Here is a 123,268-nt window from a genome sequence, read left to right on the forward strand (position 1 = left end):
ATAAAGATAAAATAAAATGCATGTATAAATAAATAAATAAATACATAGTTGAACAGTCTTCATATGCAGTCTTCACATGCGCGTCTGTAATGGGAAGTAATCCCTGCGTAATAATCTCTGTATATAGACAGAAATGTAAGTCCCGACTAAATTTAAAAAGAGGAAACATAAAGGGAATAAGTACACATTAGTCATCGATAGCAAGCTACTAGAATGAATAAAGTCAAATGGGTTACCACCTAAACTAAGGCAACACTACTCCGCTACTCTAGTTCTGGGCCTTCATAGATTCCAATGACATAAACATATAGAAGTAGAAGTCATGAAAATTACTACAGAGACATTAAAAAGAAGACAGAGATGCTACACCCCATGGTTGTGACCCACACTACTCGGCTACCTTGATCTTAAGTCTCCATACTTTCGTGTCAGAGGTCATCGACCAATTAATGGAGTATATATATGAGTTATAATTCAAATTAATCATTTATTCTACTATTATTCAAATTAATTGAGAAAAATTATGATAAAATGTTTATAAAAGAAACGTATAAATACATACAAGAAAATCTAAAGATTTTTATTTCTTTTGTGTTAATCTCTAAACTTGTAACAAAATTCAATAAAAAAAATAAGAAGGTAAAGCTAAAAAATATCACCTATATAATTAAAATATTTTTTCTAATATTAATTTTAAAAAATATTAAATAAATATTAAATTCTAATTTTATTAAAAATGAATACACATTATTAACTGTTGTTAAAAATAATAATTAATGAATAATAATTCATTTGATCCCTCAATTGTAATTAAAAGTTTATTTTTTTCTTTCTTTTTATATTTTTAAACAACAATTAATTTTAAAATTTAATATTTTTCCCAAATATAAGAAATATTTTATATTTTTTTAAATTATAAAATATTTCTTCTTCTTCTTCTTCTTATTATCATCATCATCATTTTGAAAAGAAATACTAATTATAAAATTATTCATATTTTAAATTATTTACCCTTAAAGTTTTCCTAGACTAGACTATACATATAAGATTTTGAAAGGGTCAAAAAGGCATTAGAAAGTGCAAAGTGATAATTGATAGACATAATTTTATTGTGTAATTTCATGCAAAAATCAAAATTTGTTGAGTTAAAAAATAATTTACAAAAACATATTTAAAAATTTTGATGCAGAAACATTTTTTTACACGCAAAAAAAATTATGAAAGAAAGTTGGCGTTTTTGCACAAATCACCTTAATAGAAATTAATTATCTGTTAGACATCGTTTCATAAAATTTTACCGATCTAACATTTTTTAGAAATACCTTTCTTATATAGGTGTTAGATTGGTAAAAGTTTTTTAAACGGTGTGGGTAATTAATTCATGTCATGTGATTTTGGGTAAAAACGCCTCCATATACCCCTTAGGGTGCGTTTGGTTCACGGAATGTAAGATTACCAGTGAGAATAAAAGATTACCAGGGAATAGGATTACTGAGAATGTTGTATTTTGTGTTTGGTTGGTTTAGTATGAATGTAAGATTACCGTGTTTGGTTAAAGGAATAAAAGATTATTGAAATGTATATTTGACCAAATTGTCCTTATTATATATTTGTATAATATTATAAATTGTAAAATATTTATATATTTTCTTTAAAAAAAATTAAATTTATAATATGTATATAAATTTTTTTACAAAATTAAAAATATAAAAAAGGTTTAATGAAAGGGTAAAAAAAAATTTAACCCCTGAATTTTATATAAATTTTAATTATCGATTTTTTTGTAAATCTAAAATAATTTAAAGATAAATTTGTTATTTAACTTTCGTAGAATTTTTATTATTCAACAACAGAAGAAGAATATTTTTTTAAAAAAATAAAAATTCAAGGGCATTTTAGTCCAAAACGCCGGTAATATTACAATACCTAAGAGAAGAGAGGTAATGATATTCCTAGTAATATACTTAAAACATCTATTATTGATAATAAAATATTACTGAAAATGAAATTCTCGACCAATCCAATACGAGAATCCCACTCGTTGAACCAAAGTTTCTCTGTCGTCATCTGTGCATGCTTTTCGTCTCTAACATTTAATATGGTTATTCCCTGCATTGTTTATACTGTTCGTATTGGCACTTAGCAGTAATACATGGTCCATGAAACGAGCATGGAAATGGAGCTTTTGTAAGAGGAAGACATGGCACCTGGAGTTTTATTTTCTTAGCTGTAAAGTTCCATTGTTTCCCGCTCGCCCCTCATTTAGCCTTTTGTCCCCTTCTTTCTTTCTTTTTAAGAAATTTTAAATTTTTATGGAGAATTATGCCGATTTGCTTTTCTTTTTAAGATTTTGATATCTGGGTTTTTTTATAAGATCCCAATTCAAAGTTTGGGGTCTTTCCCTTTCTCTCTGTCATTGCTCCTGCCAAGGTTTCTGGGTTTTATAAACATGGAGATGACTGGTAAGCTCTAACCCTTAACTTTCCTACAGTTTATCTCTCTGATTCATATCGTAATTGAAGTTTGTTTGCACTTCTTTCTTCTGTTTTCTTTTACGGGATGTCATATTTTTGTTCAATTCTGGGAGAAAATTGAAGAAAGTTATAAGCACTGTATCTTTTGATCAAATTATGGTCTTTTTATAGTTTGGATTCATGGGAGAAAGAGAACAGGTTGGGGCTATAAGCAAAATTATTTAGTTAGGTTAATGATTTAGCTTTTATGGGGGGTTTGCAGGGTTTTCAATGCAGGATTGCCAAGTGATTTAACCGTTGTTGTGGATGATATGAAGTTTCATCTTCACAAGGTAAGTCAATTTCAGTTTCCACAGTCATCTGAGGTACCTTTTGATAAAAAATGGTAGTTATTTTCTGTACTTGCTGTGATCATATAGAGGCATTTTTTCATTGTTTTGGCATGATAATTAAGGACTATATGCAGATAGAGGAGCATAGTTTTGTATACTATTGACTGAAAAGAAGAAGAAGAAGTAGTAGTAGAAGAAGAAGAAGAAGAAGAAGAAGAAAGAGATCGACTTAAACTGGAATTGAATTTAGATCAGACAACCTCTTGCAGTGTTTTGCTCTATAATAGTATAATGTGTCGATTTACGAAAATAAAGAAGTTGCTCACCTTTTTTGGGATAATTTCTGATGATTTAACCCTGCAATTGAGGCAACTTCCTTTCATTGTAGATGGCATAGAGTACCTTATTAGTGTTAATGATTAACCGTGTTATGATTCTTGGTATGGTTTCTGTGTCAGCTCAATATTTTCATATTGTTTTAGTCCATGCAATTGGCATAAACTTTCTTTTTCCTCTTTTATTATTGCATTTGCACCTAGGTCTAAAGATCAAGATGAAATGTTATGCTTTATGAATTATGATCATTTATGACTGCAGTTTCCTCTCATGTCAAAATGTGGGAAGATCACTTCCATCTTTGAAGAACTCGCCCATGATAAGACTTTTACCACAAAGCTTGAAGAATTCCCCGGTGGCCCGGACACTTTCTTGTTTGCGGTAAAATTCTGCTACGGCATTCGGGCGGAATTTACAGCAAGAAATATAATAACGGTGTACTGTGCCGCTGACTACCTTGAGATGACGGATGAGTATGGAGAAGATAATTTACTTTCCAAGGCTGAAAACTTCTTCCACAAGAATGTACTTCAAAACTGGAAGGGTTGTATTGGCTTTACAAAGTTGTGAATCTTTCATGCTAAGGGTAGAGAAGCTCCACATATTACAAAAATGTTCAAATGCTGTATCTATGATGGTTTGTACAGATACTAGTTTGTTCGGTTGGCCCATGATGATGTACGGTAGCCTACAGAGCCCTGGTGGAAGCATTCTATGGAATGGAATAAATACCGGGGCGAGAATACGATGCACAGAATCTGACTGGTGGTTTGAAGACATCTCCTATTTCAGTGTAGAATTATTTGAAAGGCTTATTAAAACAATGGAAGCAAGGGGTATACGATGTGAACTTCTAGCAGGTGCCATAATGTACTATGCAAGAAAGTATCTACCGCGTCTTGGCCGATGGCAGAGTATGCAGGGTAGCAAAACCAGGATAGTCACAAGTTTTAGTCTGACTCCTGCCCCTGTTGATCAGAAGGTTTTATTGGAAAGCATCGAAAACCTTCTCCCTAAAAAGAAGGGCAAGTCCTTCTGCCTTTTTTACTCGGACTCCTTCGTGTTGCATCAATATTAGGTGTTAGTCAAACATGCCAGGACTCATTGGAGAGGAGAATCGGGTTGCAGCTGGAACTGGCTAGCCTAGATGATCTTTTGATTCCTTCTTACTCAGATTTCGATACACTATACAATACCGATTGTGTTGAGCGGATCATCCGTCATTTTGTGTCCTCAGAATCGGGTTTAACATTATTTTCACCACCATCATTAGACCTAGAACCATCATCATCATCCGAGCCCTTAAGGAAAGTTGCCAGAATAATAGATAGCTATCTTGCAGAGGTTGCTTCTAATGTAAATTTGAAACCTGGAAAAATAAGGTCTCTTGCAGGGGTCCTTCCCGAATCTTCAAGACCTTTGCATGATGGGCTATACAGAGCACTGGACATTTATTTCAAGGTTTAAATTTGCTGAACCAACTTCTATTTGGACGGAGTTTATTTGTTTCAAGGTTTGTAATCAATACTATCATTTTTCAGGCACACCCTTGGCTTTCTGATAGAGAGAAGGAAGAACTCTGCAATATCATCGACTACCAGAAACTCTCCATAGATGCTTGTGCCCATGCATCCCAAAACGAAAGACTGCCGCTAAGAGTAATTCTGCAGGTCTTGTTCTTCGAGCAGATGCATTTAAGAACGGCTTTAGCCGGCTGTTTCAATGTGTTGGAAGCTGAAAGTGCTCCTACAGGCCAAGGGATTGCCCCAACAGAGATAGCCAGTAACGTTACTGCCACTAGTGAGATGGCTGGCCAGTTTGTGCAAAGAGATGGATGGGTAACGGTTGTATGCGAAAATCGAGTTCTGAAGGTGGATATGGAGAAGATGAGGTCTAGAGTTGGAGAGCTTGAAGAGGAATTCAGTAAAATAAAGCAAGAAATGAAAAGGGCGACAAAATCACACAGCTCACTGAGTTCACCCGGCATAGTTGCCCGGAAATTCGGATGCAAGCTCGGTGCAAAATCCTCAGATGCTCAAATGGATGTCGTCGGGAGCACGGGACCAACTCCAAGACCATCAGTTGAGCAAGCTTGTTCTTCCCGTAATTCCAGCCATCGTAAAAGTTTCTCCTTGTTTTGAAAGTGAACAAGTCGAAACCAACATGACTCAACCTTGAAACAGAAACAATGTGTGGGTTAGTGCTATTTCAAGTCATTCCAAAGAAGAAGAAAAAAGAAAAAGAAAGATTGTTTTGTGTTGTATAGGAAATACAGTTTTGGAAAGTGTGAAAAGAAAGAGAGAGAGATTCATATCACCTAGTCTTGGTATTACGCTTTGGAAATTATGAAATCTTGACAATTCATGATTTGTGGGGGTTGATTAGTGTTGCAAATGGTGGCTTATATTTTTATGAATGGTCAAGATTTCATGTGATGTAGGATTGTAGGTGACATGAACCTTGTAAACAGGTCTTATGGAGATAAATTAATAGGATGGTTGAGGAATACATACTGAAACTGTGAGGCTGAGCCCTCCCTGGTGTGGGTCTTAAATGTTAATAGTGTATAGCCTAGATGTTTAGGGTTGGTGACATCATATAAGCCTAGTTATTTACACTGGACTAGCCTAAATCTAAGCAATTTCTTAGCTATAGAGTCGAATTTTATAATTTAGGAAATATACCTTCACATACAACAATGCATACACACATGAAAGCGATAACTGTTAACTATCAAAGACAATATTTTTACTACATAACAAAAACTATCAAAAGTAATTAACATATTCGAAAACTAGCACATTACTTGCAAGTTATATACTACATAACAAAACGAAGTATAGCATTAACCATCAAAAGTTTGTACAATGTTTCAGGGTTTTCGATCAGAACATAATCATTAAGCTTCTTGAGCAGTGATGACATCTCCTCAAAGTGCTCCCCCGAATCTCCACCACTTGCAATAACCAGTTCGTGGAAATCAACTGACTCTTTCGATAGATCATTGATTGTCCTCAGCTACAACTTATCTGAAAGTCTTTTGAGAATTGCAAGGTCAGGATCTTTTTCTTTCTGTGCTACTGCTAAATCATGTTCCATTTGCAAATCAGGTGAGTCCGACTTTCCTTTTGCTCGTCTGAATTGTGCATGAACAAGTTCAATCTGATACGAAAGAGAAATAGTAAGAACAGGTCACTCGAATCTAGTTGTTTGTTTTTGTGAAGGTATAATTTCGATTGTCCTAAATGTGCATAGAACAATTCAAACAAAACAAAGAATCAACAGAATAGATCTAATTTTGACAAAATTTTCGTGGAAAAATACATGTTCCTGGACTTCCTCCGATATATCAAGTTCATCATATGAAATCTCATTCAAAACTCTGCCTCAATGGCTTCAGTCATTTGCTGGAACTTATACGCTATCTGGTCCTTTTGCAAGGCCTGCAGAAAATAATGCAGACTCATCTCAATAAATAACTACTACATAAATATAAAGGAATTTGTGAAAGATAACAAGGTTAATTAGTAGCAAAAAAGATAGTTTAAAAGAACGAAAAGATCAAGCCTATTTCTACGAATTTATCTACCGAGTAAAATTATACGCTGAAAAGGATGGAAAGAACGATTTTCATTTTATTCAACTCCGGCATAAACAGATTACTATATTTTGTAATTGATCACTTGAGTTATCTCTTAATTAGGTGATTGAAGGAATAATTACTATATTATACGCATCTTTGCTTGAATTCATGATTGCTTTATAAGGTTTAGGTGATGAACCCGACAAAGCTTCCATTGGTTTCCTTCATTCTATGCAACCTATGTATCGGAACCGTCTTTCGGTTGGGCCCCGAAATTGGGCTTCGACTTGGATTAAATGCTTAGGAGTCGCCACCGATCATTTTAAAATGATATTTAAGTAGATCGGATACCATCTTACCTGATCTGCATTTTACCAGAAATATGTCGGGCTCGGGAGTCGGTTACGGTCAAGGAAGGATTAACACCCTTGAACCGCCCTTTCGGTACTATATAATTCCCAGTTGTCTTAATCTAAGAAAATTACAAGTTTTAATTAAAAGGTAAAAATTGATCCGAAACTTACCTCTGATTGATAAAAAATGTACCCTTTAAAAGTTAAAAGATGTGTTAGAGGAAAAAATAAATAATAAAGAAATGAAAAACGTTTGAAATAAAGGAAATGATAAGAAATAAAGAAAACAAGATAAGGTAAAGATAAAAATGAATAAGATGAGTAAAATAAATAAAATGAAGAACAAAAAAATGATAATAAGAATACATACATGGCAAACAACTAAACAGAGATAAGAAGATAATACAAATAACAAAATAAAAAATAAGAAGGAAAATAAAAATAAAAATAAATAAAAAAGGAAAAAATATATATAATAAATAAAATATATATATATATATATATAAACGTAAAATAAAAATAAGACACGTGCAACATAAGTAAAAACAAGGGGAAGAAAAGTAGACACAATAAAAAATGAAATGAAATAAATAAAAATATACATATAATGATGATAATAAAGAAAAAATGGGAATAATATACATAAATACGAAATAATAAAAAAAGTAATATATATAAATAAATATAATATACATGAAGGTACCGAAGCAATAAGTATAATGCGCGCGCGCGCACACACACACACATATATATATATATATATATAACGATAATAAGTAATAAAATATATATAGATAAGAAAATGAAATGTTAAAAAATAGCAATACTAAATAAATAAATAAACATAAAAGAAAAAGAAAATAACCATACATATATAAATAAGTACGCATATATAATAAAATATAATATAAAAAAACTAGTACACTTTAAAAATATGAATTAAACCTGCTCAGGGATTAAATCGAAAGAGCCATAAACTAGAGGCCAAACATCAAATGAAAATAAAAATGGGAATTCATTTTAGGGTTCACTATGGGTATTTGAAAACGACGAGGGACTGAAAGAAAGGTTTACCCTTATTTACTTTAAAACGCACGGGTCACATAGTTACGGGTCGGGTCGTAGGCGGTCTACGGGCGCATTATAAAAGTTAAAAAAAAATTTAAAACGCTCATTTTCTCTCCTCTCACCGAAACCGAGCCATTCCTGACTCTCTTTTCCTCTCCAACCTCCTTCATCAGCGAAGAACAAGGATTCCATTCCCAGAAAAAAAAATGGTGGCCTTTTCTAAAGAAGAAAATGGCCTCGGGGGGGAGTTGATCTAGAGAGATCTCTTCAAAGAGCCCCTCCCCGGGTCCTCAGCCTTATGGTTTTTAGTTGTTTCCAAGCCTAATCTCGAGCAGAAGTCGATATGCAAGGGAAGAAATCGAATGGACGAGGTAAAAAAATACCTTTCTTATTTCCTTTTGCAAAATCTTACAAAACGCTTGCTTTGCTTTTCGTATTTTTCGCTTGTAATCTTTGCGTATTTTTTGTATTTCGTAGTGCTAATCTCTCTGTGTAATCGTAGTGTAAGCTTGCTTGTATTTCATATATCAAATCCCCTCAGTAACCGTGAGATTACATGATTATTTATACAAAAAAATGCATGTTCTTTTTAGCCTAGTTTGAGTCCTAATCAAACTCTAACTCTCGTTGTTTGCTTGTGGTGGGTTGTTGATGGATGCCATGAAATCCGGTGACGGTTGCGTGCGTGGCCATAGGCGTGGGGCGTGGGGACTTGCTGGCTTGGTTCTGGAAATGGCGTTAGACGAGAAACTGTTAGGGTTTGGGAACCCTAGCTAATCTGTGTTGGGTCTGGCACATGTGGGCCTGGTTGCTGTGTAACAGGCTTTGCTTTCTTATTTAGGCCTGTAAAGAAGAGAAATCAGGACATGTAAATAACATATATAAAATAACATATAACATATAAATTACATATTATATATTATATATATAGTTATTTATGTAAGGACGAAAAATGTGTGTCTACAGCTGCCCCTCTTTGCTCATTATCGTGTAACGAAAATAGAGCAAAGATTAAAAGACACAAATTTTGTCCATATCGAACGTCCCCTGTTATAGAATTGAAATCCGATGTAATGATTGGTTTGTCAATTTGAATTGAATCACAAAATGACTCCCTTGTCATGAGGTTAAGTGGAAATTGGAAAATTCTGAGCGTGAAATCCTTCGTCGTGAAGTTGAAATCGAACTCAGAGTATTAAGAAGTAGTTCCTGGACTCCACCATGTGGCTGACGCGACATCGAGCTGAATAGAATCGAACTCGTCAGTTTTGATATGTAGCCCTTCTTGCCTTGAGCTATGATATAAATTTGATTTGCCTCTTATTTGAATGACATGATTCAGATAATGCTTCAAGAGAAGTTATCTCAAAAGAGAAGGAATTCGTTTCAAGGGAAACGATCTCAAAGATATTTGATGTTTCATGAGAAACGGTCTCAAGGTAAACAAAATTTTCTTTAAAGGGAAATAAATTCAAAGATTTTGTGTTTCAAGAGAAACTGTCTCAAGGGAGACAAAATTTTCAAGAGAAACTGTCTCGAGAGAGACGAAATTTGTTTAAAGGAAAATAGATTAAAAGATTTTGTTTCAAGGGAAACTGTCTCAAGAGAGACAAAATTTGTTTCAAGGGAAACTGTCTCAAGAGAGACAAAATTTGTTTCAAGGGAAACTTTCTCAAGAGAGACAAAAAATTGTTTCAAGGGAAACTGTCTCGAGAGAGACAAAATTTGTTTCAAGTTGGGTCAATCTGTTTGTGAAGTTAGAATCGTATATGGCCCCTCCGTCGTGAAGTTGAGCCTTGGAATTGGATATCCTTCGTCGTGAAGTTGAAATCCAATATAAGTTGCGTTGTTTCGAGGCCAATATCCTTCGCTGTAAAGTTGAAATTGACTCTGAAACTGGGAAGTTTGTTGACATACACTCATTCTTTGAGTTGGATATCCTTCGTCGTGAAGTTGAAATCCAATCTAGAGATGGATGCTGCTTGTGTGCACGATTCCCTTCGTCGTGAAGTTGAAACCGCGGGTGACCCCTTCGTCATGAAGTTGAGCCTGGTAATTGGATATCCTTCGTTGTGAAGTTGAAATCCAAGTAAGATGTATTGCTCCGAGTCCAATATCCTCTGCCGTGAAGTTGAAATTGGTTATGGAACTGGGAAATCGTTTGTTGACAGTCAACCGCCCCTTCGTTGTGAAGTTGAGCTTGTGCTGTCTTGAGTCTAATATCCTTCGCTGTGAAGTTGAGCTTGTGTTGTCTTGAGTCTAATATCTTCGCTGTGAAGTTGAAATTGACTCTGAAGAAGTTGTTTGTTGACAGTCAGCCGCCCCTTCGCTGTGACGTTGAGCTTGTGTTGTCTTGAGTCTAATATCCTTCACTGTGAAGTTGAAATTGACTCTGAAAAAGTTGTTTGTTGACAGTCAGCCGCCCCTTCGCTGTGAAGTTGAGCTTGTGTTGTCTTGAGTCTAATATCCTTCGTTGTGAAGTCGAAATTGACTCTGAAGAAGTTTTTTGTTGACAGACAGTCGCCCCTTCACTGTGAAGTTGAGCTTTGACTTGAATATCCTTCATCATAAAGTTGAAATCCAAGTATTGTATGTTGCGGGTGGATACGATTCCCTTCGTCGTGAAGTTGAAACCGTGGATGACCCATTTATTGTGAAGTTTGGCTCGAGCTAGATATCCTTCGTCATGAAGTTGAAATCTACTCTCGAGCAAATTGTGTCATTTCGAGCTCAATATCCTTCGATGTGAAGTTGAAATTGAATCTAGCATGAATCTGTAAAATTATGCACATATGCGATGCTATGGATGCGATGCTCTTATGTATGGTTAAAAACTATATGCAAAACATGTTATTTTAGGGTTTGGATAGAAATCTCAATCCCTAGTTGTCAGCCTTGATGACTCTTGATGCTAGAATCTTGAATTTTGATTCTTGATCTTGGATTCTTCAACTTAAAACATAATGTTGACATGTGAAGGGAATAATTGCGTGAGCAGTCTTCATTCCATCTCTGACTCAGTTTGTCTTTATTTCCACCAAGGTGTACTCTTGCAAACCTCAACCTAAGACAATTTGTTTTCCTTTCCCTATCAAATTTTACCCCAAAAAATTTGGCTTCTCCTGCCCCAGTTTCCATCTTGAGCTTCAGAGAGATATTCGTTGATTTCCAAGACATGCTTCCAGAAAACTCATCTTGTTTGAAAATGCTTTTCTTCCTTTGAATTTTTAAAATTTTGAAAAATATAAAAAGTAGTTTTGGAAAATATTATCTCCTTTTAGGTTTCAGAATTGAAGCAAATCATAAAACAAGAGTTTATTGGATATCAAAAGAATCCAATGCTCTTTTAATCTTTGATAGCTGCAAACTTTTAACAAATATCAAGATCGAAAAGTTGGTTTAGAGGTGGGTTATGAAGGTTTGTTTCATCGATTCAGTCATCGTGAAGATCATGTCATACCCTTTTTCTTGATTTGACATTTTGATCGGATTCGAACAAAGTGACACAGCTAGCATAATCAATGGCTAGACCTTTCAGAATACTTTTGTTTCAGTTCTATGAAATCTTCCATTTGTTCAAGTTTTGTAAGCTCCTCTAACAAAGGTAGTGTAGAAATATCGGCCTAAAAATGAGATTCTTGAGTGCTCGTGTGTATTTGACTATAACAGGTGTTCCTTAACTCCCTTAGTCCATTTTTACCGAAACTCCTTATTTAAATTTGCCATTGTCTGGCTAGCTGAACCCATAAAGCCGGGGCGTTTAACCAATTGCTTTAGAGGGACAGCTCCATATGTAAATACCTTTATCAGGTTAGCTTAATCTTATCCATAAAGCTGGGGCGTTTAACTAATTGCCTTAGAGGGACAGCTCAAGCTTTATTGTATAGTATAATCACCTTTATCAGGCTAGCTGAATATTATCCATAAAGCCGGGGCGTTTAACCAATTGCTCTAGAGGGACAACTCAAGCTTTATTGTATATAAATAATATTATAATATGTGTATACGGGTCCAATTTCTTAAGTTTGTTAAGAAGAACCTGTTATAGTCTAGGTGTTTTTTAAGGTAAGAAATTCTCATCGTTAAAGTTCAATTCCCAAGCAACTGACCTAAACAAGATTCACCTACTTGACCATTCCATCTGAGAAGATCATGATCATCATTGAAAGTCTTAAACAAAAGTATAAACCAATTAGTTTTGCAATCTCATGTACTAGTTGCCCTATTCTGTTCGCTCCTAACACATACATGAATACCAAACCTTTGATGACTCTTCATGAGAAGAGAAAACTAGTTCGATCCCTGTAAGAGAAAAACATGTAGTCTGATGTATCTTTTAAATTAGGACCAATGGGTCTTTGTTTTGCAGGGTTCAATCTTGTTATTTGTTAAAGATTTACAACCTCAATTATTAAACAACTTTTAATTAAGGTGATATTCAAGGAATTCAAGATTTAAATTTTCATTTCCTCCGAAGAAAGCATTTTATTTAAAATGTTTAAAACGTCAAATGACTTTTGAACATAAGAAGTACAAAACAAAAACAATTTCAAACAAGATGAGAACATAACAAAACTCCTTATGGATGCCCCAATCAACTCGATCAGAATGCCTCATTACTCATTGAAAGTCAATGCCCCTAAATCGATCAGATCTTGGACCTTACGTTTCAATGCCCCACAGTTCTCAGTGGTGTGCCCTGAGCTCCCGATATGATAACTACATATGGCGTTAATATCATGTCCTTCAGGATATGGGGCCTCTCTAGGTTTGGACTGAACCAGAGTCACAAGATTCTTCTCAACTAGCGTTGGGAGCAACTCCTCATATGTCATTTGGATTGGACTGATGCGAGTCTTTTTATGGAAGACATTATGAGGTCTCATCCCTAGATTAGTCAAGTAAGATTCCCTTTCATTCCTTGGTTCTCTCTGAGTTCGTTTAAAAATACCAGATGATACAGATGCAGTGGTTGAGATCATAACACCTTTGTTAGCGTTGTAGGTATTGATATTGTTGATCTCTCGCTCTTTGTTCTTCATGGGAGGCTTCTCACTTGAGTCCCCTTCTTCGATTTTTCCTTGTTTTATGGCTAGCTCAATCATTTCACCAGCCATAACTAGATCTGAGAAACATCCCGATGTGATTGCCACCAGGTGCCTGAAGTAAGGTATCTTCAGGGTTTGTACAAACAACTTTCTAGTTTCATTTTCATCCAAATATGGATGAACTTGTACAGACAGATCCCTCCATCGTTGTGCGTACTGTCGGAAGCTTTCATTGTGTTTTTTCTCCAGGCTTTGTAGCTTAACCCGGTCTGGTCTCATATCGTTAATATGTTTGTATTGCTCCAAGAAAGACTTGACTAAGTCTTTCCATATCTTAATATGAGTTCGACTGAGCTGGTTGTACCACCGAATAGCTGAACCGGACAGGCTCTCCTGGAAGCAGTAGATCAGGAGTTGGTCATTTCCCACATACCCTGTCATTTTCCAACAGAACATAATGATGTGGGCTGAGGGACAACTGTTCCCGTCGAACTTCTCGAACTCAGGGACTTTGAATTTTGGAGGAAGAACCAAGTCCGGGACTAGACTGAGCTTCGCGGCATCGACTCCAAGGTAGTCATCATCTCTTTTAACTACCTTCATTTGGTCCTCCAATTGCTTGATTTTCTCTTCAATCTTCTTTGATTTGTCCTCTTCGTCTGAATCTGGTATATGGTAATAACCCAGATTGTTCTCAGGGTTAAATACAGAGGACGAGGACTTCGCTTTTACAGTAGATAAATCCCCCCGAAGTTCCGGTAAGATTTCAGGTGAGACAACCACTTGCGGGGTAGGTTGTATAGTTACCCCTTCCGGTGAACCTACCCCAGGCGCACTGGTATGTTGTAGGCCAACTAACTTGGCAACGATCTGATCAACCAAAGACTCTTGGTTTTTCATGATTGCATTCAGAGTACTCAGACTACTCTGGTTTATCTTGTCTTCAAGTTCTTTCTGTAATTTTGTCATGTTCTCCTCGATTTTCTCCATTCTTTCTTCCATCTTCTTCTTTTTCAGGCGGGTGTTATGCAGATGGGGTGTGTCCAATGCTTGAGGTGGTGTATCCAGTATGTGTTCCTTTTGATGAGACATGTATATGTTAGTTAATGTGAATGAAAAAAAATAACAAAATGCCAAATATCTAAATGCATGATGCATGATGCATGAAATGTCTGAGGCATTGATCCAAAAAATGTGCTTGTTATTCTGAATAACCCTTATTGGGGACAAAAGTGTTTTATCTTTTAAGAGACAAAAATATTCTGACAGCTTCTGACATGTTGACTAGTCTTCCGCCTTCATCCGTCTCCAGTTGAATAACCTGTCAAACCGCTCTGGCTTCTCTGGATGAACCATGCAAATGACGAGTTGTTTTCCCTAAAAAAAAGTTTCGAAGGACTGCACCTCCGGTATTTATCTTTTGTTGAGCATGTTCCCAACGAATACATCATTAGAGCCCTTAATTTATAGGAACTATGTGAAGTCCATTTGTCTGTTTCTTGAATTCGTCAGCAATGGTCTCCAATTTCAGTTATCGTTTTGTCATTGTCGTCTTTGAAGTGACTCCTAAGATCAGTGGTCTTCATCTTGCCCCTGCAACTTTTTCCAGTCAGTTCTTCAAAGATAGAGTTTCATTGTGCTTGATGTAGACCCGGTTCATTAAGTCTTTTATAATGCAGTATAGTGATATACTCTTCAATTGCGGGCACCACGTCTTCTGGATTAAATGTGACACATAGTCTCCTTGTAGACTGTCCTCTGCATTTTCATCTCTTGTATTACAATCTCTTTGTCCATTAATACAGATTATTTATGTTTAGCAAACACGTTTTTGGTGGATCAACACCTCTTTTAAATGATCAAGTGATGAAAATAAAATAAAAAATGAAAAGAGTTAGTGAGGTGAAAATAATAAAAAATAATCATGAAAAAGTAAAAGTCTTACCCCACATGATGTTTACCCCACATGCTTTAATTCCTACCCGGACATGATCTCTATCTCGCATGCTAATTTCCAACAAATCCTAACCGTATATTTGTCTAGTTCGCATGCTTTGAATAGAAAATAAAGCCAGAAACAAAGTAACCTAGGGTTTGGAATGAGGTTTTGGGGTGGGCTCTAATTTTTCAGGGTCTCCCGGTTTAGGTTCTAAAAACGGTACCCGAGTTCTCCTTGCCGGTGCCCCCTTGGGCTTGCCAGACCCTTAGTCCTAAGCCTATTACAAGCTTGTGTGGACTAAGTTAAACTCGAGAGGATACATTCTCTTATGTATGTGCGGTGAATAAATTCGCACGAAGATATAAGGTATATGAATCCCGAAGGCTAATTGCTAGGCATATGCGGTGAATAAATTCACACGAATTTGTCGCTTTCGCCCCCACTTAAAACAGGTTCGGAGCTCGGGTTTAGAGCCTTAGGTGAAAAAAACTTTAAGGACTGAAATCATTAAAAAACGGTCAATACAACTATTTATTTGAAAAATAATCAAAGTAAGCAATAAGGATCGAAATGTTACCTTAAAATTTAAACTTACCTTTTCATTAAAAAGATAACTGGAAATTACCTTAGCCTGACTCACTTACATGTGTCCCCAACGGAGTCGCCAAGCTATCGGAACCGTCTTTCAGTTGGGCCCTGGAATTGGGGTTCGACTTGGATTAAATGCTTAGGAGTCACCACCGATCATTTTAAAACGATATTTAGGTAGATCGGATACCATCTTACCTGATCTGCATTTTACCAGAAATATGTCGGGCTCGGGAGTCGGTTATAGTCAGGAAGGATTAGCACCCTTGAACCGCCCTTTCGATACTATATAATTCCCAGTTGTCTTAATTTAAGAAAATTGCAAGTTTTAATTAAAAGGTAAAAATTGATCCGAAACTTACCTCTGATTGATAAAAATGTACCCTTTAAAAGTTAAAAGATGTGTTAGAGGAAAAAAAATTAATAATAAAGAAATGAAAAACGTGTGAAAAAAAGGAAATGATAGGAAATAAAGAAAACCAAGATAAGGTAAAGATAAAAATGAATAAGATGAGTAAAATTAATAAAATGAAGAACCAAAAAAAATTATAATAAGAATACATACATGGCAAACAACTAAACAGAGATAAGAAGATAATGCAAATAACAAAATAAAAAATAAGAAGGAAAATAAAAATAAATAAAAAAGGAAAAAATATATATAACAAAAAATATATATATATAAAAACGTAGAATAAAAATAAGACACGTGCAACATAAGTAAAAACAAGGGGAAGAAAAGTAGACACAATAAAAAATGAAATGAAATAAATAAAAATATACATATAATGATGATAATAAAAAAATGGGAATATATATATATATATACGAAATAATAAAAAAAGAAATATATATAAATAAATATAATATACATGAAGGTACCGAAGCAATAAGTATAATGCACACACACACACACACATATATATATATATAAAACGATAAAAAGTAATAAAATATATATAGATAAGAAAATGAAATGTTAACAAATAGCAATAATAAATAAATAAATAAACAGAAAAGAAAAAGAAAATAACCATATATATATAAATAAGTACACATATATAATAAAATATAATATAAAAAACTAGTACACTTTAAAAAAATGAATTAAACATGCTCAGGGATTAAATCGAAAGAGCCATAAACTAGAGGCCAAACATCAAATGAAAATAAAAATGGGAATTCGTTTTAGGGTTCACTATGGGTATTTGAAAACGACGAGGGACTGAAAGAAAGGTTTACCCTTATTTACTTAAAAACGTGCGGGTCACATAGTTACGGGTCGGGTCGGGTCGTAGGCGGTCCACGGGCGCATTATAAAAGTTAAAAAAATTAAAACGCTTATTTTCTCTCCTCTCACCGAAACCGAGCCCTTCCTGACTCTCTTTTCCTCTCTAGCCTCCTCAATCAGCGAAGAACAAGGGTTCTATTCCCAGAAAAAAAACGGTGGCCTTTTCTAAAGAAGAAAATGGCATCGGGGGGTGGATCTAGAGAGATCTCTTCGAAGAGCCCCTCCCCGGGTCCTCGACCTTATGGTTTTTAGTTGTTTCCAAGCCTAATCTCGAGCAGAAGTCGACATGCAAGGGCAGAAATCGAATGGACGAGGTAAAAAAATACCTTTTCTTATTTTCTTTTGCAAAATCTTACAAAACGCTTGCTTTGCTTTTCGTATTTTTCGCTTGTAATCTTTGCGTATTTTTTGTATTTCGTAGTGCTAATCTCCCTGTGTAATCGTAGTGTAAGCTTGCTCGTATTTCATATATCAAATCCCCTCAGTAACTGTGAGATTACATGATTATTTATACAAAAAAATGCATGTTATTTTTAGCCTAGTTTGAGTCCTAATCAAACTCTAACTCTCGTTGTTTGCTTGTGGTGGGTTGTTGATGGTTGCTGTGAAATTCGGTAACGGTTGTGTGCGTGGCCAGAGGCGTGGGGCGTGGGGACTTGCTAGCTTGGTTCTGGAAATGGCGCTGGATGAGAAACTGTTAGGGTTTGGGAACCCTAGCTGATCTGTGTTGAGTCTGGCACATGTGGGCCTGGTTGCTGTGTAACGGGCTTTGCTTTCTTATTTAGGCAGTAAAAAAGAGAAATCAGAACATGTAAATAACATATATAAAATAACATATATATTATATATTATATATTATATATATAGTTATTTATGTAAGGACGAAAAATGTGTGTCTACACTATGTACACAACATAATTATATACTGATCATTCAACAAACATTTGTAATGATATATTAATAATCATCATCTTTTTTTCACTCCTTCAATCTCTCTTCTGCTATTTCTGTAGGCATATGTTTCCAACTCAGACTAAAAACTCATCACTCTCTTGGCTTATACAAGGTTATCTTTATCTAAGCCCTGCGTTCTACTGCAGCTTCCTGTAACTAAAGTTTGGCTTGAGCTGTATAATGTTTTAGTGCTTTTATAAGCTATGTTATTGATATACTTTTCAATAGTCTATTTATAAGCAGAGACAAGCTCAAGGGGGGAGAAGAAGATACGCAGAGACAAAGGGGAAAAGAAGGATATTTTAGCCCTTAGCACACGGGAGTAAAAGAATACCTAACATGTGTGTGGGAATAACATTCCCAGGATTAAGCACACAATATTTACTGTTGGGAAATAAATATTGCCCCCACTTAGGAATGTTACCCAACCAAACATGGGTATCTTTAACTAGGAAAAAAATATACCTACCAGGAATCATGAAATCCTTGATCCAAACGGGACCTTAAGGGAAGAGAGATAATGACATTCCCGGTAATATAGCCCAAAAAATTCACTATTAGTAATAAAACATTACCATGAATGACATTCCCGGCCAACCAAACGGGAGAATGTGGATTTCATTCTCATGAGAATCTCACATTCCCCTGAAATCCACATTCCCCGAACCAAACTACCCCTAAAAGAGTATCATTACACACACAGACATTTTGCCAAATGTTTTCTGTCCTTACGCCAGTGGTGGATACCATAATATATTATATTATATAACATACAAAAAGGATCAATGAAACCGAAACGAAAGTATGATTTTATATTAAATAGGGTTCGGCAAAAAGATTGAACTCGATGGGTCTCGACTCGATCTGATCTTATGGGGATGGTTTTTTTTTTAATTTTCAGGCTTCGGGGAGGGGCGGGTTATGTGACAAATAATTTCGGGGTGGGTCGGAGACGGGTTTAAGGTGAAAAAATGACCTAACTCGACCCGGTTTAAATTATTATTATTCTTCATATTTATATAATATATTTAAGATTTTAAGGGTTCTTATTTTTATATTATTAAAATATATTCTTTAATTATTAAAACATAGAAATTATTATATAATATATAAAATAAATATTTAATTTATATAAAAATTAAAAAATTCATAATTGCTATCATTATATTAATTTCATGGGTTATTCATGATTTGAGAAGAATGCCATAAGCTTTTATCATTAACAATTAGGATAAATTACGTGTTTAGTACCTAAACCATTAAATTTTATCCGTTTTAGTATCTAAACTTTTAATTTTTTCAAAATCATATCTAAAGTTTAGTTTTTATTTCATTTTAGTACCCATTCAAAATTTATCTTAAGTTTTGAAAGAAAATGAAAGTTTAGGTACTAAAACAGACCAAACTTATAATTTAGGTACTAAATGTGTTATGTTTTTAACAGAAGTATACTAAAATGAAATGAAAACCAAACGTTAGGTATTATTTTGAAAAAATTAAAAGTCTAGGTACTAAAACGGACCAAAACTGATAGTTTTTGTACTAAATTCGTAGTTTACCCTAACAATTATTAACTTTTAAAATTAAGGTCCTTCATGGTGTTGATTCGATGAGTACATTAACTATTAAAAGTTACAAAATGACCTAGGACATTATTTTATTGAGTCCATCGATTATTAAAAGTTATAAAATGATTACTCGACTATTCATATGTTTCAAACTTGTCCTTTGTGTTTAAAATTTTATGTTTGTTTGAATTTGATGTCTACCTGCGGACAGATATATAATAAAACTATATTTTAATAATATCTATTGACACTGTTGTTGCTTTCAAACACTGACTCGACAATATAATATTTTAAAAATTAATTCAAATGATATAATATAAATAGATATTCGATCTATAAAATACAACTCAAAACGGTTATGAGATTAGATTTTATCATATTATTATAAACAAATCAACGTAAAACTCGTTAGTTTTTTTAACGAAAAAATATTAGTTTGAAACAAATAAATACTCGGACGATTATCTTGTAACTTTTAATAATTAAAAACTCAACAAAATAATACTCTATAATTACTTGATAATTTTATAACTTTTAATAATCCAAAATTTTAACAAAACACCACCCGGAATGGTTTGTGTATTTTAGCATTGAAATTAATAGTAATACAATTATTCAATTCAATTTGAACTCTTACTATCAAAATGGACCAAAAATCTAACCATCAATCCCTTGTAAACCTTTGAGGGCCCCACCCAGAAAAAATCACTTGGAAACGTCTAGAAAGTGGGAAAAGAAGACGGCAATTGGTCATCCGACGGCCACGATCCCATCGCAGAAACTCAAGTATCATAAACCAGTTAAATTGACGAGATAATGTTGTGGGAAAAAAATTCACGAAATAATACGTTCCATTAATTAATTGTTGAAATAAATGTTTACTTTCGAACGTAGATCGCTAAATGATCCAAACGACTAAGAAAATCCCACGTCCAACATGGAGGTCGCCATGTATGTCAGGCGACCTTTATAAATTCTTCCCTTTGTAATCTAATTAATAAGCCGTCCAGCCTGACAAACAAAATGTTTATTCATCTATTCCTAATCAAACACTTTTCATTTTTCATATTTAATATTTCTTCCATTATTTCCTCTCATATTTTCACATTCAATTATTATATTTAAAGATTTAGATTTATAGTAATGATTTGGATTTGATATGATACTAATGATTTAGTGATGAACACTAATAATAAAATTATAAGATTTGATAATGATTTGAAATAATGTTTTAATAATGATTACTATTAATTTGATAATATTTTAGATTAATAATAATGATTTATTATTAATTTTTAATGATTTGATATTAATGATTAGTAATAATGAAATTATAATAATTACTAATAATGATTTAATAACGATTACTAATAATTATTTAATAATAATTAAATATTTAAATAGAATTTATTCAATTTAAATCGAATTTATAAATAGTTGAACTTATAACAAGTCGAATTTATATTTATAAATAGTCGAATTTATTCTTTTTAGATTTAACGTAGAGATATGCATATTAATATTATAATATTTAACATAACCCCAAATACATTATAAAAGAAAAGTAATATTGGCGCCTATAAAGTATCGATACTTTATAAACATGTATCGATACATAACAATATAACATGTAAAACTATGACAAAATCGTTTCATTATGACAAACCGGTAAAGCGCTACCGGATATATTGAATGTATCGATTTCATAATAAGTATACGTAAGAAAGTATCGATACTTTTAAAAGAAATAAGAAAATAACTTATCGAAAGTATCGACACCTAACATAAAAGTATCGACACTTGGGTAATTGTATCGATTAAATATAAATAACATAAAACTATTGATTTTGCAAACCCTAAAACCTAAAATATTTTTGTTATTGTTGAAAACTCTAAAACCTAAACCTTAAACTCTAAAACATAAACCCTAAACCCTAAACCTTAACCATTCTCTCTCCGATCAATTTCTTCTTATAAAAAACAAATCTGTAATCACCATCATAGTAGATATCACCATCTTCTACCCCTTTCATTGCCCTAGCATATCATGAATTTATAAAGGTTTTCAGCTATAACTAAAATATTTTAGGGTTTAGGGTTATTGATTTTGGACTAAGGGTATAGGGTTTAAGGTTTAGAGTTTTATGTTATTTATATTTAATCAATACAATTACCCAAGTGTCGATACTTTTATGTTAGGTGTCGATACTTTCGATAGGTTATTTACTTATTTCTTTTAAAAGTATCGATACTTTCTTACGTATACTTATTAAAGTATCAATACATTCAACATATCCAGTAGCGCTTTATCGGTTTTGTCATAATGAAATCGATTTTGTCATATTTTACATGTTATATTGTTATGTATCGATGCATGTTTATAAAGTATCGATACTTTATAGGTGCTATTATGGTTGCTTTTCTTTTAAATTCCAAAAGTATCGATACTTATTTGAATGAAATCGATACATTCAACATATCCGGTAGCGCTTTACCGGTTTGTCATAATGAAACCGATTTTGTTATAGTTTTACTTGTTATATTATTATGTATCGATACATGTTTATAAAGTATCGATACTTTATAGTCACCAATATTACTTTTATTTTATAAAGCATTTGGGGTTATATTAAATATTATTAAAACTTAAATATTATAATATTAAATATGCATGTCTCTACGTTAAATGTAAAAAGAATAAATTCGACTATTTATAAATATAAATTTGACTTGTTATAAGTTCAACTATTTATAGTTTCGATTTAAATTGAATAAATTCTATTTAAATATTTAATTATTATTAAATAATTATTAGTAATCATTATTATTAAATAATTATTAGAAATCATTATAATTTATTATTACTAATCATTACTAAATCATTAATATCAAATCATTAAATATTAATAATAAACTATTATTAGTAATCTCAAATATTATCAAATTAGTAGTAATTATTATTAAAATATTATTATCAAATCATTATCAAATCTTATAATTTTATTATTAGTAATTATTATTATAATAATTGAATGCGGAAATATGAGAGGAAATAATGGAAGAAATATTAAATATGAAAAATGAAAAGTGTTTGACTAGAAATAGATAACAAAACATTTTCGTTGTCAGGCTGGACGACTAATAAATTAGATTACAAAGGGAGTGGCACACCTACGTTTGAACTGCAGCAAACATACTATCTCAGCAATTACTCGTCAATTTAGCCACCATAAACCCTTCCATCTTGAGAATTCACATCTTCACACTTTCGCCCCTCTACCAAAAAAAGAAGAAAAGATAGCAGATCCTTTGAGAGAGAAACAAAAATGGCGGAGCATTTGGCTTCGATTTTCGGCACGGAAAAGGATAGGGTAAACTGTACCTTCTATTTCAAGATCGGCGCGTGTCGTCACGGAGATCGCTGCTCTCGTCTCCACACGAAGCGTAGCATCAGCCCTACACTCCTCCTCTCCAACATGTACCAGCGCCCCGACATGATTACACCCGGCGTCGACGCCCAGTGCAATCCAATCGATCCCCGCAAGATCCAAGAGCATTTCGAGGTATTTCTCCTATAATACGTTCTGATATGATGTGTTGAGGTCTTCCGATTTAATCATATTTTTATTTGCTTTAATTAGAACAAAGAAAACTGTGTATTAGATGTTTCATGTTAATTTTGCAGGGATTTTACGAGGATTTATTTGAGGAGCTGAGCAAGTACGGTGAAATTGAAAGTCTGAACATATGTGATAACTTGGCTGATCATATGGTAAATTTTTCTCTTCGACGGTGTGTCTTTGAGATTATTTTTGTTCGATAATTTCATATCATGCTTCAACTTTGTGGGCAGGTGGGCAATGTGTACGTTCAGTTTAGAGAGGAAGAACATGCCGCGAATGCGCTCAAAAATCTTACCGGAAGATTTTGTGCTGGTTTGTCTTAATTAATAGTGTCAAAGTCTTTGTAACAAAAACATGTTTCTTTTTCTTGCCAAAATTTTCGTTAGTGCTGTTAAATACACTTAAAACATGACACAGTTAACTGATTGACGTGATTAACCTATTTAAATATTTACGTGAATAATAAGTTTTTTATGCATTTCAAATATTAACAATATGAAAAATGAGTTCAAATGATTTAGATATTATCTGTCAAAGCAATTTCATTAACCTGTACAGATGATTTGTATTCAAGTTAGATTGTAACATGTATGAAGTATAGTGAGTGGATTATGTGGTCCAAAATTCACTGGGTTTAGGCTAAGTTATTATTCTTTTGGATTAGTTTCTATCTATTAGTATTACAGTATGCTTGTATCACTAAATTGCTTTGCCTTGTCTGTTGCAGGACGACTCATCATTGTTGATTTTTCACCAGTGACGGACTTCCGTGAAGCCACTTGCAGGCAATATGATGAGAACACTTGCAATCGTGGTGGATATTGCAATTTTATGCACCTTAAAAGAATCAGCCGGTGAGATGTTCCTCCAAATCTGATTTAACTTTCTATGGTTTTTTTAATTGGTCTTGTTTGTTGATTGTATTCATTTTCATTAGGGAGTTGAGGCGCCAGTTATTTGGAAAGTCTAGGAGGCGAAGTCATAGTCGAAGGCGAACCAGAAGCCCTCGCAGGCGTCGTAGTAGCCATGTGGAGCACTCATATGGTGGACGTGGCCGTAGTAGAAGGTATGATGATAGGTAGAATTATCATGAAGACCGGAGCAGAAGGCATAGAAGTACAAGTCCTGGTCATAGGAGAGGGCGGAGCAGAAGCCCTTGAGGGAAGAGGAATCGTAGCCCAGTCCGTGAAGGCAGTGAGGAGAGACGTGCTAAAATTGAGCAATGGAATCGTGAAAGGGAACAACAAGAAAATGCTGGCAATATTGATAAAGATGTGGCCAATGATAATAATGAGAATGGTAACAATGGATATGTGCAAGATGATAAGCGCTATCAGCAGCAGGAGTAGCCTCATCTTTGTGGCGGCACACCAATCTGAATTAACCATTCTGCCTGGTTTGTCTCTCAAGTTTTTTATCAATAAATTTTACGTTCTTCACCTTTAGTGGAACAACAAATATTTCTACTAAAAGTAAACATTCGGTAAATATAGCTTACAACCTATTTTCCACTGTGCAGGTGGTGTGCAGGTTCACAATTCTTTAATATGGATTTTCATTTATTTTCGTTTTCCTTATAGGTTCATTCCTTTCGCAACCGTGTCATGGTTTTTGACTGCATTACCTTTTGAAAAGTCTTGAACACGTGCCCTTTTTTCAGCTGTCCAATAAGCTTCATTATTTTCGTTGCCATACCATATTTTCCTTGATATCTATTTCTCCAGTGCTTTAGTGATTTCAAATTTTGTAGAAGATATTTAGGACTTTAAGAAATGGCGTTTTAACCTTTTAAACAAATTAAAACAAAATATGTTTTGCTGAGTATTACTCACTACCTTGGAGCCTATGTTTTAGGCCTTAATTTCCTGTGATCTATACTAAGTTTTACTCAGTACCCTGAAGCTTAAGTTCAGGTCTTGATTTTCTGTTTGCTTTCAATTTCCAAGTGACCATTAAACTTTACTATTTCCATTCATTCCATTTTTAGTTGCGAGTACAAGATCATAATATGGGACTTAAGTTTTAGCTTAAACCTTCAGGATTAGCTAAATGCATGCATTAAAGCTTGCTTGTGCATTAAAAATGTCGTCTTTGTGTCCATGTAATAGTATTACAGTCACCATGTGACCACTGCACATGCAGGTTAATGAACCATCAAAGCTTATGGTTGTAAATTGGGTTTTGTTTCCTATATGTATTCAAACGCCTTGGACTTAATTTTTAATTCGAAAAAGAAAATCTGTTAATGAACGCTATTGAGTTTTGCAGGTTCAGTTATTCCTGCTACCCGGGACCGAATCATGATTTTAATTGCAGATTCTCATGGAATTTGTGGTACAGGTTTTGTCCTTGGAGAAACTTGGTTTAAAGGTTATATCAGGTTTTAACATAGGGATGAAAAAGGTAGCAGCAAGCCTCTTGTCAAGTCTATTGCGAGTGGCAGGTGGCGGTGTGATCCGATTATCTCTTAATTGCAGCAGTTTTAGTTTGTTTGGAGACTTTGAAGTAAGTTGTTTTCACTTGACAAACAAGGGTTTGGTTCAGTTGGACCATTCTGAGAATCATGTTTTTCCTGTCAAAAGACACTATGTAGTAGTATCAGTTTGTCTTGTGATTAAAGAAGATAACTTGTTTTTGTTTCATTGTTTACTATTATCTCTCTCCTCTCATGCAATGGGGGGGGGGGGGGCATATAGCACTTGTTAAGGGGTGTCTTAATGGCTGAATGAAAAGAGTTGTACCACCATTCGATTAATGAAGACCATAAATTTTCAATCTTTAAGTGGTTCTCCTACATCTCGATTAAGGTTGTAAACACATTAACCACTTGAGTTTTGTCATACCTCTCAGGGTGAGAGATGCCTCCAATTTCCCAAATAGTTGTTTCCAAAAGATGCTCATGAACACCTTGTCTCTATAGCACACTATGAAGACCACCGACATATCGAAAATGAGGTCTAAAAACTGTTGAACCAGTACTATTGTTGCTTTGCTATAAACATCTGTGACAGAGCTAGGAAGTAGCTATACCCGGTAAGCCAGTCTATGTAACACCCCCAACCCGTATCCGATCCGGATACGAGTCCGAAGTGTCACATTGACTTTTCAAACATTTATTCGTATAAAATAGTGAGTAATTTAAAAACTTTGATAACATTTAACTTATTCAAAACGTTTACAAAATATATATCAGAGTTCATACAATTTATGTCTTTAGACTACATGCCAACTACACTCTATATACAGTACCTATATTTTCTGATCTGACATTTGATAAGGAAAAATGACCTGTCTTGCTCCGCATTACTCTTTACTCTTCTCGAAACCTACGTGTGAAACAATCACACGCTAAGTCGAAGACTTAGTGAGGCATAAAGAAAACACATCGAATGGAATTCATACCCACTAATCATGCATGACTGTTTTATACTATCAATTCTACAACTCATTTACATATACATCAACATATATTCGTGCATATTATGTAACAGATACCATTACCCCTATCACAGATATATCATGTCATGCACACATCATATCACAAATCATATACATATATCACATACATTGTTCTCATATCACCAATATCCATACCTGTAAGCATATTGCTTTAACATTCATGAATTTGTATTAATGAGTTTATTGGCCCATGATATCATATTGAGAACCTAAGGTATCTGAGTATTGTGAGGTTGTGCACTATGCTGTCACCACAGCTTGTATAAATACACCGAAGTGCCGCGTAGAATTGCATCGTAGTGCCATATAATGATGTCCATAAGGACCACATAGAATTCCTTAAGAATCATATACATATGCTAGGGATCATATATGTGTCTCACCAGACTTCACACATGTTCCAAAGAATATATATATATCCCGAAGGACCGCGTAGAATATTGTCCCGAAGGACAGCGTAGAATATTGTCCCGAAAGACCGCGTAGACCCTCTACTCTTGGCATGCCAACTATACCCCTAGCTCTCAAGACACATAACATGGGCATTTTCTTTTATACTTATCATTTCACATATCATATCATATAGCTTAGATCATTTCTCAGATATTCATATAAACATACATATCATATCTTGTTCACATATGATCATATATGCTTCATATAACACATAGAACACTTTCTCCTAGCTTATATCAATTTTCAGAGTTCTTTCATATTACCTGATGACATATATCATATAGATATATGTAATAACGGATATCATATTATCTACCTTATGCTCTATTTCTTTGTATTCCCTTAGATTATAAATTATGTTGTATTTCTAAACATATATCATTTAATAGTATTTTTATTTAGGTACTAATTTAATCTCTTTACTTAATTCAATTTCATATATTCATTATAATCTTTTCATATAGCTCCATTATACTAATTCTCATAATAAATCATACCACTAGGTACTTGTCCAACTCATGTTTCCATTATGCATATACTGTTACCCATGTTTACCCAGTTCATATCACTTCTTATAAACTCACTTTCATCATATTTCCTATTATTACATATTTTATCTCATAACCATGTATCCACATAGTCTTATATTTCATTATCATATTACATATATTTGTTCTCCTATGACTCTTAATAAACATCTATTTCTATTTCCCTACATCTCTCGACTTATCTTCTATATTCATATAATTTCATAACTTATTTTATATCATTTTCCCCTTTTTATTCAAATAAACCATCTATTTATTTAGTTCAATTTCTCATGACTTCCACAATACTCTTTAATAAAACTTTGTAGCTCTTCACTATAATACATAAACCATAGTTTCCTTTAATTTATCAATCTTCCCTATATTACTTATGTATCCTTATTTATGCCCTCGAATTCATACTATTCTCTTGGAGTCTCCTAACATTTCTCGTATAATCACTTATACCATATCCTATAACTTATACTTGATTATCTTATTCTCTCATGTTCATTTCATTTCTTATGACTCTATCATATAACTTATCTCATGTTCTTCCATTATTACATATTAAAGTCTTACATACATCATATAGCATATACAAAGCATATCATTATCTTTAGTCATGCATACATACAATCAATGTAATACAGATAATCACATATAATTACAACCACACATAATCATGTCCATGACTTCATGCATATTACTCTAGGAAATAGACTCATCGCAAGTCTTATTTCCATTAAACACTACATATCACTAGTATGCACTCACGTTGCCTCACTAGTCCATTCCAATCTCTTATCTTCCCTTGATCGATCTTACTTTCCAAATGTTCCGGAATTGCTTTATGCGCAGAATCTACATAAATGTACATTTTGAGGCAATCATTAGATACCTACACCTTGTAATTGGATACTAGCAACTTAAACGAACTTATTAAACCAATATTCACATTTTTTTTCCTTTAGGGGGAATCGGTTCCCTACTATGGGGGTATCGATTCCCTAATGACATTCTGGAAATGTTGTTCGTTTGAAGGGGTATCGGTTCCCCTTGAATGGGTACCGATTCCCCTTGCCCAGAAATCATATTTTCAACCCGAAAATTACTTCATTTCCTCTCAAACACTTCATATATCATCCCCTTTTCATTCTTAACTCTAGTACACATACTTAAACCAATCTATATTCATTTATTTCTTCTTAAACCTCAAAATCCTATCTTCCATATGAGATTCAAGAATCATACCAAATTTTCAATGTGTTCTAATTCCAATTCTAACACTTCATACTTCTTAATTAGATTGATGACAAGTCAAATTCATCCATAAAACTTCAACAATCATACCATATCAAAATTTCATCTTAAAACTCATATTGCAAATTCCTTCATAATTCCTTTATCTTATTGTTTAAATCCCATATAAGCTTTCCTTAAGCTTATTTAATACCCAAAGAATCAAAACTAAGCTTAAAACTCAAGAATTAACCAACTGAAATTAAACTTACCTTTGCCTTGCTCTCCCACGTATGAAGAAGAAGAAAGGAGAAGAGAACTCTGGATGTTTCTCAAATTTCCCACGGTTTTCACTCTTATAAAAGGGGGAAGAATATCTTTTAAAGGAAAAGACCATAATACCCTTAATTTCCTTTAATAATTACCAAATAACCTTCATTATATATTCAAATAATCATTGAATTATTTTATTCTTCTACTTTAGTCATCAAATTCTGAAACTTTACAATTTAGTCACTAACCCGGTATTGCGGATGTTACAAATCTCCCCTCCTTATAAGAAAATTCGTCCTCGAATTTTCACTGCACATCTTAATAGGAACATATCTTCTAATGTTCTTATGTTGCTTTCATGACTTATTCTTTCTTGTCATCATCAGAAACTTACTTTTCAATCCTTTAGTTTTCCAACTATCTTTTTCGTTTATACATTCATCTCTAGATCATAAATCCATCTATTTCTTCATAACTCTCTAATTACCTTATAACCATACCAAACTTGTATTTCGTCATCATTCGACCAAAACACAACTTTTAAATCTTCTTCAATGTGATTAAACATATACTTTAAGGAGTCAAACAATATTTTCACATTACCTTGCACACTTGTCTTATCACTTATACTCATCTTTATGTACCAATCTTCATTGCATCCTCATTACTCTGATAACTCATTTCTTATACATAACTTCATTCTTTATCATTTCTTATACTTGTATTTTCCTTCCTGAAGATTCCATGCAAATACTTATCTCTGTTTCTACATCATAGCTATTTGCTCAGAATATACAACTATATTCAAATTCACATCATAATCAATTAACTCCACTATATCTTTCCTCCAATCTTATAACTCTAGCACCTTTACTCTGACAGCTAGATAATAACTTTTGTTCAATCTAGGGCACAAGCCCTATTATACCAATCATATACATCCTTTCCAATCTAAATTATCTCAAAATTCGCTTACTCAACTTATCAATTTCACCTCTATTCTCATACATCCTGAAATTTCTTTTGCTCACTTCCTGTGTCCTATAATCTGATCATCGATATACACATTCTCAAACACTTCTTATCAATCCTCAGCTTTACTTAAATATACTAATTCTTACTTCCTTTTCCTTTACTATACCACATTACTATGATCCAAATATGCAACTATATCCAGATCCATTGCAGATCTGGTTATCATATCCTAACAATATCTTATAATCTTATAATTCCAGTACATTTTTACCACATACTCTAGTTAGCCAATGCTAACTCTTTCCATCTTAACTGCAAACCTTATCATAAACATACTCTTGTTTATGCGCAATACTATCACTTCGTTTCAAACTCATAAGCTCTGACTTTATACATCTTATACACTTGTCACTAATGCACTTATCCTTGAGTTCTTCTATACGTACTCATCACGTCCTTAGATCTTTTTAACCTTCTTATGGTGACACCTGTTCACCATATTCTATCTTATCCACATAATAACAAAACTACTCTATATCGTGTTTCTGATTCCAAACGATGAAAACTTTCTATCATTATTCAGATATGATTTCAGCTTTCTGAAATCAACTTTTGATCTTACTAGGCATTTCCTGAGGTGTCCGCTCTTCATCCTGCCTGGCCAGGGCAGGTGAATAGCTATCACAATCAGGAATATCACCTTTCACTTACTTCGAAATTATCACGATCGGATTTCTATTGTATTAAATTATTCTTATTCTATTAGCAAGACAACATATTCCTTACACTATCAGATCAGAAATTTTTCAATCTTTGTTGGCATGTACTCCTTTTATGACACTTTGGACTTCGGTTTATGCCGAGAATCGGCTAAACCATAGCTCTGATACCATTAAATGTAACACCCCCAACCCGTATCCGATCCGGATACGAGTCCGAAGTGTCACATTGACTTTTCAAACATTTATTCGTATAAAATAGTGAGTAATTTAAAAACTTTGATAACATTTAACTTATTCAAAACGTTTACAAAATATATATCAGAGTTCATACAATTTATGTCTTTAGACTACATGCCATCTACACTCTATATACAGTACCTATATTTTCTGATCTGACATTTGGTAAGGAAAACTGACCTGTCTTGCTCCGCATTACTCTTTACTCTTCTCGAAACCTACGTGTGAAACAATCACACGCTAAGTCGAAGACTTAGTGAGGCATAAAGAAAACACATCGAATGGAATTCATACCCACTAATCATGCATGATTGTTTTATACTATCAATTCTACAACTCATTTACATATACATCAACATATATTCGTGCATATTATGTAACAGATACCATTACCCCTATCACAGATATATCATGTCATACACACATCATATCACAAATCATATACATATATCACATACATTGTTCTCATATCACCAATATCCATACATGTAAGCATATTGCTTTAACATTCATGAATTTGTATTAATGAGTTTATTGGCCCATGATATCATATTGAGAACCTAAGGTATCTGAGTATTGTGAGGTTGTGCACTATGCTGTCACCACAGCTCGTATAAATGCACCGAAGTGCCGCGTAGAATTACACCGTAGTGCCATATAATGATGTCCATAAAGACCACATAGAATTCCTTAAGAATCATATACATGTGCTAGGGATCATATATGTGTCTCACCAGACTTCACACATGTTCCAAAGAATATATATATATCCCGAAGGACCGCGTAGAATATTGTCCCGAAGGACCGCATAGAATATTATCCCGAAGGACCGCGTAGACCCTCTACTCTTGGCATGCCAACTATACCCCTAGCTCTCAAGACACATAACATGGGCATTTTCTTTTATACTTATCATTTCACATATATATCATATAGCTTAGATCATTTCTCAGATATTCATATAAACATACATATCATATCTTGTTCACATATGATCATATATGCTTCATATAACACATAGAACACTTTCTCCTAGCTTATATCAATTTTCAGAGTTCTTTCATATTACCTGATGACATATATCATATAGATATATGTAATAACGGATATCATATTATCTACCTTATGCTCTATTTCTTTGTATTCCCTTAGATTATAAATTATGATGTATTTCTAAACATATATCATTTAATAGTATTTTTATTTAGGTACTAATTTAATCTCTTTACTTAATTCAATTTCATATATTCATTATAATCTTTTCATATAGCTCCATTATACTAATTCTCATAATAAATCATACCACTAGGTACTTGTCCAACTCATGTTTCCATTATGCATATACTGTTACCCATGTTTACCTAGTTCATATCACTTCTTATAAACTCACTTTCATCATTTTCCTATTATTACATATTTTATCTCATAACCATGTATCCACATAGTCTTATATTTCATTATCATATTACATATATTGTTCTCCTATGACTCTTAATAAACATTTATTTCTATTTCCCTACATCTCTCGACTTATCTTCTATATTCATATAATTTCATAACTTATTTTATATCATTTTCCCCTTTTTATTCAAATAAACCATCTATTTATTTAGTTCAATTTCTCATGACTTCCACAGTACTCTTTAATAAAACTTTGTAGCTCTTCACTATAATACATAAACCATAGTTTCCTTTAATTTATCAATCTTCCCTATATTACTTATGTATCCTTATTTATGCCCTCGAATTCATACTATTCTCTTGGAGTCTCCTAACATTTCTCGTATAATCACTTATACCATATCCTATAACTTATACTTGATTATCTTATTCTCTCATGTTCATTTCATTTCTTATGACTCTATCATATAACTTATCTCATGTTCTTCCATTATTACATATTAAAGTCTTACATACATCATATATCATATACAAAGCATATCATTATCTTTAGTCATGCATACATACAATCAATGTAATACAGATAATCACATATAATTACAACCACACATAATCATGTCCATGACTTCATGCATATTACTCTAGGAAATAGACTCATCGCAAGTCTTATTTCCATTAAACACTACATATCACTAGTATGCACTCACCTTGCCTCACTAGTCCATTCTAATCTCTTATCTTCCCTTGATCGATCTTACTTGCCAAATGTTCCGGAATTGCTTTACGCGCAGAATCTACATAAATGTACATTTTGAGGCAATCATTAGATACCTACACCTTGTAATTGGATACTAGCAACTTAAACGAACTTATTAAACCAATATTCACATTTTTTCCTTTAGGGGGAATCGGTTCCCTACTATGGGGGTATCGATTCCCTAATGACATTCTGGAAATGTTGTTCGTTTGAAGGGGTATCGGTTCCCCTTGAATGGGTACCGATTCCCCTTGCCCAGAAATCATATTTTCAACCCGAAAATTACTTCATTTCCTCTCAAACACTTCATATATCATCCCCTTTTCATTCTTAACTCTAGTACACATACTTAAACCAATCTATATTCATTTATTTCTTCTTAAACCTCAAAATCCTATCTTCCATATGAGATTCAAGAATCATACCAAATTTTCAATGTGTTCTAATTCCAATTCTAACACTTCATACTTCTTAATTAGATTGATGACAAGTCAAATTCATCCATAAAACTTCAACAATCATACCATATCAAAATTTCATCTTAAAACTCATATTGCAAATTCCTTCATAATTCTTTATCTTATTGTTTAAATCCCATATAAGCTTTCCTTAAGCTTATTTAATACCCAAAGAATCAAAACTAAGCTTAAAACTCAAGAATTAACCAACTGAAATTAAACTTACCTTTGCCTTGCTCTCCCACGTATGAAGAAGAAGAAAGGAGAAGAGAACTCTGGATGTTTCTCAAATTTCCCACGTTTTTCACTCTTATAAAAGGGGAAAGAATATCTTTTAAAGGAAAAGACCATAATACCCTTAATTTCCTTTAATAATTACCAAATAACCTTCATTATATATTCAAATAATCATTGAATTATTACATTCTTCTACTTTAGTCATCAAATTCTGAAACTTTACAATTTAGTCACTAACCCGGTATTGCGGATGTTACAGTCTACTACCACCAGAATAGTGTCCTTGGCCTTACAATCAGTAAGGGATTCTGGATTATAGAATACCAAGGAGTTGTTGCTTGCTTATCTTATCATATAACAAGTTCATATTTTGGTGATCCATTCTGATTTTGAAATGTCTCTCCACCAAGTAAACACGCCACTTCTTTACCGCCAAGAACACATCTCCTTGTCATAGATGGAAAGATTGTGATGCTTAGGGCCTAATCCTTTGTTAAAATACGCCAAAGGTCTCCTTTTATGGATCAACATAACATTTCCACCGAAACCTGAAAGCATCGATACAAGGAAAGATGCTTTGGAATCAATTAGTGAGGATTCTCTTAAATAGAGGTGTAGATGAACATATCGTCCGGTTGACTGTTTGTGAACCGTTAGTTTGTTAAGTTCAATAAACGAGAACAAAAAATTCATGTTCATTTAATAAACAAACATACATGAATTGAGGTTTATTCGATTTGTTTATGTTCATGAATAACCTAGTCTATCAACTCATTCGTTTATGTTCACAAACAAATTCATCTATCTACTCGTTCGTTTATGTTCATGAACAAGCTTTTTCATAAACTAGTTTAGAAGCTCGTTTACTCCTTTTCTTTTACATTAAAATATTTGTGAATGTAAAAACTAAATTTAACGCATTACGAAATTTGAAGTTTAAATTGTGAAACTTAAAGAGTTTAAGCAATATTGACCAGGGTTTTAAATAGTGTTCGCGGTCATGTTTTCGGTCGCGTCGCGTTTATCGCGGTTGCAGACATAACGGATGTCATCGCGTTCACTGCGGGTGTTGCGGTCGTGAATTTTTTTAAATTTTGCACAACTTATCTTAAAACACAATAAAAATAATTATAATTATAAGGAATCATTTTTAAAGATTTTAAAAATGTTTTGTAAGCGAAATTGACATATATATAATATAGTTTAATCAAATAGAAGACTTTAAAATCCGATAATAGGATAAGATAATTAATTAACGATGACATATGATTTTTAATATTTTTTATATTTTTTAATATTATTTTGTGTCCTATTTAATAATTGTAAACTCCAATTTCTAACATTTAAACTTTAAAATATAAACCTTAAATTCTAAAATGCTAACTCATAAATCTTAAATAAAATATATGACAATATTAGAAGTTTAGAAGGTTTAGAACCTAACTTGTAAAACAAATTTTCATCAGTGGTGCATGAAATAATTTTCCTATTTTCCTTTTTTTAATATAACTCATTTGGCCGAGAAGTTTCTCAGCTCTTCCCAGTTCCCACTTCTCTCAAACCCATCTTCTTCGTTTCTTCCCATCCCCATCCCCATTCCCCAACTCAATTTTTTTCCATTTTCACCCCACTCATTTCATTCTTCATGTTCGAAACCCCAAATCTCCCTAATGAAGATTACATCTTCTATACGGTTCAAAACCCCATTTCACTCTTTTTTGTTTTTCTTTACAGTTGAATGGTTGATTCATGGTGATTGTGTCCCGTTATCAGCGCAATTATCTGTTTTTCGTTAAATTGCTGGCGCAATCGGTGTGAATTCGTGACCCACCGTAAAAATCGTAAATAGCGGTTTCGGACGGTGGCGCGACCGCAATAACGCGGCCGCTATGACGTTTTCGGAATGCTATTTGATACCCTACAATTGACGTAATTTTACCATTTTTAGTTTGCAAATGAACATATTGACAAATTAAAACGAGCATGCTCACAAACATATAAACGAAAATTAAACAAATATGTTCACAAATGTTAGACAAACATGTTCACAAATTCTAAACGAGCAAACACGAATACCTTCAAAAGTTAATAAATGAACACAAACACAATACTAAAAATTTAAACGGAATTCAATTAAAAAAATTAAACAAATAGAAACCAAACAAGACACCTTTGAAAATAAACAAACGAACATGAACACAACCTTGTTCGTTCAAGTTTAATTTATTTACACCTCTACTCTTCAACAATAAAACCCTCATTTAACTAACCATGAATCTAACAAAACCACAGGACAAAACTCTCTCCCCCAAAACATGCACATAAGAGCCATGTTCACAGCTTCCTCAGCCCATCCTGAGCATACCTAGATACTTCCTTTGCACCATGATAAGAGCTTGAATGACCCCCTCATTTGCCACCGTGCTTCGCTTTCTTGTGAGATTCTAGACCATCCTCGGAGCCGAACGACGTGTTCATAGTAATTTGCATTGTGTTCATAAACTACCCAGACTCAATCAAAATTGTAAACAAATTTAAAACTTATAGATGAGTACTTGTTACAAGACCCGCAAGAGAATTGACCACCAGACTTGGGGCTTTTCGCAGAAGCTTTCCCGCCCTGCTTTGATGGGTGCGGTGTCGCTGTGTGACCGCCCTTCTTACCATCTGCAGCTCCAACGAACAATAATCAGAAGACGGAATAAGATATAACTGGCCAAATCCTGGTTAACTGTTATCAAAGATCTAGAGAATCCATAATGTATTGAAAGACTTTCGAGTGAACTGCATGTGGAAAGCCTGTCTTCTGAGGTGTAGCAGCAGTTTTTGCCTTCTTCGCGGAAACAGGGGTGGCAACTTCAGCAGGTCTCTTCTTGCTCATCAATTCAACCTTGAAAGCAAACCAAACAAAATAAAATTTATGCAATCAAATCGGATTACGCAATTCAAAAGCCACAAGCAATCTGCCAATTATACCTTCTTAGGTGTCTCCTCATCCTCATCACCTGAACTTCCGTCCATTGACGTCTGTTCGGAAAACGTAAAATGTAAATTTCACAAAACCAACTCCATAAATCATTAGTTCAACCAGACAGGGAATAAACTGATGACAACCAAACCAACATACCAGAGAATCGATCAAATTGAAATTGAATGCTTATACATTTCATTTCACACATTTCTAGAAGGAAAAGCATTTCATGTCTCCACTATTTATTCGGGGATACAAAAAGATCAACAGAAACCTAGTATGCTACTAGAAAAAATGGGAACATGCTGAATGACCCAAGGGCACCAGATATTAGAACACATTCGGAATAAATAAACTAAAGGAAAGGTGATCATTATAAGAAAGAAAGCACATTAAAAAAAATTTGCCTAGTCATGAAAAGAAACCTCATCCTCGGAATCGTCTTCATCATAATCACTTTCATCCTCGGAATTGCTGTCATCTTCATCACCATCTTTCTTGTTATTGCTTGGTTCTGCTACCTTGAAAGCTTTGTTGCCAGCATCAGCTTTAGCTTTTCCTGAAATAATATATAACATTTTCCAGTTAAAATAAGAATTAATCTAATCTTCAACCACTGATATAGTTTCAAGTACAGTTAGAGAAAATACCATTTTCTGCTGCAGCCACTGGAAGCTCCTCATCCTCACTAATTTCTTCATCACTAGACCTATCTGTACATAAGAATAATATGCATATTACCATAATTGATCAAAATATAAAAATTGAAAGTGACCAAAATGCAGTCCAGGACTTACCAAATTCATTAGTGGTAAACAGAAGAGAGCATAAAAGTCAAGGAAGCACAAAATTGCATAAGCAAACTTCTCATTCGTGAAAAAAGTAAAATTTTGGCAATCGAAAAAGTGAATTAGATCCAAATAAAAGGATATCCTTAGTCCGGCACAGAAGTTTTGTATCCAAGGAAATAGACACTCCCATTTTTCCAGTTATGAGAGATCTCAAAGTCTTGTTCAAATACTAAATCAAAAGATAATTGAGGGCAATTCTGAAGTGAAAGTGTCCCAAGAACATGCTTCTTTCCATTAACATTCACGTAGAGTGGAACAGATTCTGCTTTGTGTTTTGATTCTCCAAGTGATGCCTAAAACAAGTAGCATTGCTGAGTATTTTAGACAAACAAGAACAAATGAAAGCCATCAATAACTATAGAAACTTCAATGAATAAATCACTCCAAACCTGGGAAACATGGATAACATGATTGGCACCAGGGTCTGTTTTAATTGGTTGTCCAGCCTTAACTTCATAACCTATCAAGTAAATCAAAAAGAGAGAACTAAATTTAATTGCCAAACAAAAAAAAAACAATATGGAGCATGCCTTCAATATAAACCAGATATATATATAATAACAATATGACCTTTATACTTTCAATATAATTCAATTTTAAATTACCCTATATTTTAGATATTTTCTTTGTATTTTCTATTGATAATATATTTTCGGTTGCCTATAATTTTATAAGTTCACTGTCTCTTAAAAATTTTTAGAGGTTCTCCCTCTAGCACAAAATCATGCCTGCTATAAAGCAGAAGATGAGAATCAATTTCATTTTCAAAACGCTTTCCTTCAGCGACCATAAGTTGAAGTAAATGTGCTTAAACATTAGTGATAAATGTAAAGTAATGATAGTGGAAAATGATGAAAATGTTTGAAAAGAAAAACGATTAAAACAATATTTGCATTGACAATAGTTCAAACAATCAAGAACGGCCAATAAGATGAATAAAAACTAGGGATGGCCATGGGTCGGGTTGGGTCGGGGTTTTGGTGCACCCGACCCAACCCGAAATAATAAAAATTTTATTTTTATTCAATAAAAGCAGTGACTTAATTGAAACAAATTATATATAGAGGGATATTATTATAATTATTCATAAATATATGGTAAAATTATATATTTTTTTCGGGTCGGGTCGGATATTTTTCACTTTAAACCCGAACACGAAATTTAAAAAAAAAACCCAACTCGATCGATCGGGTCAAAATCCGTCGAATTCGAGTTGAGAGGCCATCCCTAATAAAAATCCATTCAGAAAATGAAAGTCAAAATCCCAGATGTCAACAAACATCAGTTCAAAAAGGAAACCAAAAGAAACAAAATATATATATGATCACAGCTTCCCAAAGCACAATAAAATATAAAAGACTAAAAATGTACGAGGAAAGCAGCAAAGAGAGACGAAAGAAAAGGAAAAGAAGGGCTTACCCCAGAACTCCATGATGATTGTTAATGCAAGAAAGTAGAGGCGGAGGATGGGTTTTTTGAAGAACTTGGGTTTTAGGAGCACAAAGAAGAAGAGATGGCAATAAATTAAATCGCTTATAAATATGGTCCATATAGAAAGAAACTAATTTATGATCAACTACACGTAAGGTAAGAAATGATCATCCAGCTCAGTTGGTAGAGTACAAGGTTTTTAATCTTGAAGTCGTGGATCGAGTCACATGGAGGGCATTTTCATAATTCGGAAGTCTCCTATGGAAGTTGTTCTCAACCTAGTGTTGGGGGCAGCTACTATCTTATTTCCCCCTTATCCCATTACATATGAGAACAAGGGACAACCATTTACACCTAATGTATAATATCTTTCATATCATTGAAATTTTATTTATTTTAATTATAAAATTAAATTTTAGTTTTAATTTCAGTTATAATATTGAATTGTAAAAATTCAAATTACATGATGCTTGTTGTAACCATTGAAATTTTAGACACTAAATTTTAAGTATTGGATTTTCTTGATCGTCGTTAGTAATAAATTGTTGTCCATCATCAGTTATCATTCACAACAAAATTAATTTTAAAACATTTACATCTCATTTCTGTTTCTTCTTATTATATTAGTGTTTCGCATAACCCGCTCAAAATTGATAAAAGTAAACAGAAAAATATAATTTTCGGGGTATGAGAGCTTTCTTGAAATTAAGAGGTTTGTCTGAATACTTAATGATAAAAAATATTATTTCGAGAAGACAAATAACATACCTCAAAACTAACATCGTATAACGTCCCCGAAGGAGATCATAATATTAGCATGTTAAACCTTTAGATAGATTTTTATCATTTTTAAATGAATTTCATATAAAATCAATCTGATAAGAAGAAAAATAAAGGAAATGTACATTTTCACATTGATCTTGTTGCGAATAGTGACCGGGATAGGATAATTCAATAAATAACTTAGATAAACTTTGAGATGCATTTGGGGTGTTAAGAGAAGAGGCCAAACCCCATGTGGGGCTCAAGTTATAATAATAATCCATGAATGTCATACCAATCCAAAACACATTTTATAATTATTTCAAAATATTAAAAAAATAACACCCTCTTCTATTACTAACTACTTAATGAATTTCACAAAAGATATTTTATAATTATTTCAAAATATTAAAAAAATAAAATAAGAATATCATGGAAATTTATATGAAGAGGTTAATAAACTTTACAACCAAATATTCAAAGTCTAGAAAACTATACAAATTTTCCATTAACTAAAATAAACATGACACTGCATGCCATTTTGTAGCTCAAATTGGCATTTTTCACAATACTTTTACAAAAAAAGAAATCCATGTTTCTTTGAAACTAGAAATTCATGAATTTGAGCCAAGGTATTACACTCTTTGTCACCTTTTCCGCTTCTTTGGAGCACGACGTCGTTTGCTTCTCATCGTCCTTCGCCGCCGCCTTTTTGGTGCACAAGAAGAAGTTTCTCGATCCCAGCGCCATCAGTTTCTCCTCCCTCTCTAAACCTGCGAGGAAATATCAGCAATCAATCTTAAGCCTACACGTGTATTCAGATTACTGGTCGAACGGTTATGGTTTCTTTTAACTTACTTTCTAAGCTAAATTGAGAATAATGGAGGTCGAACAGCGAGGCGTCTGTTGAAGGTAAGATCGGACGGCGATATTCTTTCGAGTACTGCCTAACAGCAGCGGTTATTAAGTCGGAGACAGTGTTCTCCGGCGACATCACCACTTGCACAGCTCCGAGACTCCCTTGAATCGTCACGTTCAACAGGAGCTTCGTCAACTTCGGCCTCGCATCCGGCGACATGGCAACAGTCCTATCTGGAAGTAGATCGGGCAGCGTCTTCGGTCGCCTCAGCTCCGCCGGTGCTATCGACGGGATTCTCCCGTGAAACGACGACGCCTTTTCAGAAAACCTGCCCTTCCGGTTCTTCTCCGGTTCCTTGCGGTTATTTTTCGAATTGGGCATCTTGAAGTATGATAATTGTACAATAATTCAAACGAGAAAATAAACAAGGAAAAAAAAACTTGTCCTCGGGAGCAGCGGTGAGGCGGAAGTCAACGATTACCTCAAACGCCGGAAACGGAAGAACCTAACGCGAGGGAAACCCAGAGCGGGTGCGGTGCGGCGGCTCTCGGGCTTCCGGTGAGTACAAGCAATCATAACATGAATGGTATATCGGTAAATAAAGAGGGAACCCAAGGGCTAATAGTGAAGGTAAAGAGAAGCGGATATGACACGAAGTTGGCCCAAGCTCCGAGAGGCCAATTTATATGGGGACGGGGAAGCGAAGAAAAAGAGTGAGAAACGGTTGCGAATGTCTGAAATTTGAAAGGGTGACCTGCTACGCCCGGTTGATGGGAAACAAAAAGGAAATATCCGTCTTGCGCGTGAGAATTGATAAAATCAAGTGGTGACCGGCAATTGCCCGTGGATGCGACATCTGTATGGCTTTGCTTTAGCCTTGAAGGTTAAGTGGTAAACTGCATGGTGATAAGGTTGTTCCACCGCCTACACGTGGAAGCATTTTGTGGCTTGTCCCCCCTTGTTTTGAGGCGGCGGCTGTTCGTTTGGGACTTCATTTTTTTTCGTATTTTTTCAATTAGGCTGGTGGAACTTTCATTGACCTAACCAAGCTACTAGCCTACTACGAAGCACTGGATATAGACAAATTTATGGATGAATAATTTTGGCATGAAAATTTTAATTTTTTTAATTTAGTTTGATTGTAATTTTTAATTTATTTTATTTAATCTATAATTTATAAATTTGATATTTGAGTTAAATTATAAAATAGAATTTGAATAATTTAAATTTTTAATAATACATGGATTAGTTTCAATTTCAACCCAAATATTTTCACTCTTCATGTTGTGTATCGCATATAAAAAATTCATCCATTTGAAAACTATTCAAATAGATATTTATAATTAAATTTAAATATAAACTAAATAAACTCAACTTTAATAATTCAAAATTTTTGACTAAATTATAAATTTGGTAATTAAATTTTACTCTCTCTTCTATTTCACTCATTGTACTTTAAATCTTTTTAGTTATCTAATTGAACTTAATACATGAGTTCCTTAGCCGTTAAATAGTTAATGATGATATTTTAATGAAATTTTTATTCTTTTAAAACGACATCATTTTAATGTGGTAAATTATTTAATGGAAGAGTGAATAAAATAGCTGAGAGAGTAAAATTTACTGACAAAAAAACTTAATATATTAAGTTCAGTGATAAAATTAATTTTTTTAAAGTTTAGTGAGAAAAATAAAAAATTGAATAAAGTTAAATGACTACATTTGTAATTTACCCTTCAAATTAGGCTGGTGGAACTTTCATTGACCTAATCAAGCTACTACTTTGCGTAAGCAGTGAGTATTGCCAAATGTATGGATGAGTAAACACGTAATTATGATAAAAGAAAATGCAAACTATCGAATAATCACGGACAAATCACGTATTAGAGACGAGTGACGTAAAAAATTATCTATGAATATAATCATGTATACCTATCCAACTTTGAGGACCAAAGCAAAAAATATCATCAAAATAACAACAAAGAATTATATTTCTCAGTTGAGACGTCATCAAATCCAACATTAAAAAAAGATAAGAACAAAAAGAAGAACCAAAATACAAAAATGTTCAAAAAAAATAAAAGGAAAAAGTTCACAAAAGTAGAGTCATTAAAAATTAGTACGAATCAAATGACTTATGCGATAAAAGAATTATTGTTATTCCTTAATGATCCGAATTCAAACACTATAGATGTCAAGAATGTGAAACAAATTAATGTTAAAAGGTTGAAACTAAAAATATGGGTTTAATAATACTAAAAAAAGTTATTTAAAAAATATTGCTGAAGTAAAATAACCCTAAGATATTTATGGAAAAAAGAATATGGAAATTATTGATTGGTTTGGCAGATCTTAAACTCAAAAATTTGGAATGTAGCGAAGGGAATGGTAACACCTAGGGAAGGTGACATATTAATGGTGGGAGGAGCCTGCAACTCAAGGCTGCAATGTGGGTCCTAAAACCCTTCAAAATGGATTCAACTGGTGTAGGCGATAATGAAGTGAAATGAAAGAGCCAAACATTCCAAATTACACAATACCTCACTTCTTTATCTTATTTTACTCACTATACTTTTATTTTTTTCTAATTTATTCACTAAACTTTTAAATTATTCCTATTTTGATCCTTCTAAATTATTTTATTATTATTTTGGTATTATATGGAATTTTTTAATCATTATTTGATATAAAATAATTGAAAATATAAAATAAAAATAAAAAGAGATCGGACACTACCGTCGACCGCCATAGATGGTGATTGTTCGGTATCAAATTTCATAGGTTGGTTCATCTCGACCCCCTGAGTTCGAATCCGGTGATTGTTTCACCAGAAAATGTCCAAAAACCCGTGAACCTTGACTGAAACGTTTCAACTTCCTCGACCCCTGATTTCTAATTCGTTGGCTTCGAGCAAGTTTTGACAAAATGGAGGTCGGATTTGGACTCACAGGGTCGAGGTGAAGCGACCTATGAAATTCGGGATTGAACGACCACCATCTACGACAGTCGGTAGTGGTGTTCGACCACATTCTATTTTTATTTTATATTTTAAATTATTTTATATTAAATAATAATAAAAATGCCACATCATAAGAAAATAATAAAAAAATAATTTGGAGTGATCAAAACATGGGTAATTTGAAAGTCCAGTGAGTAAATTAAAAGAATTGAAAGTACAATGAGTAAAATAAGAGATAAATAAACTAGTAAGGAATAATGTAATTTACCCTTTGTATTATTATAATTTAATATAAATAATTACTTTTAAAACATTTTAAAATTTTCGAAGTTGGAATCTTAAATAGTTTTAGTAGTAGAAGTGAATATTATTTTTTTAAATCATGAATTTAAACAATTACGTCTTTCTAATCTATATACATTATCAATAAATTTTAAAAAAATATGAACATATATTATCTTATTATCATCCAGTTTATTAAAAGAATTATAAGAGCGATACCAAACACGTATACATTTTCAAAATCGCAATTCCCAAATAATAGAACAATTCTCGAGCAGTCTAATACTTAATGGGAGGTTGATAATTGCAATATTATGATGGGAAGAAAAAGACGTAAGCAAGTGGGAAAGAAGATGGAGAATCTCTTATGGGAAATGATTGGCCAAAAGGAAGTTTATCTTTTGGAATGGCTGCTGATGAATGAATCTTTTATCCTTCCTGAATATTCAACCTTTCTTATCCATAAAATTTCGTCTTCAATTATCAACGTAATCATAAACATTTCCTATCCATAAAACTACGTTTTCAATTATTAATGTAATTATAAACTATGAGATAGTATTGATGAGATTAACTGTAGAGCCGCAAATGTTCGAATCACATTAAAAATCAGAGCTTGAGAGATTGGAACTTCGAGTGTGACACTCGCTGCTCTAACTGCACACTGAATCAACTATAGAAATTGTCTACTCAATGTCTCGTCCAAAACAACTCCTATAGACATAGTCCCGCACTCCTCTAACAGGTGTCATCATATCAACCCCAAGAACAGGCGATTGATCTCTAACAACTGACGAGCCAGAAGGAGCGGGAGAACATACTGGCAGCGGTGGGTCCTCAATCGGATCAACGAATATAACATACCGACCTCACACACGGGGTAGTCGACGACCCTTCTAGCACTTATAACAATGGATCTCGAGGCTAACTACACAAGGATAAGAACTTGAAATTAGATATGACACTTGGAATACCGTACACAGTTAAACTTATAAAACCTTAGTGACATGTATTTAGACCTATTCACGGTTTTAGGTTTTAAAAATAAAAGCTCTGATACAAACTAAATGTAACCCTCTAAACTCAGTCTATACGTTACGTCTAGATCTAGCGAATCGCATTACAAATTTCTAAAATATTTTCAAAAACATTTATAGATCCAAAATAATACTATCGAAACCAATTCTTAAAATAGAAAACAACATAAAGTCACAAGTATTGAATATCAAATAACAAATATCATATAAATTCATACATCAAGAATAACATAAGATGTCGTAAAACCAAAATATCAATATACGGGCACATGTCATCAAAATAAAAGTAGTTCAGAAGATGAAAACATTACAATGAAAGTACAATACAAAATGTGTCGATCCTCCAAGTGTTTGGTCCGGGATATATAACTAAAAGTATTTGAAAGGGGAAAAGTTAGGGGAGTGAACTAGGAAGCTCAATGTGTTCCAATAAGTGCGATATAAAACATACAGAAGAGTTCAAAAATAGTTCAAAAAAGTACTATAAAAGTATTAGTAGGTTTATTTAGATGGATAACTACTCTCCACCCTTACACCAACATATAATTCTCCATAACTGTACTCGTAAGGACTTACCATATACTTGATTGATATAGGAGTCCAACAAAAATGACTAGAACATAAAGGATTTACCAACTAGCTGAACCTCAAAGTCAGGGCCAATCCAATGAGTTTTAATGCCCTGGGCGAAATAATAATTTTATGCCCCTATACTTGTACCGTATAATAGACAAAACATAAATATTTTTTTTAAAACAAAAATGTAATAGAAATTATAATCAAACAATATCAATACTAATACAAACCAAAACCTACAAGGCTACAAATATCACCTAAAACGATGCCTTCGTGCATTTTTTGAAGCAAAAACCTCTATTATTTTACGATAAAGACTTTGCAAAAGCCTACAACGAGCAACGTTCATCACTCCGCTGCTATCCTTATCGAGCAGTGAAATTTTAAAGCATATAGTAAAAAACGTCCCTTTAACATTGTCACATGAATGCTTCTTCGTTTAATTCGGTACTTGTTTAACCTATTTGATCCAATAAGCCAAATACAAATACCCAGTTAAACCAAGTAGTCAAATAAAAGGGCCAATTTGAACCTAAATTTTGGTATGGAGGGCATTAAAAGGCTGGTTTACGCCCCGGCATCTACAGATATTCCCTAGTACAAATGTACAATACTCGATTTGAGAAAAGAGCAAAGACAGATAAGTTAAAGGCCTACAGAACATCAACATTGTTTGTTCATGTCGGAATGGGACCACAATCCTTGTCAAGTTGTTGCTCCAATTGTCGGAATCTGAAAAAAAGAGAAAAACAGAAACGATCGACTAGAGAACCAGAAATCAACCAAACATAGAAAGATCAACAAAAGAAGAAGGATCTGCAATTTCACAGTGTAAAAGGGGATACGAAAAGGAACAATGGTGTAATCTCAAATTCAAAAATAGAGAAAGCTATAGTGGTACATGTATTTCGAAAAATTCTTCTTCGATTTCTTTATTTTCCAGTTCATTTTTTTCGTTTTTTGTGTGTATACGATTGTTATTTAAAACCCAAATTTACGAGGGATTGGGGGATTTACCTGGGCAGTTCGAAACACAAAAAGGGTCTTGTTGGTTCCATCCATACTCTGTACGGGTTTTGTTGTGGATGATATTAAGCTTTATAAAATTTTTGAAACAAAACTAAGTCTAAAGAATAAAAAACAGGGAGAGGGGATCAGTTCGAGTGAAAAACAAAAAAAATGGAAGCAAAAAGAAAAGAGAGAACTTACCTTGGCCGAGCGTCGGGGCTATTGTCGGGAGTGAAGGTGTGATCGATCAGGTTTGTTTTAGGAGCGGCTTTGGGTTTGATCCGTTGTCGTGGATGGTGGTCAAGAGGTGGAGCTTCACCGATCTACGGTTAGCAAATGGCGTCCATGGGTTTGGGGGTTATTCAGTCGAGAAGATGAGAGGTTAGGAGAATCGTTTCGAGCGGTTTAGGTCGATTACGGAGTCGTTTGGACCCTCGGGCTGTCATTGGCAGTGAACGGAGTGAAGAGTGGCCACCAAAATATGGTGGCCGGTCGGATTTTATCTGGCTTGAGGAGCCATTGCTTTCGGCCATGCGAGGGTGAGGAAGAGAAGAAGGGCGAGCAGCGCGGCGCTGGAATAGGTTGAGTGTGGCAGAAATTAGGTTTTGTTTAATTTAAGGTGTTATTTAACTTTAATAAAACGGTGTCGTTTAATAGGGGTCCAGGGTATTTCATAGTCGGGCGAATGAGTTTATTACTGAGGGAGTCATGTTTGTTTTTAAATTAATATATTTTGGTCCCCGAGTCAAAACATGCATATTTATTATTTAGCCTTTGTATTTCACGAATGTTTTATTATAACCCTGGCAGTCTGATGCCCCCTCAAACATGCTGCCCTGTGCTAAGACCCATCTGGCACATGTATTAGGTCGACCCTGCTCAAAATCTCAAGACACCTACCTAACAGTACCCTAATAAAGTAGTTTCAGATAGTATATAGAAGTCTAGAATTCCACAAAACATTTATAAATAATTGTCTTAGTAAAATAGATAAATAAGAGAACATGTATCAGATAACACAATGTAATTGATAAATCAAGAAATTAGGATATTAATCAGATAAATAATTAAATTTCATAACATATAAATCAATTAAATTATAAAACATGCAAAACATGTCATACAACACCTAAGTAACACACCTCACAAAACGAAATTCAGACCGGAAAGTCTACTGAACACCGGTCTCGCCACAATCTACAGCAGTTCTCGAACCTAATCCATAACAGAACAAGGTTACTAATTAAGTAATTATTTAATCCTAAATATCATAGAGTTTATAATAATCATACGGGTAACTGCAGGCTTGTGTGGTCGAACTGATCGGGAGGAGCTGGAATGAACTGAAGGGCAATTGGGGGAGTCTTGAGTATCTTCAATAAACAATAACATAAATAAGTCATTGACCTTCAATTAAATACACTTAAATAAAATAATTAAATACATATGTATGCTCGAATTGTAATGCTCGATTTGAGGGCTTTTGGGTTAGAATTTGGTAAAACGGACTGCAAATTCGGACTATGGACGTCGAAAAATATAAAATATGATTTTTCAAAAAAAATTACTTTTTAGTCAAAGTCAACCATCTGAGTCATAGATTCTTAGTATTGGTTTCTAAGTCTAATCACAACAGACTTGGATTGTATGATGGATTTGACTGCACCATCATCAGTGACCAACACAAGGTAAACTTTGATTTTTACATTTAATATACATAATGATGAAATTTTATTTTGTATCTCAATTTATTTATATTTTGTTTGACAATGTATTGAGATTGTTATAAATGATGTCCTACCACAAGTAGAATATAATGATTATGCTAGACACGTGTTTGCGAATCGGACTGGAAGGAAGAGAACAAAAGCATATCAATTTTGCTTTTGAAAAGTTGTCAAGTTCACGACTGAGAAAATTGAAGGAGAACAAAGATGCACTATCAAAGATTGATTCCATACTTGCTAATGAATTGTTTAGGGAAAAAGAGAAAATGTGAACCAAGGTTTTTCAAAAACTGCACGTCAAGTCAAATACAATGGACAATAATTTGTACAAGTCTTTTAATTTGAGTATTATTGAGGCAAGGTACAAGAATATTATTACAATGCTTGACAAGATTATAGACAAGATAATGACAAAAATAGTTGGGAAGCGAGATTTTTTACTACATGAAAGTACAATTATAAGTCACTAATCAAGAAAAAATTGACATCATGAAGGACAACAATGAATGGAGAATTATTGGAAATTGAGATAATGGATGTGAGATTAAGAAAAAGAAGCAATACATTGTTAACGACACAATAAGTGTTTTATTACTTTTCGATAGACATTTTATTATTTTCAAAACTTTAATAGAAAAAAAAACTTACTCGATTATTTATGTAATTCACTTAAAAAAAATCACTTCACACTCATGGTCGGAGAATTTCCCATTAAACAGAACCAAACGTAATGAAGTTGATCATTCACTCCAAAAATCTCAATTGCCCAAAAGAAACATGCATTCATGTTTCTTATACTCCTGCAAAATATAAGAATCAGAGCATCCAAGAAAAAAGCCAGACGAGACTTTGTTGATCATCTTAGCTTTTTCAGTGTTTGCATATAAAAAAATGAATCAAAAATGCTTTTTCAATGTTTTGACTTTGATTTCATTAAAAAAATAAAACCAAGTGCATATTGAAACAAAGATTTCCCAAAAAACAATCAAATGCAACCTCAACAAAAGACCGGCCCTAGTAGGTGCGATCATTCAAGTTCCTACAATGAGGCTCAATACCTTGTTGTATCTCCGTAGGTTTCCAAATAACGAACCGGAATATGCAAAGATAAAATATTGTCGGAATATTTCTCCGGTGCAGCACGCAGCTCAAAATGGTCAAGATTCCGGGGCTGTCTCAGATGGCTTCTCGTAGTGGTTGAAGGACATGATAAGATCTTACATAAGGAGTGTAAATGAGACTTCTTTCCACTAGATCGACTTTGCGGTTGAAACTTCTGATGATCTTGTTTAAATGCTCTCAACCTTCCTTTCTGGCCTAGCACCGGAGGGAAACTGACCGAACCGATCATTTTCACGGGCTCATCGGAGTTTTCCACACATGAGGGAGGATGGGATTTTTGAGGTAATTTAACCTGTTTCAATGATGAAAACGATTCTCGCAATGTAGATGGAACCTGTAAAGCAAAAGATTTTAACAATTAAAATGCACAATAAAAGGCAACCTCCAAAAGACTACCTATTTAATAAGTATAAAGGATCATGAAAATAAACAGAAAAGAAACAAAAGGCCAGTTCGGTTAAAATTTGATATCGGAATAAAAGCATATCAGATGAATTTTATTATGCACCTTGTAAAGTTGAGACTATTCAAAGAGCAAAGGCTTCACCTCATAGATAATTTTTTCAATCCTTGAGCAATCAAAAAGTTTACACAGAAATGAGAACAAATCGAGGAAATATAAACGAATAATAAGAACTTACTGCTGAAACAAGGCTGCAAGAAGTAAATGACAATGAAGATGAAAAAAATGGTGGCTCCCTAGGCTTCTTCCCCTTCTGGTCGGAAGGAACAGATCCAAAACTCGAAGGTGTAACGTCATCCTCATCCTCATCTTCATCCTCTTCCTCTTCATTGAAACCTTTGTCAACATCATCTTTGGGAATGGCTTTATCCTCTTTGTTAAACGCCACAGAAGGATCTTCTTCATCCTCCAACAGACCCATTTCCATCTTCTTCTCCTCCTCTTTCTCTTTCTTCTCTAGCTCTTCATCCAAATCCTCAATGGCTTCTTCCAAACATAGTTCAGCCTCTATATGGTCAAGTTCCTTTTCAATAAGCTCCATCTTCAACTTACTGGCTTTTTTCTTCTCTTCAGTCCACTTTTCTAGTTTAACAAATCCTGGCTTCAACGCATTTTCTATTGCAGTTATTAAACGCTTCCATATATTACCCCTTTTTTGAATCACTTCCCGTCCATAGAAATCATCAAATCCAAGGGGTAGGAACTGGATCTCCTTCTCATCAATCTCTTCACCCTCTTTTAGAGGTGGTTGCCAAAACAATCGAACACCATGTTCCTCATCCTCGATGTAATTGATCAATCTTCCAGTTGGGGTATGCAAAATGAGCGGGTCTTCAGTATATATTAGCTTTGATGGATCTTCAGGGTCAAGTTCCGGCTCTTTGTTGATAAGAATAAATTCGGGAGTCTCATCTGATCAAGAACTTGTCAACACCCATTTTAACAAACCGAAAATGAAAGGACTCTTGATATCACCATAGACTAAGAGCTGAAGGGTATACCAAAGAAGTACCTTTTGACCACCAATATTCAAGCTCCGCAGGCATAGGCAATCTCAAGGGAGCTTTATAAAATGAGTTTAACCACATTTCTCTTTCCTGATCAACTTCATGCACGTATGTCTTCCAATAATCGGGAACCTGTCAGCAAACATACTTATTTCCTCTCCCTTTTCATGATTGTGGGAAGAATCCTCCATGTAAAAGAAAAAGTTTTACTTACTTCGTAGAACTGGTTGATAAAGCCCGGTGCCATCCATACATCGTCCTCCTCGTACATATAGGGGTGTTGAGGATCACCATAAGGACCCCTCTCTTCCCTAACCACTGTACATGCAAGCCAGGAGAAAAGTTGTGTTCATAAAAGGTTAATGTTTAAAATTGTTGGTAACTAAATGTAAAAAGGCATAGTAATTCCGAAGTATCACGTAGACTTAAATACAGCAGGCCCTCCACAATGAGGAAAATACAGCAGGACAAACTGCAAATTAGAACTTCAAATCATATTCCAAAGGACCCAAAAGACAAATCCTAAAAAAACAATCATGAAGATGCTCCTTGAAATCTCCAAAGAGCTTCCTTTTGCACGCAAAAACTTGATAACTCGTATTCGTCTTCTAATTTATGTAACTCAGAAGATTTAGAGGAAGGCTCCATTGACTTATAACTCATATTCATCTTCTAATTTATGTTTCTACAACTTCAAAGTGGCTTTTACTAACGATGCTTATAACCCAATTCGTCTCTAGATATTCCTTTTTGTTTTCATCTCTTTCTGTTGACTTATCCACTTACTTGAGCATAGTTCTAAAACCAATATCTAGCACACGCTTGAAACATTAGTTGGCAATATACAGGAGTTTATAGACCGGGATTATTCATGGGATTAAACAGACTTCATGCTTGGCCCGGAATAGGGCCTCAGGTTTTGCCCAGGCCGGCCCGTATCTGTAAATGGCTAACCCAACCCCAATTATGGCCCACCCATATTATTTTTATTTTTAAAAAAATATTTATTCTATTTTAATTTAATATTAAAAAATATATAAACATTTTTTACTTTTATGAAAATTGTTTTTTTAACTCTTTTATACATGAACTTAATATATTTTTTAATACTTTATAGTATTATATATTATAATAAATTCAAATTTTACATGATATAAATCATAAACATAGAAAACTGGTCGCTCCTTACTTTAAACGGGCATAATTTTGTCTAAGACCATTTTTGGACCTAACATTTTTGTCCAAACCCTCCCAAATTCTGGGCAGACCTTCAGGATTGGACGGGTAGCTCAGACCTTGAACATGTCTAGTTCGGATGATTAACACTATTAGACAAAATCCTCATGTCAATCATGTCAAACTCTTGTAAGAACAATTACAAGCGCAACTATGTCTCACATACCTGAACCAGTCAAATTTTATAGATGTTATGCATATTCTGCTATCACAGTTCTTTGTCAAACATAAGATATAGACATTTATCATGTTTCCATGAACAGAATCTTATGAGTTATTATGGAAAACAAGCCTCTGCACTTATATGAATTTTATAGTTAATAGAGTCAAGATTACATACTTCCATCTGGCTTGTTAACAAACATCCGAGCCTTGGCAGCAGCAACCTCTGCTATACCAGCATGCATCTGAAAGACTACTCAATGTCAGAGAAATACATATACAGAATTTCTTCCCCTCTCTACTTCATTTTAAAACTATTTATTAAGTATGAAAAAAAATTAGAATACCGCTGAAGTGTTCTCATCACAACCATAAAAATCCTGCAATAGCTCTCCAAAATAGAATTTACCCTGCACCCATACAAATTATGGAGCACAAAAGCAGTCAAGCACTGTTATAAAAGAATCTGAGTACCTGACATGGTTCCTACGAGTGAAAGAAGAATATATTAAGAATCAGTGACTAACCAAATTGATTGATGAATGTTTTGCATTCTCTTAAAACGTTAAACATTGCATCTTTCTTTTAAAAAATATGGCATAAATTTTCTATTTTTCTATTTTTATGTAACTAGAAAGCATCATTTTGAAGAAAACTGAGGCCTATACAGCAGAGGTCATGAGGTGCAGCAACATGTACTAAATCTTATGCCAAACAAATCCACATCTTCATAGAAGAAATGGATTCCATTACATAAATTGAGCCTCAAACAAAATGGCTTATATTTCAAGCACATACATAAATGGTGCGTTCATTGACTTCATATACACCACACCCATGCATTCTACCATGCTTCCACTGCCCAGCATAGCGATATCGACCCTTCTCCCTGAAACAGAAATATTTGTCTTCATAACACCATAAACTGAGATATATGCCAGCTAAGTCGCAAATGTTTGGCAGAAAAAGTAAGGTACAAGTGCCTTGCATGGTACAACGTAAATGCTCAACGTAAAAGCAACATGCACATGGTCACAAAAAGGGGGAGGCTTGAATGCAAGGATGATAATAGTAAGAAAGGAATAGAATACTTGATAGAGAAACATACGGTTTTCTCCCAAAATGTTTGATCCATATATCATTCTCATAAAATGGTATTTCATATTGCCCATCCGCCATACGAATGCTATCTTCAACATCCATCTCTAACCATTCTTTATCTTCAGGAGTCATGAAATCTCTTGATATTATTTTCCCTTCGGCTCGCATTTTTGCTTCAAGCCTAAAAAAATGGGAAAAAAATTTAACTTCACCATATCATTTATAAATTTATTGCTGATATTGTAAAATCTACTTATAATTATAACATAAGCACATTATACGTAGTTCACAAGTTATTACATACTTGGAACCCGGCACTGGCTCTATATCAGGTATATCAACATGAACAACGCCATGACCTTCCATGTTGTTTTGTAGCCATTCACCTTCATACCTATAGAAAGGAACCGTATTATAAGATTTTCTCTCTTTTTCTGTATTTCTTGGTGCTTGTGTGCGCCAAACGTAACAAGAACTTGATGCAACTGATTAGCTCAATCTGGAACAAATGTATGGACTATGGACCCATAAAATAGAGGAAAACAAAATATTCAAAGAGCACTCTCAAGGTTGAACAATGCAGATGCAATCATTTCAATCCTACCACTGTAAAACAAGGGTAAAAGATGCACTCAAGGCACTACAGCCCTTATATTGCCCAAGGAGCAAGATGCAAAACAGTGCATGCAAGTGAAGCACATTATATATATGGTGTGCACGTAAATACAACAAGCTTAAGATATATAATTCTGTTAATAAACTCTAAAGAGAGGTTCATACAAGCTTTCTTTTTCCCTTCTTCATCAATATAGTTCCAAGTACTCCATTTTTTTTATTATTAGAAAGCGAATGGAAAAAGAAACATACTCAATAGGACTTCAATCAGGCAAGCTTCTAGTTGCACCTACTGCCTTACAAGAAGGCACACCTAAGTGCAACCAGGTATGTGTCAGATCTAACGTGCCTTTCCCAAAAGGGTCTCAGTTGTGTTTTTCCTCTAGCACCTTGGTGCTTGGCAACGCCACTGAATCCTACAACTAAAGCACAATCTTATCTGCATGTTTAAGGGTCTATCAATGCAGAATGGGCGAATGGCACTAAGAACAAACGTATGAAGAAAGCTGAGAACAGCATTAGATACAGTAACATAGATAAACCAAACACAAATAATCAAGGTTGACGAGCAAAAGATTAACAAACCTGACCAGCCCCTGTTCTGCAACATACACACCTTTTCCATGAGCCAAATCATCCCAAACAGTGCCTTCATACCTTAAAATGCAGAATGACGATAATGAGTAATCAAACAAGTCAAAGCAAGACAAGAATCAAGCATACCATTACTCATCAATTAAATCATATCGAAAGCAAACTATTTGACTAAAAGAAAGGCGTAAAGGACTAACTTTCAACAGATTCACACATTCCTCACATAAACCCATAATTTTTCACATCTAGAAAATCACAAAGCTTAATCTTTCTTTAAGTTTACACTCTTCACAAACATGTCCTACTTTTGTGTGTGTGTGAGAGAGAGAGAGGGAGATTTTGAACATACGTGCTTCCATCCGGGAAAATGTAGCTGACCCACTTGAGGAACTCCTCAATCCTATCCAGCTCTTCAATAACCGCTTTGGGGTTGGAAATATCATAATGATCTTCCGGTATAGCCGGATAAGGCTTCCTATAAGGCACATAAAACGGGGCAATGCCTGGGTCCCGGCCCTCCTCAATCTCATCCCTAACAATTTCCCAATCTTCCTCATCGGCCCAAACCGGGTCCCAGCCGGGTTTGGTCATTTCCAATGGAGCATCCACCCAATACTCCTGCAAATCCTCTTCCCGCCAGCGCTCGGGGTCCGGAGGAAAATCCCATAAGTCTTCGAAGTAAACGTACTCTTCGTCTTCCTCCTCTCGGAGCCTCTTGAATCTCTTGCTCTCCAGCATCCGAGTGTACCTCCGGATGTTGGCTTCGGGTGTGATTTCGGTTTCCGGGGGGCCCTCTCCGGGTCGGGTGTAGGTGAGTGTTTCGGAATCAGATTCTTCGATGTAGTCTCCGGAGGAAGAGGATGAGTCGGAGTCGGAATCGGACTCTGGGTACTGCAGTTGCGACTCAGTGAGTTGTTGCCCTTGTTCGTCATCATCTTCGTCTTCAGGGTCTTGTGACTCGGTGAGCTGTTGTTCCTCGTCATTCGACATTGGGTCGAAGTAGATAGAGAAGAGAGTTTGAAGAAGATAAGGTAGGGCGGAGGATGTGAAGGAAAAAATGGCTCTTTCTCAAGGATTTCAAAGAGTGGTTTATCACTTCACAAGGGTTCTGGGCGTTTTGCCCCTTGTTTTATTTTTATTTTTGGATTACACCACTTTTATCACTGAACTATATTTTCACTCTTACTTTGATCACTATAGTCTAAATTTTTTTATTTTAATCACTAAATTTTCGAATTACTCATATTTTAATCCTTCCACCCTTTAAATTACAAAATCTATGATGACATGGATTAGTTTAAGATTTTTTTATTATGGCATTATATTTTTATTAATATGTAATATTTAAAATAAAAAGAAAATAAAATTAAAATAATCAAAATCTAATCTCAACCGACCAATTAATCACCCCATACCTTCATCGACCATCTCACATCGTCCCACCCCTAAATCCTCACAGACCACTCCAAACCATTATTGACCTCACATGTATTATTCCAACCTTAAAACTCTCACAAGTCACCTAGACCTTAAACTAAACCCTTGTCGATCTTATCATCACAAGACTTAAAATCCTAATTAAAAATCTTAAATCTAAAAGTTATCTTATTCTAGTACTCTAGGTCTCTTATCATAGATTTCAACTATTAAAACATGACACATTTAATAGAGAGTAATATGTCTCAATCAGATAATAATCAAATGGTGAAAAAGGTGTAAATTTGGGCTATTTGATCTGAATTTTAATTTGATTTCATAGCTTTTGGATTGGTTTCGTGGAGATCTAAATTGAAGGATTAAAAAGGGAGAGGAAAAGCTTCCATTTGACACCGATATAAATGAAAATGGTGATCAAAACATGATGATGTACGACGATCATAATATCAACCCTAGATTTATGGAGTTCAAGTTGTTTTTCAATTAAACAAATAATGGATTCACATTTAGAAAGAATCATGTGAGTTTGATGGGATATTTTGAGACTCATCGTCTTTAAAGACTGTGGTTGACAATGGTCAGAATAATGTCCAATGCTACATAGAATTCCAAGTTGGTTTAGTTTGAGAGAGAGAAAAAGAGAATGATGAAGAAGAATAAAAAAAGGAAAGAAGAAAGAATGAGAAATAGGAAAAATAATTTTTATGGAAAACCAAAACGATGTCGTTTTAAATTAAATTTGGTTTTATGTAGGGATAAAAAACGATGTTGTTTTGGGGTAAGTTGTCGTGTCACAACATTATTTATTTTTTAACGGTGAAGTGACCTAAATAAGAGTTTCAAAAGTTAAATGATTAAATTGAATTTTTTTAATTATAATAACTAAAATAGAAGTAAAAAGATAGTTGAGGATGAACTATGTAGTTTATTCCTTTTTTTTCTTAGTACCCAACAATTTAATGGATTGGTAAAATTTAGAACAATTACATTTTTACGGCCTATGTATTCTATTTATTTAATTGTATTTTAATATCTACTAAACTATCATTTTTTATTCGTTTTAGTACTTAAACTTTTAATTTTTTTCAAAATCATACTTAAACGCGTTTAGCACATAAACTATCAATTTTGATTTGTTTTAGTATCTAAACTTTTAAATTTTTTTCGAAACCTAACGTTGAATTTTGGACATAGGTACTAAAATGAAATAAAAACTAAATTTTAGGTATGATTTTGAAAAAAAAATTAAAAGTTTAGGTACTAAATGAATCAAAACTGATAATTTATATACTAAATGTGTAATCTACCCTTATTGATTTAATTAATCATTTTTCTCTTACACTTGTGCCTAAAAATTTGTGAAAAAATAAAATGCATTTAGTCCTTAGATCTTATATATATATCCCATCTTATATTGATTTCAATAAAATTAAAAATAAAACTAAAACTTAAATCGGAGTCGCACGAACCAACTTACATTAGTGGTTAAAGGAATTATTGTCGTTTCTAGTGGTCACGAGTTCGAACACCAGCCACTGCAGCAGGATGATCGAGTGTTTAACATATACTATATTTGTAATCATCTTAGCTTAATCAAAAAGAAAAAATAAACCTAAACTGGAGTCATTTTTTAGGTTTTATTTATATTATTGATAATAATTGAAGTATTTTTTTTATAAATTCTAAATCTAATCATAATCATATATGGAAGGAGAATGAAGACTCTTGAAGAAGAAAAAGAAGAAAAGAAAACTCTTAATTGATCTAGAACTCATTACATAAGAGAATATGAAGGAACAAAAATAAATAATTTAATCAGTCAACCAAATTTGATTGCTCATAATTGAAGTTGTTAACTTTTTAAAATTATGTAATAATATCATATAACATAACAGTTTACTTAGGAAAAGATTTAAAAAATTATTTTTCAAAATGATAATGAATATTATTATAAAAATATATAATATTCTCTTTTTATTTTATATAAATTTTAAATACATAACTAAAGTTATTATTGAAGATAAATTAAAAGTTAAGAATTACATGTAATATTCTAAATTTTAGTTAGTGACCAAAAATGTAAATTTTAAAAGTTTAGTGGCCAAAGTATAAAATTTGGGAAAAAAAAGTTTAAAGACCAAAGTGATAATTTTCCCAAAAAAAGTTTTATCCTATAAATGAATAGTTTATTAAGAAATTGACATTTTTGTGGGATCAGAATTTCGATTCAGGATTTGTATTAAAAGCTATAAAGCAGTAAAGTCTGATAAGAGTTCGGATAACTGGATCGAACCAGAATTTTACAAAAATTTGAAGGATGATATAAATAGGTTGGAAATATTATTTCCATAATTTAGAAAAATGAAATTTAACATGGATTTTTGGATTTAAATTGATTTTCCATGTTAAACAAAGATTATTGGATTATAGTGACTAGATTGTAAATTCGAGAAAACTACAAGGATAAAATTAGAAAGAATGAATATTTTGTTCAAATTTAACTTTGAATGATGATATGGAAAAGTGGCATGGTAATTTGACAATTATCACGATTTTTAAAGGGTAAAATGGTCTTTAGCATAAAAATTCATTTTAATTAGTTTTAAGACAAGTGTATCATGATATTTTGATGGAAAAATAAAGAAATTTGCTCTTCTTTCTCCTCCAAACCGTGGCCTCCATAGCTAAGGTAAGAAAAAAAATTATTTTTTTCATTTTAAAGCCATTTTGTTAGGTTTTTGGACTAAGGTGTGAAATAGATTAATCTACAACAAATTATCTATCTTTTCGTATAAATATTTCATGGTTTTTTGCTTGGATCATTGGTTTGGTTATAGGGTGGATGAAGAACAAGTTGGATTTCAATGATTTAATGATGGATTTTTGATTTAGTAGATGTTACTGTGTAGCTGCCAAGCATGTTTGATGAATAAAATCTATTAGAAGATGAATTCATGTTTGAATCAAGTTGAAAATCAAGCTAGATACACTTTATTATATTCGACCATGGAAAAAATTAGAGAAAAATATTGAAAATTTTCCCTAAGCTTATAAATGGTATTAGAATGATTCTACATGTTTTGGAAGTTAAATTGGATCAATTTGAAACATCGGGATAGTAAAGGGACTATTTTGTAAGTTTTGGAAATTATGGGACATTGAAGTATAAATGCTTAATTATGGATGTATTATGATGGAAATCATTACTTGAATGTTGAATTTTAAGTTGGAATGTTGAATTGGAACAAAATTGCAAATTTGGGAAAGTTTAGTGATTAATTCGAATGGGTTGGAAAGTTTGGGGATTGTTTTACAAGCTTGCAAATGTTAAAGTACTAGATTGAATAATTTATTTTAATGCTAAAAATTTTAGTATTGGATAAAGTGGTGAAGGACCATTTTGAATTAATTAGAAAAGTTGGTATGAATTCTAAAAAAATTCATAAGTGGTGACTAAATTGTAAAGTTTATGAAAGTTGAGTAGTTTGGTGATGAATATGGAAATATAAGGGATTGAAGAGTCATGTTGAAAATATTGAAGTTGTTATTGAATATTAAAGTGATTTTTATATCCAACAAGTATTAAATATAATTTATGGATTTTATTATTGGGTTTAGATTATGTTAGTAAAATACTAACATATATTTTTAACATTGTGTTATTTATGTGATGTCGTACAGACTACGACAAACCTTGTGATCCTAGTGATTCGAAAGAGAAGGAAAAAGTACATGAGTAAAAGCTGATCATATAGAAGGTCCGTAGCGAGACAAAGGTGAATGCAATTTATTTATTCGAGGAAGACTTGCGATAAGTCAACCTCATTATTTTTAAAGAATGATTTTATGTTAATTATGGGATATTTCCATAATGCTTAAATAAATGCTTTATAAATGGTTTAGGGTGTGAACTGTCCAAGTTATGATTTTTACAATGATGAATTAAAAATGATTTTGAATTGGAAATATTTTATTGTTAAATGAATATGAAATAATATGAAAGCACATTATATGTTGCATGGAGAGTCATAGGTATATTTTGCATGCCATTAAGTAATTATGATGATGATCTAGTACATTCGTGTACATTAAAGAAAGACAACATTTGTGCAAATGATATGATTGCACTTAGAGTGCATATTCTAATGATGATGATGGCATCGTTGGTGCTTAGTACGCACATTATGTTCGACTCGCGTACCTTCTATTCTTTTACATATATATTAGGCTATGAAAATAAATGTGAAAATTCTGAAAAGTATTTAAAAGAAATATGAAATATGAAAGTTCTGAAATGTGTTTTGAATAGAAAAAGAATATAAAATGATTATTGTATCTTACATGATTAACATGATTTTGATAAAATCATGAGATAATGATTTTCAGGTTTTTGAGGAAGAAAATAACTAGAATAAATCGTTTTGAAAGTTCAATGATTTTATTTGAGTTACATTTATTATTTTGAGGCATTTATGATATTTTAATGTTTTGAAGTAATTATGATATTTTATGCTTCATCTCACTTTACTTGTGTTACTACCTCACTAAGTTTTATTTAGCGTGTGTTAATTTTCACGGGTAGGTTCAAATAAGAAAAATGACGTGAAGTGAGGAGTCTCTCGAGCATCGTTTTGGATATCTTACCTACCCACATTATTATTAAGGCATCTATGTTGTTGTTTTTGACTTTTAGTTGCATGTATATTATGATAGTTTAGTTGTTCTGATAGATTAGTTAGAATGGTTTGTAATAGTAAATTAGTTCTGCTTTATTTTGGTTAGTATTAATTATGCTTGATAGTATAAATGAATAGTATTTTATAATGATAACTGATTGGTTTTAAAATCAGGTAGTGTTTAGGTAGTTTTATTTAGGTTATGAAACAATATCAAACTATCTGCCTAAAATCATATTTAAATTTAATGATAAAAATATTATTTTACGATTTTTCGTGATTAATTAAATTGATTTTAATCGTTAAATTGAAAGTTTATAATGAAACAAAATTTCACTCTATTTTTTTTTTTTTTTTGAAGAAATGTCAAAGTGAATAGTGTAACATCTTTGTCTCATATTTTGGGACATATACATGTTAAGGGTGTTACATTACCATTTACCAATAATCAGTTAGTTTAGTGGGATGAGGTATTATATCATTTTGTAATGTCAGGGTTTCGAATCAAATTGAGTTGAGAGGGCCGAGGATCGTGGATCGATTAATCCGGATCGGATACTACAGAGGCAATGACGACCCTCCCAACCCAGTTTACTCCATTCGCAATCTTAATGGATCTAATGACTTATCCCACTAGACCAATTGGTTGTTGATATTATCTATGATCATTTGCAAAACAAATTTTATAAATCTTTTACATGAATTTTTCTTCTATATTATATGTGCGACGTAGTCTGATTTTAAAAAATGTGAAGTGAAAACTCTTAAAATTGCAAATATTCTTACCGCATGTTTTAAGAAAACAAAATGTTCAAATAAAAATATAATTCAGGTGAATTGCAAGTATAAAATATTCTCTAATGTTAATTCCTACTTCGCATAAAAAAGGATAAAAAAGTATATAATATTTGAAATAAAAATAAGGGAAACGTATTTAAAAGTTGTGTTTTCAAGTATTTATGATTTTTTTTATTATTTTAATCATATAATGTCATTATATTTTTATCTTAAAAATAAATATCTCATTTTAATTAATTTTTATTGTATGATCTACACTTTTCATTTAACATGGATCCTGGTAAATAAAAAATCATTGAATTTCTAAAGATGATGCTAATTATTTTTATTTATTTTTATAATTATTTAACTTTTTATATATCTATTAATATTTTTTAGTTTAATTGTTTAAAATCGTATAATTATTATATTGTTTATTTTAATTAAAATTTTATAAAACAAAAAAATAAAAATACAACGATTAAACGAGACACACGTTACAATATTTTTTATACATGATTAAAAATCATTTTATTAATATGATTTTTATTATTAAATATATTTTTAATAACTATTTTATATAACTATTTAAAATTAATATGAGAATGATTGTATCTTTGTTGGATGGTTAAAGATTTTAAGTAAAACAAAACACTAATTTCAGCATTCGTAGAGAGGTAAAGATTAGAGACATATACCTTCCATCTTTTGTGTGGAGATTGCATAAATATTTTAGAATGTGTCACACTACAAATAGACTTCTCAATCAATGGTTTTCTTTTATTCGATAGAGTATTGAAAGTGCACACATTTTGAAGATCGTTAAAGAAATTCTGATGTCCAACAAATCTTACAACCGAATACATTATAATTATGACATTTAGAGGATTTTAGATGTAACACTCTAAACCCGCATAAATTTATTGTGCCACGTTAGACGATACAATGCAGTTACTAATTGTACGTATACCACACACGTTCTAATTGTGTATAAATTAGTCTTTACTGATAATGTTAAAATGATGTGTTGATTGAGTTATAATTCATTCCAAAGTGATGTTATATGTACGCAACGTCTTCTACTTGACTAAAATTTTAAGGTGGGTGGAGAGTAGAGGTGTACAAAAAATCTGAATATCCGATTTTACGTAAAAATTATCCAAAATCAGATTTGAGAAAAAATGGTTTTTTTAAACCAGATTAGATATTTTAAAACCGAATAGTATAACCGGATAAAAATTTGATTTGAAAAAAATCGGATAAGAAAAAAATTCGGTCTGAAGTTTCAAAAATTAGATGACCGGATTTTTTACCGGATTAAAAACCGATTTTTTAAAAAAATTAATTTTTTTTAAACCGAAACCGGTTACACCGGTTACATCATCCGACCTTCCAAACCGGTTATGATCCGAACCGATTTTTTTATAAACCGATTTTTTGGTTTAATGAAAAAACCGGATCAATTTTTATCCGATCCAGATCGAATTTAAATCCGGCTATATGCATCTCTAGTGAAGAGTGACTAGTATTACAAAATTATATAATTTATTTTTACTTGATTTGAATAAATTGATCAATAAATTAAATTGTATGAACCCAAAATCTCTAAGAAAATAACATCCCTCTTCTATCACAGAAATTATATAACAAGTTTCATAATTTTATTCAAGTTTAAATTTGAATATTCATTAAAAAATTCCATAATTTTAAAGCATATATCTTCAACTTATATCTTTCTAAGATAAAGTACGGATTCAGTCATTTAATTATTCATATGGTTTTGTTTTAATCGTTTTATTTTTTTTAAATCGTACATAGTATTATATTTTGCTTTTATTTTTATCGATAATAAATTAATAAAATTATTGATGTGATATTTTTATTTTTTATTAATAATATGATATTATATTACGAAACGTCAATATCACTATTAATTTATAAAGTGACTATCACTATTAATTTATAACAATATGTGACTAAACCGTAACCAATACAGAACCATCTGAGTAGTAGGATAACCTAAAGACTTAGTTTACCAATGTTTCTATTTCAACTATAAAACACAAAGAGGCAGGTCTTGCTTCTGCAAATACCAAGGAAAGACAATAAATCAAACGATTTAGCGTTCAACAACATTAATTAGGATTATCAAACTATGAACGATAACAAGCACTAATAGAATCAAATCAAACATTTAAAAGGGGAATTACTTGGAATCAAGTGTTGTTTAAATGGAAAAATCTCAAGGCTTATTATGCTGGGTGTAAATGTAATCCAAGTGAGCCTCTGCAATTATTCTTCTCTTCAAGCATCCATCGTCTCCTTCATCACAAGCTTCCATCCCCATTAGCTGCTGCAAAGAATTAGAAAAAACATTCAAATGCACATCAAGTTGATGAAAAAAAGATGCAGTTTGAACTTACATTCATTAGTTCAATGCCCTCCATATCTGTAATTTGACTAAGCTCCACCTCCTCTTCTCCTGCAGAAGATGCTAAAACTTTTAGTCGTGATCAGTGAAGAAGGAAGGTGAATATAAGAACTAAGAAGAAACTCTCACGTTGTTTGTTTCCCGAGAAACGAGCCGACATATGGGAAGAGGAAATGAGGACTATGAAAAAGATGATGAGAACAGTAAAAAGAAAGCTTCTCTTCATGCTTTAATTTCAGCCTTAGAAACACTATGCTCAACTAGAGAGTGTTGAATGGCAACAGTGGAGACTTTGGATAAATATATCTTTTAGTAGGGTGTAAGTATTCAATCGAGTTAAGTCAAATAATTAAATTGAGGAGTTATAATTTATAATTTAATTAAATTGAGGAGTTATAATTTATAATTTTTTTTTTCAAATTTAATCAAGCTGGTTTGAGTTATTTGAATTTTTGTATAAATTTAATAATAAATATTTATAATATTACTATATTATTTAATTTCAATTGAAACAATTTTTAATAATCACATGTAATATACATATATATTTGTTCATATATTTTATATATTATATACATATACCATTTAAAGTTAAAATATTTGACTCAAATTTAAAAATAAATCCACTAATTAATAAAATTTATAAGATATTTAAATTCTATTTTATAACTCGAATTAAACTTGAATATTTTTTTTTGAAAGGAGTAAAATTCATTTGAATTTAGTTTTTAGATATTTAATAAAGGTAGAAAAATTTTGAATTTTTTTCGAGTTGAGTTTTATTCATCTTAGATAAATATATATTAGGACAAAGTATATAAATGATTCATCGATTATGTAAAATTATTTTATTAAGTAATTCAACTATTAAAAGTTATAAAATGATTATTCGATTAAAGAGTATTGCTTTGTTGAGTTCATTGACTATTAAAAGTTACAAAACTATTATCCGACTATTCATTATATTCTAAACTCGTCATTTTATGTTAAAAATTTGTCAGTATTATAAGTTAAACGTTAACCTGCTAACTGTGATATGATAAAATATGATCTCATAATCTTATACGATCATCAATTTCTTAATAAAAAAATAAGTTTAAGATATAATGAATAATTAAGTGATTATTTTATAATTTTTAATAATTAAAAGATTAAACAAAATAATAAGTAATAGTTAAATAATTATTTTATAATATATAATAATTAAGATATTTAATAAAATAATATTTTATAATCGAGAGCGTTTTAATATTTTATTCTATACATTATAGGGCTAGAGGTTTGGGATGCTCCTAGAAGACTACAATCATGACTCTATGCTTGGGGTATTAATGATGAAAGTGGAGAGAAAGAGACTTTCGAAGAGGGTATAGTCAGTGTCTGCATGATGATAATGGTCCTAGTAAAATCCAATAACTCTGCAAAAATCGATGGTAATATTAATGCTTAACAGTGGCCCCAAAGTTTACCTTCTGGAGATGCTGACAGTTGTTGCCCATCATCACCTTGTTTTAAACAAAGTACCATTTCTTTTGAAAAGTGTGTGATTATAATTATTTTCTTATAATAATAAAAGTATATAATGTGAACTGATTTAGTAGTCTCACATGTAAAATGAGAAATTATTTTTTTAAAAATATTTTGGGTTAAAAGCAATTATATTAGTGTATACGTTTTCTTATAATGATCACTTAAACTATTTAAATATATATACTGTATGGTTAAATAATTATTTTATTATTTTATTTTAAATATTTTATTATGAGACAAAAATGTCCTCTTATTTATAAAAATTATTAGTTAACTAGTGATGTTAAAAATACAAAAGAATATGAAAGGGTAATATAGAGACGAAGTCGATCCTTTTAATTTAATTATTCTATTAATAAAAAGCTAAAACAATTATTTAATTATGCTTTAGTGATATTTTTATATTAAACTTTTTTTCCCTTCTACTTTTTGGTTTTTTCATGGCATTGAGAAGCTATGGAATTTATTTGCATGGAGAAAATGATGTCCAATCTTTGTTGAACACAATGGTTTGGGAGTGAGGAACCATTTTAATTTATTAGTGCTTGTCGGATGGTGCTTTTCTTTGTTTTGACCTCATTTTTATAACTTGAAAATGGTCATTATATGCTTCTCTTTTTTAAAAAATAATAATATTTTCGGTAAAAATTATAATATTTTAAGTAAATTTTTATTAGAAATATTAAAAAATAATAATATTTTCGATAACGTCTTTTTTTAACCGTATATTAAATCGTCGCACGTTAAATTTTCTTCTTTGGTCCAGGATACTGTTTATAATATTCTTTCCAAACATGTCATTGTTCGCCACATCGAGAGAAGCTGCAACATTGATGCTGATCTTCTTGCCAAAAGGGGTATTGGTTGATTGTCCCTTTCTTCGGACGTGATTTTGGTTATGTTTTGCTTTTATCTCCTGGTGTTACATGGTTCTGATGTTTCATTGAGGCTTTTTTTATAATTCGTAATAAATATCTATCAGACAATATTTTTTTTATAATTGGTACGAGGGAAGTTTTTAACGAGGTTCTTATTTCTATAAAAACAAATAAATATTAAATTAATAAAATGTATAAATATTAATATCTAAATAAACAATTATATCAATTTTTAACAATCATCTTATCATTTTAGTTAAAAATTAATAACAAATATTTTAATTGAAACATTTAAATAATTAGATGTTTAATTAATAAAATTTTAAAATAGACCGTTATAATAAAAAGTGACAATAATTAAATAGTAATACGAGTAGTTTATCCATACATAAAATGGAGAAATTAGACGCAATGAGGTTCATCTGGTTTACCAGCCTTTAATCCATGTGACATTTAATGTCCTCCGGTCCAAACTTGAATGAATTATTTCATCAAACCTAATTAGGGATGAGCATGAGACTCAAACTTGACAGGTTTCGATCCGACTCGATCGAGTCAGATTTTTTTTAAAAAAAAATCAGGTTCGGGTTCGGTCGAGTTCGGGTTTAGGGTGAAAAATACCCGACCCGACCCTACCCAAAAAAAATAATTTTACCTTATATATTTAGAAATAATTATAATAATACCCCTCTATATATTATTTTTTTTTCAATTAAGTCGTTTTTATTGAATAAAAACAATTTTTTATTATTTTAGATCGAGTCGGATTTAGATTTTTAAGTTATATATCGAGTCGGGTGAAAACTTATTTTGGTCGAATAGGGTCGAGTCTCGGGTAGAAGACTCATTATTCTCGGATATAGTCGGGTGTACCAAAAAACCAAGCCCATCCCTAAACCTAATTGATAAGTCATTTATTGATGTAAAAAAAAGGCTCTTCTCCTTAATATAAAATGGAAAGTTACCAACCATGGCGGCTCCATAAGATGAAAGTTTGATGAAAATACTCTCATGCTGAAGTAGAGATTGAGAGAAAAATAAGATTAATTTTTAAAGTACAATGTAAATTACAAATTGATCACTTAATTTTATTCACTCTCATTTTAGTCATTGAAAATTAGAAAAAAAAAACAATTTATTTACTAAACTTTAGATATTTGTTTTTTAATCTCCATCCTTGTCTTTTTTTTAATTAATCACTGATATTCGATCTATTGACCGACTAATTCAGATCGGGTACTGCAGAGGCAAGGGTGACCCTCCCAACCCAGTTTGCTCCATTCGCAAACGCCAGAATTCGAACCCCTGAGATTACTTAAGAGACCTAGTGCCTCATCCCACTAGACCAACTAGTTGTTGGTTCCATCATTGTCTTTTTAATTTATAGTGATGTGACTTTTTTTTATTAATTTTTAAAGGGTACACTGCATGAATGCTCACTTTGGTTTAAGTTTTATATATTTTTTCTCATTGAATTTAAAAAAATATAATATTTAGTCACTTTCGTTTTTATTTAATTAAGATTTACTCACTTTTGTTTTCATTTAATTAAGATGTGGTTAGTGAGGGTTAACTTTCGTTAGCTTTATAACGGATTGTTGAGGTGACAAGGTGAATTTATAAAATAAAAAAGAATAAATTATACAAATGGTCACTAATGTTTAAATAATTTTTCATTTTCACCCTTAAAGTTTCAAAAATAAGAAATTGGTCACGAAAACATCAAATAGGTCCTTGAGCAATGCTTTTATATCTAATTTATTCCAAAAGCTTTCTAATTTTTTGTTTATCGTTCGAAATATATATATATATTGGGGAGCTCTAAAATGAGAAGATGGAAAAGGATGGCATAGCATAACAGACATGACAGATTGAATGCAAGGTTTGAACGTTATTCCTATGAAAAAGACTTTGAATTTCAAACTTCTTATTAACAATCTTGATTTGTCTACCCTTTACATCGGCAGTGTTACTTCAGTTCAGGAGGACACAAGTATGAAAAAGCAGAAGCGTCTATTGCCAATATTTGCCAATGTTTATACTATTTCAGCAAAAAATTTTAACTAAGATATTTTAGACCTTAATGCTTTGATGTAATTGGCTATTGCCATTGTCGTAACTGTGCAGGATAGAAGAATATGCTGAAACTATGAAATATTTGAGGCCTGCAAGTATGGCCGGCAGCAGCTTTCATTTTCGCCATCCAGAGAATCACTTCTCATGACTATTCTATACTCTTCATTCTGCTTCCATGGAACAACTTTCAAAAGAATTGAGTAGTGGATTATGGCATGCACATGTATAAAGTTGAATTATTGATTTGAAAAGTTTTAAATTTAAGTGAGCAAAATATGAATGAGAAGAAAGTTGAGTGATGATCTGTGTAGTTTATCCTTTTAATTTTATAAATTCATTGTGTCACGTCAACAATCCTTTAATAGTCCAAAGACAATTAACCCTCAATGATCCTATATATTTTTTTAATTCAGTAAGAAAAAAAATATACAAAACTTAAACAAAAATGATTAATCATGTAGTTTACCTATTTTTAAATTACTACGTCAACTAATATTTTGTTAATAATTTTTTTATATATTTTCATTGAATTATCGATCATCCCTTCTTTGCATGTCATCTTCGTAACATCATCATTAAGACTATCGATGAATTGATCGGTTAACAAACCAAAATTAATTTCAGTCATTATGTATTGAACCGAAGCAAAAGCTTGAGTAACAGTTGAACTATAATAAAAAGTCATAGCAAATCCTATAGTTATTTGTACAAAAAAAATAAGTGTAATTCTTCTTAGACAATAAATACGTTAACATGACGAAGAACATATTTACTAATTATGTCAGCTGCAATCGCCTGAATCTCGAGGCGTTCTTAGAACCAATTATAGACTTTATTAAGATCGCATGACTGATATAAAATAGAAAGATCATGTTGCAATTTCAGGGTTTTTTCCTAATATCCCAGGCGGATAAATTAGTTGACTCAATAGGCCATGTCCGAATTTATTTTGTAATCTATAATAAATGTTACAGTAATTAAAAAGTTCATCACGTCGAGGTGACGAGTTTATCAGAAAATATTTTTTGATGGTCCCAAGTAAGTGAGTCCTATGTAGGTCAATATTTTAATATATGCAGCGAGACTCGATGTGCGTGACGAATATATTAAGAAATTATTATTTTTTAATTCATTAAATATTTTACGAAAATAAAAAAAAATTAAAAAAAAAACTACAAGAAAGCCTTTATAGACGTTGTACAATGAGCAACTGTAACGATCAGCATGTAACTTATCACCTAAAGGTGATGAGTTTGGTGGAACTTTTGAAAAAAAAAACTAATTGTTTATGGTTGTTGGGTTTGGGTTTTAGGATTTTTTATTTTGTTTTCTTAAGAAAAAAATTGAGAGAAACTCGTATATTCTAAAAATTTCTGAAAAATATCTATCCGAGATGAAATGTTACGCCTCGATCATGTCTATAATTCTTCCATTGAACTCGGTCCGAAAGAAGAACGAGACATTCTTCAACGATGAATGACACTAAGATATTTGCATCAGTTGATTATTATATATCTACAACAATCCTAGTTGTATCCAACCACATTTCTGCGTTATTTTAAGGTGAACTCGACATTAATTTCGGATCTGATTGAATGTAGGAGGCTTGAGAAGCATACTTTTCATTTTTCGAGTGGTGAAGCGATAATTACGTTGGAAGATGTCGCTTACCAACTCGGTGTTACGGTTAACGGTGCGACACTAATGAGGCACAAATATTCCAACTGGTTCGGAATTATTCACCAAGTTTTGGGAAAGATGCCACCAGTAGAGGTCTTAGAGGGGGGTATCGGATCACTTGGTTGGAATCTGAATTTAATGTGACAAATGACTCTACCGAGGATGAAGTTATTTTTACAGCTCGAGCGTATCTGGCCCAATTAATTGGAGGGATATTGTTATCGGATAACTCTAATAATTTGGCGCACATTCAGTATCTTTCGATTTTGGAGAATTTTACTGAGTTTCACAACTAGTATTAGGGCTCGACAATTATGACATTTTTATACTAGAAACTTTGTAAGGCTACACTAGTCGAACGTGGTCAAAAAGTCGATGTAGCGGGCTAGCTAGTTCTGGTACAATCATGGTCGTGATATCGATTCTCATTTTTTACGCCAGTTACAGTAGCACAAAGGAAAGGCCAAATGCACAAAGGTCAAGAAATCATCGTCGACATCTTTGTCTTATGTTTCTGCTTCTACCGATTATTTTGCATCTCATACCAGTTTTGGTTTTTATCATACATATCATGCTTCAACTGAGAGTCAATCGAATTGGGTTGGAAGTTCATGGGATGCAATGCAAAGCACTCAAACATCTTTGATCGAACATGTAGGTGTGGGTGAATGAGATCATATTATATATGGTCAACAAGGTAGCCAACTCGAGTCAATGACGACAATGATGGCGTCAAATACCATAAACCCGTCACCGTATTTCAAAGGTGGATCTCAAAGTGGAGTGATGTTCAGTACACCTCCTCTTCAAGAAACAAACGAAGATGAAGAGAAGACAATCAAGGCGAAATCCCGACGTACTCGACGAGACCTGCTCCATTATCATTCGACCACTCCTCGGCATTATCAAGAACTCATCATTTCGTCGTGACGAGTTTTATAATTTTTTAAATTTCCTTTTTTAAAAATATTTAATGAATTTTAAAAAAATAATTTCTTAATGTACTCATCATGTCGACTCGCGGAATAAATTAAAATACTGATCCACATGAAGTCCACTTACCTGAGACCATTAAAAAATATATTTTTAGACAAACTCATCATTTCGATGTGATAAATTTAATCACTTTTATAGCATTTGTCGTGGTTTACAAAAATAAATTCGGACGTGATCCGTTAGGTCATTAAATTTACCCGCCTGGACTATTAGAAAAAGAAAAAGAAAAAACGGCGTTTCAGCATCATTATAATATTTAATTTTCCTTGGATAACCTTTCGAACTATATGGAACATTCATAATCCAATAATACTTTGGGAAGCAGCTGATCAAATAATAATAGGAATATAAATACAATGGGTTTTCCTTTTAATAATTTCTAAAATTACAACACAACTTGATCCCCCCCGGACCTTTTCAATGTACACAAAATAACTTAAATATCTATAGACCCATTAGCCAACCCCAAAACACAGTTCCATCGTGTGCGCAAAATGTTCAGACAACCTATTCACCAATATTGACCAGTCATCCCAAAGAATGGCTACTGATGAACTTGTACCATGTGATTAACCATTGCCTTCAATGCCCTCTGCAACAAAAGAATTCTCAAAGACCGACCCATTTTACCCATCGGAAAATCCGACCGACCCAGAAAGGCAACTCGTAGTCTTTGACCACTGCTTGTTCCCTTCTTGCAGCCTCAGATTCAGACCATACGTAAACTCCACGTTCTTGTTGGCTTCCCGGTACAGTGTTGTCAAGTATAACTGCCACAATGAAGGCAATTACCATGTTTAATGACAGCAATGTATTCATAATGTAATTTACCTGCAAAATAAGATTAATGAGGGTTCAATCTTCATTATTTGCTTTCTGTTTTTCACCAAAAGTACATAAAACTCTGAGGAAACCGGAATCACTGTCGAATCGAAGTTAAAAAAGCATACCCCTTCATATTTTGTTCTGAAAGGTCCATGAGAAGTCACTATATATGGTTGAAAATAACTTGGAACAGACATGTTGGAATTTGGAGAGATGCCATAATGTTGAAAGTACGCCGGTATCGAGAGCCAAAAAAATAAAGATACCCAACTATTATGATATTTCGAGAGCTCCCGGCCTCACTATAACGTAGATTCGACAAACCCAAAGCTGTAAGCATTGCCCACATGAAGCACAGGAGAGCAGCAACGATCAACTCAGGAATTGAAGCAATGAACCCTCCAACTTTACCTGTATAATGGGAAAAAAGCTTCAAATCTGAACCATTGTGTCCAATTCATATGCATTTCTTTTTCTCCCCAATGCTTCATAATAAGACTACTTTGAGGCATTGCAAATTCAAGAGACAACAATTATTCTTCAATATGGATTACAAAGAGGGCTAAATCGAGTTCATAGTCCCTAACCTTGGACTAGCGATGTTCCAGTATTACTTCAAAAAGAACCCGAGCACCCCACCATCATACTAAATGGTAAGCACCATTTATCGCCATGCAATAACATTTTTCTCCGCATTCTTTGCTCAATGCCACCATCAATGTTATAAGAGGCTATCATTTTCTGATGGTGTAAACTAGGAAAGTACATCGCAAATCATATGCATGAAACATTCCTAGTAATAAGCTCCTATCGGTATTTTTTTGGGTTTTATTCTTACAATTATGAGAAGAAATCCACAAGATACGTGACGTAGTAAACAAGAATCGAATCTTCAGAACAGTCTTAAAAGTTGATTTGAATTCTCTTAACTATTTGATCTATGCAAACAAGGATATATCATCAGCTTTAATAGACTAACAAAGTTATTACAAGTTATAGCTCATGAAACAATCTTAAAAGTTCAGAAGGTAACATGATTAAAACATAACTACAAGGGATAAGACTATCAAAACACATGCACCCAATTCAACAGCTCTGAGGCTTCCCATCTTAGTCACTGCAATTGTATGCACATTTTCCGTAAGTGTTGTGGATCCTCTTCCGGTACCCCAGAGACCAGCTAATATACTCGATAAACCCTCGAGACCTATTCCTCTACTAACAACACCAGGAGTTGGAGGTCTGGATGACACCAGCAATGATGATGCATGGTATGAACCAACCTAAGAAATTCAGCAACCCAGGTATGTCAGGGTCATATAAGCAACTTCAAACAACAAAATGGAAACAAAGATGAGTAAATGCTGAAATCACATAAAATGGGCAGCCTTCTACAAAATCTGGGGAAAATAATTTAAACTATTGCAACTTGAGGTAGACATGATTTCTTTTATGCTTTATAGCCGCTGGTTGCGAGTCAGTTTGGTTAACACAGGAACCAGTTCGACCCCAGGGAACTTCAAGAACTGAATATACGGAGGCATAAAAAGAGATATACATGCAATACGCAAGTTTTTGGTAACTTGATCTTCTAAAAGCTTTCAAAAAATGCATGTGTTTCCATAGTTCAATCTTTTGCAACTTGAGGTCAACTGAATTCTTTTATGGTACTAAGGTCCCCACATGTAGTCAATTTGGCTAATAGGTCACTATGTCTACACAGAGGGACTTCAAGAACTACACACATTATGAAGGCATGAAAAAAGATAAACATGCACGGATATGATAGAATGGATAATTTTATAATCCACAAGCTTTCAAAAGTTCTGCAAAATCCAGCAATGGGTCAATGGACTTGACAGTAGCATGATAACATAGAGTCAGATAAAGTAAACCAAGGTGATTGAAACCCCCCAGGGGGATTAACTCTGAGAATTGGATTACCGGATTGTAAAAGTACGTGGCACCTTATTGGGTACGTTATATTACTTGTTAGTTTTATTTGGATGGAATGTCAGACATTGGTGTTAGGTTGGCAGAACATAAGATTACCTAAAAATATATTTCACTAAATTATCATCGCGATAGATTTCTTAACAAGTTCAGTCCTCAACATTAAATTGGAAGAAATTGATATGAAAGTTCATAGAGCGCTTTCCATTGGACTCTACCTAATGTTAGATTTAACATATTATTAATATATTAAACAATGCTTAAAAACAACTGCACATACTGTTAATATAATTAATATATACACCAATATATCTTTTGTATGAATAGAAGTCTAATTCGTAATCCAATTTTTTTATTTAGTATTTTATTTGGTTTAAAGGATTAAGTTGAAAAAAAGGTATAAACTTGACGGATAAAATTGTCAAAAAAAAAAATAACATTCTCATGGGAATATAACATTACAGAATAGGAGGTAATGAAATCATCCGTTATATTCTGAAACAATGCCAACTATTAGGAACCTTACCAAAATCTTATATCACAGGCGTAATCGTACATTACCCGAACTACACGCACACTAAAATGAATTTAACCCAAATGCTCAGAAGGTATTAAAAAAGAACCTATGCACTTATACTTAGGGATGGGCATGGGTCGAGTTGGATCGGATTTTTGGTCCACTCGACCCGACCCGACAATAAGGGAGTCTCCACCTGAAACCCGACCCGAAATAATAAAAAAATTATTTTTATTCAATAAAAACAGTGATTTAATTGAAAAAAAATTATATATAGAGGGATATTATTGTAATTATCCATAAATATATAAGGTAAAATTATATATTTTTTCGGGTCGGGTCAGATATTTTTCACCCTAAACCCGAACTCATTTTTTTTTAAAAAAAAATCCGACCCGATCGGATCGGGTCGGGTTCGGGTTGAATGCCCATCCCTACTTATACTAGCACTTCAATGGGATACCATGGAAGTGACATCTCAATCAACAATTACAACGATTTGTTATTCCCTCATGATTATTACAATACCTAAAATCTGTGCCCTTTAATTTACCATCTTAACACTATATATTGATCGCAACACAATTCAAATAGATCTCAAAAAGAATTCATTAATCTTAGTTATGATTAGAGAAGTCTTATGAGTCTTTGTAATCTAGATAGAAGTTTATCTTTAAAGTCATATTAGAAGTCAGCTACTCAGTCTATTTAAACTCTCATATCCTACTCCAGATATTATATTTTTTTTCTTGCTTTAAGAGCATCTCCAACGCTGTTCTACTGTGGTGCATATCGCTATAGTAGAGCACTCCAACGCTGCACCAAACTCAACTCCACTTTGGAGTTTCATGAAACAGCAACGCTACATGTAGCGTGCTACTGTAGCAACGCTACAAAAATATGTTTTTATATTTTTAATTAAATTATAAGATAGATAAAAATATATTGAAATTAGATAAATAATCATACTATTTTTTTTGTATTTTTTCTGATTTTTATATTTTTCTGATTTTTTTAAATTTACAAAATTAATATTATAATAGTGTAATTAAAAACATATCACTTGAAATAAAATTGTTAACACGTCTATGTTTTGATAGTGAGAGAAGCTCCAGCTTCTCTCTAACCTAGGTGTTTCAAATTTCAAATTTCAAATTTCCACGAGCCCAGACGCTTTTGATTATTATTCTCTTCTCCGGTACCAGTCGTCAGCCGCCGCACGCCGCCGCTGTCAACCGTCCGCCACCACACTCCGACCACCATTTGACGTTGATTTTTTCCTGTGAAGATCGCCGGTTATCTGTGATATCAAATCTGGCCTTAGATTTGCATTTGAGACTTTCAATCAACGCAGATCTTCAAGAAGCCCACTGCCATTTTTAGCCGCTTTCCGTCGCCTGTGCACACCATAGTTTCTCCACTAGAATCAGCGTCGTCTTGCGTCCAGAACCCTCCTACCCTGTGTCGAGAATCATTTTATATTATCCTTTATTTTCCAGAAATATGGTTCGGCAAGGAAAAACCCTTTCCTCCAACTTTCTGTTCATTTCCAGATTTCTCCATGGAGCCCCAACCCCCGTCTCAGCCTAGGCGAACTAGAGATGCATCAGGAGCGGCAGGTGAAACTTCTGGGAGTAACAGCAGATATGGTTTCTCCTACTACGGTAAGGAAAAGCGTGGGAGGGAAATTGAAAAGGAGAGGACTAAGCTTCGGAAACGGAACATGTGTGCTTTCACCAGATGTTTGCTGGCCGGTTTGAGGCAATATGGTGATTTCTCTCTTCCCGTGCGTTCTGATATGAACGCTGTTCTGGCAGCCTTGGCCCGGGAGGCTGGTTGGACAGTTGAGTCCGACGGCACTACCTACAGGCACTGTCCTTCCCACCATAATCAGCAAAACTTAAGAGAAATTTCTGCGAGGTCGAGTGAACGTCCTTTATCAACCAATTCCTTGGAAAAATACGCTGTTAAAGAAACATTACACTGTCAACCTCCTGTGGTTAGGATTGATGACAGTGGTATGTCTCCTTCGCAAGATGGGAATTATAGGATGGAGAAGCTTTCTTTAGTGGAGGCAACACCCGTTCTTTCTGCAGCTGAAGTGGATCACCATGGAATCAAGAAGGGGTATTCCAACGAAAAATCTTATGAAGTAGCGAGACGGAGAAGAAACGGATTTCATAACAGGCAGAATGAAGGTCATATAAACGGTAGGAATGGGTATAGTAATGGATGCGTCTCGTTATTCATTGAGAACCTTTCGGAGAAGATCCATTGGAAGAGACTTGGATATATATTTGGTACACACGGTCGAGTTATGGATGCCTTCATTCCTAAAAAAAGGAATTTGAATGGGGTACGCTTTGGTTTTGTTCGCTACGCTACAATTGAAGAAGCAAAGATAGCGATCTCAAATATGAATGGCTCTCATATAGACGGCAGCAAAATTGGTTTTTTTTCGTTAAATTCAAACCTCGACATTCCTATTGGAGGAAGTCCTCGACAAGTGTTCTTCACAAGTTCGGGTTGGAAGATGATTCGAGGAAGAATCTTTATAAAGTTGAAGGTGTTATAGATAAAGAAAAACTTCAGGTGTTGAGTAATTGTCTAGTGGGGTGGTGCAAGGACTTTGTCAAAATTGGTCATCTCGCTAGACAAATGCAAGCAAAGGGCCTCACTGGCTTCACCTTAATGAGAGCTGCTGCTAATGCGATTTTAATGATTTTCGAAGACAATGCTTCATTGAGAAGTGTGGAGAACGATAAATCAAAGATTCTCGCAGAGTGGTTCTCAATAGTCGAAGCTTGGTCAGAAAGTTTGGTAATGGAGTGTCGTCGAGTATGGTTAGTTTGCTAGGGTGTTCCTTTTCACGCATGGAATTGGGATACTTTCAAGAACATTGCTGAGAAGTGGGGTTTACTACTAGCTATCGACGAAAGTTGTCATTCTCCATCAACCTTTGACAGGGCAAAAATTCAAGTCCTCACAAAGGCTGATTCGAGAATTGATGCGTTAGTGGAATTGAAGGTTGGTGACAACTTCTTCAAGGTCATGGTGCATGAGATAGAGCCTTCATTCAAACCAAACTCTTGGGCTCCTGAAGAAGACGAGTCTCATTGATCTTGTCTCTTCAATTGTGGTTTTGTTTGTCTTTACGGTTGTAGGTGTTGCTTTTAATTTGTATCATGTTATGTTGCGATGTTTTATTCCTACTGCTGGTGGTGTAATTAGGAGTATGGTGATTAGACTGTGGCTTTGGATGAGGTCATTTGAAGTTAAGGTCTTTGTTGTAATGGTGTACATCACCATGTGAGGTTACTCCGTGGTGTCTTTTGTATCGGGTAATATTATCAATAAAATTTGAGGTACTCTTTTCTTCCTTCCAATGTTCGTTAATATACTTTTAGTATGTGAACGAATACGAAGGGAGTTTTTAATGAGACCTCCAACTTCTATAAAAAAAATATTATAATAGTTAAATATTGTGAATAAAGTAGAGTTAATGGTAATGTAGAGATAGAGCTGGAGATGAATTACTGTTTCATCTCTGGAGTAGAGATAGAGATGCTCTAGAATAGAGATGAGAGATGGAGATGGCCTAACTCCATTATTCTTTCCTTCTCTCTCGATTTATTCACTTAGATTACAACAGTTTCAGCCACTATTCTATTTCCAGCACCATGGTTAAGGTATATATATAATCTCATCTCTTGGTAGTCTGAACCAAAATCTTTTAGCACTTTTATCTGCATAGAAATTCCAGGATCTTTAGAAACCATGTAAGCAATGCTAACCCACAACAGAACATGAATCAGCACCAATAGTGCTGATGCTACTCGTGTAAAAGAATTAGAATATATGACAGGAGTTCCAATTGCAACAAATTTACGAATCTACAGTAGATGTATCAATGTTATAGATGATAGGAAACTGACAGAATCTACTGAGGCAATTATTGAAACCACACACATAACAATGGCCACTTTCCAGTGGAAGACAGGAGTTCCCCATTGTAATGGATAAGGAAACCTAAACCGTGGGGAAGATTTGAATGCATGAGATGTATCAACTCGACAATGCTTCATCCTCGAGACATGTTTTCTGCAATGCTCAAATATTATATTTGAGACATGGATATTCGTATCACAGCCTTTATAGCTATAAGCTCCTGCTTCAGTGAGAAGGAAAGCAACTCCCCAAGTGATTACAAGGCCCAAAGGGACCTGGCAGTTAGCAAAAAATCCATATCATGGTCAGAAAATACATGTGCCAATGCATTAAAAATGCATACCAAAAGCTAAAACAAAGCGTGCATAATGATGAGGTTGTAAACTTACAGCATAGATTAGGAATATGTGATGGCCGAGAACAGATATCTTACGAAGATACTGCAAAAATTAGACATTTTCAATTGTTTTTTTAGCTCACAAATACGTAACAAATAAATGTTCTGATTGTAATTATCTAGCATACAATAAAATGATCGGCAGTAATTAGAAAGGAACAAAAACTTTAAAAAGATGAAATAAGCTTCAGAAACTTACAAGAGAAAATATAATAACCAACAATATCTGCACGACACCAATCTCAAGACAATTACCCACTAGTGGGAAACCATAACTATAAAAAGAAAGTCCAACAGCCGCAACGGTAGGTGCAATGACTACTGGGTTGATTAACCTGCAAAAGGAAACACAAATGAGCTAGGTTTATACTTAACACTCAGTGGGCAGATTTTAGAACATGCAGAATTAGTATGAGATGACCGAACAGCTAAATTAATGTCATTTGATGTGATGTTTAGAGAAGGTTATCAGATTCTTTTCAAAAAAGTTACAATATAAGCCGCTTCAGAATCAGGTTTGCATTAGGTTTTCTGTTGGTGCATCTTATTGTAGCCCTGATAAAGTAGCTTTAACGCCACTTCATAGTTGCAGAACATGGAATACAGGTGGAGGGTAGTACTTGAATTATGTCTGCTTTGGTAAAAAGCTAACCTCACCATTTCAGAATCAAAACAAAGTTAATCAGAGTAAATGAATATTGAAAAAGTAAAAGCGCTGCAGTTATTTACATGAACCAAGAACCAAACTCTACTAAGTTTTAAAAGCTCTAGATGATTGAGTCTTCATTTTAACCATTTATTTGTTCAAACCCAAAGAAAAAATGCAGTTGATTGTTACAATGTATTTTACCAAAGACTGTCATTACCATCATATACATTTGATAGCAGGACCTCATTTTCAACTTTTACGTTGATATTTGCGATCTATGAAAGAAAACCATATAAAAAGGGTTAAATACAGAGTTGGACCCCCTATTGTCAGCGTGATATCTATGAAAGAAAACCATATAAAAAGGGTTAAATACATTTGATAGCAGGACCGCGATATAACGGCCGCGACACCGCTATTCGGCTGCTAATTGAAACCCTGACTATGACCCCAAAAAAATAGAAGCGTACATTTCCATTTAGTCCTCGGAACTCTGGAGAGTTGATTATCGCTAATGCAGGATCCAGGAAAACAAATGATGAACCTTGTAACAGAGGCAACCGTGACCCCAAGAATGAATGCAATAGTGTGGTCACTCCAGACACAGAGTACAGTCGACACCACATTTGCAGTATCCTCCTACAACCACTAAATCCAATCAGATCAAGCAATCCACAGTCTAAATTCCCAAATGTGTGTTCTTCAAATTGAAATAAAACATAATTTAACCACTCACATAAGTGCCACTCATTGCCGGAACTATAACGAGCGGGATAAGAATCAATGAACCCAACATTGAAAGATAATGCTGGAACCCGTAAAGACCAATAGGAACTGAAAAGGAAAAAAGCAGCAGTCCAAACATAATTATTCTCAAATCACCAAAAAATCACATTTCCAATAGAATCTAATTGTCATCAAAATGAACATAAATGAATAGATAAATTTGTTAGTTTGGCACCAAATCATCAGCCTCATGATCACAATTTTACAAGCAATGATACATCAAAAGTATAAAAAAATCAGCAATAACATTAAACAAAGAGCAGATCAGATTGGCTATAAACCCAAAATGGTTAAAACCCTAGAAAATAAAGAAACCAAATAAGTATTGCCTCTAAAACCAATAAATGCACAAGCTTTTTAACCCCCATAATAGAAAAATAAATCAATGAAAAGAGAAAGTATTGTTCCAAAAATTAAAATTAAGCATACCCATTTAACTAAAAAGATGAAAAAAAATTTTAAAAAAAAACTTTCATTCTCAGCAAACTTTAAAAAATGAAAAAAGAGAAATGAAAGGCAACAGTGAAAATTACCAAGACCAGGAGTATCTCTAAGCTCATATTTCATATGTGAGTGCCTTCCCACGAATCCGTCATCATCAACATTCTGCAGCAACACATCCACCACTTCCTCATTCCTAGACGGCCTCCTAGTCGGCTGCTGCGGCTGTGAAGCCGCCCCATTATTAACCGTATGCCCGTTAGCAGCGGAAGCGGAACTCCCTTTATTCACCCCATCAACCTCCCTCCTCTTCTTCTCCACCAGGCCATTCTCATTTGCCGGTTGTTGCTCCCCATTCACCGCCGCTGGTGCAGGTCGAACCCGAGCCGCTTCAAGATCAGCCTGGCTATTGTTCTGATTGGACAATGGTAAGAACAAAATATCTCTGTATCATCACATAGCATGTTAACACATTCTTAACTGGACCATCCATTGAAACAAGTGCTGAAGTCTCGACAAGAGAAAATAAATGACAGGAGCATAGAGATAGCAGGCAACTCACTGAGAAGAGCTACAGGACTGGTAACATTCAGGCTCCTTGCTTTGTCCCTAATCCCAGTCTGACTAGTAACCCACTTGATCAACTGACAGGGCAACCAAGATTCAGAGAATGCATTTATATAAGAGATAGCTTTGGTTTGGTTACCATTCTCCCCATGGAATAGATCATGTCTTGTGAGATCTGTTGGATGAGATATTCTAATAAAAAGCAATTGCACCAAGCCTTGATCTCCACATTCAGAATCATACCTCAGTGACCATATGGCATTGTCAGCAACAAAGGACCATGTCAAAGCAAGATCTTTTAGTTGCTTGCCAGTTAGCAGAATTCCTCTTTGTGGACCAAGGAATGTATGGTCCATCTTTATAACAGCATCGTATAGAGTCTCTCTTAAATAACTTCATTTCCATGGTCCTAAAAGAATATGGAGGTTTATTCAAGTATCTAAGTGACTAGCACAGTCAAACATTTTCCAGACATGCTAAATAACTGAGAATCTCAAAGTGCAAAGAGATGGTTTGAACATCTCGAATTTCCAAGGATTTAAAAACAACAGAAAGACAACTTCGTTTGGTCCTAAAACTAATCTTGAGGGAACCTTTTTTTAGGAAAATTATGTTCAAGGAAAACAATCTATTTTCGGTGGAAGATAAAATGCTGTTCTAAACAACTACTCATAGGCACAAATAATGCCAGGTGATGATGTAAATAGTCAAATATCAGTTTAATGCAGATGCTTGCTACCAGGGAATGCCTATTGCTGGTTGGATTATCAAAGAAACTTCTTGCTGATTTGCAGCATTGAGTCATTGACTGATGGTCAAGTGGCGCTGGTCATGAAAGATGAAAAATAGGAACACACCTCTGGTCTGATCCTCTTTCATAAGACATGATCTTTCTGGTTTTGTTTCAACACATTTCCATAGTACTCCCTATAGTTAATCTTCTATTGCTCAATCTTCATTCAAGGACTGTAAAGGAGAAAATTGCCTAGTTCAACAATTTGAAACCAAGAAGTTGCCTTGTTGAATAGCAACATGATTTGTCCGAAGCTTAATTCTGAATAGTAAATACAGATGCAATGAAAATCAAAAGGGGGAAAGACGTGACAGGTAAAACTGGTTCCAACAGAATCCTGAGAAAGATATATGTTACACAACAATGAATTTGAACAACTAACATCAGCATCAAACAGGGGAAGGATAAAAACAAAACCTTATCACAAAAAGGAATACCATGGTATTGCTAGCAGTAGACTTGGAATAACAAGCCTTGTCAAACAAGAGTTTCGCGGTCATCTCAAAACCCCTAAAATAATTTGTGATAGCCGTTGCAGTTCACCTTTCGTCGGAATCGAGCCCTTGAAGTTTCGCCGGAAACCCACCCAACGCCTCAGATTTTGGACGATTCCGGCTGCCTCGGACCTCCGTTCGCCTCACCGCCGCCATATTTAACTTCCTCGTCGTCGTCCGCTCAAAACTCAGCCGATGGGTCACCTCGTAGTCGCCGTTCTCGCTCTCGCCACCTTGTGTAAGCTTCCGTGTTAAGAGTTAGGGTTTTTTTGTAATTTAAAAGAAATAAGGAATTTTTTATAAATATAAGAATATTTTTAATATTTATTTTTAAAAATAAAATTTTAAAATTATCAGATTGTGATACATGTCACTTAACGGAAAAAATTAACGGTCTGTCATGACATAACCCATTTTAAATAACGGAATAAAATATTAGGCATCAAACTGAAACGACAAAAATGTTAAAAATTAAACTGAAAAAACGGAAATACGTTGGACATTTTTTTTTATATTTAAGCCTTTAAAAAAAGAAAGTTGTGTTATAAAGAAAAAAGGGCTAACAGCTTCTTAAGTCATTATATTTCTTAGGTTTTCCGAGATGGACCAAAATTTTCTCCTTTTATAAGATGATCACTAAAATTAAAAAAAAGCAATTTAATCATTGAAATAAATTTTAGGGATTCGATGGAAATTTTCTAATTTTTAGAGTTTTAGATTTGGGAAAAATTCGGGGCCAAAACTTGCTAGAGTCCAAGGGATCAATTTTTTCAAGGAGATCGATCTTTTGGTCAAATAAATCAATTCTTTTGTTGAGAGATCAATCCTTTCAGCCAAAAATGTTTGAAAACTCAAATTTAAATCATGAAAATGATCGAGTATGTTTTTGAAAAGGTTCAACTAAGTTGGAAAACATTTGAAACATAATTTTCAAATTAATTTGGACTTTGGATTATTTTTATAAACTTTTGACAAATTGGATCGAGTCTAAAATCAAATTTTCAAATTATTATTATATTAAAATTTTAATTCAATAATCTCCCTTTTTGATATTTCAAAACTATTTGAAAATTTATTTTTTGAAAAATATAAAATGATTTGTGAAAAAAAAAAATTAAGCTCTAATTTTAATTTTAAAAATTTACTTTTTATTTTATACTTACTTCTCCCTTTTCGTTATATCAAAAATAATTCAACAAATTCGGTTATCGTTGTGATTTCTGTGACTTCGATCTGCATGGAACTTGTGCTTTGCTTCAAGTATCCGTTTCTTTAGATTTCCTTGCCTGTTTGCATCAGCATCCATCGTTCTTCGTTGAAAACCATGACGAGGAAGTTATAAACGATTGCTAAGGGTGTAAGAATCCATTGTCTGTTCATATTTATCACTGTTCGGATTATACTAATCCAACGTTCTTCAACCTTCATAAAACAAATGTGCAAAATCGAGCCTTGAGATTAACCACCCCTATGACCGGAAGCACCTCTAGCTCTGTCGCCTACACCAGCTACTCATCCTCACGATTGTAGCTGCTAATTTTCCAAAATTCGATGGGATGGTTTTGCTTGTTTTTGCTCTCTTTGTGACTTTCAGCTTACCCTTGATGATTTCTTGGCACCAAAAGAAATCACAATTGCAAGCCATAGGCACCCATGGATTCTTCTATTGAAGTGACTTTTGTGACATCGTCGGAGATCACAACCCTTATCTTTGTACTACGTGTAAACTTTTGTACACAAGAAGTGTAGTTCAATGGCTTCCATGGAGTCTTCCGTCTTCAAAGTTGGGTTTTTTCTTAAGAATTTGAGGAAAATTGAAGAGGTGAATTAGGTTTAGGATTGTGTTTATATTTAAATTTGAAGAGATAAGTTGAAGAGTTGATCGATCTAGAAAGCTAGCTTTCCAATTACTTTTTTTTTTTGGCTGAAGAAAATTAGAGATGAAAAGAGAGTTCATCGTTTCGATGATCCGAACATTTGATCAAGAAGGATAAGCAGAGCCATGGCGGATTCCGTTCCGATGTATTCCGGCCGAACAATAAGGCGGAAGACATCAGTTCCAAAGGCCACTTCGCCGACAGCTTCTTTCCGCTTGATCTCCGCCACTAGCCGCCGCTTATCATCGTACACGGCGCAGTTTCGTCGCGAATAGGAGCCTTCAATCTCGTACATGACACTGTTACTCCGATTGTTAACGTAAGCCAAACACTTGGTGTTCATGATGTTCATATATTTCTTAACGGAAAATCTGGGGTTCACCATGGTTTCACCCTCGTAAACGAACTAGTGATCTCCGAGGCTCATTTTCTGATCATATTAACATAAGGATATCGTTAAACCAAATTGTAACATTAAGCATCAGTTTAAAAAATAATATAATGATAAAAAAAGAACCGTAAAAATAGGTGGTTGATAAATACATAGTTTCCCCAGAAAAAAAAATAATGTTTTACCTTACGGCGGATGGTAATGAGAGGGTTTCCATTGGCATCCATGAGAAGCATTTCACCTTTGTTGCAGTCCATGTAATTATCAACCCTAAAAACGAGATCATCTTTAGAATCAAACACCGTGAAGCCATTACAGTTGAAAAGCAATGACTTTTTCCAGACGGTTAGAATCGTCTCCTCCCTCATTTCCGCTGCCGATAACAGCTTACGCTGCGATGGCTTCTCGTAGATGGCGGTATCACCGACGGTAAAACTGGCGTTGGGAAAAACCTTTGTCATTCGCGTAAAAGGTTCCAGCCTTTAAAAACCAAAAGACTACAGATCAACCTACACTAAATGATCAACTCAGAAGATGATCAAAAAATTCTTCTCGAATCGAAGATTGTTTAGATGAATGATTAGAACAAAGACCATTTGTGTATATATATATAATAAGAGCGTAAAAGAGGCGCACCAATTGGGTTTAGGTTAGAAAAGTCTATGGCTAGTGCGCCTTGTTAGAATAATAACTGTGAATGTATGTATGTATGAATGATGGTGTGAGTACATGCATGGGATGGTTAGAGTGGTTAGCAGGCTGTTAAGATGTTGTTAAGAATTGGTTAAGGCTGTTACAACTGCTGTGCAGTTATGAACCAGCTCAGCAGTACAAGCTTGTATAAATCACCAACTGATATGTTGTAAATGCAAGATACATTTTATGTACAATCATTGTTAACTCTCTTTCTCAACATGGTATCTTTCGCTAGTCGATCCGGGCAATCTTCTTGTGCTTTCGCTACTTAAAAAGAAAAGAAAGAAGGATCCATCATGAATGTTGATCGGTTGATATCTTCCATGGAGAATGTGTCGAGGAATACATTCTCCAATAAAAAAGTTAATGTTGTTCTTGATGAAGCAAATTTTCTGCTATGGAAGCAACAAGTGTTGCTCACTGTTCGTAGCCACAGATTGGAAAGGCTACTCACTGGCTCGATGTCTGTTCCATCACAGACAGTGCGCAATGAAGTCGGTGAAGAGGTACCAAATGAACTGTATGAAGAGTTCATTGCGCAGGATAACACTCTAGCATCCTGGTTGTTGTCAACGATTAGTCCTCAGTTACTGCCTCAATTTGTGGGAGCTGAAACTGCTTCAGCAGTTTGGAGCACGGTGCTCCAGTTCTTCTCGAATAGATCCACGACTGCTGTCATCAGCTTGCATTACAAGCTCTAGTCATTAAAAAAGGGAGATGAGTCGATGAGAGTATACCTCACTAGAGTAAAAGAGGTATGTGATGCTCTAGCATCGTGTGGCAGTGTTGTATCTCAGGCAGTCCAAGTTGCTAGTATCTTGAAGGGATTGCCTCGCGAATATCAACCGTTTGTGGCAGTCATAACTACCATGCGAGAATCGGTTTCTCTTGATGCTATTTACACCATGCTGTTGGATGCTGAAACTCAACTAGCTGGGTTCTGTGATCCACTTGAGTCACTTTCCATAAGTGCTCATGTTGCTCAGGGTCAAATATCCAGTAAAGATGTAGATCAAACTGAGCGGTCTGTTACATCTCGTCAGGCGTATTCACGTGGGCGATCAGCTGGTCGAGGACGAGGTAGAGCTCTGTTGCAATGCCAATTGTGTGGGAAGAATGGTCATTTGGTCAATTGATGTTGGTATCGCTTCGATGAAGACTTTCCTGGAGTTACAGCTAATACTAATTCTTACTCCAAAAATGAATCGAGCACTGCTTATTATGCTGCTAATAATAATAATGGTAAGGATGCTGGATGTGATTGTGGTGCGAGTCAAAAGTCCAATCTTCATAAATCACAGGTAACTCGTGAACAGTGGGTTGTGGACTCGGGAGCTACTCACCATGTCTCGGCTGATGGCATGAATGTCTCTCAACCTATGGATTTCACCAATCCAGGTAAATTAACTGTTGGTGATGGTGTAACATTAGATGTTAAATTTGTTGGGCAATTTTCCTTGTATATACCCTCTCGAGTATTGCTACTAACTGACTTATTACATGTACCGAGAATAACAAAAAATTTACTCTCGGTGTCAAAGCTTGCTAGGGATAATGACATTTTCTTTGAATTCCATGCACATGAGTGCTGCGTTCGTGATAGGAGGACTGGTGCAGTGTTGCTTCGAGGGAAAGAAGATGGTGGTTTATACTATTTTGCAGTTGGTTCATCTCTTCAAGATAGCTCTAAGACAGCAGCTTATGCGACAGAGTTGTCTACAACTGTGTATGAGTTATGGCATCAGCGTTTGGGACATCCATCGCATGATAGCCTACTAAAAGTTTGTAAGCAGTTGAATGTAATTCTGCCTTCAAGTACCAATAAAACGTGTGTTGCATGTCACCTCGGAAAAAGCCATAAATTACCATTTTATGAATCTACAACTGTGTATGCAACTCCTTTCCAGCTAGTATTTATAGATCTTTGGGGACCTTCACATGTGGTCTCAAATGGCTACAAATACTATATAATGTTTGTTGATGCTTGTACCAGGCATTCGTGGTTGTATTTGTTAAAAGATAAGGCTCAAGCGATTAATGCATTTGAGTTGTTTCAGCAGATGGTACAAGTTCAGTTTGATCTGCCTATAAAGGCTGTTCAAAGTGATTGGGGAGGGGAGTATCGCAGGCTGTCGAGTTATTTGTTGAATAAAGGCATCAAACACAGACTTACCTGCCCACATACCTCGGAGCAAAATGGAGTGGTCGAACGTAAGCATAGACATGTGATAGAACTTGCTCTAGTCCTACTTTCTCAAACTTCCATGCCAGTTAAGTTTTGGGCGTATGCAGTAGTTACTGTCGTACACTTTATAAACATGCTTCCTACAAGAGTGTTACAAGGAGTTTCACCATTTGAGAAACTCTATTGCAAAAAACCTAATTATGGGCAGTTGAAGGTATTTGGATGTCTTTGTTTTCCTCATTTGAGACCCTATTTAAAGCACAAGTTAAAGTTTAGGTCAACGCCTTGCACGTTCTTAGGCTATAGTATGCAACACAAAGGCTTTCAATGCCTTGCTGAAGATGACATGGTCTATACAACTAGGCATGTGGTGTTCGATGAAACGCAGTTTCCCTTTGCAGGAAAGAGTGGTTATGTGGTTTCCTCATCTAAAATAAGGAGATGTTCCAGTTCTCTACAAGTTGTAACCGATGTAAGTAAATTGCTTAGTGAAAGAGGAGTTGAAGAAGCTGGTCATACTTCAGTGGTCAGTAGTAGTGGCAGCTCAAGTAGTTCACCTGGTAATTTGCCTGGGGTCAATTCTGGTTCTGGAATGATAGAAGGTGCAGATGGTGTACCAGGCACTGAATATCAAGCATCAGGTGAAGTTTCGCAAGGTGATCAAGACACTGTTGGTGCTGAACAAGATCATGTTAGCGATACAGAAAATATGAATGATGCTATAATTAGCAGACATCCAATGTTGACAAGAAGTAAGTGCGGCATATTCAAGCCAAAAGCTTATATGATCGCGCCTGCTAATGAAGTTCCAAGTGACATTTATGAAACAGTCAAAATTTCCAGCTGGAAAGAAGTTGTTCAAGCTGAGTTTACTACATTGCAAAGAAATAATACCTGGTCGCTTGTTAAACTGCCTGCAGGGCGTGCGGTTGTTGGTTGCAGGTGGTTGTTTAGGGTTAAAAAGAAACCAGATGGGTCAGTTGAACGACACAAAGCACGTCTTGTGGCCAAAGGGTATTCACAAGTTGCTGGTTGTGATTTTAAAGAAACTTATAGTCCTGTTGTTAAGTTTCCTACGTTGTATACAGTACTTTCAATTGCAGTTGCAAAGAACTGGCCTTTGAGACAAATTGATATGAATAATGCATTCTTAAATGGTGATTTAACAGAGGAGGTGTTCATGCAACAACCACCTGGTTTCGAGGAATATGCAGATGATGGTAGTTTGCTTGTATGCAAACTTAATAAAGCGTTGTATAGATTGAGACAAGGACCAAGAAACTGGCATGACAAGCTAAAAGCCAGTTTGATTCGGTTGGGCTTTAATGAGTCTCGAGCTGATGTGTCACTTTTTATTAAAGATGATGAAGGATGTAGTACATACATTCTTGTTTACGTGGATGATATTATATACTTACAGGTGGTTCATCTTGTGTTATTGATGATGTGGTGCAAGCTTTGAATCAGGAATTTTCCTTGAAGGATTTAGGGGAATTATCCTACTTCTTGGGTATTGAAGTCAAACGCAGAAAGGATTTTTTGGTGTTGTCTCAAAAGAAATACATAATTGAACTCTTAGAGAGGACAAACTTACTACATGCCACACCTACTGCTACTTCGATGGTAGGGTCACCAAAGTTGACTCAGAAAGCTGGAGAGTTATTGATAGATGCTCAAGAATAGCGAAGCATTGTTAGCGCAGTTATATGTTTGTCACACGTGACCAGATGTGGCATTCAGTGTAAACAAAGCAGCTCAGTATATTCATGCTCCACGTGAATTGCATCTAGCTGCAGTGAAGAGGATACTTCGATATCTAGCTGGAACAATGCATTATGGTCTTACATTTGCTGGTGCAGGTAGCAAATCACTTGAAGTGATGGCATTTGCTGATGCTGATTGGGGTGGCAGCCTTGATGACAGAAGGTCTGTGTCTGGACATGTAGTGTTCCTTGGTGCGTGTCCTATTGTCTGGTGTTCGCGGAAACAAAAAACAGTTTCCAGATCTACAATAGAGGCAGAGTATCGTAGCGTTGCCGAGGTTGCTGCTGAAGTTACGTGGATAAGTTCCTTGTTGGGTAAGCTAGGAGTAGGAAGTAAAAATGTACTTGTTATTTGGTGTGACAACACGAGCGCGGTGTCCTTAAGTACAAATCCGACATATCATGCGATGTCAAAGCATGTGGATATGGATGTGCACTTTGTTCATGAGAAAGTTGTAGCCAAACAACTTCAGGTGAACTACATTCCAGCATGTCACCAGGTGGCGGACGGATTCACCAAGTCATTGACAAAGGGAGCATTTGAAGTTTTCAGGGATCAAATGCATGTGTTACCTTGTCAATGAAGACAGAAAGAGTTGAAGGAGCGGGGAGAATATTAGAATAATAACTGTGAATGTATGTATGTATGAATGATGGTGTGAGTACATGCATGAGATGGTTAGAGTGGTTAGCAGGCTGTTAAGATGTTGTTAAGAATTGGTTAAGGTCGTTACAACTGCTGTGCAGTTATGAACCAGCTCAGCAGTACAAACTTGTATAAATCACCAACTGATATGTTGTAAATGCAAGATACATTTTCTGTACAATCATTGTTAACTCTCTTTCTCAACACGCCTTCATTATTTACATGACGTCAAACCTGCAATTGATTGGACGAAGAAAGTAGTTGAAAAAAAAGGTGAAAACGAAAGGGTGGCATGGCTTCGAAGGTAAAGACGAAGTTTCTTTAAGAGTTTGGGTTAATTGCAATACATGTCCCTAACTTTAAGACATTATACAAGAATCTTTCGGATATTAATATCGTATCAATCAAGTCATTACTTCAACTTAGCAATCATCATAATAAGTAATAATAATAATAATCAAGATTCATATTTTAGCGGTTGTATTTGCAAAATATATGTATATTATTATTGGTAAATTATAGCCATATATTGTTTTATAAGCACTACAAACTAATAAAAAAGAATTACTTTAAATTCGATGAACTTTGAACTCATCAAGCGATCATAGTGGTTAAAAAGAATGATTTACCTAGAAATCCTGGCTCGAGTGGTTACGTATGCAAGGTATATTATCAATTGATTAAGAAAATTATAAATAAATATTACATTATAATCACTTCACTATTAAAAATAAATATAATGTAGTATTTATTTAAAGATAACTCTCAATCATTTGATAATTAACGCTCATACTCTTGGTATTCGCAATACTCAAACTTATGACCATAACGAATAATAACAAATCCTAAAAATCACTTAGTTTATGCTATATATTTTAAACATATTTACGTAAAACTTTCAATATCATTTAATTTATAAATTAATTATTAAAATTTGAAAAAACTAATTAATATGATAATATTATTTTAATATTCTAATTAACATATTATAAAGTTTGAGAACCATTAATGCTGCGGCCCTTGGTGCAACTAACCAAGAAAATTAAATAAATGTATTGGTGGAATGTTAAAATAAGTTAAAATTTGTGGCTGAGAACTAGTTTGCAGTGACACTTGTCGTTTGGTTAATACTTTAGCGCTAGATATTTTAGGTGGCGATATTATCATTGACGACGATTTCTTTGAATTTATAAAACTTTATTTTTCTCATCGGGGCTTGTGCGACTGTGACCCCCTCCATCCCCAGGAGCCATTATTAATTAATTGATTAATTAATTTTACCATTAGCTGTAATTATTTTTGGGTACAGTACACAAGTGGTCCCTTCCTTATATGAAAAATTTCATCCCAAACTATGACCATCATTCTAAATTGGTCTCTAAATTTTTTTAACATTCTAATTTCATCTCAAACTATTTGTATATTCTAATCACATATATTGTTAATAAAATGGTTAGACAAAGTTATATTATTATTATATATTTCAAGAAAACGAAATTCATGTCAAACTATAATTGGAACTAATTAGATATTTGGATTAATTCAAGAATGAAATTAGAGTATTCAAAAGTTTAAGGACCAATTTAAAAAAAATGTTATAGTTTACAGATAAAATAAGAATGTTCAAAAGTTTAGGGTTTAATATAAAAAAAATTCATAGTTTGAGGGTGAAATTAAAATATTCAAAAGTTTAAAGATTAATTTAAAATAAAAATTATAGTTTTAAGACATGATGCAATTAACTTTTTTTTATTAATATATGTTAATAATCAATATGTTAATCACGTCAGTTTGTATGTTCAAAAGTGCTCAAAAAATGATTTCCCCTTCCACCATCTTTCACCATGATTCAACGTTAAGCTCCACCATGATTCAACGTTGAGCTCCATGAATGTTAGAGATGTAAACGTTTAATGTCAAGAGATTAAAAACTATCTTTAAAACAGATACTACCTTATACTTAACCTAGATTTATCAAAAAGAAAAAAAGAACGTTGAGGGATGGCTTGGGGATGTGTTAGAACTTAGACGGAGACTTTCGATGAGATGGTTTCAATGCAGGCCTGTGACTGGAAAGTCAACTGAAAAACGCAAGGTTTCCATTCTGCACGGCACACCTATACATTCTTTGGACCTTCATCTTACACCAGAATGTTGGATGGTTGACTCTACATTGGACGACATGTATATTACATACATTACAAACAATCTTATTGATTATGTACTGAGATTATTCAAGCTTAACAGGGAATAAACACAAAAAATCAGATGATGCAGTATTCAAAAGAATCAAACCAAACCGAAAATAACCCGTCAAGGGTAGCTTCAATATTTCCATAGGTAGCAATGAAATGTGCAAACCAAGCCATTATTAGAGCTATTAAACAAGCAATTTCATGCTATAAAGACCATACAGAGTCCAGGAAGCCTCATTCTTTCTTCCCAATTCCATGAGACATGTTATAGACTCCTTGTCCCTGAAATATAACAAGCACAACATGAGCAAATAGGCCCTCCATTGAAAGGCATGTGTACAAGTAAAAAAAAAACTCACAATGAAGAACAAAGAAGTTGCGGCCAAAGCAGTAGGAATGGCAACTGATGTAATCTTGTCGTGAGGTCCTTTCAGGTAAGTGTGCTTGTAGATGCTTTGAAAATATTTCTGATTCTCCAGAAGAATTTCCCTAGGTCTGAATGGTGCCTCCGACATCCTGCATTGCAAGTTCAAATTCCAGTCATAGATAATCAAAGCAATTAAGCTTTTCAAAGCTTCCCAAAACATCCCAGTCTCACTTCTCTCTTCCAAAAAATGACATTTCAAGGGCTTCCACTTCGAGGTTCCATTATGTCTCTCAATAATCAATATTGATTTGACTTTTTTTTGAATAACCATACTATTTTATTAATTAACAAAGCATACCATCATTCAAAACGTCCTCATGAATATCATACAAAAAATGTAAATCAAAAACTCTAGGAACATCACTACATAAGCCCAAATGAGCTAGTTTATACGCTACTATATTGCTAGTAAAATTAACAAAATTAAAGGAAATATGCTGGAAACATTGCCTGAGTTGCTATATTGTTTGTCCATAACTCCATATTGAGTTCTGAATTAATCAAACAGAGATCTTTCCCTTATTCTGTCTTGTGTGAACTACCATCAATCACAAGAGTGATTCTTAGCAATGTCAATCTAATTGATAGAATGGTTTCCTGATTCTATATAATCAGTGGGTCAATATTTTGTTTTCTAAACTGTTTTCGGACGATTCTGTAAGTGACATGAGGTTCACATACCAGTTGGCTAGTGCTCCCTTTTTCCATAAACACCCCCACCCCCTCACCACCCCTTAAAAGAATTAGTATAAGTTGGATTTAGTCCTAGATCTTGGGTACAACTATGAAACAATTTTTACGAGCTAAAACATTCAGTTAAAGCTTAGTAACGGTACTCTCAAGGTCCAGGGTTTGAGTCCTGACCGTAACATTCTCCCTCCCCAATTGTAAGCTTGTAACTGTACCCAAAAAAATAAAGAAAAAATAATTGAAATTTCATTCTCAAGAGAAACCCAAAGGCCTACTATTCCCCCTCTCCTGCTAACATTGAATTTCTGCTAACAAACAGACATCAGTTGCACTTGCACTAACAGTATAGGATTGCAAAACTACTTGCCAGTACCACTTGTATAAAAGTTACATTAATAGCCAGCCGGTCTAACAGATATCAGAAAGGGGCCGTGCCGTAGTAGTGATTTTCAGAAGTTAAATAAAGTTTGAAATTTTGCTTAGGAGAAGCCTCAATAAGCATGTTTTACAACACACAGACCTGAATTCTAACTTAAAAAGCCTTTATTAAAGGCCTCCTCATTAGAAATCTTTTGCATACGAAAAGCAATTACTTATAATCTCAATTTTCATTTCATCTAGAGAAGATGGAATTTTAAGTTACACATAAATCTCAAACGAATGCAAACTTCAGAGTTAGATTACATTATCCAGCAGCAGATTGATTCCTTTGACCAAAACGAATATCTAGTACAAGAGATCTAGTACAATCAATTCAAACGAACTACCGAAATCGATTAAATGTTTTTACGGGAATTTCAAGCAACATGTATAAAATGGAAATCAAAAACTAATTTTCAAATTCAGAATCGAAAGAGAAGATCGATAGATAGAGAACCTGAGCTTCTTGTTCTTCCTCCTTAGATACGAAAACCCTAGAAATGTTAAACGATTCTGAGCCTTTATAGGATTGAATATGTCCTGGAAATTGCCTTTGTATCATTCGTGGGATAACGAAAAGAGGAAAATCATAACCAAAAATGCCAAAACGAATGGGTAAAATTAATAGTTGGTCATCCAACTATTACATCCTTTTATTTTTATCAACCAAATTCAAAATATTGTAAAATAACTCAGATTTTTATTTTCTATGGGCCGAATACGGCCTGCTAAACAAAATGTAAGATTCCGAGAGAAATACACACGGATCCTATATCAACTTTTGCACATACAATTTAAGTATATCCTCAAAAAAAGAGAAAATATGAAGAAAATCTCTTAATCTAGCATGTTAATATAAAGACTTTTAATGTTAGTGTTATGTTTAAGATTATGATTGTTACTTGTGAATTAGAAAGTCGAATAGATATGATCGATCGATAATAGATTTGACTCTGTCAGACTATATAGTCTACCAACAATCATGTGAAGAGAGATAACTAATCGAAAGATATGAAATCCTAACACTGTGATCAACGAAAAGAAACATACGGAGATTTTCTAATTGAAAATTTTAGTTATCGAAAAAATTATTGAAGAAAGAATTATAAATAAAAAAATCTGAAAGAGGTATGACAATAATTATACATTAAATTTAAAAATAAAATAATTCAAACCAATTAATTTGTAACAAATCATAACATTTCAATGTCCAAACATCTTTATATTTGTAACATTTTGAGAGAGCGTTGTCTTTCTTAGATGTTTTGGGTTCGAGTAGTTGCGTTTATAAAATGTATATTGTTGAGTTAATCGATCGACAGAATCAGCCAAGAGGGGATGAATTGGCAATTAAAATTTTGGTGGAAGCTTTTGCAGAAAATTGAAAGAAGTTGCATAGCGATTTAGAGTGGTTCGACTTTCTCAACCAAAGTCTACGTCCACTACCTTAGCTATCCACACTAAGGATTTTCCAACAAATTCACTAATTTGTTCTTTCTTTTGAGGCCAAAGAGATAACCTTACAACTCCCTCAAGAATATACCCCAATTCTTGAGAACACTCTTTCTCAAAGAGAAGATTACAAATTTGCAAACTTACAAGGAAAACCTCACAAGGTAGATTATTTGCACAATTCTAGAACAAAGAAAAGAACACTAAAAAATGAACATGATTGAGTACACGTAGTGTTCTTGAAAGCAAAATGAATATTGAATGGAAAATAGGCTTGAATTGCTCAAACAATGAGTTTGATGCTTTCTCTTTGAGTCTCTCTTGATTCTAGTTGCTTGTTGTTTTCTCTTATTGATCAATGGCTTCTAAGCTTATTTAAATACTCCTTCAAATGATTCTGAACGTTGGGGATGATTAGTGGAGTCAATAGAGTCGTTTAAGTGTGAAAACAATTAATAAAATCAGTTGGGAGCGTCAGTGCATCGATGCATACCCTAGGTGCATCGGTGCATCAAGTGTAAAATTCAAATATTTTAACCGTTGGACCCTTAGTGCATCGGTGCACTAAGAGTGCACCGATGCATGAAGAGCATTCGATGTTTCAAAATAGCCTGCATGCATCGATGCATGGCTTGTGCATCGATGCATCAAATGCATTCGATGTTTTCATAAAAACCTGAGTGCATCGATGCGTGGTATGTGCATCGATGCATGAAATGCATTCGATGTTCAATTTATTCCATGGTGCATCAATGCATGGATTGGTGCATCGGTGCATCACTTTGAAAAATTGATTTTAGGCTTGATTTTGGTTCAAAATACTTTGTGAAAATTGTTTTAAAAATAGTTTAAGTATAAAACACAATTTTATACATTTAGTAAGGTTTGAAATTGATCTTGAAAGACTTGGAGTAATAATTTGATATTCATTAATTGAATCGAATATACTTATAAAAATCTTTTTAAAATCTTAAAATTCATTTATACTTGGTTTGTTATATCGAAACATAAAAATGTTTTCAACAATCTCCCCCTTTTTGATATAACAAAACATTTGTGTAATTTTAAGATTTGTTTAAGAAAAGTTATTTTTGAAATCATTTTTGAAAAATTACTCCCCCTTACTCTAACACTTCTCCCCTTTAACACTTAATATTTCTCCACCTTTTTGTTAAATCAAAAAGACTTTAAAACGTTTTAAACAAAGTTTTTGAAAAGTATATCCAATTGAGAATAAGTAAATAAGATTAAGCTGCTAAGATCACAATCAAAAGAGAGATTAGCCATTAGTTTCATAATCAATATTCATAATCAAATGTGAAATTGCATAATTGGTCATATATGTCTAATGATGCAAAAATAAGAAAATTCAACCAAACCAAATATATATATATTAAGTTCAAAATCCATAAAACATCAAATAAGTTTGATCATCCAACAACCAACAAATTTAAACATCCAAAGCAATCCAGAAACATCAAAATCAATCCAAGTATTAAAACCAAGAAAACATAACAAGGAAACAAATTCATTCCATCAGAGGATCAGGAGGAGGAGGATAATGAGCTCGAACTTCAAGAGTGAGAGCGTCCATGCGTTCATGCATCTCCCACTGAAACTCAGTAATCTAAGACTCCATGGAGGCAAACCTCATATCAAAGGACTCTAAGAAATATCGAAAATATGAAGGCGTTTAATCTTCTTGCTGTGCTGGTTCTGGTGCAGGCTCATCGTCTGGTACGTGATCGTCGATATCTCGCATAAGTTGTTGAAACTCGGGATCATCGTCAGTAGCTGGTGCCGGAGGAGGAGGAGGAGGAGCACGAGAGGAGCTAGGAGCAGCTCGTGAAGAACTCGCTCCCAGAGTTTGCTTACCGGGTCGAAAGACCCAAAGACCAGTTTCCTCATCTTGTTTCCAATCCGCTTTCTTCAACGAAGTGAGATTGATTTGATTTTGGAGAGGGATAGGATTGTCGAGAGAGACGTTTAGACCGAGTTTGATAAAAGGGTTACTAAGAAGACATCCATAAATCAATGTTTCGACATGTTTTGAAGGAACAATGTTTATGATATCCACTGGTTGACTAAATATAATGTGGGGCAGATTTATTTTGTTCTTATTCTTGATACAGTGCATCCACCATAAATCCCTAGCACGAAGAGTGGAGTACTTACCTCTGGATGGTCTAAACCACCAAGAGATCATCAAATGAAGAAAACGATCGTGATGAGATCGTAGAGTACTAACACTAGCATTTGGAACATAGGGATATTCCACAGTTTCATTCTCATTAAATAACCCATCATCATCTAGCCCAAAATGGAAAGTTATAGTCTTAGGGTCAATATTAATATATTGGCCTAAAAGATAGGATCTAATAGCTATAGTCCCACATTGAGTTTGATTTTGAATGCATACCGCATTAGAGTAGAAAATACGGACTAACTGATGATAGACGATAGGTTTAAGGTGAAACATTTTATCAAACTTCCAAGTTTTAAGAATCAGAAGGTATTCGAAGTCAATATCTATCATGGCTTGAAGAGAAGGAATACACTCTTCCCGGATTTTATAGGATTGGAAAGAATTTATGTACCTAGAGTATAATTTGTCTCTACGACGTTCAGGCATATTAAAACAGGATCCTATTAGACTATTAGGTGTAGGAGGAACGGGATTTTGAGGTCGGTTAGAACGACTAGACGAAGTCCTAGGGCGTTTTAGATTGGACATGGTTGAGAAATCGGAATAAGAAATGTAACCTGCAAATTGAAACACATGTATGCAATTTAATCAATCCCAAAACTCAATTGAGTCCGCAATAATTCAAGGTTCTCTAAATCGAATCCTAATGGACATAGTTTTGAAAAACTATTTAGAAAATAATGTTTGAAAATTATAATATGTATAGTTTTTCATGAAAACAACATAATTAAATCAAAAACATCAAATTTAAAAATTAAATTTAGATTTTAGATTTTTTTTTTCGAAAATTCAAAAATTCTTTGAAAATTTATGAGTTTTTTGATTAAATTAGTTGTAAAATCTAGTTTGTAATCATCAAACAATCAATGCCCGATATAATATTCATCCTAGAACTAATCTAAACTAGTTCTAAAATCAAAATATGATAAAATATAGGTTTAAAAAAAATACCTTGAAAATTTCAGATTGATGAAAATGAGAAGTTGTTTTGCACGATTTAATGATAGTAGCAGGGCTTTGAGATGAAATGAGGATGAATTCTGATAAAAAACATTGATTTTAGAGTAAGAGGAGAATTTAGAGAGTGAGAGAGGCGTGCGGCTGAAGAGGGTGTAGTTTTAGGGTTTAAAACAAATGAGAAAATAAGTCTTTTAAACCCAAAACCCGACCGATGCATCGATGCACATTCAAGGCGTGCATCGGTGCACCTTTATGGTGTATCGATGCACATTCAAGGATATATCGATGCACTGTTAGGTGTATCGATGCATTAAGCACAAAAATGTTAAAAATCCATTTTAAACACTCAAAATGCTCAATTAATTAGCTCTAGTGGTATTGGCAACTCATATATTGAAAATTAATCATGTTCAATCAATCAAATTAATCCTTAAACTACATTTGAACATAAAATTATTTTTTACCAAAGAACATAAACTCCCCCTAACTAATAGCAAAGAATGCAATCAAAAAATATTATTATAAGTATTTTTCATTTATTCTTAAAAGTGCTAAAAATCACTAAGTGAAGATAGGTTAGTTAAACCTAATTCTCTTCTAAGTGTCCAAAAACGTTCCTTGTCTAAAGGTTTTGTAAAGATATCCGCTAATTGATGAAAAGTATCAACAAATTCTAGAACTACATATTCCTTAGCGACATGGTCTCTAATGAAGTGATATCTTATTTCAATATGCTCAGTTCTAGAGTGTTGGATGGGATTTTCAGTGAGACAAATAGCACTAGTATCGTCACACTTGATAGGAATGGTACCTACTTCAATTCCATAATCAAAAAGTTGTTGTTTCATCCTGTAGACACCCATTTTTTTGTCAGGGTTAAAAAATATTAGTAAATTATTATTATTATTATTATTATTATTATTATTAGTATTATTAAGTGTGTTTATATTTTTGTGCAGGCCAAATGTGGCCCAATTATAAGCAACCCAACAGACCCAGATCAATAACAGTACCAAGCCTCTCCACCGACGAGTCACTAAGGCTAGTCACCTCTGAGCAAGTTGAAACATCATCATCACCATGTCGGCCACTGAACAGCAAAAACAAACAAACAATATCAGCAAAGTCAAAAGCATATCACCTAAATCATACCTAACCTGTCAATATCCTACCAAAAACGAAGAAAATGTAGATGCATCCATTAAGATTAGGTGGAGATATCAACCATAAAATAGGCAGAGGATTAGAGGAGAAAGTAGGGGGAGAAAAAAAACTCATCAGAAAGAAAAAAAAAGGAAATTTCTTGTAATTGGGGTATGAGAAAACTCAACAACAAATATCTGTAAACGAGGAAATATTCCATTCTTCCATTCGAAAGAAATAGAAACGAGATTTTTTCTAACATCCAAGTACATTCATCTCAAGGTTTTTTTTTTCTTTATTCTTACTTACAGTAGCTTTTCGTTATTTTTTTTTTCGTTTTTAAGGCAATGTACAGAAATAACAAAACATAGATCGAAATCACATCATTTTTTATTTTTAATTCCCTAAGCGAAAAACCAGAGAAACAAAGCTATACAAAATCAAGAAAATAAGAAAGCAAAAGATTGAACGTTTTTTAGATTTTTTTTCGAAATAGTAAAAAAGAAAAGAGAGAAAGTAGGGTATGTTTACCTAAGTCGTTAGACTTTTCTTGGAGAGGTCATCGTCGCCGAAGGCGAGGTGTAGGGGTTGGGTTTCTGTCCGGTCGAATAGAGAAGAAGAAGGAGGCGTCTAGGCTCTTTAGGGTGGTTTATGATCCTCATCGGTTGATTTGGAGGACCATTGGAGGTTGATTTGGTCACCGACGTACGATGACCTGTGAAGACTAAGGCTTTTTAAAGTCTCGGCTATGGCGAGAATTTAAAAAGTCCTAGGTGTGTATAAAGAATCTGGGTTGCTTTAGTTTTTGTTTTAAGATTTGTAGAATATGGAGGGAGGTGCTTCGTTTTATTATTGGATATTGGTTTTTGTTTGTGTTGAAAACTCTTTGTTATATGGTGGGCCATGAGCTGTCTACTTTTTGGTTTGTAGTTACGTGGTAGGTGGGAATAGTTTCATGTTTAGCTGAAATGAGATTTAGTTATTAGGTTAAATAATATTAATTTAAAGTTTTAATTCCAGCGAAGCATTAATAATAAAAAGGGTACCAAGCAATCTTGTAAGTTTCTGTTTCCAGTGTAGTGTATTGTTTAACAAAGGTTAGAAAATTCATTTTGTACAAATGGGTTTATTACTAAAGAAGCCACGTTTTTTAATTTAGCGCATTCTGGTCCTAAAATTCATGTTTCCTGAACCTTTTAATTTTACCTTCATATTCTACGTGCATTTTAACTTGGTCCCTAAATCCAACGTTTTTATGTTTCTAATTTTGTATCTTTATTTTACATTTTATTTCAGTCCCTATAATTTACTTATAGTATTTATTCCTATTTATATTTTGTACTTCTAATTACATATTATTCGATTGTAATCCTTAATATTTATATTGTGTAAAATTGTGTATTTTATGTTTTAAGTCACATGTTCTGCATTCATTCTAGTCATCATCTTTAATATCTATAGGGTTTGAGTTAATTTCATTTAGGGCCCTTTGTATTTTACAATATCCTATTTTAGTCCTTAAATCGAATTTACTCATATTATATTTTGAGTTTTGAATTATTTTGTGTTTATGTTTTGGTTTTGGTTTTGGTCTCATACTATTGTTCGTATTTTACTCATATATTATGGTTTAATATATGTTTTATGTTTTTTATTCCTATTTTATTTCATTTAGACCAATGTTCGTAATTTAATAATCATTAATATTTCGATTTCTAAACTTGTTTAACTTTTGTTTTAATCCTTTAATTATTGTTTGGAAAATAAATGTTTTGTTTGTTTAGTTCATTTCAATGTTATTATTCTGATTCAAATGTTTTATTAATACATAATGTTTATTTATTTCTTAATTGTATATTATTAAAAAACCTATTATTATGTTATTCAATATTTATGTATATTTATGAGTTAGTCTTTTAAATTTCATCTTGTGATATTTGGTCTTCAAATTTTATATTTTTACTATTTTAGTCTTTTAAATTTCTGTTTGTGTCATTTTAGTCCTTTAATTTTTTAATTTTGTTATTTTGATTCTTAAGGTTTTTTTTTTATTTTAGTCTTTATAAATTTAAATATTTATTGTTTGCTATTTTATTTTGATTTGTAATATTTATTTGTTTTATTTCAGTTCTTTGAATTTCTTATTTGAGTTATTAATTTGAAGCAAATTAATTAAATTTCAATAAATGGATCATAATTTAATTTTATATTTAATTCATGATTTTCACCATTTACGACAACGTGTAAGCGAAACAGTACCAATTTTGGGCGTTGTGGGGGGTGCTAATCCTTCCCCACGCGTAACCGACTCCCGAACTCGTTTTAAACGAATCTTTGGTAAACGCAGACCAGCTTTTGTCTTAAAAGATGATTTTTCTTAAAATTGTTTTTAAAAGATGTTTTTAGGTATTCGACCTACCTAACCCAAAGGTTGATGGCGACTCTTTTTAATTCTTTTCAATTTATTTCAAATTACTCCAAATTCACCCATTTTCCAAAATAAAAAGTCGTAACTTACTTTTAAAACAATTAAACGATTATCCCCGTCGAAAAACGGTTACGACAGCTTGGCGACTCTGCTGGGGAACATAATTTTTTAGAGAGTCAGTCTGTATGTCGCTTACACATTGTCGTTTGGTAGAAATTATGAGTTCGAGTCTTTAGTTAACTTATGATCCTTTTATTGAAGTTTTTAATTGCTTCATTTTATTATTGTCTTACTAACATTTTTATCTTTGTTTTCAGATTTGTTCAAAGTTTTGTCGAATGGTGTCATTTTCCTTTTGAGTCAAAGGGTTGAATGTTCCTCCTCACACACGTCACGAGCATTTGTATAACATAAGCTCTATACCCGAGATCCGAACCTTTCTAAGTGGGGGCGAAAGCGACGCCTTCGTGAGAATTTATTCTCCGTGCAGGCCTAGCAAGTAACCTTCGGGATTCATATACCTTATGTTTTCGTGAGAATTTATTCTCCGTATAGACATAAGGGAATGTATCCTCTCGAATTGAACTCGATCCGTTTAAGCCTATAATGGGTGAGGATTGAGGGTTTGGCAGCCCAAGAGGGCACTAACATCAAGGACAATTTGAGTACCTTTTTTTTTGTTAGAAACGGAACCACGCATATAGTGAACCGTAGAACGATCACCTGAGGTTTAGATATATCGAACCTATGTTTGTCAGTAGGTACCCAAAATAGGTGTACACAAAGGATGAGCGTTTATGAACTTTTTCTTTTTTGCTTTAAATATTGTTTAATAACAGCATGCGAACTAGATACCATGTGGTTAGGATTAATTTCTTGAAAAATAATTGTGGGTATATAACATGTTTGGGTAGATATCATGACGGGGTAGGTGTTATATTTATCTTTAAATGACATTTTTATTTGTATCAATTTTCTTACTTGTACTAATTCATTTTCATTTTTTTGTGTTTTTTTGTTATCTGCATTGCATCATTCAAGATTAAGGGTGTTGATCTTTAGTTAATCGTCAAATTGGAAAGCTTTCAATAATGGACGAAAAGTATTTAAATCAAGTAGTTCAAAACTCTGAGGTACGACAGTGGGTTGAAGCATTGCAAAGATTGGAAGGAGACAGTTTGCCAGCTGATCACATGTCAAATTTAGCGGGTTATGCTTCCGTTTCTCTTAAAAGAAATGACATCCAGGACTTACGAGATATTTGGGAAAAATGGGAGTCGAGTAAGAAGCGGCAGTTTTACCAGTGTTATGGGGATATTTCCTATCTACTATATGTTGATATAGATGATGAGTTGATCCGAGTCTTGATTCAATTTGGAATCCAGGGTACAACTGTTTCACTTTCAATAAAGAAGACATGGTTCCTACCATCGAATAATATATTGCCTTGTTGCGCATAGAGGATGCTCAAGAGAATCGGATTTATTCCAAGTCCATCAAAACTCAACCCTTCAGAATCAAATTAGCCAAAATCGCAGGAGTGCGTGAGGAATGGGTGGTTGCTCGTACCAAACAAAAAGGTGAATGTGAAGGCATTTCTTGGATTGCTATTAAAGGAATCATTCAAAGTCATCCTGACGAGAAGGTACGATTTGACCTCTTTGCACTGGGTATTTATGGCTTAGTCATTTTCCCGAAGGCCTTGGGATTTATTGAGGCTGCAGTTGTGGATTTATTCGAGCAATTACAAAAAAAGGGTCAACCCTGCTCCTGTAATTTTAGCAGAGACTTTTCGATCCTTGAATGCTTGTCGAAGGCTTGGAGGTGGTCGATTTTCAGGATGCGCGCAATTACTATATGTCTGGATCCGTAGCCACTTCTAGAAAATTGAAAAAATTTCATATCATCGATTTAGTACAAGTTACTCGCCTTTGAGAGAATTTCTAGAGAAAGATTGGCCAAAAGGAGTCACTAAAGACATGTGGATAGATGCCTTTAAGAATATTCAAGACAAGGATATCGTTTGGCGTGCCCCTTGGCAAATACAAAGTGAGTTCCTCTATAAGTGTGGTGACTATAATTGGGTGATGTTGCTCGGTTTATGGGGAGAAATTGGGTACGCACCACTTTTGGTTATGAGGCAATATGGTGGCCATCAATTTATCCCAATCATTGCTGGACTGCACTCATCTGAGTTTGTATTCTACGGAAACAATTACAAGAAAAACATCTCGGATGCAGTTAGAGGATGGAAGAAGACTTTCTATACTAGAGCCGATGCAACCAAGGTAATGTTGACGCCTAATTATGAGGAATGGAGGTCTATAAGAAAGAATGAAAACATTCCTCTATCTGAACAAAGTAAAGATATAACTATGGAGGAACGAATTCAGATAGTCCCATCGGAGATAGAGATCTTAAGAGCAGAATTCGAAGCTGAGAAAGAAGGTTGGTCGAAAGAACTAGAAGAGATTCGACAAGACAAATTCATGTTGAGTATTGATGTTGACTTTCATGCAGCACAATTTGCAATGCTAAGAAAGAGAAAAGAAAAAGTAGATTCGGAGTTGAAAAATCTGAAGAAAGGTTACTACAAGCTGCAAAAATCTAGGATAACAATTGGGTCAAGTAGAGCATCAGCCCAGTTAACCAAAAAGTTAAACGCAGAGAAACATCGAAATAGAGATTTGAAAGAAAAAACGATCATCTACTCAAGAGCTTGGAGAAAGGAAAAGAAAAAATAGAAGAGCTTGAGCTTGATAAGAGGGAGCGGATCATAAGATACAAGGTCGAGAGTCGCAAAGCTATGGAAGAACTAAAAAGGGAGAAAGATCGAGTCAAAGAGCTAGAAGCTGAGAAGACCATCACGATCAGGGGATTTGAAACTGAAATAAATAATATGCTTGTCGAACTTGATATTAGAGGACAAAAAATCGAAGAATTTGATATTAAAAGAAATAGGTGGGAAATAGAAAAGAAACACTTTAATACTAGGCTCGAAGCAAGACAAGAGACAATCAACAGCTGGATGAAAAGGTGTGGAGATAAAAATGTACAAATACAGAGTCTCAATCGAAGGATGCAGGAAACAAAAACGATACTTGAAGAGGATCTGGCTCAATGTCGGGCTAAAATCACAGAATTCAGTGATTATATCCTGCAACTCGAAGAATCCTTATTCCGAGGAAGGATTATCATGGGACCAAGTAGCCTTCAGGAAAGTTATGAAGAGAATGCCTTACTGCAAAATCGAATTCGAAGCTTGGAAAGCACACTACAGAGTTGTCAAGTACGAATCACTGAGCTAGAAGGAAATCTCCAAGGAACTATTGAACAGTGGCAAATATCGAATGATTTCTATGAAGAATAGAGTGCAGATAGAAGCAACATGGTAGTCGAGGCTACAATACAGATGAGTGAAGTTGCCAGATACATTGGGGAATTAGCTGTCGAAGCAAAGGTTATCGAGCATCACATCAATCCGGTTTCTGAGTTTGGGAAGAAGATGTCTTGGTTGATTAAAGAAGTTGTCAAACTTAATCGGATGGCTAGGCCGTATCTGTAGATGTGAACTATTGTGTAATAAAAACTTTGTGTTCCAATGGAAGTAGTTCTATGATAATTAACTTTTTGAGATCAATACCTTTTACATACATTCATTCTGCATTGCATTTATTTTAAATAATTTGCATTAATACATGCATTCATTCATTAAAACACCAAAAATAATGTAAAATATAATTTTCAATCATTGTAGTTATTCTGGCATTCAACTCACACCCATACGGTACTCGGAATACAACTAAGAAAATGGAAGCTAGAATGATTCAACTTGAGCAAGAATAAAAACAAGCTCAAGAAGAAATGAGAGAGAGATTAAATAAGGTGGAAGCAGAGATAACAAATTCGCAAACTGGTCTACTACAAAGGATGGAAGAAATGTTTAAGAAACATGCTATAGGTAGAAGGATCACGGATGGCCAAATAACGTCATCCGAGCAAAATTTATCATATCCTCTAGGGTTTGAACCAGGGGCATCACATCATGCGGGGTTTACTTCTGATCCCCAGCACCCACCAAGGTTTACACCAGAATCTGGTCCTCCTCCTGGTTTCACACCTGTACACATCTCTGCTCACCCTTCGGTACCTCAAGAAGCACGACCTCATGTATATGTCAGCAATGAGAATCAGCAGCACCACTTGGGATCTGCATTCCCAAACAATTATCAACATGTTACTGAACACTTAACTCCAGATCTAAATGAGTTAGATGAAAAGGAAAAAACCAATGAACAAATAACTCAACAGTTGAAGAAATTGGAAGAAATGGTAAAATCAGTAGAAATGATTGAACCGTTCTATGGGTCTGACGCCAGAGAGCTGAGTTTGGTCCCAGACTTGATCATCCCTATAAAGTTCAAGGTTCCTGAATTCGAAAAATACAATGGATCCACTTGCCCTTCATATTATATTACTATGTTTTGCCGGAGGATGACTGGCCATGTGAATGATGAAAAATTATTGATTCAATGTTTTCAAGATAGTTTAACAGGTTCTGCCGCCAAGTGGTATAACCAATTAACTAGGGCTCACATCAAATCATGGAAGGACTTGGCAAAAGCATTCCTAGAATAGTATCACCATGTTACAGATATAGCTCCTAATCGGTGGACTCTTCAGAATATGGAAAAAAGAAGTAATGAGACTTTCCGAAAATATGCCCAAAGGTGGCGTGATGTTGCTGCCCAGGTCCAACCCCCTTTACTCAAAAAAGAAGTTACTGTAATTTTTGTCAACACTTTGAAAGCTCCATACTTGGGGAACTTGCTTGGAAATGTCACCAAAAATTTTGCTGATTTGATCATCTCTGGTGAGCTCATCGAAAATGCTATAAAAAGTGGCAAGATTGAAGTAGCTGAAGGGTCTAGCTCCAAAAAACCTGTATACCGGAAAAAGGAGAATGAATTTGCAAGTGTATACCACAAGAATACTGCAAATAGTGTCACAATAACCCAATCAAGGGCGGAGAAGAATGACATGAACACCGTCAGAAATGATTTCAAGGGACTTCGTAAGGAGAGAGAAAAAATATCATTCACACCACTACCCGTACCCTATTCAGAGATATACGCTTCATTATTAAAAGCAGATGTGGTACGCCCCTACCGTTTGACTCCTCTTCAACCACCGTACCCTCATTGGTATGACGCAAATGCACATTGTGATTTCCACGATGGAATTGCTGGCCATTCTATTGAGAATTGTTTTGCCTTCAAAAAGATAGTGCAAAATCTGATTAACACAGGAGGATTACAGTTTGACTCACCAAATGTAAAAAAACACCCACTACCGAATCATGGAGGCAAAGGGATAAATGCAATCCAGGAAGAGAATAGGAGGAAGGCAAAGAAAGACGTTCATGAAATTAAATCTCCCTTCAGTTGGGTATTCCAACAACTCTGTTAGGCTGGCATGATTCGACAAGATCCTAAGCCAAAGACCAATGAGTGTGGACACTATTGCAAATATCACCAAGAAGAAGGACATGAAATTCAGCTTTGCCCTGAATTTAGGTGGTTATTACAAATATTGATGGATAATAAGGAGGTAGAGTTCTTTGAGGAAGATAAGGAAAAAAGAGAAGAAGATGTCTTCACGACAGAAAATTCTGAGCCCGTTCACAGAACAAGTAAGCCAGTGGTCATTACTGTGAAACCATCAGTAATGAATTCTGGGTCGTCAACACCAAAAGTTGTAATCACAGCTCCTTCACCATTCCCATTTAAAGACACCCGCAAGGTGCCTTGGAACTACACTGCCAATGTTTCATTGATAAGGGAATCTGGTTCGCTAGAGAAAATAAAGGTAGTTGAAGGTGAAGCACCAAGAGGCAACTTGATGACTGAAATAGTGAATGAAGTTGGCCACTTCACAAGAAGTGGGAGGTGCTATTCTCCCGAGATATCGAAAGAAGTAGACAAAGTGAAAGCAAAAGGAAAATTTGTAGTGGTACCGCAGAATATATTCAACGATGAATCCCCACCAATGATCAATGAGCCGGTAACAGAAACACAAGCTCAAGAATTCTTGAAGTTTCTAAAACATAGTGAGTATAGTGTAGTTGAGCAGCTACACAAGCAACAAGCAAAAATTTCGATTCTGGATTTGTTAATAAATTCAGAGGTACATCGGAATGCTTTACTGAGAGTGCTCAATCAAACGTTTGTGCCTGAGGATATACCAGTGAACAAGTTGGATCGAATTGTAGGGCACATAGCTGCTGACAACTACATAACTTTCACTGATGATGAAATTCCTGATGGATGAATGGGATCGGTAAAAGCCCTCAATATCACAACTCACTATCATGGTCATGTCTTACCAAGTGTTTTGATTGACAATGGGTCTGCACTTAATGTTATGCCTATGGCCGCATTACGAAGGTTACCTGTGGAAAACTCACATATGAGGGCCTACCAAAACATTGTCAGAGCCTTTGATGGAACTCAGTGGGATGTGCTTGGAAAGATAGAGGTACCACTGTTGATTAGACCAACTGTCTACAATATTGATTTTATGGTGATGGACATCAACCCTTCATATAATTGCTTGCTTGGGAGGCCATGTATTCATTCTGTAGGTGCAGTCCCTTCGTCCTTACACCAAAAATTGAAATTAGTGTAAGATGGTCAGTTGATTAGTATTGGGGCAGAGGAAGAAATTATTGCTTCTGTGACGACTGACGCCCCATATATTGAGACGAATGAGAATGCTCTAGAGTGTTCCTTCAGAGCCTTAGAATTTGTCAATGCTACTTTTGTTGCTGAAGGAAACAAGATTCCTCACCCACGTTTATCTGATTGTACTAAGATGATTGTGCGAGAGACTCTAGGAAAAAGAGCCAAGATAGGAATGGGTCTTGGTAGATGCCTGCAAGGGACTTTATATCCCAAATTTGTCATGATGAAGAGCGATCGCCTTGGGCTAATATTTAAGCCTGATTTTCAGTAAAGAAAGAAATAAATGAAAAAGAGAGGTGAAATAAGAAGAGCTAGACTGAAAGGAGAGGATATTCCATGGGAGCATATGTCTTTTCCTCCTCTAATGAGCTCTTTCAAGTTTGGAGGAGTGTTTGATATAGAGCAACAGTTAACCAGAGCAATTGACGAAGAAGAGCAGATGAAAGACAGAAACTGGGGATGATAAAGCAGGAAGATATTTGGCTGGAATCCGTCCTTGCTTCCCAGGGGAAACACTGAAAAATTGGACTGCAGAGGATCTCCCTATAGTTTTTAAGATTAATTCAGAGTAATACCCAATACTAATCCTTATACTTGTGCCCGCAAGTATTAAGGAATTTTCATAAGGGCAGCTATGTTAACTCTACTTGCTTTCAATAAAAGACAATCTTTTGTTTCTTAAATGACCATCATTATTTTATATTTTCATTCTTTATTCTTTATTCTTTACATTCATTTCATAAATTTTGGTCTCCTTCCAAATATATATTCGATTCAATTTTTCCCTTTGCAGGTGTCACCATATCAATAGCATGAATGTTTATGAATTTAATACTGAGATAAACTTTGAGCAGCCCATATATCTGGAAGAAATCAATGAGTGTCAAGATAAGGTAGAATGTGATGTTCCTAATGAACTATTAAGACTGGTAGAAAATGAGGACAAACAGATTTTACCTCACCAGGAAGAAACTGAGGTTATAAACTTGGGAACTAATGATGATAAGAGAGAAGTGAAAATCGGCAGCACACTTTCTGCTGAGATAAGGCAAGACTTGATAGATCTTCTTCGAGAATTCAAAGACATCTTTGCATGGTCTTACCAAGATATGCCAGGGCTGAGTACAGATATAGTAGTGCACAAGCTTCCGATAAAGCCTGAGTGTAAGCCAGTTCAGCAAAAGCTCAGAAGAATGAAGCCAGAAATGTTGTTAAAAATTAAAGAGGAAGTGATGAAACAGATTGATGCAGGGTTTCTTCAAGCGACAAAGTATCCAGAATGGGTTGCCAACATAGTCCCTGTGCCAAAGAAAAATGGTAAAGTTCGCATGTGTGTGGATTACAGAGATCTTAATAAAGCAAGTCCGAAGGACAATTTTCCATTACCTCATATAGATACTTTAGTGGATAACACTGCTGGTCATTCGTGGTTTTCTTTTATGGATGGCTTCTCGGGGTATAACCAAATAAAAATGAACATTGAAGACATGGAAAAAACCACATTTATGACTATGTGGGGCATATTTTGCTATAAAGTGATGCCATTTGGTTTGAAAAATGCTGGGGCAACTTACCAAAGAGCTATGGTGACTCTTTTCCATGACATGATGCACAAAGAAATTGAAGTGTATGTGGATGACATGATTGCCAAGTCCAGGACTGAAGGTGAACACATTCAAAACTTGAGGAAGCTTTTCCAAAGGTTGAGGAAATATCAATTGAAACTCAATCCAACTAAATGCACATTCGGGGTAACGTCAGGGAAACTCTTGGGTTTCGTGGTTAGTCAAAAAGGAATTAAGATTGATCCAGATAAAGTAAAGGCCATTCAAGATCTTCCACCGCCTCGTACACAGAAAGAAGTTTGAGGATTCTTAGGAAGGTTAAATTATATATCTCGATTCATTTCACAATTAACTGAAAAATGTGACCCAGTTTTCAAATTGCTTCGAAAGAACAACCCCGAAGTTTGGAACTACGAGTGCCAAAAGGCTTTGGAGATAATCAATAGATATTTGTCTAATACTCCAATTCTGGTATCACCAGTCCCTGGTAAACCATTGATCCTTTATCTAACGGTCTTTGAAAATTCAATGGGATGTGTATTTGGGCAACATGACGAATCTGGAAAGAAAGAGAGAGCTATCTATTATCTAAGCAAAAAGTTCACTGATTGTGAGATTCGATACCCGCCAATTCAAAAGCTATGTTGTGCTTTGGTATGGACTACTCGAAGGCTCAGGCAATACATGTTATACCATACTACTTGGTTGATACCTAAGCTTGACCCTTTGAAATTTTTAATGGAATCACCAGCTTTAGCTGGTAGATTGGCTAGATGGCAGATGTTGTTATCAGAATTTGACATTGTATATGTGAACCAAAAAGCAATCAAAGGGAGTTCCATAGCAGATTTCCTTGCAAGTCGTGCCTCAAATAATTATGAGTCCTTAAATTTTAATTTTCCAGACGAGGATCTGATGTGCATCACAACCAAGGAGGAAACAAATTCAGATGATAAATCTTGGAGGTTGTATTTTGATGGGGCATCTAATGCTTTAGGACAATGAATTGGAGCAGTACTGATTTCCCCAGAAAATGTCTATTATCCTTTTACAAGCAGATTGGAGTTCTTTTGCACCAACAATATGGCAGAGTATGAGGCTTGTGTCATGGGGTTAAGAGCAACTATAGAAAGAAAAATCAAAGTGCTCCAAGTATATGGAGACTCCTCACTAGTGGTGTATCAATTGCGAGGAGAATGGGAGACGAAGGATCTAAAGTTAGTGGAATACCGAAGATTGATCCTTGAATTGGTAAAAGAATTTGAAGATGTCACTTTCAATTATCTCCCTCGAGAAGATAATGAAATGGCTGATGCTTTGGCCACACTTGCTGCAATGTTCCAAGAAAATAGAAGAGTTGACATGATGCCAATTAATATGCAAATGTATAATACCCCGACACACTGTTATGATATCGAAGAAGAGGTAGATGGTCGTCCATGGTATTATGATATTTTGCAATACATCAAGCATCAAACTTACCCACAATGTGCGTCTGAGATCGATAAAAAGACAATAAGGAGAATGGCTGTCGGATATGTATTAGATGGGGAAGTTCTGTACAAAAAAGGTAGTGATCAAGTTTTGATGAGATGCGTGGATGCTCGAGAAGCAAAAGGTATACTTGAAGAAGTGCATTAAGGGATATGTGGAACACATGCAAATGGGCTTTCTATGGCCAGGAAGATCATGAGATATGGATACTATTGGGCCACTATGCATTCAGACTGTGTTGATTATCCAAGAAAATGTCACAAATGTCAAATCTATGGGGATAAGATCCATACATCTCCGTCACCTTTACAAGTGATGACCACACCATGGCCATTTTCTATGTGGGGCATGGATGTCATTGGGACAATTACACCAAAGGCTTCGAATGGACATCGTTTCATATTTGTGGCAATTGATTACTTCACTAAGTGGGTTGAGGCTGCCTCGTATGCAAATATCACGAGATCTACAGTTTGTAAATTCATAAAGAAAGAGATAATTTTTCGGTATGGATTGCCAGAAAGAATTGTCATAGATAATGCCACTAATTTGAATAACAAGATGATGGTAGAACTTTGTACTCAGTTCAAGATAAAACATTCTAATTCAGTGACCTACCGTCCAATGATGAATGGAGCAGTGGAAGCAGTAAATAAAAATATTAAAAGGATCATCACAAAGACCACTGATACTTACAGAGATTGGCATGATAAATTACCTTTTGCCTTGTATGCATATCGAACTACAGTGCGAACTTCGACAGGGGCGACACCTTTCTCTTTAGTATATGGGATGGAGGCAGTCTTGCCAGTGGAAGTAGAAATCCCATCACTTCAAATTTTGAAAGAGGTGAAATTGGATGAAGCTGAATGGGTTCAGGCTCGGTTTGACCAATTGAATCTCATTGAAGAAAAGAGATTAAAAGCTATTTGCCATGGTCAGATATATCAGAAATGGATGATGAGAGCTCATGATAAGAAAGTTAATCCAAGAGAATTTCGAGAGGGTGATCTAGTGCTAAAAAAGATCCTGCCAATTCATAAAGATTTCCGAGAGAAATGGATGCCTAATTGGGAAAGTCCATATGTTGTCAATAAGGCCTTCTCTGGGGGAGCGTTGATCTTGGCAGAGATGGATGCAGAAAAATTGAGAAATCCAGTAAACTCAGACTCTGTCAAGAAGTACTATGCTTGAAGAAAAAAAAGAAACAAATAAAAAGATGAAAAAAATGAAAAAAAAAGAAATAAAAAAATGAAAAGAGAAAAATGAGGGTTTGAGATGAAAATCTGCAAAGGACATCTTGAAACCAAAGGAAGACTTTGAGTTGAAAACCTGAAAAGGCGGCTCAAAAGCATTTTGAGATTAGGCATCAGACAACTAAATCTTCTTGAGGGTCTGATATTTTGAGAGAAGCTTCACATCTATAGACATTTTGGCAATTCTCGAAGTCCTCCAGACAGAAGCTCAACTCAACAGTTATATCAAGTGGATTGATTCAGGAACATTCGTGCTAATGATCCATAAGGACATTTGACTTATGGTTTTAAATTTCCATTATTCATGTGATTGCCATAACTTTGTAAATTCAATTTCTTGTCAGTAAATTCGAAGTTTGTTATTTCAAGTCCCAATTTTATTCATGCTTCTTATAAGTAGATTGATATGGCATTAAAAATAAAAGATTTTTGGTATTACTCTGAATTAATACTTCCATATCAGAGATTCTAGCCCTAATGATCGAAAATATTAGGGTATGACATGGCCAAAGAAAATGCATGTGAGTTGAGAAAAGAAAGCATATTGAAAACATTTATATTTTGATACGCTGACAAAGATGAGCATTTCAAAAGGAAACAGAAAAGGATTTGCATGGGAACAAGAGAAATGAGAATTTGCATAAAATAGCCCAAGCAAAATGTGGAGTGCAAACGAAAGGACCAATGACACATTTAAAATGAAAATTTACAGGACCACAAAGTTCATAATATTAAAATGCCTTCATGCATACATCAATAATCATATATGAATAGGAGCATGCTCATTCATTCATATTCATTGAAATGCTTTGAATGTTTTGACAGAAATTCAGAGAGAGTCAATAACAATTAAGATTCATCGCAGAAGGAGGTGAACCAACACTTCCAATGGAGAGTTCATAATGAGAAGAACTCATCCGACAGAGGGAGAAGAAGTTCATAATGAGAAGAGCTTGTTCAACCTATCACTCGATTCAGGACATTTCGAATCAGTGACACCTTGCTTGAGGGATCAGTATTTCCAATAGAGAGTTCATAATGAGAAGAACTCGTCCGACAGAGGGAGAAGAAGTTCATAATGAGAAGAGCTTGTTCAACATATCACTCGATTCACAACATTTTGAATCAGTGACACCTCGCTTGAGGGATCAACATTTCCAGTGAAGAGTTCATAATGAGAAGAACTCATCCGACAGAGGGAGAAAAAGTTCATAATGAGAAGAGCTTGTTCAACCTATCACTCGATTCACAATATTTCGAATCAGTGACACCTCGCTTGAGGGATCAATATTTCCAGTGAAGAGTTCATAATGAGAAGAAATCATCCAACGAGGAAGAAGAAGTTCATAATGAGAAGAACTTGTTCAACTTCGCATCAACATTTTCAATGGAGAGCTCATAATGAGAAGAACTCGTCCGAAAGAGGTAGAAGAAGTTCATAATGAGAAGAGCCTATTCGACCTATTATTAGATTCACGGCATTTCAAATTAGTGACACCTCGCTTGAGGGATTGATATTTTCAGAAGAGTTCATAATGAGAAGAACTCGTCCTAAAGGAGAAAGTTCATAATGAGAAGAACTTGTTCCTTTCAAGTCCATCACAGAAAGAGATGGATCAACATTTTCAATGGAGAGTTCATAATAAGAAGAACTCATCCAATGAGAGAGAATAAGTTCATAATGAGAAGAACTTGTCCAACTTTGCATTAACATTTTCAATGGAGAGCTCATAATGAGAAGAACTCGTCCGAAAGAGGGAGAAGAAGTTAATAATGAGAAGAGCTTGTTCGACCTATCACTCGATTCATGACATTTCGAATTAGTGACACCTCACTTGAGGGATTGACATTTTCAGAAGAGTTCATAATGAGAAGAACTCGTCCTAAAGGAGAAAGTTCATAATGAGAAGAACTTGTTTGTTTCAAGTCCATCACAGAAAGAGATGGATCAACATTTCCAATGGAGAGTTCATAATAAGAAGAACTCATCCAATGAGAGAGAATAAATTCATAATGAGAAGAACTTGTCCAACTTCACATCAACATTTTCAATGGAGAGCTCATAATGAGAAGAACTCATCCAATGAGGAAGAAGAAGTTCATAATGAGAAGAGCTTGTTCGACCTATCACTCGATTCATGACATTTCGAATCAGTGACGCCTCGTTAGAGGGATTGACATTTCCAAAAGAGTTCATAATGAGAAGAACTCATCCACGAGAAAGAAGAAGTTCATAATGAGAAGAACTTGTTCAATCTAACGACGAAGGAAGAATAAAAAAAATGGTTGTCTTTTTCGTCTTTGCCCTATTCTTGTTAACACAAGAATGTGCAAAGAGGGGCAGCTGTAGACACCCATTTTTTTGTCAGGGTTAAAAATATTATTAAATTATTATTATTATTATTATTAGTATTATTATTAAGTGTGTTTATATTTTTGTGCAGGCCAAATGTGGCCCAATTATAAGCAACCCAACAGACCCAGATCAATAACAGTACCAAGCCTCTCCACCGACGAGTCACTAAGGCTAGTCACCTCTGAGCAAGTTGAAACATCATCATCACCATGTCAGCCACTGAACAGCAAAAACAAACAAACAATATCAGTAAAGTCAAAAGCATATCACCTAAATCATACCTAACCTGTCAATATCCTACCAAAATCGAAGAAAATGCAGATGCATCCATTAAGATTAGGTGGAGATATCAACCATAAAATAGGCAGATGATTAGAGGAGAAAGCAGGGGGAGAAAAAACACTCATCAGAAAGAAAAAAAAGGAAATTTCTTGTAATTGGGGTATGAAAAAACTCAGCAACAAATATCTGTAAACGAGGAAATATTCCATTCTTCCATTCGAAAGAAATAGAAACGAGATTTTTTCTAACATCCAAGTACATTCATCTCAAGGTTTTTTTCTTTATTCTTACTTACAGTAGCTTTTCGTTATTTTATTTTTTTTCGTTTTTAAGGCAATGTATAGAAACAACAAAACATAGATCGAAATCACATCATTTTTTATTTTTAATTCCCTAAGCGAAAAACCAGAGAAACAAAGCTATACAAAATCAAGAAAATAAGAAAGCAAAAGTTGAACGTTTTTTAGATTTTTTTTCAAAATAGTAAAAAAGAAAAGAGAGAAAGTAGGGTATGTTTACCTAAGTCGTTAGACTTTTCTTGGAGAGTTCATCGCCGCTAAAGGCGAGGTGTAGGGGTTGGGTTTCTGTCCAGTCGAATAGAGAAGAAGAATGAGGTGTCTAGGCTCTTTAGGGTGGTTTATGATCCTCATCGGTTGATTTGGAGGACCATTGGAGGTTGATTTGGTCACCGACGTACGATGACCTGTGAAGACTAAGGCTTTTTAAAGTCTCGGCTATGGCGAGAATTTAAAAAGTCCTAGGTGTGTATAAAGAATCTGGGTTGCTTTAGTTTTTGTTTTAAGATTTGTAGAATATGGAGGGAGGTGCTTCGTTCTATTATTGGATATTGGTTTTTGTTTGTGTTGAAAACTCTTTGTTATATGGTGGGCCATGAGCTGTCTACTTTTTGGTTTGTAGTTACGTGGTAGGTGGGAATAGTTTCATGTTTAGCTGAAATGAGATTTAGTTATTAGGTTAAATAATATTAATTTAAAGTTTTAATTCCAGCGAAGCATTAATAATAAAAAGGGTACCAAGCAATCTTGTAACTTTCTGTTTCCAGTGTAGTGTATTGTTTAACAAAGGTTAGAAAATTCATTTTGTACAAATGGGTTTATTACTAAAGAAGCCACGTTTTTTAATTTAGCGCATTCTGGTCCTAAAATTCATGTTTCCTGAACCTTTTAATTTTACCTTCATATTCTACGTGCATTTTAACTTGGTCCCTAAATCCAACATTTTTATGTTTCTAATTTTGTATCTTTATTTTACATTTTATTTCAGTCCCTATAATTTACTTATAGTATTTATTCCTATTTATATTTTGGACTTCTAATTGCATATTATTCGATTGTAATCCTTAATATTTATCATTGTGTAAAATTGTGTATTTTATGTTTTAAGTCACATGTTCTGCATTCATTCTAGTCATCATCTTTAATATCTATAGGGTTTGAGTTAATTTCATTTGGGGCCCTTTGTATTTTACAATATCCTATTTTAGTCCTTAAATCGAATTTACTCATATTATATTTTGAGTTTTGAATTATTTTGTGTTTATGTTTTGGTTTTGGTTTTGGTCTCATACTATTGTTCGTATTTTACTCATATATTATGGTTTAATATATGTTTTATGTTTTTTATTCCTATTTTATTTCATTTAGACCTATGTTCGTAATTTAATAATCATTAATGTTTCGATTTCTAAACTTGTTTAACTTTTGTTTTAATCCTTTAATTATTGTTTGGAAAATAAATGTTTTGTTTGTTTAGTTCATTTCAATGTTATTATTCTGATTCAAATGTTTTATTAATACATAATGTTTATTTATTTCTTAATTGTATATTATTAAAAAACCTATTATTATGTTATTCAATATTTATGTATATTTATGAGTTAGTCTTTTAAATTTCATCTTGTGATATTTGGTCTTCAAAATTTATATTTTTACTATTTTAGTCTTTTAAATTTTTGTTTGTGTCATTTTAGTCCTTTAATTTTTTAATTTTGTTATTTTGATTCTTAAGGTTTTTTTATTATTTTAGTCTTTATAAATTTAAATATTTATTGTTTGCTATTTTATCTTGATTTGTAATATTTATTTGTTTTATTTCACTTATTTGAATTTCTTATTTGAGTTATTAATTTGAAGCAAATTAATTAAATTTCAATAAATGGATCATAATTTAATTTTATATTTAATTCATGATTTTCACCATTTACGACAACATGTAAGCGAAACAATACCAATTTTGGGCGTTGTGGGGGTGCTAATCCTTCCCCACGCGTAACCGACTCCCGAACTCGTTTTAAACGAATCTTTGGTAAACGCAGATTAGCTTTTGTCTTAAAAGTTGATTTTTCTTAAAATTGTTTTTAAAAGACGTTTTTAGGTATTCGACCTACCTAACCCAAAGGTTGATGGCGACTCTTTTTAATTCTTTTCAATTTATTTCAAATTACTCCAAATTCACCCATTTTTCAAAATAAAAAGTCGTAACTTGTTTTTAAAACAATTAAACGATTATCCTCGCCGAAAAACGGTTACGACACATCCATAAAACTTGTGCACAACAACTACCGGCTGAAATGCATTCCACTTCAGTGGTAGATAATGCAACACAATTTTGTTTCTTTGAAAACCAAGAAATCAACATATTTCCAAGGAATTGGCAAGTACCGGAGGTTCTTTTCCTATCTAATTTGCATCCTCCATAATCCGCATCAGAAAATGCATGCAAGCTAAAGCTAGAGTCTCCAAGATACCAAAGTCCTAAACTAGAAGTGTCCTTAAGGTATCTAAAGATTCTCTTAACAGCTAGTAAATGTGATTCCTTAGGGCATGATTGAAATCTAGCACATAAGCAAACACTAAACATAATGTCCGGTCTACTTGCAGTTAGATATAACAAAGAGCCAATCATTGACCTATATAATTTAACATCCACATATTTACCTCATTCATTTATGTCAAGCTTTGTTGATGAGCTCATTGGAGTGTCAAGAGGTTTCCTATTTTCCAGTCCAAACTTCTTGAGCATATATTTGATGTATTTAGCTTGATTGATGAAGATGCCATCTTTTCTTTGCTTGATTTGGAGTCCCAAGAAAAATGAGAGCTTCCCGATCATGCTCATCTCGAATTCACTTTGCATTAGCTTAGAAAATTCTTGACAAAGAACATCATTAGTAGAACCAAATATTATATCATCAACATAAATTTGAACTACTAATAAATCTTTACCTTTATGCTTTAAAAACAATGTTGTGTCAACCTTCCCTTTGGAAAAACCTTTTTCAATTAAAAAGTTTGACAATCTTCCATACCAAGCTCTAGGAGCTTATTTTAAGCCATAAAGCACTTTTGTCAATTTAAGAACATGATTTGGAAATTTTAAATCTTCAAACCAGGAGGTTGTTCCACATACATTTCTTCCTTTATAAAACCATTTAAAAATGCACTTTTAACATCCATTTGATATAATTTAAATTCATGAAAACATGCAAATGCTAATAACATTCTAATTGCTTCCATCCTAGCTACGGGAGCATATGTTTCATCATAGTCTATGCATTTTTCTTGAGTATACCCTTGAGCAACAAGTCTAGCATTGTTTCTCACTATATTACCACTCTCATCAAGCTTATTCCTAAATACTCATCTAGTACCTACAGTAGATTTATTACTATGCCTTTCAACTAATGTCCATACTTTACTTCTCTCAAATTGATTTAACTCTTCTTGCATAGCCATAATCCAATGTTCATCATTTAATGCTTCTTTAATATTCTTAGGCTCTATGCATGAGATAAATGCAACATAATTACAAATATTTTTAAGAGAAGATCGAGTTGTTACCCCTTTTGATGGATCACATATAATCTCACCATCCTTGACATAGTTGTACTCTCTTGGTTAGGATACTTCCCTTTCTTCAATGTTGGATTCTTGAAAGGATCATGAGTTTCCTCATCCTTCGTTTTTTCCTTTGATGATGGTTCTCCAACGTCATGTCTAACGTCATTTATATTTATAATACCTACATCATCATTCAAACAATAATCCTTCCTCGGAAGGGGATTATCATCGAAAACAATATGTATAGACTATTCTACAACTAAAGTTCTTTTATTAAATACTCGATAAGCTTTAGAATTTAAGAAATAAACTAGAAAAATTACTTCATCACTTTTAGCATCATATTTGCCAAGATTATCTTTATCGTTGTTTAAAACAAAACATTTACATCCAAAATGATAAAAATAGCTAATGCTAGTTTTTTTTAAAAAGTTCATATGGAGTTTTCTTCAAAATAGGCCTAATCATTACTCGATTAATAACATAACAAGCGGTATTTGTGTCTTCCGCCCAAAATATTTTTGGCAAATTGTTTTCACAAAGCATGATTCTAGTCATTTCTTCTAAAGTTCGATTTTTCCTCTCAACAACTCTATTTTGTTGAGGGGTTCTAGGTGCTGAAAATTATGGCTAACACCATTTGAATTACAAAAATCAGTAAATCCAAGATTTTCAAATTCATTTACATGATCACTCCTAACACTAGTTATAGATTAACCTTTTTCATTTTGGATTACTTTTGAAAAAGTGATGAATTTTTCTAATGCTTCATCTTTAGTACTTAAGAATAGAACCCAAGTATATCTAGAATAATCAATTACCAAAACAAATGCATATTTTTTCCACCCAAGCTAGTAGTTCTAGATGGCCCAAAAAGATCTAAGTGGATCAATTGTAATACTCTACTAGTGGATACATCATTAATGGATTTAAAAGAAATTCGCTTTTGTTTTCCTTTAGCACAAGCATCAAAGATTTTATCATTATCAAATTTAAGCTTAGGCAACCCTCGAACTAAATTTCCTTGAATTAACCATTGCAAAACACTCATACTAGCATGTTCTAGTCTCTTATGCCATAACCAACTATCATGCTCATCCTTAGCAACTAGACATAAATTAGTCATATCAATAGAGTCTAAATGCACCATGTAAATGTTTCATATTCTATGACCAACAAGCATAATCAAAATAGATGCAATGTCAATCAATTTTACAAACACTTAATTTAAAAAAAATAAGACATTCTATCTTTTGTCAAATTCATCTAATCGGATTATGCTTTAATCTATTCACATATAAAATGTTATGCAATAACGATTATCGAAATTAGGTGCATATGCATAAAGTTCTTGAAGATGTTATGCATTAAAAATTGATATCATTAAAAATTGAATTCTATGCAAAATCATTAAAAATTTTAAGGTCAAAAATTTGTAAAACCAAATTTCTTGAAAAATCGATATCAATTGTTAAATAGATATCAATTACATTTTAAAAACAATTTTGACCAAAAATTAATATGATGAACTAGAGTTAATAAAACATTACCAAAAATTACTATGTTCATCATACAATATCTTTCAACATACATATCATGTGTATAGCCTTTGTATTTTGTTGAGCATTCTTCCATTCTTGATTACTCCACTTATTTGCCTTCTTCGTAGGAAAGGAATAACCTTTCTCGATTATCATCCAAGCTTCCATATCATGTGCTTGGATAAATATCATCATGAACCTCTTTCAACGACGATAATTTATTCCATTGAAGTGTGGAGGCACGTCAATTGGTATGGATTCTTCCATGGAGAATGAACCGGAAGTGGACATAATCTTTATCGATTTAACTCTTCCCGAATCGACTCAAGAGGTGGTTAATCAAAATGAGGCTCTGATACCAATTGTTGAGTTAATCGATCGACTGAATCGTCCAAGAGGGGGTGATTTGGCAATTAAAAATTTGGTGGAAGCTTTTGAAGAAAATTGAAAGAAGTTGCACAACGATTTGGAGTGGTTCGACTTTCTCAACCAAAGTCTACGTCCACTACCTTAGCTATCCACACTAAGGATTTTCCAACAAATTCACTAATTTGTTCTTTCTTTTGAGGCCAAAAAGATAACCTTACAACTCCATCAAGAATATACCCCAATTCTTGAGAACACTCTTTCTCAAAGAGAAGATTACAAATTTACAAACTTACAAGGAAAACCTCACAAGGTAGATTGTTTGCACAATTCTAGAACAAAGAAAAGAACACTAAAAAATGAACACAATTGAGTACAAGTAGTGTTCTTGAAAGCAAAATGAATATTGAATAAAAAATAGGCTTTAATTGCTCAAACAATGAGTTTGATGCTTTCTCTTTGATTCTCTCTTGATTCTAGTTGCTTGTTGTTTCTTGTTGTTTTCTCTTATTGATCAATGGCTTTTAAGCTTGTTTAAATACTCCTTCAAATGATTTTGAACGTTGGGGATGATTAGTGGAGTCAATAGAGCCGTTTAAGTGTGAAAACAATTAATAAAATCAGTTGGGAGCATCAGTGCATCGATGCATACCCTAGGTGCATCGGTGCATCAAGTGTAAAATTCAAATATTTTGACCGTTGGACCCTTAGTGCATCGGTGCACTAAGAGTGCATCGATGCATGAAGAGCATTCGATGTTTCAAAATAGCCTGCGTGCATCGATGCATGGCTTGTGCATCGATGCATCAAATGCATTCGATGTTTTCATAAAACCCTGAGTGTATCGATGCACGATATGTGCATCGATGCATTAAATGTATTCGATGTTCAATTTATTCCATGGTGCATCAATGCATGGATTGGTGCATCGGTGCATCACTTTGAAAAATTGATTTTAGGCTTGATTTTGGTTCAAAATACTTTGTGAAAACTGTTTTAAAAATAGTTTAAGTATAAAACACAATTTTACACATTTAGTAAGGTTTGAAATTGATCTTGAAAGACTTGGAGTAATAATTTGATATCCGATTAATGGAATCGAATATATTTATAAAAATCTTTGTAAAATCTTAAAATTCATTTATACTTAGTTTGTTATATCGAAACATCAAAATGTTTTCAACATATATATATTATTAATGATTAAGAAAGATTCTGAACAAACTATGGTCTGTTTGATATTGCTTTTGAAAAGTGACTTTTAAAAGTACGATAGAAAAACTTTTAAATTATTGTTTAGAAGTACAATTTGAAATTTAACTGTTTGAAATTAACGTTAAAAAGTGAGTTTAAAAAGATAAAATATTCATTATAGACATTATGTTGTGAATTAAAAATATATAATTTAAATTATATTTACACTTATTAATATTATGATATATAAAATATATCACTTAAAACTATAATAAAAATATATTTTATAATAACACATTATTAATATTTCAATATATAAACCATGAATTTTATTTACTTTTAAATAATTAAAATAAATTTTTAAGTAATAAATTATTTTTAAGGATGTTAATATTAAATTATTAAAATAAAATATAAATACATAAATGAGCGGAGCTCGTACATTAATAAGGGTAAGATTATAATTTGTTCCTAAATGCAAAATTGAAAATGAAAAAGCTACAAATCCTAACTTTTGCAATTGACTTAAACCCACCGTTTTTACAATAATTTTTTTTTCATTTTTTACTCGTTTGACATTGATTTTACGATAAACGAATCTTTTAATTAAAATTATG

General features: G+C 33.8%; 4 protein-coding genes and 5 pseudogenes across 6 annotated transcripts; 2 read left to right on the plus strand and 7 right to left on the minus strand.

Annotated features, from left to right (window-relative positions):
* The first annotated feature begins 3,384 nt into the window (after positions 1-3,384).
* LOC120145286 lies at positions 3,385-5,740 on the plus strand (annotated as a pseudogene).
* A 16,982-nt stretch (positions 5,741-22,722) lies between these two features.
* On the plus strand, positions 22,723-24,524 carry LOC120145179 (annotated as a pseudogene).
* An 11,639-nt stretch (positions 24,525-36,163) lies between these two features.
* On the minus strand, positions 36,164-39,155 carry LOC120145653 (annotated as a pseudogene).
* A 1,339-nt stretch (positions 39,156-40,494) lies between these two features.
* On the minus strand, positions 40,495-55,363 carry LOC120145180. Of its 2 annotated transcripts, XM_039159070.1 has the most exons (4): positions 55,353-55,363; positions 52,123-52,130; positions 40,775-41,214; positions 40,495-40,689 (listed from the first exon to the last, which is right to left on the minus strand). In XM_039159070.1, exons 3-4 carry the CDS (start codon positions 41,154-41,156, stop codon positions 40,523-40,525), a joined length of 549 nt encoding a protein of 182 aa, XP_039015001.1. In that variant the 5' UTR covers positions 41,157-41,214; positions 52,123-52,130; positions 55,353-55,363; the 3' UTR covers positions 40,495-40,522. The 2 variants fall into 2 exon arrangements, with proteins under 2 accessions (XP_039015001.1, XP_039015002.1); XM_039159071.1 differs by lacking the exons at positions 52,123-52,130; positions 55,353-55,363 and having other exon boundaries at positions 40,775-41,431.
* On the minus strand, positions 49,268-55,733 carry LOC120145178 (protein TIC 100-like). The gene is made up of 11 exons (XM_039159069.1): positions 55,014-55,733; positions 54,656-54,727; positions 53,760-53,849; positions 53,463-53,636; positions 53,153-53,243; positions 52,702-52,764; positions 52,533-52,599; positions 51,171-51,274; positions 50,962-51,088; positions 50,128-50,861; positions 49,268-49,820 (listed from the first exon to the last, which is right to left on the minus strand). Exons 1-11 carry the CDS (start codon positions 55,652-55,654, stop codon positions 49,416-49,418), a joined length of 2,568 nt encoding a protein of 855 aa, XP_039015000.1. The 5' UTR covers positions 55,655-55,733; the 3' UTR covers positions 49,268-49,415.
* Positions 55,734-63,769: 8,036 nt separating this feature from the next.
* Positions 63,770-64,245, minus strand: LOC120145456 (putative phytosulfokines 6). The gene is made up of 3 exons (XM_039159285.1): positions 64,115-64,245; positions 63,978-64,036; positions 63,770-63,907 (listed from the first exon to the last, which is right to left on the minus strand). The coding sequence occupies exons 1-3, from the start codon at positions 64,209-64,211 to the stop codon at positions 63,797-63,799; spliced, it is 267 nt and encodes an 88-aa protein (XP_039015216.1). The 5' UTR covers positions 64,212-64,245; the 3' UTR covers positions 63,770-63,796.
* Positions 64,246-71,711: 7,466 nt separating this feature from the next.
* LOC120145654 lies at positions 71,712-81,584 on the minus strand (annotated as a pseudogene).
* A 2,102-nt stretch (positions 81,585-83,686) lies between these two features.
* LOC120144971 lies at positions 83,687-85,390 on the minus strand (annotated as a pseudogene).
* Positions 85,391-92,350: 6,960 nt separating this feature from the next.
* On the minus strand, positions 92,351-94,357 carry LOC120144972. 2 transcript variants are annotated; one of them, XM_039158896.1, is made up of 4 exons: positions 94,263-94,345; positions 93,526-93,594; positions 92,628-92,784; positions 92,351-92,550 (listed from the first exon to the last, which is right to left on the minus strand). In XM_039158896.1, exons 3-4 carry the CDS (start codon positions 92,781-92,783, stop codon positions 92,503-92,505), a joined length of 204 nt encoding a protein of 67 aa, XP_039014827.1. In that variant the 5' UTR covers position 92,784; positions 93,526-93,594; positions 94,263-94,345; the 3' UTR covers positions 92,351-92,502. The 2 variants fall into 2 exon arrangements, with proteins under 2 accessions (XP_039014827.1, XP_039014826.1); XM_039158895.1 differs by lacking the exon at positions 93,526-93,594 and having other exon boundaries at positions 94,263-94,357.
* Between the last annotated feature and the right edge of the window lie 28,911 nt (positions 94,358-123,268).

The sequence above is a fragment of the Hibiscus syriacus genome, unplaced genomic scaffold (genome assembly GCF_006381635.1).
Source record: "Hibiscus syriacus cultivar Baekdansim isolate YM2019G1 unplaced genomic scaffold, ASM638163v2 tig00110893_pilon, whole genome shotgun sequence".
Taxonomy (NCBI): Eukaryota; Viridiplantae; Streptophyta; class Magnoliopsida; order Malvales; family Malvaceae; genus Hibiscus; species Hibiscus syriacus.

What these genes read in the sequence shown, in the direction of transcription:
- LOC120145456 (XM_039159285.1), bottom strand. Translation starts at nt 64,211, where the DNA reads ATGAAGAGAAGCTTTCTTTTTACTGTTCTCATCATCTTTTTCATAGTC. An exon ending in TTTCTCGGGAAACAAACAAC is followed by an intron (nt 64,037 to 64,114) that starts GTGAGAGTTTCT and finishes CATCTTCTGCAG; the next exon opens with GAGAAGAGGAGGTGGAGCTT. An exon ending in AGGGCATTGAACTAATGAAT is followed by an intron (nt 63,908 to 63,977) that starts GTAAGTTCAAAC and finishes AATTCTTTGCAG; the next exon opens with CAGCTAATGGGGATGGAAGC.
- LOC120145178 (XM_039159069.1), bottom strand. Translation starts at nt 55,654, where the DNA reads ATGTCGAATGACGAGGAACAACAGCTCACCGAGTCACAAGACCCTGAA. An exon ending in TCAATGAACGCACCATTTAT is followed by an intron (nt 52,765 to 53,152) that starts GTATGTGCTTGA and finishes GTATGGGTGCAG; the next exon opens with GGTAAATTCTATTTTGGAGA. An exon ending in TGTTAACAAGCCAGATGGAA is followed by an intron (nt 51,275 to 52,532) that starts GTATGTAATCTT and finishes TTGCATGTACAG; the next exon opens with TGGTTAGGGAAGAGAGGGGT.
- LOC120145180 (XM_039159070.1), bottom strand. Translation starts at nt 41,156, where the DNA reads ATGCCCAATTCGAAAAATAACCGCAAGGAACCGGAGAAGAACCGGAAG. An exon ending in TTCTCAATTTAGCTTAGAAA is followed by an intron (nt 40,690 to 40,774) that starts GTAAGTTAAAAG and finishes ATTTCCTCGCAG; the next exon opens with GTTTAGAGAGGGAGGAGAAA.
- LOC120144972 (XM_039158895.1), bottom strand. Translation starts at nt 92,783, where the DNA reads ATGTCGGAGGCACCATTCAGACCTAGGGAAATTCTTCTGGAGAATCAG. An exon ending in CAACTTCTTTGTTCTTCATT is followed by an intron (nt 92,551 to 92,627) that starts GTGAGTTTTTTT and finishes GTTATATTTCAG; the next exon opens with GGACAAGGAGTCTATAACAT.